Source organism: Staurois parvus, unplaced genomic scaffold, assembly GCF_062004578.1.
Source record: "Staurois parvus isolate SC_StPar_1 unplaced genomic scaffold, SC_StPar_1.0 ptg000140l, whole genome shotgun sequence".
Lineage (NCBI taxonomy): Eukaryota > Metazoa > Chordata > Amphibia > Anura > Ranidae > Staurois > Staurois parvus.
The window spans coordinates 2,877,090-3,021,268 of record NW_028317936.1 but is presented as its reverse complement, the minus strand read 5'-3'; positions in this window follow the sequence as shown (position 1 = coordinate 3,021,268).

Here is a 144,179-nt window from a genome sequence, read left to right as displayed (position 1 = left end):
TTTTTACCATTTACAAGGAGGAAGGGGGATAGGAAACCTTGAAACAAAAAGTGTAGGACTAGGTATCACGTATGGAAAATGTGCAAACATCAAGTAGGTGCTCTAAACACCTCAGATTTATCTTGTGTAGTTTTAATGATCAAGAAAAGTAAAAGATATTACCAATGAAATTAAAGGGCCAATAGACCTCAAGTCTAGTTTGTTGTTGCATCTAATATTCGATTCTTTACTGCATCATACTTGTAAGATTTGTTTTTCTTATTTTTCCATGTTGACCCAACGTTGCAAGCTGACCATAGAAGCAAAAGGTCAGCTGAAGAGGAAAAAAATGCAGAAGCCCTTTCTAAAATGAATTCTTCCTTGCTGACATCAGGAGAACACAGGAGATGAAAGTAATACTCATTGTCCATGGCTGTTTATACAGTATGAAATGCAGGGTGAAGGAAGGAGGTACATGTGATAAATCCATCCATGTTCTGATCCCTGCTCTGCAGGCACTAGGCTTCCAGCTGTGATGTCTTCTTGATCTATCATATTCCCCTTGCAGTATGTTATTTTCCGTGTGGAAGTTATGTACCACACAGTGAGCATATCAACAAGGTTGGTTTGTCAGGTTTCATGCTGTTTGCAAAGTAAAAATCCATGAACTTGTGTACTAATAAGCCAAAGGCACTTGCACAACACGTTTGGCTCCTAGTCATCTATACCTGTAGATTTTTGTTTCATAGATGTACGTTTCATGGCATTTTCATGAAGATCACATGGTGTTATGATCCGCCAGGCGGAGCCCTCCAGCTGGCAACTGACAGACCAACCCAGAGCGTGGGGTCTAAGCCCGGGCTGTGCCTTCACCAGGGCCCCTGATGGTGGGGATGGACTTGAAACAGTCCCGGGCCAGGTCACGACCTCTGAGCGGGCCCACCAGCGGCTGAGGAGGCCTCCGGGGATGTGTGTAGGTACCGGGAGAGCCAGATATGAAGAGGATGGCGGCCCCAGCAGGGTGGTACGGATAGTGGTCCCGTGGGGGTAAGCGGGGTACCGAATCGGCGGGCAAGGAGTAGTCGGGTCACACGCAGGGTCAGCCAGGTAAATCAGTCCGTAGAATAGTCAGGATAATCCGAGTCAAAACACAGGAGCGGGCAGAATAGTCAGGACAAGCCGGGTCAATCACAGGAGTGGGTAGAATAGTCAGGGTAAGCCGGGTCAATCACAGGGGCAGGCAGCGTAGTCAGGGTCAAAAATAGGGTCACAAAACGGGTGCAGGAATTCAGGATCACAGGAAGACCTTGCGGCAATTGGTGACAGTGCAGGGCATCTTTAAATAGTGCGCCCTGCACTGTCATTGGCTGGCTAGGACGCGCCCCCGGCTGTCATTGGACGCCTGAGGCGCGCCCGCGGCTCTCTACTGTGCATGCGCGGCTCCCTGTCAGCCGCGGCTCGCCAGGACCTAGTGCCCGTGTCCCGGCGCGATCCGCCGCCAGTGCGCATGCGCGGGGGACGGCGTCGTGACACAGGAGTCCGGAGCCGCGATCCCTGACACATGGTTAATCCTTAAAATAACCTGATCCCTTCTTAAAATTGATTTGTTTATAAGAAAAAAACACTTTATGGACAAACTTTTGTGGACGCTTGCCCATCACACCTATACGAGCCAGTTGGACATCTCAATAAAAGATCTTAGACCTTAAAATGGATATTTGTGGATATAACAGCCTCCACTCTTCTGGGAAGGCTTTTACCAAGATTTTGGAGTGTGTTTGTTGGAATTTGTGGTCATTTTTGAGGTCAGGTACTGATGCTGGAGGAGATAACCTGACCCACAATCAATTCATCCCAAAGGCATTCAGTAGGGTTGAGGTCAGAGCTCTGTGCAGGCTACTCAAGTTCCTCCATGCCAAAACTCTTTGAACCATGTCTTTGTGGAGCTGCGCAAGGTCAAAATCACAAAAAAGGGCCTTGTCCAAATTGTTATAGCAAGGTTAGAAGTGACAGTTGTTTTAAATGTCTTTGTATGCTGTAGAATTAAGTGTATTCTACCCAAGCTCAATAATTTGGAGGGGTTGTCTACATGCTTTTTGGCCAAATATTGAACCTTAATGTTTTTGTACATTTATGTGTTGCAAACATCCAACTGCTCCATGACTCCCCACATGGGAGAAAAATATATTTGAAATATACTTTAAAAATATTCTTCCCAAATATATTGACCTATATTTGAAATGTTACAATTTTGGCCATATTCAATATATTTCAAAATATATATATATATATATATACAGTGAGGAACAGAGGTATTTGAACACCCTGCAATTTTGCAAGTTCTCCCACCTATAAATCATGGAGGGGTCTGAAATTCACATTGTAGGTGCATTCCCACTCTGAGAGACAGAATTAAAAAAAAAATTCAGGAAATCACATTGTATGCTTTGTAAAGAATTTATTTGTCTTGCACTGCTGAACAGAAGTATTGGAACACCTGAGAAACAGCAAGAATTCTGGCTCTCAAAGACCTGTTACTGTGCCTTTAAAAAGTCCACCTCTACTCCACTCATTCATCTAACTTAGTAGCACCTGTCTGAGCTCTTTAAAGACACCTATCCACCCCACAGTCAGTCAGACGCCAACTACTACCATGGGCAAGACCAAAGAGCTGTCAAAAGACACCAGAGACAAAAGTGGACCTCCACAAGGCTGGAAAGGGCTACGGGGCAATTGCCAAGCAGCTTGGTGAAAACAGATCAACTGTTGGAGCAATTGTTAGAAAATGGAAGAGGCTAAAGACGACTGTCAGTCTCCCTCGGACTGGGGCTCCATGCAAGATGTCCCCTCGTGGGGTATCACTGATGATAAGAAAGGTGAGGAATCAGCCCAGAACTACAAGGGAGGAGCTGGTCAATGACATGAAGAGAGCTGGGACCACAGTTTCAAAGGTCACTGTCAGTAGAACACTACGCCGTCATGGTTTCAAATCATGCATTGCACGGAAGGTTCCCCTGCTCAAGTCATCACATGTCCAGGCCCATCTGAAGTTTGCCAATGACCTCCTGATGATCCAGAGGAGACATGGGAGAAAGTCATGTGGTCAGAGGAGACCAAAGTAGAACTTTTTGGTCTAAATTTCACTCGTCGTGTTTGGAGGAAAAAGAAGGATGAGTTGCATCCCAAAAACACCATCCCTACTGTGAAGCATGGGGGTGGTAACATCATGCTTTGGGGGTGCTTTTCTGCTAAGGGGACAGGACGACTGCATTGTATTAAGGAGAGGATGATTGGGGCCATTTATTGTGAGATTCTGAGCAACAACCTCCTTCCCTCAGTCAGAGCATTGAAGATGGGTCGTGGCTGGGTCTTCCAACATGACAACGACCTGAAGCACACAGCCAGGAGAACCAAGGAGTGGCTCCGTAAGAAGCATATCAAGGTTCTGGAGTGGCCTAGCCAGTCTCCAGACCTAAATCCAATAGAACATCTTTGGAGGGAGCTGAAACTCCGTGTTGCTCAGCGACAGCCCCGAAACCTGACAGATCTAGAGGAGATCTGTGTGGAGGAGTCGGCCAAAATCCCTGTTGCAGTGCAAACCTGGTCAAGAACTACAGGAAACGTCTGACCTCTGTAATTGCAAACAAAGGCTTCTGTACCAAATATTAAGACTGATTTTCTCAGGTGTTCAAATACTTCTGTTCAGCAGTGCAAGACAAATACATTCTTTAAAAATCATTCAATGTGATTTCCTGAATTTTTTTTTAAATTCTGTCTCTCAGAGTGGGAATGCACCTACAATGTGAATGTCAGACCCCTCCATGATTTCTAAGTGGGAAAACTTGCAAAATCGCAAGGGGTTCAAATACTTCTGTTCCTCACTGTATATATATATATATATATATATATATATATATATATATATACTGTAGGTTGAAATGCATTTTTATTACAGAATATATGAAAAATATTTTTAAAAATACATTTCAAATATACTGCATGTCTTTAAAAGTACAAATCTACATTTTTGGAATGCATTTACAAATACATGTAAGAATATATGTTAAAAAAATCTGAAGAATATATTTAAAAAATACATGTTTTTAAAAACATTTCAACATACAGTATATACAGGTGAAACTCGAAAAATTAGAATATCATGCAAAAGTTCATTTATTTCAGTGCAGCAACTTAAAAGGTGAAACTAATATATGAGATAGACTCATTACATGCAAAGCAAGATAGTTCAAGCCGTGATTTGTCATCATTGTGATGATTATGGCTTACAGCTCATGAAAACCCCAAATCCACAATCTCAGAAAATGAGAATATTCCATGCAATCAATAAAACAAGGATTGTACATAGAACAATATCAGACCTCTGAAAAGTATAAGCATGCATATGTACTCAGTACTTGGTTTGGGCCCCTTTTGCAGCAATTACTGCCTCACTGCGGCGTGGCATAGAAGCTATCAGCCTGTGGCACTGCTGAGGTGTTATGGAAGACCAGGATGCTTCAATAGCGGCCTTCAGCTCTTCTGCATTGTTCGGTCTCATGTCTCTCATCTTTCTCTTGGCAATGTCCCATAGATTCTCTATGGGGTTCAGGTCAGGTGAGTTTGCTGGCCAATCAAGCACAGTAATCCCACGGTCATTGAACCAGGTTTTGGTGCTTTAGGCAGTGTGGGCAGGTGCCAAGTCCTGCTGGAAAATGAAGTCAGCATCCCCATAAAGCTCATCTGCGGAAGGAAGCATGAAGTGCTCCAAAATCTCCTGGTAGACGGCTGTGGTGACCCTGGACTTAATGAAGCACAGTGGACCAACACCAGCAGATGACATGGCTCCCCAAATCAACACAGACTGTGGAAACTTCACACTGGACTTCAAGCATCTTGCAGTGTGTGCCTCTCCATTCTTCCTCCATACTCGGGGTCCTTGGGCCTCTCCATTCTTCCTCCATACTCGGGGTCCTTGTGCCTCTCCATTTTTCCTCCATACATCGGGGTCCTTGTGCCTCTCCATTCTTCCTCCATATGCTGGGTCCTTGGTTTCCAAATGAGATGCAAAAGTTGCTCTCATCAGAAAAGAGGATTTTGGACCGCTGAGCAACAGACCAGGTTTGTTTTTCTTTAGCTCAGGTAAGACGCTTCAGACATTGTTTGTTGTTCAGGAGCGGCCTGACAAGAGGAATACGATATTTGAAGCCCATGTCCAGGATCCGTCTGTGTGTGGTGGCTCTTGATGCACTGACTCCAGCCTCAGTCCACTCCTTGTGAAAGTCCCCAACACTTTTGAATGGCCTTTTCCTGACAATCCTCTCCAGGCTGCGGTCATCCCTGCTGCTTGTGCACCTTTTTCTTCCACACTTTTCCCTTCCACATAACGTTCTATTAATGTGCTTTGATACAGCACTTTGGGAACATCCAACTTCTTTTGCAATAACCTTTGAGGCTTTCCCTCCTTATGGAGGGTGTCAGTGATGGTGTCAGGTCAGCAGTCTTTCCCATGATTGTGATTCCTACTGAACCAGACCGAGAGACCATTTAAAGGCTCAGGAACCCTTTTCAGGTGTTATGGCTTAATTAGCTGATTAGAGTGGGACACTTTGAGCCGAGAATATTGCACCTTTTCACAATATTCTCATTTTCAGAGATTGTGGATTTGGGGTTTTCATGAGCTGTAAGCCATAATCATCACAATTATGACACATCACGGCTTGAACTATCTTGCTTTGCATGGAATGAGTCTATCTCATATATTAGTTTGACCTTTTAGGTTGCATTACTGAAATAAATGAACTTTTGCACGATATTCTAATGTTTTGCATTTCACCTGCGTGTATATATATATATATATATATATATATAAATATAAATGTATTTTGAAATATATTGAATATGGTCAAAAATGTAGCATTTCAAATATATGTCAATATATTTGGGAAGAATATTTTTAAAATATATTTCAAATATATTTTTCTTCCATATGGGTCCTTCACAAGAAATCATTGTTTTTTCCTGGTCAAGATAATACCAACGTATAAAAATCATTGCTGCTATGTGTATGCTTCCTTGCAGTTTGTTTAGGTCACACTCAAGATTCTCTACAAAGCAATATACAGCTCCCATTAACCATTAAAAAACTATATATTTTTTTTACAGTGCTTGAAGCCTTTGTCCCATCTTCCTAGGTGCCATGTAACACCCTCTGGCATGTTGTATAGGTTCACGCTTTGACCTTAGCTCACCTGACATTTCAGCTAGCAAGGTGATGGCTGCATGCCAGCCTCACGTTCCTCTGCGTTCCTCATGTCGGTGCTTGAACCAGACACATGCTGGGAGCTGGAGACAGGTGCTCACAAGTAAAAAAGCCATATCCTTCTAGCTGCGGTGTTGGGTGGCCATGCATCAAGAGGGGAGTCTCCTGGATGATGGGACAAAGTATTACATGCACTTTGTCTCATCAGGAACTTAATACTGTAAAACAAAGTAATACATAATCTACCGTGTACAAAGCATTAGTAAAACCTCATCTGGAATATGCGGTTGGGTTTTCGGACACCAGTTCACAAAAAGATTGTTTAGCACTTGGAGAAAGTACAGAGGTTGGAGGCGTGGGAAGAGTATGGAGGTTGAGGACTTGGAGAGAGTATGGAGCTTGAAGACTTGGGGAGAATACAGAGGTTGAAGACTTGGAAAGAGTACAAAGGTTGAGGACTTGGAGAGAGTATGGAGGTTGAAGACTTGGAGAGAGAATGGAGGTTGAAGACTTGGAGAGAGAATGGAGGTTGAAGACTTGGAGAGAGAATGGAGGTTGAAGACTTGGAGAGAGAATGGAGGTTGAAGACTTGGAAAGAATACATAGGTTGAAGACTTGGAGAGAATACATAGGTTGAAGACTTGGAGAAAATACATAGGTTGAAGACTTGGAGAGAATACATAGATTGAAGACTTGGAAAGAGTACAAAGGTTGAGGACTTGGAGAGAGTATGGAGGTTGAAGATTTGGAGAGAGTATGGAGGTTGAAGACTTTGAAAGAATACATAGGTTGAAGACTTGGAGAGATTACATAGGTTGAAGACTTGGAGAGAATACATAGGTTGAAGACTTGGAAAGAGTACAAAGGTTGAAGACTTGGAAAGAGTACAAAGGTTGAGGACTTGGAGAGAGTATGGAGGTTGAAGACTTGGAGAGAGTATGGAGATTGAAGACTTGGAGAGAGTATGGAGGTTGAAGACTTGGAGAGAGTATGGAGGTTGAAGACTTGGAGAGAGTATGGAGGTTGAAGACTTGGGGAGAATACAGAGGTTGAAGACTTGGAAAGAGTACAAAGGTTGAGGACTTGGAGAGAGTATGGAGGTTGAAGACTTGGAGAGAGAATGGAGGTTGAAGACTTGGAGAGAGAATGGAGGTTGAAGACTTGGAGAGAGAATGGAGGTTGAAGACTTGGAAAGAATACATAGGTTGAAGACTTGGAGAGAATACATAGGTTGAAGACTTGGAGAAAATACATAGGTTGAAGACTTGGAGAGAATACATAGATTGAAGACTTGGAAAGAGTACAAAGGTTGAGGACTTGGAGAGAGTATGGAGGTTGAAGATTTGGAGAGAGTATGGAGGTTGAAGACTTTGAAAGAATACATAGGTTGAAGACTTGGAGAGAATACATAGGTTGAAGACTTGGAGAGAATACATAGGTTGAAGACTTGGAGAGAATACATAGGTTGAAGACTTGGAGAGAATACATAGGTTGAAGACTTGGAGAGAATACATAGGTTGAAGACTTGGAAAGAGTACAAAGGTTGAGGACTTGGAGAGAGTATGGAGGTTGAAGACTTGGAGAGATTATGGAGATTGAAGACTTGGAGAGAGTATGGAGGTTGAAGACTTGGAGAGAGTATGGAGGTTGAAGACTTGGAGAGAGTATGGAGGTTGAAGACTTGTAGATAGTATGGAGGTTGAAGACTTGGAAAGAGTATGGAGGTTGAGGAATTGGAAAGAGTATGGAGGTTGAGGACTTGGAGAAAGTTCAGAGAAGGGCAATTAACTTTTTTTTCTGTTGGAATAAATTGAAACATGCTCTTTAAGGCAGATGTCATATGGGGAGCTCTATGAATGAAGAACAGGTGGATGAATGAAAGGTTCAACTCCTTCATTCATAGGCCATTTTTAATTTATGGAAGTTATAGTACAGGTTCTATCAATGGAGGAGAGGAGCGGAAAAGGTTGGAATAATCAGCACTCATCATGAGTGCTTATGACAGGTCCAGTGGCTGTATTAACCCCCACAGTACCGGAAGATTACTGCCATAGGGGCATCAGGGGGAAGAAGGTGAAAGATTTTAGCTAATACAGCAGCCACAAGGTACTCTTCTTACTAAAGGTAAGTGCCATCCCTTGTGCTGATTTAAAAAAAATAGGCTTTAAAAAGAATAAAATATGTTGTCTCAATATATGGGATCAACAAACATGATTTAAACTGAATAATAGCTATGCTATAAAATCAAATGTATTCCTTCCCATGTGTTAATGTACATTCTCAATACTTCTAGACATGGCCTCTTTGGTACCCAGGTTGAAGGAACATATAAATAAAAGCACTGTATTCAACAGACTATCACTCACCAACTATAGGAAGTGGCTGCCATCCTCTTTAATGAGTAAGTGCTGGTCTGGGAGTCATTAATGGCATTTGAACAGACGATAAATATTCTATCAACAAACGGATATTGTACCTCCAGTTGAATGGTTTACTATACATGAGAGGATCTGGACATTGGATCTGGGATCATGATAAAACTGGATATCTCTATTATAGTGTCCAACGTGCAATGATTGGACCAGGGTAACCACACCGGGTCACATAATTGGAACCATGTTGAGAGCCGATTTGTCGGAATGTTTTCCAGATGACAAATATGTGCATCTGAATCTTGTTATGGAGGTCAAAATAAAAACTTTTAAGGTGATTACTCTTTAAAGGTTGGATGCGTATATGGTTCATAAATAAACAAAAAAACACATACCAAATGTGTGCAATCAAAGCTTTTGTTTAGCAACTGATAAATAGCGTGCAGTGGTATTTGGATAGCTAAGACCATCAGGAAGACTTGCCGCCATATAAAATAACAAAGGTACATATGGTTTCAGAGTAAACAGACTGCATACCGATGACGTCTTCTGGCTAGCTTTATTGAACGAACAAGCACATAACTTGGTGCGGAGTGGGAGTGGGCTCCTGGGCTCTGGCAGCCAACTGGTCCATGTTACTTAGGAGTTACAAGGAGGTAGCTTTGTGGGGTGGTGGGACGTGCTCACATCGCTTAAGGGAACATATGGTGTTCTATTATGATTGGACTGTGAACATCATGTTCTCATGATATGGGGCAATGACCATTGTGTTCTATTGTTACTGAACAATAGGCTTTGGTTTTAGAATCATTTGAAGCTGGAGTTACTGTATATTGTACATTTTGAAACTAAAGGTATACTAGTAACTAGGTTCACAGATGGAAACTAACTGGATGTTGGACTTAAAGCTGAACTACAGGCAAACACTGTAGCCTAAAACCTAACCCAGAAAAGTTTTCCCATGCTGTGCCTGCACTGCAAGGGTTAACGGCTTGTTTTTATCTAGGGACAGGAAAAAGGAGATATACTTACCTGATCCTCCGATCAGCCCCGCCCACACAAGACCGGTCCTTGGATCTCCTTCCCAACCCTCTGCCCCCCATGGTCTAGCGGTCTGATCTTGAGCAGTGGGCTGTTCCCAGGGGCGGACTGACAACTTATGGAGCTCCTGGGCAATAGGGGATCATGGGGCCCCTGTGTCCTTGACAAAACTCAAAAAAGCCTATGAAAGAGATACCAGGGGCATCTCATGGGGCCCCCTACTGACCCTGGGCCCTCAGGCAGTGCCCGAGTTTCCAAATGGACAGTCCGCCCCTGGCTGTTCCTGATGTCATCAAGCCCATAGACCTGCTCTGGACATGAGGACATACGGAACAGTCCACTGCTGAATCGTGGGGAAGCACTGTTTGCCGCTGGAGCAGAGGATCGGGTGAGTATAAGCTTTCTCATCAGTCCTGAACAAAACAAGCAGGCACAGCCCACTGCATGGGGAAACTTTTTTTTTTGCCCAGGGCTTTAATGCACATATGAAATACATATTACAGGGCTTTTTTTTTTTAGCTACCAACATATTTGTATATCTGTCTATCTAGTCCAAATGATTACACTGCCCAGTCAGGCAGATTACATCACATCTAGTTAAAAAAATACAGTGGCATCCTTTCTCCACCCCAAACCTATGGACTGGACAGTAGTGGTGAGCCAAGCATACCTGGGTTCATTTCCAGCAGGGTATGGTGAATAAAAATGAAGTTTGAGTGCTGAATCTCATTGAAAGTTGATGTGCTCCCCCCATCCTAAACCATAGCAGGTCACATGCTTTCAACATGGGGGAGTGTGGCTTCCCAGGGAAAGACCCTACCTGGTAAAGCAACCTGCCCCATGTTGATGAGGACAAGGGTCTCTTTCCCATAACCCTGGCCTGGTGGTTGTGGGGGCGTGTGGGCAGAGGAGCGTATCTGAATATTGAAGACCCCATTAACAATACAAGGTCCCCCAGATACTGCCTTCTAGAGATGAGCGAAGTATTCAAAAATTCGATTCGACTGATTCGGCGAATTCGTGGAAAAATTTTGATTCGAGTCGAATATATTCGCTGCAAATTTAACTTATAAAAGGGTGTTTCTAGGCTTCAGAGAGCCTTTATATTAGTGCAGAACACTGTACCTTTAATTTAAATGCCCTTGGAGTCTGCTGGGGAAGAGAAATAATACTGACAGTCAGTATGACATGCAGATGAGTGCCGTCGATCTTAGAATCACCGCACACTTCACTCATTTGGGCAGTCACGAGGCCAAAACCAGAGTGTGGAGCCACAGTGTGGCGGTGGAGGCAGCAGCAATGGGAGGCCATACAGCACCCTATGACAAAAATGGAAACCACCAGCAGTGTGAGGAGACCTGAAAGTGGCACATGGCAGAGTGTGGCGATGGAGACAGCAGCAATAAGAGGCCGTACAGGGACCCATGACACACTCTGGACCTGGCAGCAGCATGAGGAGTCGGTACGGGGGCCCATGACACACTCTGGACCTGGCAGCAGCATGAGGAGGCGGTACAGGGGCGCATGACAGATTACGATCCTGGCAGCAGCAACTTGGAAGGGAGGACGTTCAGCTTCTGCACCGTCGGGTGCGTGCTCGCAAACTGTTGTCTCTTGGAAACGGATTCCAAGAAAGACTGCTGACGGAATCCGTGAAGAGGAGTAGCAGGAGAAGGAGCATCTGAACGAGCGGAATATGCCAACAAGCGACAACAGGGGCCCATGACAGATTACGGGCCTGGCAGCAGCATGAGGAGTCGGTACGGGGGCCCATGGCAGATTAGGAGCCTGGCAGCACCTATGGGAGGCCCGTAATCTGCCCGCACCCTATGTCAAAAAATGGAACACACCAGCAGTGTGAGGAGACCTGAAAGTGGCACATGGCAGAGTGTGGCGATGGAGACAGCAGCAATGGGAGGCCGTACAGGGACCCATGAGAGACTCTGGACCTGGCAGCAGCATGAGGAGGCGGTACAGGGGCCCATGGCAGATTAGGGACCTGGCAGCAGCTATGGGAGGCCCGTAATCTGCAAGCACCCTATGACAAAAAATGGAACACACCAGCAGTGTGAGGAGACCTGAAAGTGGCACATGGCATGAGACACTGTGGACCTGGCAGCAGCATGAGGAGGCGGTACAGGGGCCCATGGCAGATTAGGGGCCTGGCAGCAGCTATGGGAGGCCCGTAATCTGCCAGCACCCTATGACAAAAAATGGAACACACCAGCAGTGTGAGGAGACCTGAAAGTGGCACATGGCAGAGTGTGGCGATGGAGACAGCAACAATGGGAGGCCGTACAGGGACCCATGAGAGACTCTGGACCTGGCAGCAGCATGAGGAGGCGGTATAGGGGCCCATGGCAGATTAGGGGCCTGGCAGCAGCTATAGGAGGCCCGTAATCTGCCAGCACCCTATGACAAAAAATGGAACACACCAGCAGTGTGAGGAGACCTGAAAGTGGCACATGGCAGAGTGTGGCGATGGAGACAGCAGCAATGGGAGGCCGTACAGGGACCCATGAGACACTCTGGACCTGGCAGCAGCATGAGGAGGCGGTATAGGGGCCCATGGCATATTAGGGGCCTGGCAGCAGCTATAGGAGGCCCGTAATCTGCCAGCACCCTATGACAAAAAATGGAACACACCAGCAGTGTGAGGAGACCTGAAAGTGGCACATGGCATGAGACACTGTGGACCTGGCAGCAGCATGAGGAGGCGGTACAGGGGCCCATGGCAGATTAGGGGCCTGGCAGCAGCTATGGGAGGCCTGTAATCTGCCAGCACCCTATGACAAAAAATGGAACACACCAGCAGTGTGAGGAGACCTGAAAGTGGCACATGGCAGAGTGTGGCAATGGAGACAGCAGCAATGGGAGGCCGTACAGGGACCCATGAGAGACTCTGGACCTGGCAGCAGCATGAGGAGGCGGTACAGGGGCCCATGGCAGATTAGGGGCCTGGCAGCAGCTACGGGAGGCCCGTAATCTGCCAGCACCCTATGACAAAAAATGGAACACACCAGCAGTGTGAGGAGACCTGAAAGTGGCACATGGCAGAGTGTGGCGATGGAGACAGCAACAATGGGAGGCTGTACAGGGACCCATGAGAGACTCTGGACCTGGCAGCAGCATGAGGAGGCGGTATAGGGGCCCATGGCAGATTAGGGGCCTGGCAGCAGCTATGCGAGGCCCGTAATCTGCCAGCACCCTATGACAAAAAATGGAACACACCAGCAGTGTGAGGAGACCTGAAAGTGGCACATGGCAGAGTGTGGCGATGGAGACAGCAACAATGGGAGGCCGTACAGGGACCCATGAGAGACTCTGGACCTGGCAGCAGCATGAGGAGGCGGTATAGGGGCCCATGGCAGATTAGGGGCCTGGCAGCAGCTATAGGAGGCCCGTAATCTGCCAGCACCCTATGACAAAAAATGGAACACACCAGCAGTGTGAGGAGACCTGAAAGTGGCACATGGCATGAGACACTGTGGACCTGGCAGCAGCATGAGGAGGCGGTACAGGGGCCCATGGCAGATTAGGGGCCTGGCAGCAGCTATGGGAGGCCCGTAATCTGCCAGCACCCTATGTCAAAAAATGGAACACACCAGCAGTGTGAGGAGACCTGAAAGTGGCACATGGCAGAGTGTGGCGATGGAGACAGCAGCAATGGGAGGCCGTACAGGGACCCATGAGAGACTCTGGACCTGGCAGCAGCATGAGGAGGCGGTACAGGGGCCCATGGCAGATTAGGGGCCTGGCAGCAGCTATGGGAGGCCCGTAATCTGCCAGCACCCTATGACAAAAAATGGAACACACCAGCAGTGTGAGGAGACCTGAAAGTGGCACATGGCATGAGACACTGTGGACCTGGCAGCAGCATGAGGAGGCGGTACAGGGGCCCATGGCAGATTAGGGGCCTGGCAGCAGCTATGGGAGGCCCGTAATCTGCCAGCACCCTATGACAAAAAATGGAACACACCAGCAGTGTGAGGAGACCTGAAAGTGGCACATGGCAGAGTGTGGCGATGGAGACAGCAACAATGGGAGGCCGTACAGGGACCCATGAGACACTCTGGACCTGGCAGCAGCATGAGGAGGCGGTATAGGGGCCCATAGCAGATTAGGGGCCTGGCAGCAGCTATAGGAGGCCCGTAATCTGCCAGCACCCTATGACAAAAAATGGAACACACCAGCAGTGTGAGGAGACCTGAAAGTGGCACATGGCATGAGACACTGTGGACCTGGCAGCAGCATGAGGAGGCGGTACAGGGGCCCATGGCAGATTAGGGGCCTGGCAGCAGCTATGGGAGGCCCGTAATCTGTCAGCACCCTATGACAAAAAATGGAACACACCAGCAGTGTGAGGAGACCTGAAAGTGGCACATGGCAGAGTGTGGCGATGGAGACAGCAGCAATGGGAGGCCGTACAGGGACCCATGAGAGACTCTGGACCTGGCAGCAGCATGAGGAGGCGGTACAGGGGCCCATGGCAGATTAGGGGCCTGGCAGCAGCTATGGGAGGCCCGTAATCTGCCAGCACCCTATGTCAAAAAATGGAACACACCAGCAGTGTGAGGAGACCTGAAAGTGGCACATGGCAGAGTGTGGCGATGGAGACAGCAGCAATGGGAGGCCGTACAGGGACCCATGAGAGACTCTGGACCTGGCAGCAGCATGAGGAGGCGGTACAGGGGCCCATGGCAGATTAGGGGCCTGGCAGCAGCTATGGGAGGCCCGTAATCTGCCAGCACCCTATGACAAAAAATGGAACACACCAGCAGTGTGAGGAGACCTGAAAGTGGCACATGGCATGAGACACTGTGGACCTGGCAGCAGCATGAGGAGGCGGTACAGGGGCCCATGGCAGATTAGGGGCCTGGCAGCAGCTATGGGAGGCCCGTAATCTGCCAGCACCCTATGACAAAAAATGGAACACACCAGCAGTGTGAGGAGACCTGAAAGTGGCACATGGCAGAGTGTGGCAATGGAGACAGCAACAATGGGAGGCCGTACAGGGACCCATGAGACACTCTGGACCTGGCATCAGCATGAGGAGGCGGTATAGGGGCCCATGGCAGATTAGGGGCCTGGCAGCAGCTATAGGAGGCCCGTAATCTGCCAGCACCCTATGACAAAAAATGGAACACACCAGCAGTGTGAGGAGACCTGAAAGTGGCACATGGCATGAGACACTGTGGACCTGGCAGCAGCATGAGGAGGCGGTACAGGGGCCCATGGCAGATTAGGGGCCTGGCAGCAGCTATGGGAGGCCCGTAATCTGCCAGCACCCTATGTCAAAAAATGGAACACACCAGCAGTGTGAGGAGACCTGAAAGTGGCACATGGCAGAGTGTGGCGATGGAGACAGCAGCAATGGGAGGCCGTACAGGGACCCATGAGAGACTCTGGACCTGGCAGCAGCATGAGGAGGTGGTACAGGGGCCCATGGCAGATTAGGGGCCTGGCAGCAGCTATGGGAGGCCCGTAATCTGCCAGCACCCTATGACAAAAAATGGAACACACCAGCAGTGTGAGGAGACCTGAAAGTGGCACATGTTTGGGGCATGATTCATGGCGGATTTAGTCATTTGTGTCAGGAACTGGTGGTTTGAAATCCAGACTAATCCACGCCTGATTCATTTTCACAAACGTGAGTCTCTCCACACTTTGGGTGGACAGTCGTGTCCTCCGCGGAGTTACAATACCTCCTGCCGCACTAAACACGCGCTCCGATGCCACGCTACTGGCCGGGCATGACAGCCTTTCAAGGGCAAATTCAGCTAGTTGGGGCCAAAGGTCAAGTTTCGTTGCCCAGTAGTCAAGGGGATTGTCTACCTCGGTTGGCAGGGTGCTGTCCAAGTAGGCCCAAGCCTGTTGTTTGAGGTCCTGCTCCAGGTCCACCTGATGCTGCTGCTGCTGCTGCGGCTGGTTAGTAGTTTCCTCACTGCGCTGGTGAAGAAAGCTACTCATCATCGACTGCAGACTGAGGCAGCCGCTGCTGGTGGAGCTGCCACTGCTCCTACCACCCCACCCCTCCTTTGCTGCCATGGCAGCGGAACGCGAGCGCACAGGGCCCACAGTGTCTGAGGATGGACATTGGCGCACAAAGGCAGAGACCAACTGACTACATAGGTGGTTTTTATAGTACGTTATTTTGGCCTCCCTCTCAGCAGGTGTGAAAAAGGCCACCATTTTTGAACGGTAGCGAGGGTCCAACAAGGTGGACAGCCAAAAGTCATCCCTCTGTCTGATGGTTATTATTCGGCTGTCGCTACGCAAGCAAGCGAGCATGCTATGGGCCATTTGTGCCAAGGAATGCGAGGGACTCCTTGCCTCCATCTCCACAGCATACTGCCACGGTGCATCTGGGTCCTCTGTCTCCTCCTCCTCCTCCTCTACCAGATGCTCCTGCTCCTCCACTCCTGTCCGCTGAGTGGAAAAACCACCCATTTCACTCAATAATTCCTGAGCACAAATGTCCTCCTCTACCTCCTCCTCTTCTTCCTGTCCTGCCCCCACAGGGGTCATGTGGCGTTGAGATCTGTGCGCCACGTCTACCGCACCCTGACCAGCCATTGTTAACAGCATTTGTTCCAGGACGTGCAACAGAGGAATGACGTCGTTCATCCCATAGTCCTGCCGACTCACGAATAGCGTGGCCTCCTCAAAGGGCCTGAGCAAGCGGCAGGTGTCACGCATGAGCTGCCAATGGCTGACATCGAAGTTACACAGGGGAGTACCTTTATCCGCTTGTAACATCATGAAATCGGTGATGGCCTTTCGCTGTTCGTAAAGGCGGTCTACCATGTGTAGGGTTGAATTCCACCTTGTTGCAACGTCGCAGATCAGGCGATGCTGTGGAATTCCGTTCTGCCGCTGCAGCTCAAGGAGGGTGTGCTTTGCGGTGTAGGAATGGCTGAAATGCATGCAAGGTTTACGTGACATTTTAAGGATGTCTTGCAGTGGGATGGTGGATTTTAGGAACCGCTTGACAACCAGATTGAACACGTGAGCCATGCATGGTGCATGGCACAACCTTCCTTGACGCAGAGCAGACACCATGTTCTTTCCGTTGTCGGTCAACATGGTTCCGATTTTCAGTTTGCGCGGAGACAGCCATCTGTCGATTTCTCTGTTCATTACACTGAGAAGTTCCTCCCCTGTGTGACTACGTTCGCCTGGACCTGGCAGCAGCATGAGGAGGCGGTACAGGGGCCCATGGCAGATTAGGGGCCTGGCAGCAGCTATGGGAGGCCCGTAATCTGCCAGCACCCTATGTCAAAAAATTGAACACACCAGCAGTGTGTGAGGAGACCTGAAAGTGGCACATGGCAGAGTGTGGCGATGGAGACAGCAGCAATGGGAGGCCGTACAGGGACCCATGAGACACTCTGGACCTGGCAGCAGCATGAGGAGGCGCTATAGGGGCCCATGGCAGATTAGGGGCCTGGCAGCAGCTATGGGAGGCCCGTAATCTGCCAGCACCCTATGTCAAAAAATTGAACACACCAGCAGTGTGTGAGGAGACCTGAAAGTGGCACATGGCAGAGTGTGGCGATGGAGATAGCAGCAATGGGAGGCCGTACAGGGACCCACGAGAGACTCTGGACTTCGCAGCAGCATGAGGAGGCGGTATAGGGGCCCATGGCAGATTAGGGGCCTGGCAGCAGCTATGGGAGGCCCGTAATCTGCCAGCACCCTATGACAAAAAATGGAACACACCAGCAGTGTGAGGAGACCTGAAAGTGGCACATGGCATGAGACACTGTGGACCTGGCAGCAGCATGAGGAGGCGGTACAGGGGCCCATGACAGACTCTGGACCTGGCAGCAGCATGAGGAGGCGGTATATAGGGGCCTATGGCAGATTAGGGGCCTGGCAGCAGCTATGGGAGGCCCGTAATCTGCCAGCACCCTATGACAAAAAATGGAACACACCAGCAGTGTGTGAGGAGACCTGAAAGTGGCACATGGCAGAGTGTGGCGATGGAGACAACCCACCGACTGTTTTGCTCGCTGCCAAGCTGCCACCCTCTTCTCCTGATGATGCGGAAGCAATAGCCTGATGACGACGAGGCTGCCAAGTGCGATCAGCCTCATCATCATCAATTAGCGTCTCCGCCTCACTACTAGCCCCCTCGGCTGCGTGTGGGTCAGGAGACAGACCTGTCTCTAGATCGGCTACCGAGCCACTCTCCTCGCCACTACTTCTTCGCCTGGCTGCTGAAGAGGCGGATGTCTCCCCCCGTTCCTGACCGCCCTCTGTTAGCTCTTCCTCACTGTACTGGATGACACCGGGAGCACTGGCCTCTGGCTGCGAATAGTGCTGCCTCGACCCCTTCCTCTGCTGCCACGTCTGCTCGCTCCTAAAACATTGCCTCCTCTGCCACTCCTCTGCATGTTGTCTGACATACTCTTTAATTCAACGATTCTGTGTCCCTGAGTAACAATTCTGTGTCTGTCCCTGAGTAACAATTCTGTGTCCCTGAGTAACGTTTCTGTGGCCCTAAGTAACAGTTCTGTGGCCCTCAGTAACAATTCTGTGTCCCTCAGTAACAATTCTTTGTCTGTCCCTGAGTAACAATTCTGTGTCCCTGAGTAACAATTCTGTGTCCCTCAGTAACAATTCTGTGTCCCTCAGTAACAATTCTGTGTCCCTCAGTAACAATTCTGTGTCCCTCAGTAACAATTCTGTGTCTGTCCCTGAGTAAGAATTCTGTGTCTGTCCCTGATTAACAATTCTGTGTCCCTGAGTAACGTTTCTGTGGCCCTAAGTAACAGTTCTGTGGCCCTCAGTAACAATTCTGTGTCCCTCAGTAACAATTCTGTGTCCCTCAGTAACAATTCTGTGTCTGTCCCTGAGTAACAATTCTGTGTCTGTCCCTGAGTAACAATTCTGTGTCCCTGAGTAACGTTTCTGTGGCCCTAAGTAACAGTTCTGTGGCCCTCAGTAACAATTCTGTGTCCCTCAGTAACAATTCTGTGTCTGTCCCTGAGTAACAATTCTGTGTCTGTCCCTGAGTAACAATTCTGTGTCTGTCCCTGAGTAACAATTCTGTGTCCCTGAGTAACAATTCTGTGTCCCTCAGTAACAATTCTGTGTCCCTCAGTAACAATTCTGTGTCCCTAAGTAACGTTTCTGTGGCCCTAAGTAACGTTTCTGTGGCCCTAAGTAACGATTCTGTGGCCCTAAGTAACGTTTCTGTGGCCCTAAGTAACGTTTCTGTGGCCCTAAGTAACGGTTCTGTGTCCCTCAGTAACAATTCTGTATCCCTCAGTAACAATTCTGTGTCTGTCCCTGAGTAACAATTCTGTGGCCCTAAGTAACGTTTCTGTGGCCCTAAATAACGGTTCTGTGGCCCTCAGTAACAATTCTGTGTCCCTCAGTAACAATTCTGTGTCTGTCCCTAAGTAACAATTCTGTGGCCCTAAGTAAAGTTTCTGTGGCCCTAAGTAACGTTTCTGTGTCCCTAAGTAATGATTCTGTGGCCCTAAGTAACGTTTCTGTGGCCCTAAGTAACGTTTCTGTGGCCCTAAGTAACGGTTCTGTGGCCCTCAGTAACAATTCAGTGGCCCTCAGTAACAATTCTGTGTCTGTCCCTAAGTAACAATTCTGTGGCCCTAAGTAACGTTTCTGTGGCCCTAAGTAACGTTTCTGTGGCCCTCAGTAACAAATCTGTGTCCCTCAGTAACAATTCTGTGTCTGTCCCTAAGTAACAATTCTGTGGCCCTAAGTAACGTTTCTGTGGCCCTAAGTAACGTTTCTGTGGCCCTAAGTAACGGTTCTGTGGCCCTAAGTAACAATTCTGTGTCCCTCAATAACAATTCTGTGTCTGTCCCTAAGTAACAATTCTGTGGCCCTAAGTAACGTTTCTGTGGCCCTAAGTAACGATTCTGTGGCCCTAAGTAACGTTTCTGTGGCCCTAAGTAACGTTTCTGTGGCCCTAAGTAACGATTCTGTGGCCCTAAGTAACGTTTCTGTGGCCCTAAGTAACGTTTCTGTGGCCCTAAGTAACGTTTCTGTGGCCCTCAGTAACAAATCTGTGTCCCTCAGTAACAATTCTGTGTCTGTCCCTAAGTAACAATTCTGTGGCCCTAAGTAACGTTTCTGTGGCCCTAAGTAACGGTTCTGTGGCCCTCAGTAACAATTCTGTGTCCCTCAATAACAATTCTGTGTCTGTCCCTAAGTAACAATTCTGTGGCCCTAAGTAACGTTTCTGTGGCCCTAAGTAACGATTCTGTGGCCCTAAGTAACGTTTCTATGGCCCTAAGTAACGTTTCTGTGGCCCTCAGTAACAAATCTGTGTCCCTCAGTAACAATTCTGTGTCTGTCCCTAAGTAACAATTCTGTGGCCCTAAGTAACGTTTCTGTGGCCCTAAGTAACGATTCTGTGGCCCTAAGTAACGTTTCTGTGGCCCTAAGTAACGTTTCTGTGGCCCTCAGTAACAAATCTGTGTCCCTCAGTAATAATTCTGTGTCTGTCCCTAAGTAACAATTCTGTGGCCCTAAGTAACGTTTCTGTGGCCCTAAGTAACGGTTTTGTGGCCCTCACTAACAATTCTGTGTCCCTCAATAACAATTCTGTGTCTGTCCCTAAGTAACAATTCTGTGGCCCTAAGTAACGTTTCTGTGGCCCTAAGTAACGATTCTGTGGCCCTCAGTAACAATTCTGTATCCCTCAGTAACAATTCTGTCTGTCCCTGAGTAACAATTCTGTGTCCCTAAGTAACGTTTCTGTGGCCCTAACTAATGATTCTGTGGCCCTAAGTAACGTTTCTGTGGCCCTAAGTAACGATTCTGTGGCCCTAACTAACGATTCTGTGGCCCTAAGTAACGTTTCTGTGGCCCTAAGTAACGTTTCTGTGGCCCTAAGTAACGTTTCTGTGGCCCTCAGTAACAAATCTGTGTCCCTCAGTAACAATTCTGTGTCTGTCCCTAAGTAACAATTCTGTGGCCCTAAGTAACGTTTCTGTGGCCCTAAGTAACGGTTCTGTGGCCCTCAGTAACAATTCTGTGTCCCTCAATAACAATTCTGTGTCTGTCCCTAAGTAACAATTCTGTGGCCCTAAGTAACGTTTCTGTGGCCCTAAGTAACGATTCTGTGGCCCTAAGTAACGTTTCTATGGCCCTAAGTAACGTTTCTGTGGCCCTCAGTAACAAATCTGTGTCCCTCAGTAACAATTCTGTGTCTGTCCCTAAGTAACAATTCTGTGGCCCTAAGTAACGTTTCTGTGGCCCTAAGTAACGATTCTGTGGCCCTAAGTAACGTTTCTGTGGCCCTAAGTAACGTTTCTGTGGCCCTCAGTAACAAATCTGTGTCCCTCAGTAATAATTCTGTGTCTGTCCCTAAGTAACAATTCTGTGGCCCTAAGTAACGTTTCTGTGGCCCTAAGTAACGGTTTTGTGGCCCTCACTAACAATTCTGTGTCCCTCAATAACAATTCTGTGTCTGTCCCTAAGTAACAATTCTGTGGCCCTAAGTAACGTTTCTGTGGCCCTAAGTAACGATTCTGTGGCCCTCAGTAACAATTCTGTATCCCTCAGTAACAATTCTGTCTGTCCCTGAGTAACAATTCTGTGTCCCTAAGTAACGTTTCTGTGGCCCTAACTAATGATTCTGTGGCCCTAAGTAACGTTTCTGTGGCCCTAAGTAACGATTCTGTGGCCCTAACTAACGATTCTGTGGCCCTAAGTAAACGTTTCTATGGCCCTAAGTAACGATTCTGTGGCCCTAACTAACGTTTCTGTGTCCCTAAGTAACGTTTCTCTGTCCCTAACTCTCTCCCTGCATACAGACAGGTCTGCCTCTGTTGAATGACTGGAGGCAAATGGAGAATTCTAAAATGGCCGCCATTTATAGCTCGACCATTACACAGTGCTGGCTGGCTGGCTGCTGATTGGCTAATGCGATCACATGTCATGAATGAATGCATTATGGGTCAGCGCGCCTTGTCTGCGCGCCGTCCCAGACATCCCCGCTCCGTCGCCGCACATGTCGCCGCCATTTTAGGAAAAATTTCGATTCGCGCATCCGAAGTCTGCTTATTTTCGGATTCGAGGCGAATCGAAATGTTCCTAATATTCGAAACGAATTCCACTTCGCCTACTTCGATTCGCTCATCTCTACTGCCTTCCCTAGCGTCAATGAGTAAGGAGTACTCATTCACAAAATAAAATGTAAAGAGTAAAAAAAAAAACCACAAATAGTTTTTGACAAGTTTTTGAAAAACCCCAAAAGTCCCACGATGTACAGTTAGGTCCATATATATTTGGACACAGTCACAATTTTAGGTTTTTTTTCTGTTTTTTTTTTCCCAAAACACATTCAAGCTATAGATATTTAATGGATATGTTCTGAAAGTGCACACTCTCAGGTTTAGTTTGAGGGTATGTACTGTACATTTCCATCAATCACGTTAGTCAGAGATGTAGATCCACATCAATTACAATGCCCAAAGCCCACGATATGGAAAAAAAATGCTTTTCCGCTGACACAAGTCTGGTCCTATCGCTTCACTTCCACCAAATGACAGGTCCAGTGGATGACAGCTGGTATGTAAAAGGGGTGGGGTTTCCAGGGTGATGTCATTGTGGAATGGCTGCTGGTACTATACTCCGTATTTTCTGGGAGTGCACTAAGCTTCAACCTTTTTGGCATTCGGTGAGGTCTATTTTTCAAAATCTAGGCTTCTTCCTTTTCCCTCACAACATGATCCCAAGGAAGACCTATAGGAGATTATTCGTCTAATAAACACGGCTCGATCATATGTCCCTACTCACTAGCATTGGCTGGACTAATCAACCCTGGAACAAACGTTCACAAAATGCAGGAAATCAAACTCATAGGAGACCTTACGTCCACCTTCAAGGGAACATATAGAGATGATGGGGAATCTCTGGCAACTACTGTATTGCAGTTTCAATGCCAAACAGGGGCGGACTGACCATTTGGAAACTCGGGCACAGCCCGAGGGCCCGGGGTCAGTAGGGGGCCCCATGAGATGCCCCTGATACCTTTTTCATAGGCTTTTTTGAGTTTGGGCAAGGACACAGGGGCCCCATGATCCCCTGTTGCCCAGGGGCCCCATGAGTTGTCAGTCCGCCCCTGATGTCAAATACTCTTGGAGTTGACCTTAGTTCTTTCTAAATAAAGAATTTATTTTTTAGAAAAATGGTAATTTCACAGTGGTATCTATTTTAGTGAAATCATTCAATCAACCCAATCACTTTTTGTTCACATTCCCAATGAAAATGGGATGATTGCTTTACAGATTATGGTAACGCATAATGTATGTAACTACATACCCACATGGAAGAAAAATATATTTGAAACACTACACTTTTGGCCATATTCAGTATATTTCAATATATATACAGTTGTGTTGAAAATAATAGCAGTCAGACATCACTAACCGGATCAATCACTGTTTTTGGTGGAAATGATATTTCTACATGGCAAATAATTTCCTAGCAGGTGTAGTAGAGTAATAGAAATCCAACAGACCCAACAGTCATGACATGCATGCTGCTGATTCTGTGTCATTGAATCACTCATTGAAAGGGGCGTGTTCAAAATAATAGCAGTGTGGAGTTCTATTAGTGAGGTCATTCATTCTTTGTAAAACAGGTGGCAATTATTGCCCTTATTTAAGGAAGGAAGGCAGCAAATGTTGTACATGCTGGTTACAGTGCATTTCTCTCTGAAATTCTGAGGAAAATGGGTCGTTCCAGACATTGTTCAGAAGAATGGCGTACCTTGATTAAAAAGTTGATTGGAGAGGGGAAAACATATAAAGAAGTGCAGAAAATGATAGGCTGCTCAGCTAAAATGATCGCAAATGCTTTAAAATGGCAACCAAAACCTGAAAGATGTGGAAGAAAGCGGAAATTACCATTCAAATGGTAGAAGAATAGCCAAAATGGCGCGGACCCAGCCAACAATCAGCTCCAGGAAAATAAAAGAAGGTGTGACGTTCCCTGTGAGGACTGTTACAATTAGAAGGCGCCTATGTGAAGCCAAGCTATCTGCAAGAAGTCCCCGCAAAGTCCCACTGTTGGGAAAAAGACATGTGCTGAAGAGGTTACAATTTGCCAAAGAGCACATTGACTGGCCTAAAGAGAAATGGCGCAACATTTTGTGGACTGATGAAAGTAAGATTGTTCTTTTTGGGTCTAGTGGGCGGAGACAGTTTGTCAGACGACCCCCAAACACTGAATTCAAGCCACAGTACACTGTGAAGACAGTGAAGCATGGTGGTGCAAGCATCATGATATGGGGATGTTTCTCATACTATGGTGTTGGGCCTATTTATTGCATACCAGGGATCATGGATCAGTTTGAATACATCAGAATACTTGAAGAGGTCATGCTGCCTTATGCTGAAGAGGAAATGCCCTTGAAATGGGTGTTCCAACAAGACAACGACCCCAAACACACCAGTAAATGTGCAACATCTTGGTTCCAGACCAACAAGATTGACGTTATGGAGTGGCCAGCCCAATCCCCGGATCTTAATCCAATAGAAAACTTGTGGGGTGACATCAAAAATGCAGTTTCTGAGGCAAAACCAAGAAATAGAGAAGAACTGTGGAATGTGGTCCAATCATCCTGGGCTGGAATACCTGATCACAGGGGCCAGAAGTTGGGTGACTCCATGCAACACAGATGTACAGCAGTTCTCAGAAACAGTGCGACTACAACCAAATATTCATGAAGTCATTCAAAGGAAAGCAAAATCTTCCAACATTTCTCGGTTTATATAGTGAATGTTTGAGTTTGTAAAGAAGAATACAAACACTGCGATTTTTTTGAACCGTCTAATATTCACATTTCTTCAATTTTTTTTAGAGGAACAACACAAATTTGATCTATTTTTCTTCATGTTTTGATTTGGAATAGAATGTGTCGTGTTCCCAATGCATTTGTGTGGATGGAAATAAAAGCTATTAGAAGGATTTTCAGCTTTATTCACTTTTTTCAACACACTGCTATTATTTTGAACACAAATGTATATGTGTTGAAATGCATTTTCATTACAAAATATATGAAAAAATATTTTTAAAAATACATTTTCAAATATACTGTATGTCTTTAAAAATACAAATCTACATTTTTGGAATACATTTACAAATATATGTAAAAATATATGTTAAAATTACTTTTTTATATGTTAAAAAAAATCTGAAGAATATATTTAAAAAAAATATATATTTTTTTAAATATATTGAACATGCCCAAAATTGTAGTATTTCAAATATGTGTCAATATATTTGGAAAGAATATTTTTAAAATATATTTCAAATTTATTTTTCTTCCATATGGGTATTGCCTTTGGATGATGACACATATTAGAATGTTTTTTTTCCTGGTAGTTGGAAAATAAATCTACTGTTAACTGACAAGTCAGCAATAACTCAACTTCTAGGCATCACTATCCATACACAAGTAACCGGAGCAGTGAATCGTATTTCCTTACCAACAACGAGGCTGTTGCAACGCTTACTCTCAACACACATGGTTTTCCCATAATTTAGATGGGACTTCCAGGGGTGATTTGCAATAGATTACAGATTTTAGAACATATGGTAATTGGAAATATGCATGTCACATTGTTTCGGTTCTCATTGCATAAATATGCAATACCTCTTGCCGAGATCAAATCGATATATAGCAAAATAAAAACAAACAAAAAATGTAATGGCAAAATCACACTTCAAGATGATTTTACTGCAAGTGATTTTAATCTGTTCAGCAGGAGCGAACACATACCCCCCCCCCCCCAGGTCTTGACACAAATGCATCATAACCCGAGGGAATGTTTTAAAGAGATTACCGTAGGCCGATCTTGGAAGAACACATTAAAGGGGATTAGGGAGGTTTAAGCAAACTGAAGAACAAATTCTGATCTTAGATGACAAAGTTTTCAAAATTCCATTGTGAGCACATCTGAGGATAACCAACGACTCTCTGTTTTACATTTTCAAAGCCACATGATGTCCAACCGTCTTAGCTGAATCCTCCAGGATAGGCCAAGTATTTGTCCATTTGTCCCCTTCCTCCTCAACACACACTCAATCCAAGCCAACCCAACCCAACCTCATCATAGGCAATGTCCAACAACGTCCAGCAATATATAATGAGATCAGGGGTGGCAAGCTCAATTTTATCATGAGCCGCATCAGCATCAGGGGCGGACTGACCATTTGGAAACTCAGGCACTGCCCGAGGGCCCGGGGTCAGTAGGGGGCCCCATGAGATGCCCCTGCTACCCTTTTCATAGGCTTTTTTGAGTTTGGGCAAGGACACAGGGGCCCCATGACCCCCTATTGCCTGGGGGCCCCATGAGTTGTCAGTCCACCCCTGATCAGCATCATGGTTGCCTTCAAAGGGCCAGTTGTATCTGTAACATAGATGTCCAGAGCAGGGGCGGACTGACCATTTGGAAACTCAGGCACTGCCCGAGGGCCCGGGGTCAGTAGGGGGCCCCATGAGATGCCCCTGGTACCTTTTTTATAGGCTTTTTTGAGTTTGGGCAAAGACACAGGGGCCCCATGATCCCCTATTGCCCGGGGGCCCCATGAGTTGTCAGTCCACCCCTGGTCCAGAGCACCCGACCCCAGCTTACATCAGATGTCAAGAGCCCCCCACCCTCCCTTATATTACAGTGCACCCCCCCCTTACATTGTGCTGCTTCTGGGGGTGGAGCTGGAAAGCAGAAAGTGAAGGGTCTGGAGAAGAACCAGAGGAGAGCTGGAGTCAACTGCCAGAGTCTGATGAATGTTGAGACCAAGAGAGGCAGAGATGAGGGGGTGCTGAGGCTGCACAGAGAGGCACAAGATCTATAGGAGTTGTATCCTCCTTTCTGCTGCCGACTGCTGAGAAGGGGGGGCCCAAAACAAGCCTCTCCGCAGTTGCACAGAGAAGTGCAGGATCTGGAGGAGGAGTTCTGTTCCGCTGACTGCTGAGATAAGCTGGCGACAGAGATGAGGTGGGTGACGCAGCTGTAGGAGAGGTGTGAGGGCCACATGAAATGGTCTGGAGGGTTGCATTTGGCCTGTGGGCCTTATGTTTGACACTTGAGAGTTCACAAAAGAGCTCTATGAATGAATGAAATGTCCACCATAAAGCATTTTTCATAGATGGAAGCTATAGTACAGCTATAAATGGAGAAAGAAAGCAGCCAGGTACAGGATGACAGGTCCAGTGGCTGTATTAGCCCCAGAAACACCAGAAAATGACCGCTGTGGTATATATAGATGGTGGTGGTGGGGATAAAGGACTAAGGATTTCAAATAGGAGAGCTAGCACAAGGGACACTTCTCATTAAATGTAAGTACTGTCCCTTGTGCTGATTTAAAAACATTAACTAAACATAGGATTTGAAGATACAGATTCTGCTTACGAAACAATCTTTTGTACAAAATTATTTCTTATATATGTGTGTCTAAGCATTCTGAAATGTATTTAATTACTATTGCTATGGATTGAGCGTTGGATGGATCTACATCTTTTAGCTAATCTAGACTGAAGCAAACCACTTCATTGACACCTTCAAAAGTTTGCAAACACAGGTACTTTTTTGGCAAAGTTTATAATTAAGTACCTTAAAACTAAGCACAGCAATATAACAGCATCCACTCTTCTGGGAAGGCTTTCCACAAGATCTTGGAGTATGTCTGTGGGAATTTTTGACCTGATTCACAACTGGCATTCCAATTCATATGAAAGGTGTTCAGTAGGGTTGAGGTCATAGCTCTGTGTAGACCACTAATGTCCTTTCACACCAAACTGGTCAAACCATGTCCCTATGGTGCTGGCTTTGTACACAGGGGACATGCTAGAACAGACAAGGGCCTTCACCAAAGTTTTCCACAAGGTTGGAAGAGCACAGTTGTCTAACATGTCTTGAAGCAATAACAATACTCTGCATTGGAAAAACCTCAACTCAGTAACTTGTAGGTGGGTCCATATACTTGTGCCTCTATATTTTCAGTGTGAAGGTCAAATGTCCACAAACGTTTACCATATTGTGTAAGTATTGAATGCTCCTGCAGGACCACAGGTTCTGACCTTGATGAAGCCAAACTGGATAAAAATCAATCAATCCATTCCCACCACCTCCCAGTGGCGCTACAACTGTGTCTTAATGCTGGGAGGGAGGATGAACTTCCTGATAATGTAATCACTGTGATGGGCTTTCACAGTGACCACATGATCATGACCCCACCTGCATGGACCAAAATGGAAAGAACGTGGATTCTGACCTTGACTTAGCTAAGATGAAGTCAAACTAGATAATGAACATTCAATCCCTTCCTACCCCCTCATGGTGACCCTTCAACTGTGTTTTAACACCGGGAGGCGTAATGAACTTTCTGACCATGTGATCACTGTGATTGGCTGCCACAGTGGTAACGTGATCATGAACCTGCTCCCAATCATGGGCAGAAATGGAGAGCTAACTGCGACAGCTCGGTCACTGTGCTCTCTGCACAGAAACCTCGGTGACCAAGAACCCATATGTGCATGGGCATTAAGGCCCACCCTTCATATCACCATATATACTTGTTAGGTGGAAATCATCCCAACCACTCTGCTCCAATTCTCCTATGACCACTCCACCAACCAAAGGGTGCAGGCTACAAAAACGTCTACGATTTACGAACAATTATGGAACAAAAAACAAGGAAGGAGCCACTCAGCTTTCAGAAGTCAAGAATAAATTCATTGCTATTGTCTGACATAGGGAAAATTCACCTGCCCCTTTATGCATTTCACTCAATCAGGAGCTTAGTCATAGACTCAACGAATAAACTCCCAATTACATGAAACACGTAAGACAAGCAGATTGATTTTTCCATGCATCAGACAATATCAATGAATTTGTTCTGGACTTCTGGAAGTTGATTGGCTCCATCCTTGCTCTTGTTCCCTGTATTATGTGGTCAGCAAAAAATCTTCAAATGACTCATCTCAACAAACAGCCTTTCTCCCAAAATGTTTGGCAACCTTGGATATATAGCCCACCACAGGGGCGGACTGATAACTCATGGGGCCCCCGGGCAATAGGGGATCATGGGGCCCCTGTGTCCTTGCACAAACTCAAAAAAGCCTATGAAAAAGGTACCAGGGGCATCTCATGGGGCCCCCTACTGACCCCAGGCCCTCGGGCAGTGCCCGAGTTTCCAAATGGTCAGTCCGCCCCTGGCCCACCACTGGACTAGAGGATGGAACAACAAGACGGTCTGGAAAACTGTGTCCTTTCTTCTTCATCTCCGTATTTCTTTTTTAATATTCCTGATTTTTATGTTATCTCCCCCCCCCCCCCCGTCTATTTGCTTATATTGCCTATCCAGTTTTTACCATGTAGTTAGTAACAAAGAGAAATGAATGACCCACAGGGCGCAAGCACATTTAACTATGGCAGAAGCTTCGTTTCTATTCTCTTGTAAAGCATTTTAAATATGTGAAGTCGACATTCCAGCCTTGCTGTCTTTGTACTCTCCTCATTTTATATGACAAGGGTAGGATGCCACCTGCGTCATGGATCCTTCACTTTTCATATTTCCAGAAATTCTATAAAAACCATTAGTGAAGACTCAATTCACAGTTTAAAAGTTGATCTCCAGGCAAACAGATGAAATACATACACAGGAGCTATCCCTCAGCATCACTGCTCTCGGGAGACAAGACAGGGATTTGTGTTTCTGTCCAACCAGTCCTAAGGTTTACATACGTGGGAACTGCACTTGCTAAAGTCTGTATCTCAGGCAGAAGCCGCTGTCACGTGAAATCAACATTAAGGTGGTATTTCGGACTTAGAAGCAAGCAGAACAACTTGCACGGTTTAACACTTTGTAATCCATGGCCATACTTCTCACACTGTTGACACTAATGCACTACGGACACCACTTCTGTTAGTGAACACCTCTCCCCAGATGAGCAGATTTTCTAAGGCCAGTAGCATGGAGCATTTACTGGTCTCCACCAGCTCAGCAGTCCTGTCACCTCACGCCCAATGAAAATGTTCCGTATGCTTCTAATGGATACAGGAAATGCACTACTCCATAACTCCATGCTTGTTCTCCCAAGGCCCCCTCTACTTTTTTATCCATATTCCAGGATAAGTCCCTAGGTACTTTGTGCTGTGAGATTGGTCCCAGTATGTGGAGAGCCAGTTGCTAGTGAAGGGGCCCCTTCACTATTCGAGTGTGTATCACCCCTGCTATGTCATCCATTTCCTGGCTGGTTGGCTGCTTTAGCAAACGACACAAATATGGTAGTCATTCACAATGGAATGACAGCCTCCTCTGGGCAGTTACTCTGCTCATTAGTACTATATCTTCTCTAAACTCTTCAGCCCTCTGTTGTAAGCTCTGTTCTTTTGATATGCCTTACATGCACCCCTTTAGAGACTTCAGACCAGGCAGATTAGATGAACAATAGAGGTCTTTTACTGAAGTAGTTAAAGGCAACAAAGGAACAGTCCTCAAAGACATCTTCCTCACTCATTCCTGTGCAAAGTTCTCTAAGTGCTCAAAAGTAGTGCCCCATGAGGTATCATGCCTGAGTAATGTAGTGAGTCCAATAAAGAGTCCTTTTCGATGCAAAAAGTTCATAACTGCCAGTGATCCACTTAAAGTAGTAGTAATCCATAAAGGGTCCAGTAAAGGTAGCACAAGTCAATATACAGTAGATCCAAAGCCACGCCATACCACACTGGGAACCACGACTGAGCCCCCCCCAAAGGGGTGATGCACCCCAACAGCATAAAACCATCATAAAGTCTACATAGATCGTCATGCTCTTTATTCCACTGGGCTCCCCTCCAAAAGGTTGGTACACTCCAACAACCTTGGCAGTCACTTCTTGATTCAAGTGTACTCCATTAGCTTCAATTGAGGGCAGACAAGACATCAGGGGTCTAATAGATAAAAAGTTTTAGTAAAAAAGTGTAAAAAAAAATAGTTATGCCCAAGCATTTACCCCCCCCCCCTTTTAATTACGGAAAATATCATAAAACATTTTGAGCTACCACCATTTTATTCTGCAGGGTGTAGGCTTTGAGAAAATATACTGCATGTGTTGGGGGGTTTTAATTGATTAATTGATTATTTAAACACAAAAACAGCTCCATCAGTGAAAGGGTTTATCCACCACTGCAAAGGATCATGGCTTCTCCTTGGCCCTTCTAATATGGAGTGCGTTGGCCTAACTCAACTGGAAGTCAATGGAGATGTGCAGACCACACTGAGATCAGAGCCTGGCAATGGTTAAGGAGTACAGAGCTGGGGGTGGGATGTGAACAAGGACTGTGCAATGGGACCTCAGGGAACTGTGTCCCGTGGAATGCCTTTCTATCAGCGACTCTATTCTCTTGCATTGCTCTCCATTAAGCTGGGCTAGCTCGAGGAAAGGATTTGATTGATGTCTGCCGATGCAGTAGAGCACTCTGATATTTAAACCTAAATCCCTAAAACTAACATGTAGTTTGTTATTATAAATACATGCATATATAGGCAGTCATAATGGCGTGTGAAGGATATGCTGGGATTAGCAGTCATTAGGCCCAGAAGCAATAGTTCCTTTGCTGTACTTTGGAATCACACAAATAAAACCAAGCAGAAGCTCTGTTAGGGATTTAGGATTTGAAGATGAAATGGGTATGGTTCAGTTCTTCTACCTGCCAAATGATCAATACCCCTGTCCATCCAGTCCTGAGATTTTCCCAGATCTGCCACACAGCCAGGGGTGGACTGACAACTCATGGGGCCCCTGGGGCAATAGGGGATCATGGGGCCCCTGTGTCCTTGCCCAAACTCAAAAAAGCCTATGAAAAAGTTACCAAGGGCATCTCACGGGGCCCCAAACTGACCCCGGGCCCTCAGGCAGTGCCCGAGTTTCCAAATGGTCAGTCCACCCCTGCAGACACAGCACAGCAAAGCAGATGGGATAAAGGCTAGAAGGAACATGGTGGTGTCATCTCTATACCTCCAGACTGCTAAGCGGACACTGAAATAGCAGCAGCAGACTAATGAGGTTATCCCTTGCTTGCTTTGTTCTCTCCTCCAATTCCTTGTCAGCACATTTGCAATCAACATACTTGATTGGCTCCCAGTCCTGCCTGTCCTTACCTTACCTGTGTAACCAGTTCACTTTATTCTATGGAAGTTAACCAGCATTGACTAATGACTAACCAGCTTGCACTTGTTCCCTCAACAGTTCAAGGTTTTGTCTTGAGTGGGCTGGAGGTGGATCAGAGTAGCTGGAAAATTAGTGAAAGGTAAGTACCTGCGGGCTATGCACTATGAAGTCAATTAGTGTTCTCAAAGTGCAGGTCTAAGTATAAAGAGGAGTTTCCCTCTATTAACACGTCACCCTGTCCCAATAAAACATATTTACTATACCATGGAGTCCAGCATGGTCCTACTTGAAGCAGAAGTTTTCCCTTAGCCGCTCTTCTTCAGGGTTGTCATCTGTAATCGGAATCTGGTGCATGTGCAGACTAGGGGGACCTGGTGAAGATCCAGTGGCGTGCTTGCGCATGCTCCAGACCACCCCTGTATTCAGGGCTGGGATAGGAGGGGGGCAGGAGGGACAGCTGCCCTAGGCACAATAGTTTATTGCAGGAATGGGGACACCCTGTGCTGAGTTCTTTGTGCTACAAGGATGACAGGGGGAGTGACAATGACATCACCACTCCTGTCATCCAGGCCTGGACTGGTCATAGGGCACACGGGACAAGCGGGGCAGCAGGCGGCACATAGAGGAACCGTGCATTTCCTGCTCCTTTCTTTCTTTCTTTCTTTCTTTCTTTCTTTCTTTCTTTCTTTCTTTCTTTCCTTCCTTCTTTCTTTCTTTCTTTCTTTCTTTCCCTGATTCTTTCATTCCCTCCTTCCTTTTTTTCCCTCTTTCGTTCTCTCCTTCCTTCTTTCCATTCTTCCTTCTATCCCTCCTCCTTCTTTCTAAAGGAATGTCTGCACAGCTTTACCAAATCTCTTTCTTTCTTTCTCTCTTTTCCTAATTCTTTCATTCCCTCCCTCCTTCTTTCCCTCCTTCTCTTTCTTTCTTTCTTTCTTTCTTTCCCTCTTTCTTTCCCTCCTTCCCTTTCTTTCTTTCTTTCTTTCTTTCTTTCTATCTTTCTCTCTTTCTCTCTTTCTTTCTTTCTTTCCCTAATTCTTTCATTCCCTCCCTCCTTCTTTCCCTCCTTCTCTTTCTTTCTTTCTTTCTTTCTTTCCCTAATTCTTTCATTCCCTCCCTCCTTCTTTCCCTCCTTCTCTTTCTTTCTTTCTTTCTTTCTTTCTTTCCCTCCTCCTTCTTGCTTTCCCTCCTTCCCTTTCTTTCTTTCTTTCTTTCTTTCTTTCTTTCTCTTTCTTTCTTTCTTTCTTTCTTTCTTTCCCTCCTCCTTCTTGCTTTCCCTCCTTCCCTTTCTTTCTTTCTTTCTTTCTTTCTTTCCCTCCTTCTTTCCCTCTTCCTTCTTGCTTTCCTTCCTTCCCTTTCTTTCTTTCTTTCTTTCTTTCTTTCTTTCTTTCCCTAATTCTTTAATTCCCTCCCTCCTTCTTTCCCTCCTTCTCTTTCTTTCTTTCTTTCTTTCTTTCTTTCTTTCTTTCTTTCTTTCTTTCTTTCTTTCTTTCTTTCTTTCTTTCCCTGATTCTTTCATTCCCTCCTTCCTTTTTTTTCCCTCTTTCGTTCTCTCCTTCCTTCTTTCCATTCTTCCTTCTATCCCTCCTCCTTCTTTCTAAAGGAATGTCTGCACAGCTATACAAAATCTCTACACTGCATCCTAGGAGGTCTACTTCATACATCCCCAGAGGTAGGTTGCAAGATATCACACATGCACAGAATGCCACTAGGTCTTTACCAGAGGACTGGCAGGGATCAGTGACCTGTGTGTGCATTTGCACCTTGCCTAGGTGAGGATTGAGCAAGATTTATTTTTCTTTTACATTTTTATAACATTTCCTAAATTTTCTATTACATTTTTTTTTGGGGGGGGGGGGGGGCAAATGTTTAAGAGGGAGAAGAGAGAAGGCATGAGAAAGAACCTTGCTAAAATGGCTGAAGTTCTGCTTCAAGTTTCTTCTTCTGTTTCTGCATTCCATTTCTGGAATGTTAACACGTCGAAGCAATAGTTGATGATACTACATGTTCCTGTAACAGTGGAAACAATTGAATTTGCCTTTTTTGTATGCGGACTAGCTGGAGAGTGTGTTGGGGAATCTGTGTATCAAATATATTGTCCTGCCCATCCGCCCCTTTTCTTTTGTGGGATATAAATTGACCTGAATGACTGCCATTTCTGATTTGGTTGTCTTTGCACAGATGTGGTGGAGACCTTCAGACACCATAAAGAGAATCTGGGGTTCGGTTTCTAGTGGAAGAAAGGGCTACCTCCAAGACATACCAAGACCATACCAATTCTGGAATCATCCCCTAATGCTTCCCCACCCTCCAGGGCCGTCTTAATAAATAGGCACACCTGGGTACTGCTCAGGGGCCCCAGGTGCATGGGGCCCCATGATCAGGGCTAGAACAAGGGGCAAGCCAGGGTGCTGTGTTGGGGGGGGCAGGGGCGGACTGACAACTAATGGGGCCCCCGGGCAATAGGGGATCATGGGGCCCCTGTGTCCTTGCCCAAACTCAAAAAAGCCTATGAAAAGGTACCTGGGGCATCTCATGGGGCCCCCTACTGACCCCGGGCCCTCGGGCAGTGCCCGAGTTTCCAAATGGTCAGTACGCCCCTGGGGGGGGGGTAAACTAGCAGTTTGGCCACTTGTATCGATCCTCTTTGACAGGAGTAACTGCTCCTCCAGTCAGAAGAAGCAGGTGGCTGATGTTAGAGAGAGGATTCAGCTTTTTCCTTTCTCCCGTGGGGGGCAAAGGAGAGCTGCACTGAGACTGAGAACCAGGGCTGGACTGACAACTCATGGGGCCCCCGGGCAATAGGGGATCATGGGGCCCCTGTGTCCTCACTCACACTCAAATCACACTTAAAAAAGCCTATGAAAAAGGTACCAGGGGCATCTCATGGGGCCCCCTACTGACCCCGGGCCCTCGGGCAGTGCCCAAGTTCCCAAATGGTCAGTCTGCCCCTGCTGAGAACTCATCTCTGTCTCAATATAGGGAAGAGAAAGGAGGAGCTGCCTTCATTACAGTAGGGAACAGCATTTGTAATCTATGAGCACAAGCGGGAAGGGGGGTACAACTCTACTGTCAGAGCCACTGTATGGGGACATCTGATGTCAGGATGTCAGGGGACTCTGTGATTGGGACACCTGATGTCAGGGGACACTGTGATGGGGACACCTGATGGATGGGGACACCTAATGTAGGAAGATACTGTGATGGGGACAACTGATGTAAGGGAGCACTGTGATGGGGACTCTGTGATGGGGGCACCTGATGTATGGGGGCACCGTGATAGGGACACCTGATGTATGGGGGCTCTGTGATAGGGACACTTGATGTATGGTGGCTCTGTGATAAGGACATCTGATGCAGGCTTCTAGGGGCCCCAATGCATTATTTTGCCCAGGGGTCTATGATGCTATTAAGAAGACACTGCCATCCACCTAGAGGCTTCCTCACTCTATTTTTTTTTTTAGTTTAGATGTATTCAGACTTGTCACATGACTCACAGGATCCTCTTCCTCTTCCCCCATTCTCTGGTGCTGAGTGGTCTTCATTGTTGCAGTCAACATCACTAGCTGCATTAATGTATTTGAGTGCAGGGCACTGCGGTGATGTTCCATTGGGGGTGGTAAGTCCATGATGCCCTGCACTCACAGTATGTCTTCAGTCTTCTGGATTGAATGACCTCCAGGAAGACCAAGGAAATGTGGCAGCAGAAAGGGATTTATTTAGAAGAAGCAGTTAAACTGTACATTGCATAGGGGGTTCTTTACAGTTAGAGCACAATCAGTGGTGTCAGATGGAAGTGTCGATAGTTTAAAAAAAAACCTCTTAGATGGGCATGTTAGTGAACATAATATACAGGGATATGGAAAATGGTGTTGACATAAAAACACACACACTTCCACACAGGTTGTACTGGATGGGTTAGTGTCTTTATTCAACTTTACCATCCTCCTAGATTGTAAGCTCCAAGGAGCAGGGCCCTCCTATCCCTCTTGTATTGGACTGTATTGTTGCTGTATTGTTTCCCTTTATATTGTGAAGCGCTGTCAATCATTGTCCCTTGTCATGGGTTATATAAAGACAGGTGGGGGAGACTGGAGGTTGTTGAGGAGTAGAGTGCAATCTGTAGAGTTAGTAGCTAGGATCTCCGTAGTCACAATGGGCCATAGGTCATACTGCATCATGAGTCACCAGTACCTCTTTGGGAGATGATATCCACCAAAATGGGAGAAGCAGAAGCCTGAGAAATAATTCAGAATCAGATAACTTTCAAAGAGTGGTGTCTGATACCACCTTGAATGGAATGTGTTGTCACTGGAAAAAAGAAGGATATTACCATTAGTTTATTCTTCTGTTCAATTAACATCATTTGGAATAAAGCCTGAGTCCTATCTATCCAAACCAAACTGGACATTCTTTATTCTGTGCTTGGACGATGAAAATAGATATGAGGTTGCTCAACACAGTTGTGGTGACTGGCCATGAAGAAAGGACTGGGAAGTCTGGTGTCCACTCAAGGTGTAAAGTGATTGCTGAAGATTATAATTCATGGGCTATATCCAGGTAAAGAGAAAAAAGATCCTTGAAATACATGTAGAGGAAACCAAGGACTGAGGAAGTTGTCCTGGGGCAGTTATCATCATTTCAATTAAAGTCCAAGTCTTATTTATCCAATCCCAACTGGACATTCTTTATTCTGTGCTTGGATGATGAGGAGAGAGATGGAGGTGTTCAACACCAGAGTGGGGACCAGGGGCGGACTGACCATTTGGAAATTCGGGCACTGCCCGAGGGCCCGGGGTCAGTAGGGGGCCCCATGAGATGCCCCTGGTACCTTTTTCATAGGCTTTTTTGAGTTTGGGCAAGGACACAGAGGCCCCATGATCCCCTATTGCCCGGGGGCCCCATGAGTTGTCAGTCTGCCCCTGGTGGGGACTGTTCATGCAGTAAGGCCTGGGAAGTCTGGTGTCCACTCAAGGTGTAAAGTGATCCCAAAGATTAAACTCATGGGCTATACCTGGGTTAATGGGAAAAGGGATCCCTGAAATATGTGTAAAGGGGACCACGGACTGAGCAAGCTGCCCTGGGGAAAGGAGCTCAACTTCAGATACTGAGCCTGTGTTTAAGTGCATTTTGGCTGTTGTAACTGTGGGCCTTTGGCCAAGTACAACTGGGCAGTACCCTGCAACCACCAATCCCAACCTTCTACTTGGGCATACTCTGATAACCAGACTATCCTTGCCTGACATCTGCTCCTAGATGGAATAGCAGTTGGAGTGGACCCTGGAGAAATACTGTTGGTGACTATCAAAAATGATGATGGCAATGATGATGATAGCAAAGCACATATCAAGGTTTTTTTAAACCTGTTTGAGCAGTCATTCCTCCCTTGGTCCACCCGAGCACAGACAGGCGAAACAGCTGAATTCAGTAACTGTCATCTCACATCTACAGGCCAACTTGACACCTGAATCTCATGGATATGTAATAAAGCAGTAACCCTCACAATTCATTTTTCCATCCAAGGATTCCCGTTACTTGTACATGTTTGACGTCCTGTTCTGGAAGTGTGCACAGTTGAAAATATCCACAGCTCAAAGGTATTTTACCAGCTGTGCATGTGCAGCCAGACCAGAACATTCAGATCTGCATTTGTCTTCATGGACTTCTCAAAAGACATATTCTTGTGGAAAATGATCTAAACCAAAAAAAGCTGGGATGCTAGACTTCACCATTAATTAAAAAAGCAATTGATTTAATACAATGATTACTAAAATAGATGAAACCCCAACTGGATAGTGTTTAGTTGTCTAAAGGACTGGGAATTGTAACCATTTGCCATTTTTTTTTCCTTTTTTTTCCTTTGTTCTCCAGCAGCATTTTCAAAGCCCCTTCCTGTCCACGTGCAATCCATCAATGGTTGCATGCCATTTCTCTGGATAGGTTTCCTGATGATGGCATTAGTGACATGCCTGGGCAATGACTGGCCACATGGCTGCTTATAGTCTCCATTTGCCATTTTTTTTTCTATTTTTTTTCTTTGTTCTCCAGCAGCATTTTCAAAGCCCCTTCCTGTCCACGTGTAATCCATCAATGGTTGCATGCCATTTCTCTGGATAGATTTCCTGATGATGGCATTAGTGGCATGCCTGGGCAATGACTGGACACATGGCTGCTTATAGTCTCCATTGGAAGCAAATGTGGGAGGGTGACAATGCAGAAAAGAATTTAGAAGACACGGACAGAGCGTTCTCATCAAATCAGAAGCACCACTCAAAGCTCTGCATTATATAACCCGGTGATCCTCAGCTTTACCTCTTCCTAAAACCATGCCCCTCTGACGCAATTCACCCACTCATGAGCTTAATCATAGAGCCGGTGAAACGGTCTAGAGGTCTCGAGAGGTGAAGCGGTCTAGAGGTCTCGGGAGGTGAAACGGTCTAGAGGTCTCGGGAGGTGAACCTGTCTAGAGGTCTCGGAAGGTGAACCGGTCTAGAGGTCTCGGGAGGTGAAACGGTCTAGAGGTCTTGGGAGGTGAACCGGTCTTGAGGTCTCGGGAGGTGAACCGGTCTAGAGGTCTCGGGAGGTGAAACGATCTAGAGGTTTCGGGAGGTGAAACAGTCTAGAGGTCTCGGGAGGTGAACCGGTCTTGAGGTCTCGGGAGGTGAAACGGTCTTGAGGTCTCGGGAGGTGAACCGGTCTAGAGGTCTCGGGAGGTGAAACGGTCTAGAGTTCTCGGGAGGTGAACCGGTCTAGAGGTCTCGGGAGGAGGCAAAGCTGAAGTCTTTCCAATATACTAGGAAATAGGATAGCTGTCCAGTGTGTGCTTCTATTTTTTCCTTTTCTGTAGAGCAGGGGTGTCAAACTGGCGGCCCTCCAGCTGTTGCGAAACTACAAGTCCCATCATGCCTCTGCCTTTGCGAGTCATGCTTGTAACTGTCAATCTTGCAATGCATCATGGGACTTGTAGTTTGGCAACAGTTGGAGGGCCACCAGTTTGACACGTGTGCTAAAGAGGGTAAGAGTGTTGTCACATGAAGTGCCTGAACAAGGAGCTTCGTGGTAGGATCACCAGGTATTATTTTAAAGCAGAATTCCATGCATTTGATGCACTAGGGACCACATGACCCCCTCCACAATGTCAAATGTTAAAAACGTGTTTTTTTTTTGTTTTCTTACCTTCTTTTGTTTTATTTTTAAGTTAGACCCACCTAGATGAGAATGACGTCTTATGTGCTCTGAAGCCTCACATATCCCAGGATGCGTCAGGAAGCTGGAGGTGAGTGGACCCAGCAGGGTATCATCAAGGAGCCAGGCTGCCTGAACTAGGAAGAGGCCCCCAGCACCTGAAAAAATCAGGAACAAAGATGGCAGCATGGGACCCAGACTCTGGCAGCAACACAGTGGATCACAGCAAGACAACGCTGGATCCACTGGGCAGGTGAATATGTGAATTGAGTACACTGCTGCGTGACAGGTAAGGTGAATGGGGAAAAAGGAGTTGTGGGGTTGGGGGCAGGGGTGGACTGACAACCCATGGGGCCCCCGGGCAATAGGGGATCATGGGGCCCCTGTGTCCTTGCCCAAACTCAAAAAAGCATATGAAAAAGGTACCTGGGGCATCTCATGGGGTCCCCTACTGACCCCAGGCCCTCTGGCAGTGCCTGAGTTTCCAAATGGTCAGTCCGCCCCTGGTTGATGGTGGGCAGATGGAAGCTCCTTTTCCCACTTCCCAACTGGGCTATAGTCAAAAGATGCCCTCTGTGGGAAGTGGAAAACCGGAGTTATGGCTTCAGCAATGTGCAATGACCCTGGTATTGTTTTTTTTGTTAGCCGGCAATTCTCTAACCGATAAAAGTAGTCAGAGTGGCAAATTCACCGCTGGATCACTTTTAGAAGCTGCGGGAGGAGTGACACCCCCACCCCACCCCACCCCCTTACGCTTCACGGTGGTTCTTGGGCTTACCTGGATGATCGGTAGCACCAAGAACCAATCTAGCGATCGTGGCTGTCTTTCACAGAGATGAGTGGAGGAAAGATGGCTTCCACTCATCTTTATGTCCTAGAAGGATCGGAGAGACGTCATGACGTCACTTCTGGTTCTAGCCTAATGTAGACAAGGTCATTTTTTTTTTTAAAGCACTAGATCATTTTTATAATCTAATGCTTTACAGGGGTCTTATTGACTCCAGATCTCTCCATAAAGAGGACCTGTCACTGCTTATTTCTATCACAAGGGATGTTTACATTCCTTGTGATAGGAAAAAAAGTGATCAAAATTCTTTTCAAAGAAACAGTGTAAAAATAAAAAAAATGTAAAGAAAGTAATAAAATATATACTGTATTTTTTTTTTAAGTGCCCCCATTCCCCCTTGCTCATGCGCTGTGGTGATGCTCACATACAGTCAGGTCCATAAATATTGGAACATCGACACAATTCTAACATTTTTGGCTCTATACACCACCGCAATGGATTTGAAATGAAACGAACAAGATGTGGTTTAACTGCAGACTGTCAGCTTTAATTTGAGGGTATTTACATCCAAATCAGGTGAACGGTGTAGGAATTACAACAGTTTGCATATGTGCCTCCCACTTGTTAAGGGTCCAAAAGTAATGGGACAGAATAATAATCATAACTCAAACTTTCACTTTTTAATACTTGGTTGCAAATCTTTTGCAGTCAATTACAGCCTGAAGTCTGGAACGCATAGACATCACCAGACGCTGGGTTTCATCCCTGATGATGCTCTGCCAGGCCTCTACTGCAACTGTCTTCAGTTCCTGCTTGTTCTTGGGGCATTTTCCCTTCAGTTTGGTCTTCAGCAAGTGAAATGCATGCTCAATCGGATTCAGGTCAGGTGATTGACTTGGCCATTGCATAACATTCCACTTCTTTCCCTTAAACTCTTTGGTTGCTTTTGCAGTATGCTTTGGGTCATTGTCCATATGCACCGTGAAGCGGCGTCCAATGAGTTGTGAAGCATTTGGCTGAATATGAGCAGATAATATTGCCCGAAACACTTCAGAATTCATCCGGCTGCTTTTGTCAGCAGTCACATCATCAATAAATACAAGAGAACCAGTTCTATTGGCAGCCATACATGCCCACGCCATGACACTACCACCACCATGCTTCACTGATGAGGTGGTATGCTTAGGATCATGAGCAGTTCCTTTCCTTCTCCATACTCTTCTCTTCCCATCACTCTGGTACAAGTTGATCTCGGTCTCATCTGTCCATAGGATGTTGTTCCAGAACTGTGAAGGCTTTTTTACATGTCGTTTGGCAAACTCTAATCTGGCCTTCCTGTTTTTGAGGCTCACCAATGGTTTCCATCTTGTGGTGAACCCTCTGTATTCACTCTGGTGAAGTCTTCTCTTGATTGTTGACTTTGACACACATACACCTACCTCCTGGAGAGTGTTCTTGATCTGGCCAACTGTTGTGAAGGGTGTTTTCTTCACCAGGGAAAGAATTCTTCGCTCATCCACCACAGTTGTTTTCCGTGGTCTTCCGGGTCTTTTGGTGTTGCTGAGCTCACCGATGCGTTCCTTCTTTTTAAGAATGTTCCAAACAGTTGTTTTGGCCACGCCTAATGTTTTTGCTATCTCTCTGATGGGTTTGTTTTGTTTTTTCAGCCTAATGATGGCTTGCTTCACTGATAGTGACAGCTCTTTGGATCTCATCTTGAGAGTTGACAGCAACAGATTCAAAATGCAAATAGCACACTTGAAATGAACTCTGGACCTTTTATCTGCTCATTGTAATTGGGATAACGAGGGAATAACACACACCTAGCCATGGAACAGCTGAGAAGCCAATTGTCCCATTGCTTTTGGTCCCTTAACAAGTGGGAGGCACATATGCAAACTGTTGGAATGCCTACACCGTTCACCTGATTTGGATGTAAATACCCTCAAATTAAAGCTGACAGTCTGCAGTTAAAACACATCTTGTTCGTTTAATTTCAAATCCATTGTGGTGGTGTATAGAGCCAAAAATGTTAGAATTGTGTCGATGTCCCAATATTTATGGACCTGACTGTATGTAAACTCCACACATGTGAGGTATCGCCGCAAACATCAGCATGAGAGCAATAATTATAGCACTAGATCTCCTCTGTAACTCTAAATTGGTAACCTGTAGAAATTTTTAAAGCGCCTCCTATGGAGATTTTTAAGTATCATGGTTTGGAGCATTCCAGGAGCTTGCACACTTTTAAAGCATGACATGTTGGGTATCTATTTACTCATCTTTCATCAAAAAATGGGTTATATATAGTTATATAATATATATAAAAAAAATATAATTTTTTTATTCATTAAAATGTTTTTGTTTTTATTTAAATGCATTTAAAAAATTACTGCGCAAATACCATGTCACATAAAAAATTGCAAGGACCACTATTTTATTCTCTAGGGCCTCTTCTAAAAAAATATATATATAATTTTTAGGGATACTAAGCAATTTTCTAGCAAAGAAACACTGATGTTAACATTTATGAGAGAAGTGGCCCAATAAGGAAGTGGTTTATGAAATCCATAGATTTAAAAATATTGAGAATTATCTTTTCAATTCGGTTTGGCCTCGATGGCACTATCAAATAGTTCTCGCCAGCTATTTTGCTGATCTTAGGATTGCTGCTATGGATTATTCAATTCAATGACATTCATTATTAATAGGCTCTGACTCTTATACAAAACTATTTCATATTATTGTCAAGTTGAGTCAATGACGAATGTGGAGTAACCCCGGCTAATTCGCCGGAAGATTGGATCGGCTTTAATTCTGTTTGACAGGAGCCCATAATCATCTAGACTTTGTGAAAATCCATTAAACTTACATTTAGGACCTCGATGAACATAACATTTTGGACGATTATTGTACATCTTTTGAAGTATAATTGTCCTCTCTTCTTTCTAATAAATCTTTAAATTTACCAGGGTAGCTACAATGAATAGCCTGGGTTATTTAGGAATATAGTTTTATTGGTAAGCTTCTCTAAACTACTTATGAAGGAAAAAAAAGAGCTGGACCTATACAGAGTTTGGGATCCCTAGAGGTGATCCTTGATATGATGTTCTTCAAAGGGATCCCGTGGGTAGATGAGGGTGAAGGGAAGGGTAGTCCAGATGGGGACTCTGCTGCTGCTCCACAAGGCAACTGTAGATGAAACAGGAGGCGCAATTGATATGCAGGGACGAGAGAGCCAATGAGTTTTAGGGGAAAAGCATCCCCCCTTCATCAGGGCTGAAGTGGTGGATAAATAGACAACTGGCCTGGAACTGGAGACGAGTTGTTGCCGGATCTCTTGTGAGGCTGTAGGAAATAGAAAAGAGTCAGAAAAAGCTGGACAGTTGTTTATTCACCTGCCACCTCAGACAAGGCTGAGTTGGCAGTGAATAAACAACTCTCTAGCTTTTTCTAGCTCAAATGGAGCCAACGAGTTTTGGGGGGATCAAGACGAAGGGGGTGCTTTCCTGCAAAACTCGCTGGCTCTATTTGTACCCTGTGAACTGCGACCTTCAATAAATATAATTCAAACTTGAAGTGTGACATCTCTGCTTTTCGATCTCACCTCCTATTTCATCCCGACCAAGGTACTTACAGAAATTGCCCCAATTGCCCCCCCCCCCCAAAACAATATTTTATGATTTCCTTTATACATACCTTTTCCAAAGTCTTCAGGCCCAACATGTGAGGATGCAAGTATAGGAACATAAAAAACAGAGAAGAATGATGGAAGAAAAAAAAACCCAAAGTGGTTAATCAAGTCCATTTTACTTTAATTTATTTCGTTTTTTTTTTTTTTAATTTAATTTTTTTTAAACTTTTTGTCTGAGTATAGATCTATTTGTCCCTATTTGTTGACTGACTCGCTACCTCTGCTGGAAGTCTATTGGAAACATCAACTACCTTTTTGTAAATTAATACCTTCTAAGGTTAGTTTTGAACTTTCCTCCTGCTAGTTTGAGGTCACGTCCCCGTGTTCTTCATACTAGAAATCCTGCCCTCCTGAAACACATTCATACTCTTCGTGTATTTAAAGGTTTCAATCATGTCTGCTCTTTCCCTTCTTTCCTCCAGACTGTACATATTATGTTTCAGAAGTCTCTATTGATATTTATTATCTTAAAGACCATTCTTTTCCCGCTTGCCTCTTCTACCAGCTAATAGGTCCTTGGTCAAGGAAGTAGGTCTATGACGCCTTGTACTAAGAGTCTGTCCTCAGTCTTCCAGGTTCATTAAGCCATATATATATATATACATACTGCATATATTTCCAAATTGTTTATAAAAAAAAATATCTATCTATCTACCTATCTATCCATGTATATATATATATAGTTAGCACTTCCACCTACCAGCACAAGGGTCCCTATGGTTCAAATCCCAACCATGGCATTACCTGCCTGGAGTTTGCATGTTCTCCCTGTGTCTGCGTGGGTTTCCTCTGGGTACTCTGGTTTCCTCCCACACTCCAAAGACATGCTGAGCGGGTAATTGGTTCCTGTCTAAATTGGTCCTAGTATTTATATGTAGGAATGTGAGCCAAGGACCTTAGATTGTAAGCTCCTTGAGGGCAGAGACTGCGTAAATTGACAGTGCTATATAAGTACTGTACTTGTAATAAATAATAATAATAAATATATATATAAAAAAGATTTTTAACTATTATTTACTTATTATCTTTTTAAAAAATCATATATTATAAAATAATATATTATAATATATGTATATATATTTTTATATATATATATATATATATATATATATATATACACATATATATATACATATACAGTGGGGCAAAAAAGTATTTAGTCAGCCACCAATTGTGCAAGTTCTCCCACTTAAAAAGATGAGAGAGGCCTGTAATTGGCATCATAGGTAGACCTCAACTATGAGAGACAAAATGAGAAAACAAATCCAGACAATCACATTGGCTGATTTGGAAAGAATTTATTTGCAAATTATGGTGGAAAATAAGTATTTGGTCAATATCAAAAGTTCATCTCAATACTTTGTTATATATCCTTTGTTGGCAATGACAGAGGTCAGACGTTTCCTGTAAGTCTTCACAAGGTTGGCACACACTGTTGCTGGTATGTTGGCCCATCCTCCATGCAGATCGCCTCTAGAGCAGTGATGTTTTGGGGCTGTCGCTGGGCAACACGGACTTTCAACTCCCTCCAAAGGCTTTCTATGGGGTTGAGATCTTGAGACTGGCTAGGCCACTTCAGGACCTTGAAATGCTTCTTACGAAGCCACTCCTTCGTTGCCCAGGCGGTATGTTTGGGATCATTGTCATGTTGGAAGACCCAGCCACGTTTCATCTTCAAGGCCCTTGCTGATGGAAGAAGGTTTGCACTCAAAATCTCACGATACATGGCCCCATTCATTCTGTCCTGTACATGGATCAGTCGTCCTGGTCCCTTTGCGGAGAAACAGCCCCAAAGCATGATGTTGCCACCCCCATGCTTCACAGTAGGTATGGTGTTCTTTGGATGCAACTCAGCATTCTCTCTCCTCCAAACACGACGAGTTGTGTTTCTACCAAACAGTTCTATTTTGGTTTCATCTGACCATATGACATTCTCCCAGTCCTCTTCTGGATCATCCAAATGCTCTCTAGCAAACTTCAGACAGGCCCGGACATGTACTGGCTTAAGCAGGGGGACACGTCTGGCACTGCAGGATCCCTGGCGGCGTAGTGTGTTACTGATGGTAGCCTTTGTTACGTTGGTCCCAGCTCTCTGCAGGTCATTCACTAGGTCCCCCCGTGTGGTCCTGGGATTTTTGCTCACCGTTCTTGTGATCATTTTGACCCCACGGGGTGAGATCTTGTGTGGAGCCCCAGATCGAGGGAGATTATCAGTGGTCTTGTTTGTCTTCCATTTTCTAATTATTGCTCCCACAGTTGATTTGTTCACACCAAGCTGCTTGCCTATTGCAGATTCAGTCTTCCCAGCCTGGTGCAGGTCTACAATTTTGTTTCTGGTGTCCTTCGACAGCTCTTTGGTCTTCACCATAGTGGAGTTTGGAGTGTGACTGTTTGAGGTTGTGGACAGGTGTCTTTTATACTGATAACAAGTTCAAACAGGTGCCATTGATACAGGTAATGAGTGCAGGACAGAGGAGCCTCTTAACCTCCCTGGCGGTATTCCCGAGTGTAGCTCGGGGTAACATTTCAGTACCAAAAGCGGTAACCCCGAGCTACACTCGGGCTTACCCTGAGGCACTGCTCCGGCAAGTGTTCTTCACTTACCTTACCCTGCGCTCCCACGATGTGTCCCCTGCAGCGTCCCCGGCCATCTCCTCCGGCCGATGCCGGCATCCGGCTTCTGTGTCCTGTCCCTGTGACGTCGGGACGTATGGGCGCCGCAGCCGCCGGCGGCGGGAAATTTAAAAATTTTAAAAAATGTCATTTTTTTTTTTTTACATTTTACCTAGTAAAACATTGCTGTCTCAACCAATTTCACATACATATTGTCCCTAATGCTTTGTCCTGCGCCCTGCCTGCATTTTGTCTGTTCTTTCTGCCTGGAAACTGAGAAATGTCCATGGCGTCCAAAAAGTGTCCCTTTAGGTCAAAAGCGGTTTAGATCAGCTAGAGAACAGCGATAGTAAATCAGAACCACTTGCAGAATTGAGTGATAATGATTCGTGGGGGAAATTCGTCATCAGACACTGAAAACGATTTTGCGACTGAGCTCAGCAATGTGCGAACTTGGCGCTCTATTTCACATTTCAGTGTTTTTGGTTTGATTATATTATTGAATTAAATTTTTTATTATTTTTATATTATTTTTATGATTATTTATTAAATTATAATTTATGATTTTGTGTTTCAAATTTTATCATACCCGGGATGTTTACTAGACTCTTGTTCGGACAGATTTCAGTGAGTTTTTCCTAAAAATTACAGCCTACAATAAAAAAAATACATATTTCCATGCAAAAAAATGGTACCTCTTTCAGCACCAAAAATCTGAAATAATCATACCGCCAGGGAGGTTAAAGAAGAAGGTACAGGTCTGTGAGAGCCAGAAATCTTGCTTGTTTGTAGGTGACCAAATACTTATTTTCCACCATAATTTGCAAATAAATTCTTTCCAAATCAGCCAATGTGATTGTCTGGATTTTTTTCTCATTTGGTCTCTCATAGTTGAGGTGTACCTATGATGCCAATTACAGGCCTCTCTCATCTTTTTAAGTGGGAGAACTTGCACAATTGGTGGCTGACTAAATACTTTTTGCTCCACTGTATATACACACACTATAAATATATATATATATATATATATATATATATAATTTTAACAAGAAACACCCTATAGCCAACATACTGGTGGGGTCCCAGCTCAACACCTAACTAAATACATCATACAATCAATAGAACACAGTGGTTAGGTGGTTAGCACTTCTGCCTAGCAGCACTAAGGTCAATGGTTTGAATCCCAGTCATGACACTACCTGCATGGAGTTTGCATGTTCTCCCTGTGACAGCATGTGTTTCCTCCAGACATGCTGGTAAATTTCCCTTGTGTGTACATGAATTAGAGACCTTAGATTAGATGCTCCTTTAGGGTGTGGACTGATGTGAATGTGAAATATGCATGTGTAAAGTGCTGCATAAATTGATGGTGCTATATAAGTATCTAAAATAAATTATTAACAATTATAAATTGCTAATCATTATGGAATATGGATGAATATTCTGCACACCCAACGTTATTTTAATGATTATAATCGTTGCAGGTGTAAGTATTTATTTAAATGAATTAAAAATATACCCAAAAGCTAAGTTAATCCATAGGAATGTATATTTTTTAATTTAGAATTTTATTTTTATTTTTAAATTTCAATATTTCAAACATCTACTCACATTCAATGGTATTCAAATCATCAGACCTTATTTAAAGTGGACTTCAGCCTAAAAATATTATCCATGATTGTAATTAATCATTGAAGCACTGCTGTGAGTGATGTGTTTCCTCCTTTGATGTCTCCAGTCTGGTGTATTTTCCTTATCAGGGTCTTTCTGTCAATCTGCGTCTCTCCTTCTTACACCTGTGTCTCATCTGCTCCTGTCTGTGAATATTTAGGGGCTCCTTCCTCAGCAGACAGGGTTGGGACATCTGTATGCATCCATCTGCACTAGCTTTGTCTCTTTGAGTAGGACCTCCTGCTTGTCTATCCCAATCTGACCTGTACGGACATCAATGTCTTGCTTACTTTGTTACGCTGGAATTATCCTTGGCTGCTGTTCCTGCATGTATCAGGTTGCTTTAGAGTATCAAAAAAAAAAAGAAAGAAAGGGAAACACACCGACCTGGTGCAATGAAACCCAAGATAAGTTCCAGTCACAAGTATGAACAATAGGCGTATGAGCAGCTTCAAGTGGAATTCACATAAAAATTGAATGGAAGCACCATGGCTGCAAGGAGAACTTTCCTAGGATTCACTCTTCTGGTCCTCATAACAGAAGAACACTGTGTTCTGCACCTTCCACCTCCTGGTCACATGTGCTAGCATGTGATATCAAGGGGATACGTTTTTGTCAAGGTTCTCCATGAGGGGAGCCCCCAAAACACGTCACCTGAGTACAACATGACGGTAATTTGTCTGCAAGACATGGCTGTTGAACATTGTTTTAGGTATTATTACTACGTCCCCTAAGAGGAGCATGCTTGTAGCCATACTAGTTCATCTGTACCTTTTTTCTGGTGAGGGCCAGGTCCTCAAGGTCCCTACCACCAGAACCAATTATCATCAGCTGGCCAGGGACAACCTTCCTAGGATCTACTCATTGAGGGACCTGCTTTGTGACACTGGTGGCAGAGTGCTTGTAATTGGGGGATGTTGTGTTCGTTACTTTCCACCTCCTGGTCACAGGTGCTGGCACATGGTATCAAGGGGACCTTGTTAAGCCTTGTTAAGCAGTGAGGGGAAAACCCCATTGTCTGGTTACCACATGCCACTGCACATGAAGGTAACTTGTCTGCAAGCTCTCTTCAGTTGCCTGTAAGGGATGCCTATTGAGAACCATATATTGATTATTCTGGTGAAGACAAGGCCCTCCTGGTACCTGCACCCCAATGAGAGCCATTCATCATCAGCTGGCTTAGCAATTTATCACTATTTTCTTGCTCATTTCCCATACCATTACTTCGGCCCTTGTGTTGGCATTAATTCTAAACCAGTAATTCAGTTCCTGTGCTGGTTTTGATCCCAAACTAGTATTTCAGTACATGTGTTGGCGTTGATCCTATACCAGTACTTTAGTACCTCTGTGAGCTTTAATTCCATGTCAGTATTTCAGTCTCTGGGCTATTGTTGATCCCATACCAGTACTTAAGTTTCTGTGTTGGCTTTCATTCCATGCCAGTACTTTAGTTCCTGGGTAGGCTTTAGCCTTTTTCCACTACTTCAGTCCCTCTGTTGGCTTTGATCCAATACTTGTACTTCTGTACTTGTGTTGGCTTTCATCCCATATCAGTACTTCAGTCCCTGTCTTGGTGTTGAACCCATTGTACTTGTACCTGTGTTGACTTTCATTCCATGACAGTACTTCACTCCCTTAGTGGGCTTTCATCCCCTACCAGATTCAATACCAGTACTTTAGTCCCTGTGTTGGCTCTCATTCCATGCAACTGCTTTTGTTCCTGGGTAGGCTTGGTCTTATACCAGTACTTCAGTCCCTGTGTTGGCTTTGAACCCATACTAGTACTTCAGTCCATGTGTTGGCTTTGAACCCATACTAGTATTTCTGTACCTGTGTTGGCTTTAAACCCATACTAGTACTTCTGTACCTGTGTTGGCTTTAAACCCATACTAGTACTTCTGTACCTGTGGTGGCTTTGAACCCATACTAGTACTTCTGTACCTGTGTTGGCTTTAAACCCATACTAGTACTTCTGTACCTGTGGTGGCTTTGAACCCATACTAGTACTTCTGTACCTGTGTTGGCTTTAAACCCATACTAGTACCTCTGTATCTGTGTTGGCTTTAAACCCATACTAGTACTTCTGTACCTGTTTTGGCTTTGAACCCATACTAGTACTTCTGTACCTGTCTTGGGTTTGTTCCCATATCAGTACTTCAGTCTCTGTGCTGGCTTTAAACCAAAATCAGTACTTCATCCTCTCTCTTGGCTTTGATCCCTTACATAAGGGACCTAAGTCCCTGTGTTGGCTTTGATCTCATACCAGCACTTTAGTTCCTGTGTTGGCTTTGATCCTATACCAGTACTCCAGTGCTTGAGTTAGCTTTGATCCCATACCAGTACCTAAGTCTCTGTGTTGGATATGATCCAGTATCAGTACATCAGTCCCTGGGTCGGCATTGACCCCATACTACTACTTCAGTTCCTGGGTAGGCTTTGATTCCATACCAGTACTTCAGTCCCTGTGTTGGCTTTGATCCCTTATCAGTACTTCAGTCTCTGTGTTGCCTTGCATCCATACTAGTACCTCAGTCTCTGTGTTGGATATGATCCAGTATCAGTACGTCAGTCCCTGTATTGGCTTTGATGCCACACCTGGGTTGGTTGGGTACAGAAAGTCCTGTCCTTTTTGTCTTCTGGCCACTCCCTAGTGAAACTGTCATCAGTAGGTTGGACATGGCCCTGACAAATGAGGGATGCAATGTTATGGAAGTGTCCTTGGTTAGCTCCTATTCTTTGAGAGAGGATGTCCTTATTAGATCTTCCCCAATGGGTGTAGAAGCTCTGTTTGAGCTGTTTGTCCTTGTTAGTCCTTCAATTTTAGTCCAGAAATGCCCGTAGCAAAAAAGAAAGAAGAAATAGCGCAGGGCATGCATGACTAGGCCCAGAGTGGGGAAGGACGAACAGAAAGGGTTAAGGTCAGCTCCAAGGGGTTTGTTTTGATAGTGGGGGTATCTGGTTGGTAGAAGGTTGAGGGTAGGTGGGGTTGGCTGAACCTTAGGTTGGGGGATTTCAGTGAGAAGGCGTCAGTTGGAGCTGGACGTCAGGAGTGAGAGCTTCCCTCCCGCCCTCCCTGTTTTTTGGTGAGTATTGGGTCCCTCCAGGAAAAGGGGGGATTATGTTGGTTCATGGGCGGTTGTTGGTCTTTGGAGGCGGTTCTTATCTTGGAAGGTAAAAACAATGGTGTGGGACCCATAGGTGGTATGGGATGCACGGGGACATTCCCAGTTAACCAAGGTTTAACTGGAAGGTGGTGGTGCTGCACTGCAGATGGTATGGTTGTCTCCGAGCTGGTTGGTTGTGGCTGGAGGCCTAGTGTATATGGTTGTCCGCAGGTGCATTTCGGATTGTTTGGGGGTGCCTTCGAAGACCAACAACAATTCTTTGGGTTTCTGTTATAAAGAGTGGTTGGTGTATTTAAACTTGAGTTGTTTATAAAAGACCATGTTGGCCATTTACTCCAAAATTGGTGTCATGTCTTTTTTAAGTATAATTGGTTAAGGGGAAGGGGGGGGGGGGGGTTGGTACTGAACGGTAATGGTGGTAATGGGGAGTGGACTAGCCTATCTCTGGTGCAATAGTCATGCAGTTTCAGTAAAGGAATGGGACCTATACAACTGTGCAAGACTGAAGGGAAGGTTGGAGTTCCGATTTAATGTATCTACCCCACTTATATGCACACACTAGAGGTAATACTGGTTGAAGCCAATCAAATAATCAGGGCTTTTTTTTTCTTTTATGGGAATAACAAAGAACACTGTATGAATATAAATAGGAAGTAGACAGGGCTGAGGGGGATCTTGAACCCAGGACCTCAAAACTCATAGCAAGAGTGACACCATGCTAAAATCTTTGTTATCACATAAAGAGACCAATAGGGAGGATTGAGAAGCAAGAGAGGGGGAAGGGTCCAGTCAATTTTAACAGCAAAAGTTGAAAATTTAAATATTTTTCATCAGCCTTTATTTTTAGTTCTAAAAAAACATTAACCTTAACTTTTGATTATGTATTTTTTTCAAAATGCATGCAAATATTCACACATTAAAAAAAAAGGCAATTCCTTGATTAGATTGACTTGATTTGCTCATCACTGCTGATTAGATATGGAAATATCAAAATAATATAAGTATGTTATTATGTTAGCATACCAAGTTAGTAAAGCAGTCAAATCTTTATTTGCTGGTATTGGTAACTCAGAAGTCAGCTGTTCCTGTTACACCTTTAAATATGAACTCCAGGCAAATAATTTATATACATAAATACTGTTTAACCTGTCAAATGATTATTTATTTATTTCAGGTACTTATATAGCGCCATCAATTTACGCAGCGCTTTACATGTATATTGTACATTCACATCAGTCCCTAACCCTCAAGGGGCGTACAAGCTAGGGTTCCTAACCCCCCCGGTCACAACAAGCGCGACTTTGAAATCGTGCGACTTACAGTGAAGTTCAAAGTCGGGTGAAATGCCGATTTTAGGTGTAATTTGCAAGACATCTGACACAGATGTCCATGCAAATCGCACCAAAAGTAGCATATGTACTACTTTAGAAATCAGTGCGGCTCCGACCAAGTCGGAAACCGCACCGATTTGACCACTGTAATTGCGGACAATGGGGTGCGACTTGGCATACGACTGGGGTGTAACTCACATTCATACATACACATACTAGGGCCAATTTAGACAGGAGCCAATTCACCTACCAGCATGTCTGGGGAGTGTGGGAGGAAACCACACAGGCACAGGGAGAACATGCAAACTCCAGGCAGGTGGTGCCATGGTCGGGATTTTTTTTTATTATTATTTAAATATTTATTTATTTTCCATATAAAATACATATTTCATCATTATTCTTATACAAAAAAAACATTTCCAAGTCATTAATTACATTTCTTATTATCTTTATTCCCATTACCTCCCCCCATCTAAAAAAAAAAAAAAAAAAAAACCTCCCTCCATATAAACCCCCCCCACTCTGCATTGTTCTATTACCACTTTTCCCAACTAGAGTATATATAGAATATAGGATATATAAATATTTCCGTCTTTCTCAAATTGCTACTTCATATATTTCACCATAAATTCTTCCCATTTTCTCCACTTCTTAGAGAAGAACCCCATCTTGTCTTCTTGCATATAATACAATTTCTCCATCCTACATATCTGATTTGTTCTCTCCACCCAATCCCCTATCTTCAGCACCTCTGGTCTTGTGCCAGAACTTAGGTACCATGGTTGGGATTTGAACCAATAACCCCAGTATTGCCAGGTGGAAGTGCTAACCATTTAGCCACTGTGCTGCCCTAGATTAATGATTCTGTCTAGAAAGTACTGAGATTTACACAGTCCTGCCAGACAGCGGAGCCAGGCTAATGACCTGACTTCTCTCTGCTGTGCTGGAGCAATAGAGCTAGATCACCTCCCTGCCTACAGCCTTCCTATTGTACAAAGAAGAAGCAGCTGACTGATAACGTCCTTCCTCTGCTCTCCCCTCCTGTCTGCATGTTCTTTGACATTGCATTTGCACTAAAATACATGTGATTGGCCCCCTATGCTGTCCCTCCCTCTAGGGTTACAAGAGACTGATACCAAGCCAAATGTAGGTGCTTACACCAGCTTCATTAAGTGGAAATCAGTCCCTTTCATTTTTTCATAGGAGGTAGGCTCAATGGTAGGGAATAGTGAGAAGCAAAAAAAATGTTGTAATTGAATATATCAAAGCTTGACTTGATGTGTAATCTCCTTGAGGGTTTGAAGGTGGGCATTTGTGACATATGAGGCATTATCCTGAAGAGCAGAAAGAGACGTTAGCGTATTCGCCTTCCACCAAAAGAAGGTGCCAGAAGAAGGGAAAGCAGATGTAAACTTGGGATTTCCTAAAGAGAAAAAAAAAGTCAAGGGGGAGACTAGGTGTTACTGGTATTTATAGAGGTTCCAGATAAGGAGTGATTGAGCTACCAAGGCATTAAGGGGGACAAAAGCTGGATGTGAGATTGAAGTTGACCAGAGCAAGCCTGGAAGATGATATGGAAGAATAGAACTTGCCTCAAATTTAATCCAAGGCACACAGTATTCCATTGAGCCAGCTATGTAAACCTGGCCGCTAGGTAGTATAACCAAAACTGAGGAAGGCCAAGGCCACCTGCAGATTGGGAGCATTAAGAGTTTGTTTAGAATATCTTTTGTCCAACCAGATAAATTTATTAATCTCCCTTTGGAGGCTCTCTAGAAGCAATTTTGGGATCATGATATGTAACGCCCTAGACAGGCATACGTGCCAAAAAAACACAATGTGGGGGGGGAGTTGGCAAAAACATAGTATTGGTGAAGATGGAGGGTGCTAGCAAATGTTGTTTTTAGGGTAGAAGGAGAGCTGCCAGAGACTATAGTGGAAGTGGCATGGTTAACAGAAAAATAAGTGCCAGAAATCATAATGTGGATTATGGTGGGTTGGCAGAGAAAACATAGTATGGGTGAAGATGGAGGCTGCTAGAGAATGTCTTGTAGATGGTAGAAGGAGGACTGCCAGAGACTATAATGGAGGTAGCATGGTGGATGTGGAGGGTTGGTGGAGAAAATATAGTATGGGTGAGGATGGAGACTGCTGGAGAATGTAGTGTAGAAGGTGTGAGGAAAGCTACTAGAGAATATAGTGGGGTAACATGGTCAATAGAAGGATAAGAGCCAGAAATCATAATGTGGTGAATGGTGGGTTGCCGCAAAAAACATAGTATTGGTGAAGACAGAGGCTGATAGAAAATGTCATGTAGACAGTGGAAGGAGAGTTGCCAGAAGAAGCATGGTCAATAGAAGGATACGTGCCCGAAAACATAATGTGGTGAGGCGGAGGCTGGTGGAGAAAACATAATATGGGTAAGGATGAAAGTTGATAGAGTATGTTGTGTAGATGGTGGAAAGAGAGCTTCCAGAGACTATACTGGAAGTAGCATGGTAAAACAAAGGATATGTGCCAGAAAGCATAATGTGGAGGGAGAAGGCTGGTGGAGAAAACAGTATGGGGGAAGATGGAGGCTACTAGAAGACGGAGGCTACTAGAAAATGTCTTGTAGACGGTGGAAGGAGAGCTGCCAGAAAAAGGCATATGTGCCAAAAAACATAATGTGGAGGGTTGGTGGAGACAACATAGTATAGATGAGGATGGAGACTGCTGGAAAATGAAGTATAGAAGCTGTGAGGACAGCTACTTGAGAATACAGTGGGGTAACATGGTCAATAGAAGGAAAAGTGCCAGAAATCATAATGTGGAGAATGGTGGGTTGGCAGAGAAAACATAGTATGGGTGAAGATGGAGGCTGATGTCATGTAGATGGTGGAAGGAGAGCTTCCAAAGAATATAATGGAAGTAGCATGGTCAATAGAAGGATAAGTATCAGAAAACATAATGTGGAGAGGGGGAGGCTAGTGGAGAAAACATAGCATGGGTGAAGACGGAGGTCGATGGAGAATGTTGTGTAGAAGGTGGAAAGAGAGCTTCCAGAGACTATACTGGAAATAGCATGGTCAATAGAAGGATATGTGCCAGAAAGCATAATGCGAAGGGAGGAGGCTGGTGGAGAAAACATAGTATGGGGGAAGATGGAGACTACTAGAAAATGTCTTGTAGACGGTGGAAGGAGAGCTGCCAGAAACTATAGTGGAAGTAGCATGGTCAATAGAAGGATATGTGCCAGAAAGCATAATGAGGAGGGAAGAGGCTGATGGAGAAAACATAGTATGGGGGAAGATGGTGTCTACTAAAGAATGTCTTGTAGACGGTGGAAGGAGAGCTGCCAGACAATATAGTGGAGATAGCATGGTCAATAGAAGGATAAGTGCCAAAACACATAATATGGAGGGTGGAGGGTTGGTGGAGACCACATCGTATGGATGAGCATGGAGACTGCTGGAGAATGTATTGGAAAGGTGTGAGTACAGCTGCTAGAGAATATAGTGGGGTAACATGGTCAATAGAAGGAAAAGTGCCAGAAATCATAATGTAGTGAATGGTGGGTTGGCAGAGAAAACATAGTATGGGTGAAGACGGAGGCTGATAGAGAATGTCATGTAGACGGTGGAAGGAGAGCTTCCAGAGAATATAGAGGAAGCAGCTTGGTCAATAGAGGGATAAGTATCAGAAAACATAATGTGGAGAGGGGTAGGATGGTGGAGAAAACATAATATGGGTGAAGGTGGAGATTGATGGAGAATGTTGTGTAGAAGGTGCAACGAGAGCTTCCAGAGACTATACTGGAAGTAGCATGGTCAATAGAAGGATATGTGCCAGAAAGCGTAATGTGAAGGGAGGAGGATGGTATAGAAAGCATAGTATGGGTGAAAATGGAGGCTGCTAGAGAATGTCTTGTAGATGGTGGAAGGAGAGCTGCCAGAGACTATAGCGGAAGTAGCATGGTCAATAGAAGGATACGTACCAGAAAACATAATGTGTAGGGTTAGCAGAGAAAACACAGTATGGGTGAAGATGGTGGCTTCTGCGGTTTTTGCTGTACATTGCTGATATTTGAGCTTTTAACAAGTGAGTGGGCATTTTTTTATCTATTAAAGAGGCTGATTTATACAATAATACTGCACTATGAAGGATCTTTTTTTCACTTATCATGGTTCATGGTGAGTGATATATCTAGCTGGTGAAACTGTCCTGAGAGGTCTTGAGTATTGATCACTAACCTGAGAAGCAGGGGCAGACTGACCATTTGTAAACTCGGGCACTGCCCGAGGGCCTGGGGTCAGTAGGGGGCCCCATGAGATGCCCCTGGTAAATTTTTCATAGGCTTTTTTGAGTTTGGGCAAGGACACAGGGGCCCCATGATCCCCTATTGCCCGGGGGCCCCATGAGTTGTCAGTCCACCCCTGCTGAGAAGGGATCCATAGAAGGAGTACTAACCATTACTGCAGAAAGATCTAGGAATGATCTTGGAGGCTTAGTGGCCCTTTGGGTCGCAGATTGAAGGTGAGGGGGCATTTTAGCCACAAGAGGATAAGTGTGTTGACACCATCACAGAAAATCGTCACTTTGCATCACTTTGCATGAGTTATTGTTGAGTGGAGCACTAATTTGTAGGATTTATGAACTTTAATTTTCAATGGAAAGTTATCTAAAGTTATATATTTATATCTAAGTTGGTCACTTTATTGTGTTCACTGATCACTTTACGTGTGTGGTTTATGCATTATATATGGGGGGTAGTTTATATTGATACACATGTTGATGGATCATTAAGGCACAGGTCCTGAAGTTTATATCAGGACTGTAGGTCACATATTTGCTGAACACTTGTATTTGTAGCACATTGTGGCACTTTATTTATTTAATTGTATATATATTTAGTGTGTTATCACTTCATTTAGTCACATGTGTGGATTATTTACTAAATTATATTATTTGATGTTGGGATAGTATTGTAGTAGCGCTGCACTATATCATTTATTTATTCTGGAGAATGTAGTGGACAATCTGAAGAGAGGGAGACGAAAACTTGGTGTGGATGGGGTAGGGGGCTGAATAGGAAAGAGAAACTGCAAGACTGAGCAGCCCATATGCAAACCCACAAATACTTTTAAATACAACAGTCCTTCTTCGAATTATTATACTTGCCACTCTGCCAGTCAAGGTCTTCCATAATTAAACACGAAGTTCCCTTCCTTATTATCCTTCATATTAAAATTGTGCGGAAACTTCCCATTTTCAGCCATTCCAGGTTATAAATTCCAACATGAAAGCCTCCTTTTCTTTTCCATCCCATTTTTGTACCATCGCAACCAATATGTTAAATTGCGTAGATTACTCTTTTCCGTAATTGTAAACAATCTCCCATTGGTTTTGATTTGCACTTTCGCATGCAACAATAAACTTCACATGGGAGAAATGAACTTCTGTTTTATGTTACCCAAGAGCAGTTCTTTGACACGATGCTAGTCAAGCTTCTGAAGCGCATTTATATACAAACTGAAAGAATAATGGATTCCCGAAAAATTGAACCAAAAATTTCATCTCTACTTAGAGGTTCCAAGCCAAAGTTAACATTAGAATAGCTGGCAATATGTTGCTATGTCAACATAATAAAGTGATGCTAAAACACACAGAAGCCTCTTTATTCGTTCAGTTAATATGATCTCAGAAAATAGTTGAGGACAAACTCGGAGCTCCATTCAGGGGCCACATGTAGTAAATTAGCCTTGAACTATGAAAATGTCACATAAACAGTTATCTACTAATGATTGTTTTTATAACATCTAGGGGGAATGGAGCATGGCCAGACTGCTGAATGCATGGAAAACTAGAACTATATTAAGATATAAAGATAGAACCCGAAGAGACTCGTATTGAAATGCCACCACCGTACCACAATTAAAGAGGTGAAGGTTTAGAGATTTAGGCAGTTGTCTATTTTGATTTAATGCATGATTAAAGCTTGTGGAGGCAAGGCATTTCATATTTATCCAACAATTAGAGGAATCTAATAAAAATAAAAGTTTGATTTATTTTAAAGGTTTTTGCAGCATTCGCATTCATAAGCAAGACCAAGTACGAAAGGTCAAAATTAATATTACTCCATTCTGACAGTTTTGCTTAGGTAGCAGTTAAGGGGGGTTATCCAAACTTTTCTTTATTTCATTCAACATTTTGGGAGTTTTCATTGACGTTTTAGAGAAACCAATAAAGCACATATGCCAAACATGAGGCCTGCATGGATTGTCTTCAGTGCTGGCTTCCCCTTCTTTAAACTTCTTTATCTATCTGTGCACATTGCTCTTGCCAATGGTGTCACCTCCGTAAACACATGTGGATATCAGACAGTCTTCACCCCTCCTAGTTTTCATTGACGTTTTAGAGAAACCAATAAAGCACATATGCCAAACTTGAGGCCTGAAGGCCAAATTCAGCCCGCCAGACCATTTCATGTGGTCTTCACACCTCTTCTGCACCTCCCTCATCTCCACCCTCCAACCTGTCAACAGAAAAGAGGACAGAACTTCTCCCATGAATCCTGTTCCTCTTTGTGCAACCACAGCACCCTCTCGTCTCCATCTCCGATGGTCTCAGCATTCCGCAGACTCCAGCAGCTAACTTCAGCCCTCCTCTGGTCCTTCTCCAGGCCCTGCACTTTTTGATTCCCAGCTCCACTCCCAGCAGCACAAAGTAAGGAAGGTGGGGGACTCTTGTTGACTTCTGCTGGTGGTGGGGCACTGGACATTTGGTCTTACTGATACAACTGGCCCTTTGAGGGCAATCACAATGCTGATGTGGCCATCACATTGAATTGGACACCCCTGCAATAAAGAGTAATTTATCCGTCATTTGTGTCATTGCTAGAAATATGAGGGCTGTACCAAGAGTACTGCAATAGTGGGCATAACGTTCAAGTCGTTCAAGTCTCAAATGTTGGTAAAGCATCTTCTTTTTTTTCACTGCAGGTAATGAATGGATTCCAAGCAGAAGCAATGTGACATCATTGAGTCCTTCACGAAGAAGGGGTGCAGGCTGTCTGACATTGATGGTCTTCCACTGCATGGATTGTCTTCAGTGCTGGCTTCCCCTTCTTTAAACTTCTTTATCTATCTGTGCACATTCCTCTTGCCAATGGTGTCACCTCCGTAAACACTCTTTATGTGGATATCAGACAGCCTGCACCCCTCCTATAAAACGTTGTGAGGAGGTAGGGGAAAGCTTACCCTGAGTGGAGCTCAGAGTTGGATTTTATGAGGTCAGAAGGTTAGGAAGGTCAGATTAGTGTTCAGATAAGGGAGACATCGGATAGAATTCCCACCATCCAGCTTCTTACATTGTTGGTTCAGGACTGGGATGTATGGTACTGTTTATTGATAAGGATTGCATCCAGGCAAGGGATCAAGATCCTTGAAGGCAAGACATTTATTCAATGTTTAATGGAGAAAGGGCTGCAGTATCAACTGTCTGATTTATTAGGTGGTGTTTCTCACACCTTCCAAATTACCAGTAACAGTAAAGGGTTGTTGTCTCAGTTATAGTTTTTGTTTATGATTGAAATTGAGTCAGGACTGTATCGGCGGTGGTTACGGTGAAAAATTCCCTGAGGTCAGTGGGTTTGTGTATGGGTGCCTCCTTTCATTTGCCTTCAGAAGCAGCCTGTTTTCCAGAACAAATGATATTCTGGTCTATTGTCTTTGATAATGAGTTTTTAATAGTGACTATTGCTGTTTAATAAAAGGTTGCTCAGATTCAGCCCATGGTGCAGCCATTCTCAACGAGGGTACTGAGGAACCCTAGGGTTCTTCTGAAAGTTGCTAGGGGTTCCTTGAGCTTTGGTTAATGGATCTCCCATTTGAGTGTAGCACTACCCTTGCAAGGGCTTCTGGGTTTGATTGGGTCCTCCTAAGCCCTGCACAGCCAGGCAACAGTCCTTGAGCTGGTTTTTCTTAAGTGATTAACGACCTGGATGGGGTCAAGGGGTACATGGGATGCCCAAGGAACTGTAGAACTTGAAGACAAACTTCTTAGCAGCTATGTACAAAAAGAGTGGACTGGCAAAAATAAAGCACTGTCCCATTTTCATTGTACCTCCTCAGACTGTGGATGAATCATCCTCTTAACCCAACTGTGCTGAGGGTATCCCTGAACAAGGAGGTCCAAAGAGCTTGCAGGTAAGCAGTCCCAGGTGAAGACTGGTTGAGTATTGCACCTGACCGCCCTTTCCCTTTATCCGGCCCAGGGGGTGGAGGAGTACTCACACTGTCCTGTCAGCATGGTGGGATGGTTGCTGCTTTCAGGCATTTTGCTGGGCTGGCTCCTTCCCTACTTCTCCGGATGTCCTCCCCAGGAGACAGTGGAGATCCTACCATCCAGCAACCAGCCTGTAGGTAGACTCCCCACCCTTTGGCCCCCTCCCAGGCTCCACACTCCAGCCTTCTCTCAATCCCCTCTCTCCCCAGACTTTGTCATATTTGAGGGTTGCCCTGGTCATGATGATTAGCCACCTGCCATGAAATTGGACAAGGTCCCTCAAAAATGCAGATCTGGGCCTCCTCCCCTGTTTCAGAAAGTTCTCCAATTTCTGCAAGGGTGGGAGGATTTAGAAGCCCTGACCTGTAGAACCTGGTGGCCTCCCACCTCACTCCCAGGCTAACTCATCCCAGGCTGCTAAACAGCCCCATCTAAAAAAAAAAGAAAACAACAAACCCTATCTAGTTAATCTGGAGGTTGTTACATGAGAAGGCTTGCATAATTCCAGGTCCAATGCTACTTGAAAGAGTCAGTGGCATGGCACCAATGACACCAATGATCTTTTTCACTAATGGTGGAAATCTGGCCACCTCTGTAAGGAGGGCAGTATTTCTACTAATCACCAACGTAAGAAGCATTTTACCCCGGAAACCCAATTAATTGGTTTTAGCAGAGTTTCCCTGAGACCTGAAAATTAGTATTATGGTTCCTTTAGGGTAAACTGGTGGGCCTCCAGCTGTTGCCGAACTACAAGTTCCATGAAGCATTGCAAGATTGACAGCTACAAGCATGACTCCCAAAGGCAGAGGCATGATGGGACTTGTAGTTTTGTAACAGCTGGAGGGCCGCCAGTTTGACACCCCTGGTTATACCGGGATGATGCCTTCAACTAAAGGCATCATCCCGGTATCTTGGTTTTCAGCCGGCGATGGACTGTTTTTGTAAAAGCGATCCTAGCGGCTAATTAGACTAGTAGTTTCGCAACAGCTGGAGGGCCACCAGTTTGACACCCCTGCTCTAGGGTAAAAAGGTTGGGAAAGGCTGCCTTAATGGTTACGTTAAATGTAGAGTGACCTGGTTTTGGGCTAAGAAAAGAGCCAAGGTCATCTACGGTAGCCCCGTCATAGTAGACGATTTTGGATTCCTTTAAGCTCACCATAACACATCTGGCTATACCCTTCTGTAGGATTGCTTGGCTGATGGAAACAATGATAAGATGATGAATTAAACAAGAATAATTCACACACTGACATTTTATTTTGCCTGTCCTCAAGCTGTCCATACACAACATGCTGCTCACTTGTTTTATCTCATTTTGTAACTTTTTCCATGCCAAGGATTGCACTCAAACTGTGTATGGTATTATAAACGACCTGCTGAAACCCGTGATTAATGAGTCTGAGAAAATCTGCTCCATCCACGAATATGTGGACGGCAGACTGAAAGTCTCGGTGCTGAGTGATTGTTTACAATATATTTGGCATGTGTAGCAGACTAGTAAACTCCCCTCCATAAGGATCAGCACAAAAGGGTTGAAAGTTGAAACTTGTTGCAACCGTTCGTTTCCAAAAATCCACAGGGCACACACGTCATACTGGAGCAAGTGCACGCCACAAGAGGCCTCCTACCTCATCTCAGCGATGTTCTGGGTCTGATCCAATTTTTGCAGTATATGGTTCTTCATGCTCATACTTGACTTGCCCGGTTGCAGGGTTGGATCTAGGGAGGAGCCAGGGTAGGCTGCACCTATCCCTGAATTTGATCACGCCCCCCAGGACCAGTGGCATCAACATGGCAAACCCTAAAATGAGTCTGAAGCATTGAAGGCCAGCCCAACCGAGCACAGATGAAGCACGGCAGTCACTGCCAGTGTATTGTTCAACCCAAGGTCAGCTCCAAGAGGATGTGGAAGGACACATTGTTCGGCATGGCCCCACCTATTAAGAGTATGTGAATGTCTTGGAGGATTTACTCACTGTTGTGGGTGGGACCAGGCTGTACAACCCTCCTCCTACCCTGGCTGTTGTGTGCACTTCAGATCTACCACACTGCTAGACGTGAGTGGCAGAGGCAAGACAAGGTGCTGCCCACTGCCCAGACTGGTCCGTTTTCTCCGGCCAGGACTTGGAAACCTCAATGGACAGTTACAGTCAGTGAGCTACTGCTGAGATCTATACTGGTTACTGCTGGGGGCACTGAGATCTGTACTGGTTACTGCTGGGTAAACTGAGCTCTGTGTTGGTCACTGCTGTGGACACTGAGATCTGTATTGGTCACTGCTGGGGCATTGAGATCTTTATTGGTCACTGCTGGGGGCACTGAGATCTGTATTGGTCACTTCTGGGGGCACTGAGATCTGTATTGGTCGCTTCTGGGGGCACTGGGATCTGTATTGGTTACTGCTGGGGCACTGAGCTATGTATTGGTTACTGCTGGGAGGAACTAAGATATGTATTGGTTACTGCTGGTAGCACATAGATCTGTACTGGTCACTACTGGGGGCACAGAGATCTGTACTGATCACTGCTGGGGGTGTGAGATGGGGAAACAGCTCTCTTTATTTGAACACTGTTTGTGTGGAAGTAAATTAATGTTTTGACTGACATTCTGCGGTTTAGCCACAAGATGTCGCTGTTTTTCTAACACAGCCTCATACTGCATAGAGATTTCTATATTCATGAAGAGGTGGGGTTTTGCACACCGAGGAGAGAGAGAAGCCATGTTTTGGAGCTTGGTGAATAAGGGGCCGTGTGAGCTGAGAATCTGATGACATGCAGGTGTGAAAGCATCCCTCAGTAACCAGAGATTGCTGCCAGGAATGCTGATGAGATTGCTGCCAGGAAGCTGATGAGATTGCTGCCAGGAAGCTGATGAGATTGCTGCCAGGAATGCTGATGAGATTGCTGCCAGGAAGGCTGATGAGAGCAGAGGAACTAAGCAAAATATACGGCAAGACCGCATGCTTGTTGGAGAGACATTTGTTCTGTTCAGAGTCACCAGCAGATGCAAAGCAGACCCGGGATGGTAAAATTGTGCACGCACCTCATTTCAGTGTTGGCGCCTTGAGACTGAGTCCAGGCCTATAGTTAGTTAGTTAGGGTCTCTGTTTGTGTCAGGCCACAAGTGTTGTTACTGATCATTGGAAGGACTCCACAACTTAAAGTGACATTTCACATTGGAGAGCTGATAAAATCCTACAAACTCAAGCCAGACTGGCGTTTTGCTCAGAAGGAATACTCAGGCACGTGCTACAGGACCAGTTATAGGAGGGGGAATACTGTAGATTTGTGTAAGATTGTAAGCTGTTGTGCTGCACCGCAGGCTAGCCCATACCATACACCCATACACTGATTCCTGCTCTTTTAGGGTAATAACAGGTAAGATGTGGCAGCTTAGTTGTGCCCGCCAGTAGGTAAATGACTTCACTTTCTACCTTCATTATCAGAAGGCACCGTGCTGTGCAGCACAAGGGTCTCAGCCTTTGGGCTGGGTGTATGTAAATTTATTGTATATTTCCAGCATTTGTGGTTGTGTTTATTTGCCACATCTAAGTAAAATCCTGTTGTGGCAAAAGCTGGTGTTGGGGTTGCTTTCCTCGTTCGTGACTTCACTGTATCCTGGGGAGCCCACCCCGGTACACGGCTTACAGGGGCACAGAGATATGTACTGGTCACTGCTGGGGAAACTGAGATCTGTACTGGTCACTGCTGGGGGCACAGGGATCTGTATTGATTACTGCTGGGGACATTGAGATCTGTACTGGTCACTGCTAGGGACACAGATCTATACTGGTCACTGCTGGGGACACAGATCTATACTGGTCACTGCTGGGGACACTGAGATCTGTACTGGTCACTGCTGGGGACACAGATCTGTACTGGTCACTGCTGGGGACACAGAGATCTGTACTGGTTTCTGCTGGGGACACTGAGATCTGTATTGGTCACTGCTGGGGACACAGATCTGTACTAGTTACTGCTGGGGACACAGGGATCTGTATTGATTACTGCTGGGGACATTGAGATCTGTACTGGTCACTGCTGGGGACACTGAGATCTGTTCTGGTTTCTGCTGGGGACACTAAGATCTGTACTGGTCACTGCTGGGGGCACTGAGATCTGTACTGGTCACTGCTGGGGGCACTGAGATCTATATACCCTCACCGGCCTCTTTATTAGGTACACCTGTTCAATTGATTAGTAACACAAATTGCTAATCAGCCAATCACATGGCAGCAACTCCATGCATTTAGGCATCTAGACGTGGTGAAGACGACTTCCTCCCCTACCAGGCCATTCTTTGCGTTACGGCGCTGCGTTACTGTAACTGACAATTGCGCGGTCATGCAACGCTGCACATAAATTTACGTCCTTTATTTCCCAACGAATGGAGCTTTCTTTTGGTGATATTTGATCACCACTGAGTTTTTTTTATTTTTTGGGCAAAAAAAAACAGATCGACAATTTTAAGAAAAAAAACAATATTTTAGATTTTTTAGCTATTAAACGCATCCAGTCAAAAAATGTAAAAAACTAATTTCGGCATAAATTTCTTCCAAAATGTATTCTGCTCCGTGTCTTCGCTAAATAAAAGAATATGTTACAAATGGCGGTATATATACTGGGGGGTTTTTACTAGTAATGGCGGCGATCGGCGACTTATAGCGGGACTGTGGTGGGCATTCTGACACTGGGGGGGGAACTGACTAACTGCCACTGACATCCCCAGTGACACCAATACAGTGATCAGTGCTAAAAAAAATCACTGACACTGTACTAATGGCACTGGGCAGGAAGGGGTTAACATGTGGGGCGATCAAAGGGTTAACTGTGTGTTTTACTAGGGAGCAGGGGCGGACTGACCATTTGTAAACTCGGACACTGCCCGAGTGCCCGGCGTCAGTAGGGGGCCCCATGAGATGCCCCTGGTACCTTTTTCATAGGCTTTTTTGAGTGTGGGCAAGGACACAGGGGCCCCATGATCCCCTATTGCCCGGGGCCCCCATGAGTTGTCAGTCTGCCATTGTCAGTCCGCCCCTGGGTACTAGTTAGGGTCCTGATTAAGGCATGTGTTAGGGTCAGGTTAAGGGTTGGATAAAGGTCAGGGCTCTTTGAAAGGTGTTAGGATCAGGTTATGGGTTACGTAATAATAATTAGGGGTCTGGCGAAAGAGAGATACAAAGCAGCATGTCCTTGTTGACAGGAGAGAGATCTGTGTTGTTTACATACAGACCTCTCCCCTGTCAGTTTCTCGGTGATCGCCGGATGCCGGCAGGGAATCTCCATCTGAGACCACAAGGGCTTGAAATAATTGTGTGTACTATTGTAAAATTAATTGTAAGCGTATTCTTTTTTTAATTTATTATTTGATTAATAGTTGAGCAATATTGTGCAATATAAAAAAAAATAAAATTTTTAAAAATGTGAACGCCATCATTTTTTTCTAAGCATAATAGTAAAATAATGTTACCTATTTATTATTATTATTATTAACAATAATAATATATAGACTATATAATAATATGTGGGCAGCACGGTAGCTAAATGGTTAGCACTTCCACCTGGTAGCACTAGGGTTGTTGGTTCAAATACCAGCCACGGCACCACCTGCTTGCATGTTCTCCCTGTGACTGCGTGGGTTTCCTCCAGGTACTCCGGTTTCCTCCCACCCTCCAAAGACATGCCGGTAGGTTAATTGGCTCCTGTCTAAATTGTCCCTAGTATGTGTATGTATGAATGAGAGTTAGGGACCTTAGATTGTACCCCCCTTGAGGGTTAGGGACCTTAGATTGTACTCCCCTTGAGGGTTAGGGACCTTAGATTGTACCCCCCTTGAGGGTTAGGGACCTTAGATTGTACCCCCCTTGAGGGTTAGGGACCTTAGATTGTACTCCCCTTGAGGGTTAGGGACCTTAGATTGTACCCCCCTTGAGGGTTAGGGACCTTAGATTGTACCCCCCTTGAGGGTTAGGGACCTTAGATTGTACACCCCTTGAGGGTTAGGGACTGATGTGAATGTACAATATATATGTAAAGCGCTGCATAAATTGACAGCACTATATAAGTACCTCTAATAAAATAACAATAATAAATAAAAATTTAAAATAAATAATAATTATAAAATTATTATTTATTATTAGGGTAATTTCCAGGAAAAAAAGCAGATATTAAATTAGTTAAAAAAAAAAAAAAATGTCCCAGTAGACAAGCGTTAAACACAACTGCCAATGTTTTAAAAAATGTCTTTCCCCGATACAGAATTATTACATAGCAAAAAACATTTTTTACGCCACGTTTGACACTAAAAGGTGTCTCCTTCTGCTCTCCTTTTAGTAAATGAGTCCCAGAGAATATTTCAGGCTTATAAAGCGATTTTCTGTCTTTCATCAGAAAACATGAAGAGGCTATTGCTCCTCAAGATCCTTTATCTCTGAACTCCCTTGAGGTCCTACATCCTAGGAGAACCTGAGGATTACAGAATGGAAATAAAACTTGTAATGACATTTTTTTTTTTTTTCAAATGAATCAGAAAATATGTGATTTTGGAAAATTCTATCCACGCCAATTCCTGTCATTGTTATAACTCAGGATGTTCTGTTTAAACATGTGTGAATGAAGTAACCATGTGTAATGTCTTCATCTTTCGGAAAAAGCCTCCAGCACGTGTTTCCTTGTTTAAGTCAGACAATTACAGATATTTATTTCTATATAAATGTATTAATTCCTCTAATATGTAGAGTCAGTGAAGAGATGACTATACATGAACTCGTAAGTCTGTAAATCAGTGGATTTTAATCCTACATTTTTTATATATATATATATATATATATATATATATATATACCCACATGGAAGAAAAATATATTTTAAATATATTTTTTAAAATATTCATCCCAAATATATTGACATATATTCGAAATACTACAATTTTGACCTTATTTTATATATATATATATATATATATTTTTTTTTAAGTATATATATTTTTTTAATATATATGTTTTTTTTAATATATATATAAATATATTTTTAATATATATATATATATATATATATATATATATATATATTTTTTAATATATATGTTTTTTTTAATATATATATAAATATATTTTTAATATATATATATATATATATATATATATATATATATATATAAAATATATTTATATATATATATTAAAAAAACATATATATTAAAAAAATATATATATATTAAAAATAAAAAAAAATAAAAAATATATATATATAGAATATATATATATATATATATATATATATATATATATATATATATAAAAAATACGGCCAAAATTGTAGTATTTCGAATATATGTCAATATATTTGGGATGAATATTTTAAAAAATATATTTAAAATATATTTTTCTTCCATGAGGGTATATATATATATATATATATATATATATATATTGGAGTTTGCATGTTCTCCCTGTGCCTGCGTGGGTTTTCTCCGGGTACTCTGGTTTCCTCCCACACTCCAGAAGACATGCTGGTAGGTTAATTGGCTCCCGTCTAAATTGTCCCTAGTATGTGTGTGTATGAATGTGAGTTAGGGACCTTAGATTGTACGCCCCTTGAGGGTTAGGGACTGATGTGAATGTACAATATATGTTAAGCGCTGTGTAAATTGATGGCGCTGTATAAGTACCTGAAATAAATATATATGGCATATATATTTATATATATATAAATCAGGGGCGGACTGACAACTCATGGGGCCCCCGGGCAATAGGGGATCATGGGGCCCCTGTGTCCTCGCCCAAACTCAAAAAAGCCTATGAAAAAGGTACCAGGGGCATCTCATGGGGCCCCCTACTGACCCCGGGCCCTCGGGCAGTGCCTGAGTTTCCAAATGGTCAGTCCGCCCCTGATATATATATATATATATAAATATATTGAATACGGCCAAAAATATAAAAATATATAATATATATTAAAAATATATTTAAAATATATTTTTATATATACTGTATGTTGAAATGCGTTTTGTTATATATTGCAAAATATAAGAAAATATTTTTAAAAATACAATTTCAAATATACTGTATGTCTTTAAAAATTCACTTAACCTCCATTTTTGGGATGCATGTACAAATATATGTAAAAATATGTTAAAGTTACTTTTTATATATTAAAAATAATCTGAAGAATATATTTAAAAAATATATATTCTAAAAAATATTTTTCATATATTTTATAATATATAAAAAATGCATATCAATATATATATATCAATATATACCAATATATATATATATATATATATATATATATATATATATCAATCAATCAATCAATATATATTATTTTTTATTTAATATATTGAATACGGCCAAAATTGTGGTATTTCAAATATAGGTCAATATATTTGGGAAGTATATTTTTAAAATATATTTAAAATATATTTTTCTTCCCTGTGGGTATATAATGCAACATTCCAAATTCCATGACTGAATGGAGATCCAACCTCTCATGACATTTCATGAAGGGTTATCTAAACAGTCTGCTTTGATCAAGGTCCTATTTAATTTAAAGGGATTAACCTGTCACCAAGGGAACGGAAACATTTCTGAATGCTTAAGAACAACTTTATAAATAAGCAACGAGCATGATAATTAGACTGAATGTTTATTGTTGGAAACTCACTGATTCTGATGGAGGCCATTGGCCATGGATGGGTGGCTTTGATTGTCCTATAGGAAGGGTGATCCTTGGTGGTGACCATTTTGTTTCAGGTCAGAAAATGTTATTGGAAACAGCTTCAACAGACCACCACGGAAAACAAATAATAATGAAATATAACTAAGACAAACAATTATTATCAGTAAGCATGAGGTTTAATTAAAAAATAAAAAAATGACTTTGTAATGGCCATGTGATTAAATTACACCTCTTTTGATACACAAATGACAACAGCATGACCACGGTATAACAATCCCCAATGAAACCAAAACCACCATGGTATATATAGGGTCCTCATATCACCCATGACTGATCGGAGGGACCTATGTGTACCCATGACCAATATGAGGGTCCTATGTGTACCCATGGGTGATATGAGGGTCCTATGTGTACCCATGGGTGATATGAGGGTCCTATGTGTATCCATGGGTGATATGAGGGTCCTATGTGTACCCATGGGTGATATGAGGGTCCTATGTGTATCCATGGGTGATATGAGGGTCCTATGTGTACCCCTGGGCAGGGGCGGACTGGCCATTTGGAAACTCGGGCACTGCCTGAGAGCCCAGGGTCAGTAGGGGGCCCCATGAGATGCCCCTGGTACCTTTTTCATAGGCTTTTTTGAGTTTGGGCAAGGACACAGGGGCCCCATGATCCCCTATTGCCCGGGGGCCCCATGAGTTGTCAGTCCGCCCCTGCCCATGGATTATATGAGGGTCCTATGTGTACCCATGGGTGATATGAGGGTCCTAGGTGTACCCATAGGTGAGGTGATATGAGGGTCCTATGTGTACCCACAGGCGATCAAATAGCACCAAGAGAAAGCTCCATTTGTGGGAAAAACAGGACGTAAATTTCATTTGGGTGCGGTGTTGCATGACTGCGCAATTATCAGTTAAAGTAACGCAACGCTGTATCGCAAAAAATGGCCTGGTCAGGAAAGGAAGGGTAAATCCTCTGGAGGGCAAAGTGGTTAAAGAGAACCCGTCACCAGAAATGCATTACATAGGGAACTTTTTGTCTTCTGTGATGCATAGAAAATTGGAATTACCACTATTTAGTTCACTGGGGTGTCTGAATTTAGATCATTTTTAATGTTTGGGGGGGTTTTATGTAATCTTCAGACCGAAAAAAAAAAAAGTCAAAAATGGAGAAAGGTTTAAACTTTATCTCTTTTTTCCTTATAAACATAATTTTTACACATCTCAAACAACCACAACATAGCAAAACAAATAAAAAATAAATAAATAAAAATTAAAAAATATATATATATATAATATATATATTTATATATATATTTATTTTTTATTTGCAGACTTTCATGAATTTCCGACCTCTTAGAATATTCAGGCATTGCAGTCTCTAAAATCTACAGGGAATGTTGTGAAAAAAAAAAAACCCCAACATTCAACAAGTGGCAGTTCCAAGGGTATAACAACCTTGACAGGAGCAGTAGCAGAATGACCAGACGTGTTCAAGCTGGCAGCAAGTCCACAACTTCTCATATAACCATTCTTTTACAACAGCGCCGGGCACAAGGGCAATCCTAAAGGAACTCCTGTCAGCTGTGAGCAAGGAAACGAGTCCACGGTGAGCATGGGGGTCGAAACTGGAGACCGAAGAGGAGAAAAACACGGTCTGCTCTTTTTTTTTTTTTGCGATATTGCTTCAACATACAATATATGTAATTTTTTTTTAACATGATTGATTATTTAATACTTAATACTTATAAAAGCAAAATGATGCTCTAAATCTATCATGTTATCATCAAAAAAGAAAAGAAAAAAAACCAACAAAAAAAACCAACAAAAAAACAAAACATACACAAAAAAAAATAAAAAATATATATATATATAAAAAATTATATATATATATATATATATATATATATATATATATATAATTTTTTCCATTTTATTTTGGTTTATTATATTTCACAAATTTGCTTTAAAAAAGAAAAAAAAAATCTCACTTTTTAATTTTATTCAGATTGGTCTTTTTGGGAGTATGAGTTTGTAAAAGACCAATATTACTATGTACAAATATCTGTACCTGGAATTCTTCCTTAAGTCACTGTACTTATTGGTATAAGGCAGGGGTCTGAAAATGGTGGCCCGCAGGCCGCATCCGGCACTTTGCATACTATTATGCAGCCTTTGGAACACTATTGTTTCTACTGATACCAATGATGGGACAATATTCCTCCCACTGACACCAATGATGGGGCGCTATTCCTCCCACTGACACCAATGATGGGGGCACTATTCCTCCCACTGACACCAATGATGGGACAATATTCCTCCCACTGACACCAATGATGGGGCGCTATTCCTCCCACTGACACCAATGATGGGGCACTATTCCTCCCACTGATACCAATGTTGGGGCACTATTCCTCCCACTGACACCAATGATGGGGCACTATTCCTCCCACTGACACCAATGATGGGGGACTATTCCTCCCACTGATACCAATGATGGGGCACTATTCCTCCCACTGATCCCAATGATGGAGCACTATTCCTCCCACTGACACCAACAATAGGATATTATTCCTCCCACTGACACCAATGATGGGGCACTATTCCCCCCACTGATACCAATGATGGGGCACTATTCCTCCCACTGACACCAATGATGGGGCACTATTCCTTCCACTAACACCAATGATGGGGCACTATTCCTCCCACTGATACCAATGAAGGGACACTATTCCTTCCACTGATACCAATGATGGACACTATTCCTCCCACTGATACCAATGATGGGGCACTATTCCTCCCACTGACACCAATGATGGGGCACTATTCCTCCCACTGGCACCAATGATGGGGCACTATTCCTCCCACTGACACCAATGATGGGGGACTATTCCTCTCACTGATACCAATGATGGGGCGCTATTCCTCCCACTGACACCAATGATGGGGCACTATTCCTCCCACTGATACCAACGATAGGATATTATTCCTCCCACTGACACCAATGATGGGGCACTATTCCCCCCACTGATACCAATGATGGGGCACTATCCCTCCCACTGACACCAATGATGGGGCACTATTCCTCCCACTGATACCAATGATGGGACACTATTCCTTCCACTGACACCAATGATGGGGCACTATTCCTCTCACTGATACCAATGATGGGGCACTATTCCTCCCACTGATACCAATGATGGGGCACTATTCCTCCCACTGATACCAATGATGGGGCACTATTTCTCCCACTGACACCAATGATGGGGCACTATTCCTCCCACTAATACCAATGATGGGGCACTATTCCTCCCACTGATACCAATGATGGGGCACTATTCCTCCCACTGATACCAATGATGGGGCACTATTTCTCCCACTGACACCAATGATGGGGCACTATTCCTCCCACTAATACCAATGATGGGGCACTATTCCTCCCACTGATACCAATGATGGGGCACTATTCCTCCCACTGATACCAATGATGGGGCACTATTCCTCCCACTGATACCAATGATGGGACACTATTCCTCCCACTGATACCAATGATGGGGCACTATTCCTCCCACTGACACCAATGATGGGACACTATTCCTCCCACTGATACCAATGATGGGACACTATTCCTTCCACTGACACCAATGATGGGGCACTATTCCTCCCACTGACACCAATGATGGGGCACTATTCCTCCCACTGACACCAATGATGGGTCACTATTCCTCCCACTGACACCAATGATGGGGCACTATTCCTCCCACTGACACCAATGATGGGGCACTATTCCTCCCACTGATACCAATGATGGGGCACTATTCCTCCCACTGACGCCAATGATGGGGCACTATTCCTCCCACTGATACCAATGATGGGGCACTATTCCTCCCACTGACACCAATGATGGGACACTATTCCTCCCACTGATACCAATGATGGGGCACTATTCCTCCCACTGATACCAATGATGGGGCACTCTTCCTCCCACTGATACCAATGATGGGGCACTATTCCTCCCACTGACGCCAATGATGGGGCACTATTCCTCCCACTGACACCAATGATGGGACACTATTCCTCCCACTGACACCAATGATGGGGGCACTATTCCTCCCACTGACACCAATGATGGGACAATATTCCTCCCACTGACACCAATGATGGAGCGCTATTCCTCCCACTGACACCAATGATGGGGCACTATTCCTCCCACTGATACCAATGATGGGGCACTATTCCTCCCACTGACACCAATGATGGGGCACTATTCCTCCCACTGACACCAATGATGGGGGACTATTCCTCCCACTGATACCAATGATGGGACACTATTCCTCCCACTGATCCCAATGATGGAGCACTATTCCTCCCACTGACACCAACAATAGGATATTATTCCTCCCACTGACACCAATGATGGGGCACTATTCCCCCCACTGATACCAATGATGGGGCACTATTCCTCCCACTGACACCAATGATGGGGCACTATTCCTTCCACTAACACCAATGATGGGGCACTATTCCTCCCACTGATACCAATGAAGGGACACTATTCCTTCCACTGATACCAATGATGGACACTATTCCTCCCACTGATACCAATGATGGGGCACTATTCCTCCCACTGACACCAATGATGGGGCACTATTCCTCCCACTGGCACCAATGATGGGGCACTATTCCTCCCACTGACACCAATGATGGGGGACTATTCCTCTCACTGATACCAATGATGGAGCACTATTCCTCCCACTGATACCAACGATAGGATATTATTCCTCCCACTGACACCAATGATGGGGCACTATTCCCCCCACTGATACCAATGATGGGGCACTATCCCTCCCACTGACACCAATGATGGGGCACTATTCCTCCCACTGATACCAATGATGGGACACTATTCCTTCCACTGACACCAATGATGGGGCACTATTCCTCCCACTGATACCAATGATGGGGCACTATTCCTCCCACTGATACCAATGATGGGGCACTATTTCTCCCACTGACACCAATGATGGGGCACTATTCCTCCCACTAATACCAATGATGGGGCACTATTCCTCCCACTGATACCAATGATGGGGCACTATTCCTCCCACTGATACCAATGATGGGACACTATTCCTCCCACTGATACCAATGATGGGGCACTATTCCTCCCACTGACACCAATGATGGGACACTATTCCTCCCACTGATACCAATGATGGGACACTATTCCTTCCACTGACACCAATGATGGGGCACTATTCCTCCCACTGACACCAATGATGGGGCACTATTCCTCCCACTGACACCAATGATGGGTCACTATTCCTCCCACTGATACCAATGATGGGGCATTATTCCTCCCACTGACACCAATGATGGGGAACTATTCCTCCCACTGATACCAATGATGGGGCACTATTCCTCCCACTGATACCAATGATGGGGCACTATTCCTCCCACTGATACCAATGATGGGGCACTATTCCTACCACTGACACCAATGATGGGGCACTATTCCTCTTCCTACTGACAACAGGCACCTTGTAATTTTCCTACTCCCACTGGCCACAGTCCGGACACCCTAAATTTTGAAAGACTGTAGGCTGGCCCTATGTTTGAAACGTTTGGAGACCCCAGGCCTAAGGGATATACCTTATTCCTTTGTTATTGTATATCTGTGGACTAGTCATGAAATATTCAATATACATACAGCAAAGTTCTCTATGAGCAGATCCCGGCCTTCCCTTCTGCTTTTTTGGAGCATTATTATTATTTTAACCTTCAATGCTGTACGTTGGAGAACTGGCAATGTGTAGAATCCATTTCCCTGGAACAGAAATGCCATGGCCTTACCTCCGAGGGATAGTAAATCAAACCATAAGTTGTAAAGTATGTTAACAGCCATACAGGACGTCTTAGTGGAAACTTTAAACAATTGCAAAATTGCAATCTCAGTTGGAAGGATGATAGAACAATGGCGCGTTCTGTGCGGCTCTGCGGATTGTCTCCGGAGATCATTATTTTTCCGCAGCGCCTCGACCACATTAAAACGCAGGGAAAATCCTTACAAAATTAGTATGCTGCTTTTAATTGAGAACAGGATCCCAAATCTCTGTAGTGGGGGATTTACGTGTAAAGGTTGATTTTCGAGAGTCTGTGCCAGGAGAAAATCCGTGCCAACTTTAAAGTCCAAACAATTCCTCATCACAGCCAAAAGCATATCGCGGCAGGAGCATTTGCTAAAAAAAATAAAAATAAAAAAAATTAAAAATCAAGGAAATGCCTGATTCACACTACCATAAATATTGATTCATTCTACCCAACAAATAACAGTGATGATCCTGATGACCACACTTCTAATCCAAGAGCAAACGTGAAATTCGAGGGTTTTACTGGAAGTGATGCAAAAGTGGGCGTGAATCTTTTTATTAACCACTTCAATACTGGTCACTTTTACCCCCTTCCCTGCCCAGGGCCAATTTTCAGGTTTCAGAGCTCTAACGCATTGAATGACAATTACGTAGTCATGCGACACTATACCCGAACCAGGGGCTGACTGACAACTCATAGGGTCCCCAGGCAATAGGGGATCATGGGGCCCCTGTGTCCTTGCCCAAACTCAAAAAAGCCTATGAGAAAGGTACCAGGGGCATCTCATGGGGCCCCCTACTGACACCGGGCCCTCGGGCAGTGCCCGAGTTTCCAAATGGTCAGGCTGCCCCTGACCCGAACTAAAATTTTATCATTTTGTTCACACAACTAGAGGTTTCTTTTGGTGGTATTTTTATTTTTTTGCTAAATTAACAAAAAAAAGACCGAAAATTGAAAAAAAAAATCCCACGTTGTTCTTTATTTCTGTTATAAAAGTTTGCAAATAAATAATTGTTCTTCATAAATTTAGGCCGAGATGTATTCTGCTACATGTCTTTGTTGAAAATAACCCAAATCAGTGTTTATTATTTAGTCTGCAAATTGATCAATCCTGATGTACTGACAGCCAATCTAATTTCTTGAGGCCCAAAAATGTCAGAACAGTACAGATATCCCCCAAATGTCAGGACAGTACAGATATCCCCCAAATGTCATGACAGTAGAGATATCCCAAAATGTCAGGACAGTACAGCTATCCCCCCAAATGTCAGAACGGTACAGATATCCCCCCAAATGTCAGGACAGCACAGATATCCCCCAAATGTCAGAACAGTACAGATATCCCCCCATATGTCAGAACGGTACAGATATCCCCCAAATGTCAGAACAGTACAGATATCCCCCAAATGTCAGAACAGTACAGATATCCCCCCAAATGTCAGAACAGTACAGATATCCCCCAAATGTCAGAACAGTACAGATATCCCCCCAAATGTCAGGACAGGACAGATATCCCCCCAAATGTCAGAACAGTACAGATATCCCCCAAATGTCAGAACAGTACAGATATCCCCCAAATGTCAGAACAGTACAGATATCCCCCCAAATGCCAGGACAGTACAGATATCCCCCCAAATGTCAGGACAGGACAGATATCCCCCCAAATGTCAGGACAGGACAGATATCCCCCCAAATGTCAGAACAGTACAGATATCCCCCAAATGTCAGGACAGTACAGATATACCCCCAAATGCCAGGACAGTACAGATATCCCCCCAAATGTCAGATCACTACAGATATCCCCAAAATGTCAGAACAGTACAGATATCCCCCAAATGTCAGAACGGTACACATATCCCCCAAATGTCAGAACGGTACAGATATCCCCCCAAATGTCAGATCAGTACAGATATCCCCCAAATGTCAGGACAGTACAGATATCCCTCAAATGTCAGAAAAGTACAGAAATCCCCCAAATGTCAGAAAAGTACAGATATCCCCCAAATGTCATGACAGTACAGATATCCCCCAAATGTCAGGACACTACAGATATCCCCCAAATGTCAGGACAGTACAGATATCCCCCCATATGTCAGAACAGTACAGATATCCCCCAAATGTCAGAACAGTACAGATATCCCCCAAATGTCAGAAAAGTACAGATATCCCCCCAAATGTCAAGACAGTACAAATATCCCCCCAAATGTCAGGACAGTACAGATATCCCCCAAATGCCTGAACGGTATAGATATCCCCCCAAATGTCAGGACGGTACAGATATCCCCAATATGTCAGAACGGTACAGATATCCCCCCAAATGTCAGAACGGTACAGATACCCTCTAAATGTCAGAAGAGTACAGATATCCCCCAAATGTCAGAACAGTAACGATATGCCCCAAATGTCAGGACAGCACAGATATCCCCCAAATGTCAGAACAGTACAGATATCCCCCCATATGTCAGAACGGTACAGATATCCCCCAAATGTCAGAACAGTACAGATATCCCCCAAATGTCAGAACAGTACAGATATCCCCCCAAATGTCAGAACAGTACAGATATCCCCCAAATGTCAGAACAGTACAGATATCCCCCCAAATGTCAGGACAGGACAGATATCCCCCCAAATGTCAGAACAGTACAGATATCCCCCAAATGTCAGAACAGTACAGATATCCCCCAAATGTCAGAACAGTACAGATATCCCCCCAAATGCCAGGACAGTACAGATATCCCCCCAAATGTCAGGACAGGACAGATATCCCCCCAAATGTCAGGACAGGACAGATATCCCCCCAAATGTCAGAACAGTACAGATATCCCCCAAATGTCAGGACAGTACAGATATCCCCCCAAATGCCAGGACAGTACAGATATCCCCCCAAATGTCAGATCACTACAGATATCCCCAAAATGTCAGAACAGTACAGATATCCCCCAAATGTCAGAACGGTACACATATCCCCCAAATGTCAGAACGGTACAGATATCCCCCCAAATGTCAGATCAGTACAGATATCCCCCAAATGTCAGGACAGTACAGATATCCCTCAAATGTCAGAAAAGTACAGAAATCCCCCAAATGTCAGAAAAGTACAGATATCCCCCAAATGTCATGACAGTACAGATATCCCCCAAATGTCAGGACACTACAGATATCCCCCAAATGTCAGGACAGTACAGATATCCCCCCATATGTCAGAACAGTACAGATATCCCCCAAATGTCAGAACAGTACAGATATCCCCCAAATGTAAGAAAAGTACAGATATCCCCCCAAATGTCAAGACAGTACAAATATCCCCCCAAATGTCAGGACAGTACAGATATCCCCCAAATGCCTGAACGGTATAGATATCCCCCCAAATGTCAGGACGGTACAGATATCCCCAAAATGTCAGAACGGTACAGATATCCCCCCAAATGTCAGAACGGTACAGATACCCTCTAAATGTCAGAAGAGTACAGATATCCCCCAAATGTCAGAACAGTAACGATATGCCCCAAATGTCAGGACAGTACAGATATCCCCCAAATGTCAGAACAGTACAGATATCCCCCCAAATGTCAGATCAGTACAGATATCCCCAAAATGTCAGAACGGTACAGATATCTCCCAAATGTCAGAACAGTACACATATCCCCCAAATGTCAGAACAGTACAGATATCCCCCCAAATGTCAGATCAGTACAGATATCCCCCAAATGTCAGAACAGTACAGATATCCCCCAAATGTCAGGACAGTAAAGATATCCCACAAATGTCAGATCAGTACAGATATCCCCCAAATGTCAGGAAAGTACAGACATCCCCAAATGTCAGGACAGTACAGATATCACCCAATTGTCAGGACGGTACAGATATCCCCCAAATCTCAGAAAAGTACAGATATCCCCCAAATGTCAGAAAAGTACAGATATCCCCCAAATGTCATGACAGTAGAGATATCCCCCAAATGTCAGGACAGTATAGATATCCCCCCAACTGTAAGGACAGCACAGATATCCCCCAAATGTCAGGACAGTACAGATATCCCTCCATATGTCAGAACAGTACAGATATCCCCCAAATGTCAGAACAGTACAGATATCCCCCAAATGTCAGAAAAGTACAGATATCCCCCCAAATGTCAGGACAGTACAGATATCCCCCCAAATGTCAGGACAGTACAGATATCCCCCAAATGCCTGAACGGTATAGATATCCCCCCAAATGTCAGGACGGTACAGATATCCCCAAAATGTCAGAACGGTACAGATATCCCCCCAAATGTCAGAACGGTACAGATACCCTCTAAATGTCAGAAGAGTACAGATATCCCCCAAATGTCAGAAGAGTAAGGATATGCCCCAAATGTCAGGACAGTACAGATATCCCCAAAATGTCAGAACGGTACAGATATCCCCCAAATGTCAGAACAGTACACATATCCCCCAAATGTCAGAACAGTACAGATATCCCCCCAAATGTCAGATCAGTACAGATATCCCCCAAATGTCAGAACAGTACACATATCCCCCAAATGTCAGGACAGTACAGATATCCCACAAATGTCAGAACAGTACAGATATCCCCCAAATGTCAGGAAAGTACAGACATCCCCAAATGTCAGGACAGTAAAGATATCCCCCAAATGTCAGGACGGTACAGATATCCCCCAAATCTCAGAAAAGTACAGATATCCCCCAAATGTCAGAAAAGTACAGATATCCCCCAAATGTCATGACAGTAGAGATATCCCCCAAATGTCTGGACAGTACAGATATCCCCCCATATGTCAGAACAGTACAGATATCCCCCCAAATGTCAGGACAGTACAGATATCCCCCAAATGTCAGAACAGTACAGATATCCCCCCATATGTCAGAACAGTACAGATATCCCCCAAATGTCAGAACAGTACAGATATCCCCCCAAATGCCAGGACAGTACAGATATCCCCCAAATGTCAGGACAGTACAGATATCCCCCCATATGTCAGAACAGTACAGATATCCCCCAAATGTCAGAACAGTACAGATATCCCCCAAATGTCAGAAAAGTACAGATATCCCCCCAAATGTCAGGACAGTACAGATATCCCCCCAAATGTCAGGACAGTACAGATATCCCCCAAATGCCTGAACGGTATAGATATCCCCCCAAATGTCAGGACGGTACAGATATCCCCAAAATGTCAGAACGGTACAGATATCCCCCCAAATGTCAGAACGGTACAGATACCCTCTAAATGTCAGAAGAGTACAGATATCCCCCAAATGTCAGAACAGTAAGGATATGCCCCAAATGTCAGAACAGTACAGATATCCCCCCAAATGTCATATCAGTACAGATATCCCCAAAATGTCAGAACGGTACAGATATCCCCCAAATGTCAGAACAGTACACATATCCCCCAAATGTCAGAACAGTACAGATATCCCCCCAAATGTCCGATCAGTACAGATATCCCCCAAATGTCAGAACAGTACAGATATCCCCCAAATGTCAGGAAAGTACAGACATCCCCAAATGTAAGGACAGTGCAGATATCCCCCAAATGTCAGGACGGTACAGATATCCCCCAAATCTCAGAAAAGTACAGATATCCCCCAAATGTCAGAAAAGTACAGATATCCCCCAAATGTCATGACAGTAGAGATATCCCCCAAATGTCAGGACAGTACAGATATCCCCCCAAATGTCAGAACAGTACAGATATCCCCCCAAATGTCAGGACAGTACAGATATCCCCCAAATGTCAGAACAGTACAGATATCCCCCCATATGTCAGAACAGTACAGATATCCCCCAAATGTCAGAACAGTACAGATATCCCCCCAAATGCCAGGACAGTACAGATATCCCCCCAAATGCCAGGACAGTACAGATATCCCCCGAAATGTCAGATCAGTACAGATATCCCAAAAATGTCAGAACGGTACAGATATCCCCCAAATGTCAGAACGGTACACATATCCCTCAAATGTCAGAACAGTACAGATATCCCCCAAATGTCAGATCAGTACAGATATCCCCAAAATGTCAGATCAGTACAGATATCCCCCAAATGTCAGGACAGTACAGATATCCCCCAAATGTCAGAAAAGTACAGATATCCCCCAAATGTCAGAAAAGTACAGATATCCCCCAAATGTCATGACAGTACAGATATCCCCCAAATATCAGGACACTGCAGATATCCCCCAAATGTCAGGACAGTACAGATATCCCCCCAAATGTCAGAACAGTACAGATATCCCCCCATATGTCAGAACAGTACAGATATCCCCCAAATGTCAGAACAGTACAGATATCCCCCAAATGTCAGAAAAGTACAGATATCCCCCCAAATGTTAGGACAGTACAGATATCCCCCCAAATGTCAGGACAGTACAGATATCCCCCAAATGCCTGAACGGTACAGATATCCCCCCAAATGTCAGGACGGTACAGATATCCCCAAAATGTCAGAACGGTACAGATATCCCCCCAAATGTGAGAACGGTACAGATACCATCTAAATGTCAGAAGAGTACAGATATCCCCCAAATGTCAGAACAGTAAGGATATGCCCCAAATGTCAGGACAGTACAGATATCCCCCAAATGTCAGAACAGTACAGATATCCCCCCAAATCTCAGATCAGTACAGATATCCCCAAAATGTCAGAACGGTACAGATATCCCCCAAATGTCAGAACAGTACACATATCCCCCAAATGTCAGAACAGTACAGATATACCCCCAAATGTCAGATCAGTACAGATATCCCCCAAATGTCAGAACAGTACAGATATCCCCCAAATGTCAGGACAGTACAGATATCCCACAAATGTCAGAACAGTACAGATATCCCCCAAATGTCAGGAAAGTACAGACATCCCCAAATGTCAGGACAGTACAGATATCCCCCAAATGTCAGGAAAGTACAGACATCCCCCAGATGTCAGAAAAGTACAGATATCCCCCAAATGTCATGACAGCAGAGATATCCCCCAAATGTCAGGACAGTACAGATATCCCCCAAATGTCAGAACAGTACAGATATCCCCCTAAATGTCAGGACAGTACAGATATCCCCCAAATGTCAGAACAATACAGATATCCCCCCATATGTCAGAACAGTACAGATATCCCCCAAATGTCAGAACAGTACAGATATCCCCCCAAATGTCAGGACAGTACAGATATCCCCCCAAATGTCAGGACAGTACAGATATCCCCCAAATGCCAGAACGGTACAGATATCCCCCCAAATGTCAGGACGGTACAGATATCCCCAAAATGTCAGAACGGTACAGATATCCCCCAAATGTCAGGACAGTAAGGATATGCCCCAAATGTCAGGACAGTACAGATATCCCCCAAATCTCAGATCAGTACAGATATCCCCAAAATGTCAGAATGGTACAGATATCCCCCAAATGTCAGAACAGTACACATATCCCCCAAATGTCAGAACAGTACAGATATCCCCCCAAATGTCAGATCAGTACAGATATCCCCAAAATGTCAGGACAGTACAGATATCCCCCAAATGTCAGGAAAGTACAGACATCCCCAAATGTCAGGACAGTACAGATATCCCCCAAATGTCAGGACAGTACAGATATCCCCCAAATGTCAGAAAAGTACAGATATCCCCCAAATGTCATGACAGTACAGATATCCCCCAAATGTCAGGACAGTACAGATATACCCCCAAATGCCAGGACAGTACAGATATCCCCCCAAATGTCAGATCACTACAGATATCCCCAAAATGTCAGAACAGTACAGATATCCCCCAAATGTCAGAACGGTACACATATCCCCCAAATGTCAGAACGGTACAGATATCCCCCCAAATGTCAGATCAGTACAGATATCCCCCAAATGTCAGGACAGTACAGATATCCCTCAAATGTCAGAAAAGTACAGAAATCCCCCAAATGTCAGAAAAGTACAGATATCCCCCAAATGTCATGACAGTACAGATATCCCCCAAATGTCAGGACACTACAGATATCCCCCAAATGTCAGGACAGTACAGATATCCCCCCATATGTCAGAACAGTACAGATATCCCCCAAATGTCAGAACAGTACAGATATCCCCCAAATGTCAGAAAAGTACAGATATCCCCCCAAATGTCAAGACAGTACAAATATCCCCCCAAATGTCAGGACAGTACAGATATCCCCCAAATGTCAGAAAAGTACAGATATCCCCCAAATGTCATGACAGTACAGATATCCCCCAAATGTCAGGACAGTACAGATATACCCCCAAATGCCAGGACAGTACAGATATCCCCCCAAATGTCAGATCACTACAGATATCCCCAAAATGTCAGAACAGTACAGATATCCCCCAAATGTCAGAACGGTACACATATCCCCCAAATGTCAGAACGGTACAGATATCCCCCCAAATGTCAGATCAGTACAGATATCCCCCAAATGTCAGGACAGTACAGATATCCCCCAAATGTCAGAAAAGTACAGATATCCCCCAAATGTCAGAAAAGTACAGATATCCCCCAAATGTCATGACAGTACAGATATCCCCCAAATATCAGGACACTGCAGATATCCCCCAAATGTCAGGACAGTACAGATATCCCCCCAAATGTCAGAACAGTACAGATATCCCCCCATATGTCAGAACAGTACAGATATCCCCCAAATGTCAGAACAGTACAGATATCCCCCAAATGTCAGAAAAGTACAGATATCCCCCCAAATGTTAGGACAGTACAGATATCCCCCCAAATGTCAGGACAGTACAGATATCCCCCAAATGCCTGAACGGTACAGATATCCCCCCAAATGTCAGGACGGTACAGATATCCCCAAAATGTCAGAACGGTACAGATATCCCCCCAAATGTGAGAACGGTACAGATACCATCTAAATGTCAGAAGAGTACAGATATCCCCCAAATGTCAGAACAGTAAGGATATGCCCCAAATGTCAGGACAGTACAGATATCCCCCAAATGTCAGAACAGTACAGATATCCCCCCAAATCTCAGATCAGTACAGATATCCCCAAAATGTCAGAACGGTACAGATATCCCCCAAATGTCAGAACAGTACACATATCCCCCAAATGTCAGAACAGTACAGATATACCCCCAAATGTCAGATCAGTACAGATATCCCCCAAATGTCAGAACAGTACAGATATCCCCCAAATGTCAGGACAGTACAGATATCCCACAAATGTCAGAACAGTACAGATATCCCCCAAATGTCAGGAAAGTACAGACATCCCCAAATGTCAGGACAGTACAGATATCCCCCAAATGTCAGGAAAGTACAGACATCCCCCAGATGTCAGAAAAGTACAGATATCCCCCAAATGTCATGACAGCAGAGATATCCCCCAAATGTCAGGACAGTACAGATATCCCCCAAATGTCAGAACAGTACAGATATCCCCCTAAATGTCAGGACAGTACAGATATCCCCCAAATGTCAGAACAATACAGATATCCCCCCATATGTCAGAACAGTACAGATATCCCCCAAATGTCAGAACAGTACAGATATCCCCCCAAATGTCAGGACAGTACAGATATCCCCCCAAATGTCAGGACAGTACAGATATCCCCCAAATGCCAGAACGGTACAGATATCCCCCCAAATGTCAGGACGGTACAGATATCCCCAAAATGTCAGAACGGTACAGATATCCCCCAAATGTCAGGACAGTAAGGATATGCCCCAAATGTCAGGACAGTACAGATATCCCCCAAATCTCAGATCAGTACAGATATCCCCAAAATGTCAGAATGGTACAGATATCCCCCAAATGTCAGAACAGTACACATATCCCCCAAATGTCAGAACAGTACAGATATCCCCCCAAATGTCAGATCAGTACAGATATCCCCAAAATGTCAGGACAGTACAGATATCCCCCAAATGTCAGGAAAGTACAGACATCCCCAAATGTCAGGACAGTACAGATATCCCCCAAATGTCAGGACAGTACAGATATCCCCCAAATGTCAGAAAAGTACAGATATCCCCCAAATGTCATGACAGTACAGATATCCCCCAAATGTCAGGACACTACAGATATCCCCCAAATGTCAGGACAGTACAGATATCCCCCCAAATGTCAGAACAGTACAGATATCCCCCAAATGTCAGGACAGTACAGATATCCCCCAAATGTCAGAACAGTACAGATATCCCCCAAATGTCAGAACAGTACAGATATCCCCCCAAATGTCAGGACAGTACAGATATCCCCCCAAATGTCAGGGCAGTACAGATATCCCCCCAAATGTCAGGGCAGTACAGATATCCCCCAAATTTCAGAACGGTACAGATATCCCCCCAAATGTCAGATCAGTACAGATATCCCCAAAATGTCAGAATGGTACAGATATCCCTCCAAATGTCAGAACAGTACAGATATCCCCCAAATGTCAGAACAGTACAGATATCCCCCAAATGTCAGAAAAGTACAGATATCCCCCAAATGTCATGACAGTAGAGATATCCCCCAAATGTCAGGACAGTACAGATATCCCCCAAATGTCAGAACAGTACAGATATCCCCCCAAATGTCAGGACAGTACAGATATCCCCCAAATGTCAGAACAGTACAGATATCCCCCCATATGTCAGAACAGTACAGATATCCCCCAAATGTCAGAACAGTACAGATATCCCCCCAAATGTCAGGACAGTACAGATATCCCCCCAAATGTCAGGACAGTACAGATATCCCCCAAATGCCAGAACGGTACAGATATCCCCCCAAATGTCAGGACGGTACAGATATCCCCAAAATGTCTGGACAGTAAGGATATGCCCCAAATGTCAGGACAGTACAGATATCCCCCAAATGTCAGAACAGTACAGATATCCCCCCAAATCTCAGATCAGTACAGATATCCCCAAAATGTCAGAACGGTACAGATATCCCCCAAATGTCAGAACAGTACACATATCCCCCAAATGTCAGAACAGTACAGATATCCCCCCAAATGTCAGATCAGTACAGATATCCCCAAAATGTCAGGACAGTACAGATATCCCCCAAATGTCAGGAAAGTACAGACATCCCCACATGTCAGGACAGTACAGATATCCCCCAAATGTCAGGACAGTACAGATATCCCCCAAATGTCAGAAAAGTACAGATATCCCCCAAATGTCAGAAAAGTACAGATATCCCCCAAATGTCATGACAGTACAGATATCCCCCAAATGTCAGGACACTACAGATATCCCCCAAATGTCAGGACAGTACAGATATCCCCCCAAATGTCAGAACAGTACAGATATCCCCCAAATGTCAGGACAGTACAGATATCCCCCAAATGTCAGAACAGTACAGGTATCCCCCAAATGTCAGAACAGTACAGATATCCCCCCAAATGTCAGGACAGTACAGATATCCCCCCAAATGTCAGGGCAGTACAGATATCCCCCAAATGTCAGAACGGTACAGATATCCCCCCAAATGTCAGATCAGTACAGATATCCCCAAAATGTCAGAACGGTACAGATATCCCTCCAAATGTCAGAACAGTACAGATATCCCCCAAATGTCAGGGCAGTACAGATATCCCCCAAATGTCAGAACGGTACAGATATCCCCCCAAATGTCAGAAAAGTACAGATATCCCCCAAATGTCATGACAGTAGAGATATCCCCCAAATGTCAGGACAGTACAGATATCCCCCAAATGTCAGAACAGTACAGATATCCCCCCAAATGTCAGGACAGTACAGATATCCCCCAAATGTCAGAACAGTACAGATATCCCCCCATATGTCAGAACAGTACAGATATCCCCCAAATGTCAGAACAGTACAGATATCCCCCCAAATGTCAGGACAGTACAGATATCCCCCCAAATGTCAGGACAGTACAGATATCCCCCAAATGCCAGAACGGTACAGATATCCCCCCAAATGTCAGGACGGTACAGATATCCCCAAAATGTCAGAACGGTTCAGATACCCCCCAAATGTCAGGACAGTAAGGATATGCCCCAAATGTCAGGACAGTACAGATATCCCCCAAATGTCAGAACAGTACAGATATCCCCCCAAATCTCAGATCAGTACAGATATCCCCAAAATGTCAGAACGGTACAGATATCTCCCAAATGTCAGAACAGTACACATATCCCCCAAATGTCAGAACAGTACAGATATCCCCCCAAATGTCAGATCAGTACAGATATCCCCAAAATGTCAGGACAGTACAGATATCCCCCAAATGTCAGGAAAGTACAGATATCCCCAAATGTCAGGACAGTACAGATATCCCCCAAATGTCAGGACAGTACAGATATCCCCCGAAATGTCAGAAAAGTACAGATATCCCCCAAATGTCAGAAAAGTACAGATATTCCCCAAATGTCATGACAGTACAGATATCCCCCAAATATCAGGACACTACAGATATCCCCCAAATGTCAGGACAGTACAGATATCCCCCCAAATGTCAGAACAGTACAGATATCCCCCAAATGTCAGGACAGTACAGATATCCCCCAAATGTCAGAACAGTACAGGTATCCCCCAAATGTCAGAACAGTACAGGTATCCCCCAAATGTCAGAACAGTACAGATATCCACCCAAATGTCAGGACAGTACAGATATCCCCCCAAATGTCAGGGCAGTACAGATATCCCCCAAATGTCAGAACGGTACAGATATCCCCCCAAATGTCAGATCAGTACAGATATCCCCAAAATGTCAGAACGGTACAGATATCCCTCCAAATGTCAGAACAGTACAGATATCCCCCAAATGTCAGAACAGTACAGATATCCCCCCAAATGTCAGATCAGTACAGATATCCCCAAAATGTCAGGACAGTACAGATATCCCCCAAATGTCAGGAAAGTACAGATATCCCCAAATGTCAGGACAGTACAGATATCCCCCAAATGTCAGAAAAGTACAGATATCCCCCAAATGTCAGAAAAGTACAGATATTCCCCAAATGTCATGACAGTACAGATATCCCCCAAATGTCAGGACACTACAGATATCCCCCAAATGTCAGGACAGTACAGATATCCCCCCAAATGTCAGAACAGTACAGATATCCCCCAAATGTCAGGACAGTACAGATATCCCCCAAATGTCAGAACAGTACAGGTATCCCCCAAATGTCAGAACAGTACAGATATCCCCCCAAATGTCAGGACAGTACAGATATCCCCCCAAATGTCAGGGCAGTACAGATATCCCCCAAATGTCAGAACGGTACAGATATCCCCCCAAATGTCAGATCAGTACAGATATCCCCAAAATGTCAGAACGGTACAGATATCCCTCCAAATGTCAGAACAGTACAGATATCCCCCAAATGTCAGGGCAGTACAGATATCCCCCAAATGTCAGAACGGTACAGATATCCCCCCAAATGTCAGAAAAGTACAGATATCCCCCAAATGTCATGACAGTAGAGATATCCCCCAAATGTCAGGACAGTACAGATATCCCCCAAATGTCAGAACAGTACAGATATCCCCCCAAATGTCAGGACAGTACAGATATCCCCCAAATGTCAGAACAGTACAGATATCCCCCCATATGTCAGAACAGTACAGATATCCCCCAAATGTCAGAACAGTACAGATATCCCCCCAAATGTCAGGACAGTACAGATATCCCCCCAAATGTCAGGACATTACAGATATCCCCCAAATGCCAGAACGGTACAGATATCCCCCAAATGTCAGGACGGTACAGATATCCCCAAAATGTCAGAACGGTACAGATACCCCCCAAATGTCAGGACAGTAAGGATATGCCCCAAATGTCAGGACAGTACAGATATCCCCCAAATGTCAGAACAGTACAGATATCCCCCCAAATCTCAGATCAGTACAGATATCCCCAAAATGTCAGAACGGTACAGATATCTCCCAAATGTCAGAACAGTACACATATCCCCCAACTGTCAGAACAGTACAGATATCCCCCCAAATGTCAGATCAGTACAGATATCCCCAAAATGTCAGGACAGTACAGATATCCCCCAAATGTCAGGAAAGTACAGACATCCCCAAATGTCAGGACAGTACAGATATCCCCCAAATGTCAGGACAGTACAGATATCCCCCAAATGTCAGTAAAGTACAGATATCCCCCAAATGTCAGAAAAGTACAGATATCCCCCAAATGTCATGACAGTACAGATATCCCCCAAATGTCAGGACTTTACAGATATCCCCCAAATGTCAGGACAGTACAGATATCCCCCCAAATGTCAGAACAGTACAGATATCCCCCAAATGTCAGGACAGTACAGATATCCCCCAAATGTCAGAACAGTACAGATATCCCCCAAATGTCAGAACAGTACAGATATCCCCCCAAATGTCAGGACAGTACAGATATCCCCTCAAATGTCAGGGCAGTACAGATATCCCCCAAATGTCAGAACGGTACAGATATCCCCCCAAATGTCAGATCAGTACAGATATCCCCAAAATGTCAGAACGGTACAGATATCCCTCCAAATGTCAGAACAGTACAGATATCCCCCAAATGTCAGAACAGTACAGATATCCCCCAAATGTCAGGACAGTAAGGATATGCCCCAAATGTCAGGACAGTACAGATATCCCCCCAAATGTCAGGACAGTACAGATATCCCCCAAATTACCCCTTTTTGCAAAGTAGATAGTCCGACGTATTTCATAAGAGGCATTGCGGGTTTTTTGAAGTTGTAATTTTTTTGTCTTCAATTTTCAGAAAATGAAGAAGTTAAAAAAATTATTTGCACAATTTGTTTTTTACATACTGTCACCAGTGCAGTACAGTGTCAGCATATAACTGGCATAGCGGTGATCAGGGACACTGACTAGTGACAGTACGAAAAAAATTTTTTATAACTTTTTAATTTTTATTACTTTTTTTTTCTCTTTTTTAAGATTTTTTTCATATTTCACTATGACCAAAGTAGTACAATGTTACCATAGTAACATTGTACTACTTTGGGGAAGTGATCAGTATTTTTTTTTTTACACAATTTGATTGCTTATAGCAAAGAATTTCTTTGCTATAAGCAAGCATTTAACTGAATGAAATTGATTAATTCAGGTTTTTTTGTTGTGATTAGCTGTGATTGGCCACGGCTAATCACATGACACAGATGGGCTGTGATTGTCCCAGCCTGTGTATGTGATCGCTGTGACCATTCACAGGTAGACACACTTGTATGCAATGGATGGCATGAAAGGAAGCCATCCATTGTATACAACGGTCATGTGACCTGCTGTGATTGGTCACAGCAGGTCACATGGTACCGGCAACGGGGCCAGTACACAGATCTATCATTGGCCGTGTTTGAGGATCCGGGAAGGACGTCATAGGATGCCCTACTGGAGAGACGAGAGGCTCGCTTGGCCGCCATTGTACTATAGGCCAGATGGCAAGTGGTTAAGGCCCCTTTCACACGGGGTGGACTTCACCAAGCGGAGTCACTTGCTCAGCGGGGAATCTGTCTGCTGATCCCCGCGGAGCAGGAGGATGACAGGTCCGTGTTTGCTCTACTTGTGCACAGCAGACATGGACACAGCCTACTGTTCTCTATGGGGTGGTCGGATGTAAATGGACCGCGTGTCATCCAAACCCATCTGCTAGAGAGACAGGGAACAGATCCTCCATCTGTCTGTTTTTAGCAGATCCAATGCTGGAGGATGGAGACATGTCTGTTTACATATGCCGCATCATAGAGAACAATGGATGGTACGATTGGGTCCACCTGAAAAACGGACAGGCGGACCCGATCATTCCACAGCACTTACATGGGTCCTTCACATTTCACATGATGGTAGAGTAACTCTTCCTTTATACAAAGGACCTACTCAACATAGTCTCCAAAACATGGGATGTATATGTGCCATTGTTGAACCCAATGCTTGAAAAGTCTTTGAAATAGTTTAGGTGTGCACTGTATTGCCCACTTTTTCATAGCCACTTTCCCTTCTTCTGTGTCATGAAATTCTTGTCCCGGTCAGGTTAAGTTTTGGGTAAAGGTTTGGACTTAGGTGAAGGTAAGTGTTAAGGTTAGGTTAAGGTTAGGGCTCTGGAAAAGGTGAATGTTGGGGCCAGATTAAAGGGTTGGGCAACAACTGGGACTCTGGAAAAGGTGAATGTTGGGGCCAGATCAGGGGCGAACTCATGGGGCCCCCGGGCAATAGGGGATCATGGGGCTCCTGTGTCCTTGTCCAAACTTAAAAAAGCCTATGAAAAAGGTACCAGGGGCATCTCTACTGACCCCGGGCCCTCGTTTCCAAATGGTCAGTCCACCCCTGGGCCAGATTAAAGGGTTGGGCATCAATTGGGACTCTGGAAAAGGTGAATGTTGGGGCCAGATTAAAGGGTTGAGGCAACAATTAGGGCTCTGGAAAAGGTGAATGTTGGGGCCAGATTAAAGGGTTGGGACAACAATTAGGACTCTGGAAAAAGTGAATGTTGGGGCCAGATTAAAGGGTTGGGCAACAATCGGGACTCTGGAAAAGGTAAATGTTGGGGCCAGATTAAAGGGTTGGGACAACAATTAGGGCTCTGGAAAAAGTGAATGTTGGGGCCAGATTAAAGGGTTGGGCAACAATTGGGACTCTGGAAAAGGTGAATGTTGGGGCCAGATTAAAGGGTTGGGGCAACAATTAGGGCTCTGGAAAAGGTGAATGTTGGGGCCAGATTAAAGGGTTGGGGCAACAATTAGGGCTCTGGAAAAGGTGAATGTTGGGGCCAGATTAAAAAATTGGGCAACAATTAGGGCTCTGGACAAGGTGAATGCTGGGGCCAGATTAAAGGGTTGGGCAAAGCTTGGGACTCTGGAAGAGGAAAATGTTGGGGACGGAGTTGGGTTAGATAAAGGTTAGGGCTCTGATGAAGCTAATGTTACGGTATGGTTAAGTGCTAGGATCAGGTTAAGGGTAGGTAAAATTTAGGGCTCTGGTGAAGGTAAGTACTAGAGTCAGATTAGAGTTAGATAAAGGTTATGGCTTCAGTGAACGTCAGTGTTAGGATCAGGTTAAGGATTAGGAAATAGGACTCTGGTGAAGGTAACTGTTAGGGTTCAGGTTAAGGTTGAATAAAAGTTATGGTTTTCTTGAAGGCAAGTGTTATAGTCAAGTTACAGATTTAGGCGAAAGCTACAGCTTTGGCAAAGGCAAGTGTTAGGATCAGGTTAGGGGTTAGGGGACTCTGGAAAAAGTGAATGTTGGGGCCAGATTAAAGGGTTGGGCAAAGGTTAGGACTCTGGAAAAGGTCAATGTTGGGGTCGGAGTTGGGTTAGATAAAGGTTATGGCTCTGGTGAAGGTAATTGCTAGGATCAGGTTAAGGGTTAAGAAAACTGTTTGTTTTTTTCAGGGGCAAACAGAAGGCAAATACTCACCCAATCCTCCACTTCAGCGGCAAACGACTCTCCCCCGCCATCCAGCTGTGGACTGTTTCTGACATTCCTATGTCTATAGCCCGTCTATGGGCATTATGACATCAAGAACAGTCCACTGTACAAGACTGCTAGGTCACAGGAAGGGGCAAGAACCGCATGGAACTGGTCTTGTCCTGGGAGGAGTGGGTAAGTATATCTACCTTCTTCAATCAGCTAGACAAAAAGGTGCAGTTAACCCCTGCAGTGCGGGCACAGCGCCGTTGCAAGGGAAAACTTTTTTTGGGGGCTTTAAGGGTTAGAAAAAGTCTCTTTTAAAGGTGTTAGGTTCAGGTTAAAGGTTAGGTACTAGTTAGGGTCCTGGTTAAAGTATGTGTTAGGCAGGGGCGGACTGACCATTTGGAAACTCGGGCACTGCCCGAGGGCCCGGAGTCAGTAGGGGGCCCCATGAGATGCCCCTCTTACCTTTTTCATAGGCTTTTTTGAGTTTGGGCAAGGACATAGGGGCCCCATGATCCCCTATTGCCCGGGGGCCCCATGAGTTTTCAGTCCGCCCCTGGTGTTAGGGTTAGGTTAAGGGGTGGATAAAGGTCAGGGTTCTTTGAAAGTTGTTAGGATCAAGTTAAGGGTTAGGCACTAGCTAAGGTCCTGATTAAGGCATGTGTTAGGGTCAAGTTAAGGGGTGGATGAAGGTCAGGGCTCTTTGAAAGGTGTTAGGATCAAGTTAAGGGTTAGGTACTAGCAGGGGCAGACTGACCATTTGGAAACTCGGGCACTGCCCGAGGGCCCGGGGTCAGTAGGGGGCCCATGAGATGCCCCTGGTACCTTTTTCATAGGCTTTTTTGAGTTTGGGCAAGGACACAGGGGCCCCATGATCCCCTATTGCCCGGGGGCCCCATGAGTTGTCAGTCCGCCATTGTCAGTCCGCCCCAGGGTACTAGTTAGGGTCCTGATTAAGGCATGTGTTAGGGTCAGGTTAAGGGTTGGATAAAGGTCAGGGCTCTTTGAAAGGTGTTAGGATCAGGTTAAGGGTTACATAATAATAATTAGGGGTCTGGCGAATGCAGGGGCGGACTGACCATATGGAAAGTCGGGCACTGCCCGAAGGCCCGGGTCAGTAGGGGGCCCCAAGAGATGCCCCTGGTACCTTTTTCATAGGCTTTTTTGAGTTTGGTCAAGGACACAGGGGCCCCATGATCCCCTATTGCCCGGGGGCCCCATGAGTTGTCAGTCTGCCCCTGGGCGAATGTAAGTGTTGGGGTCTGGTCAAGATTAGTTTAGGGCTCACCATCCTTTGTGACTTTCAATGTGTCATTTACTCCGTAGTGTAGAGTAACGTGAACCGCCCTTAGGTGAATGCTGAGTATTAAATGGCAAAAGATGCAAACATAGTATGAGATATTAAACATGCTGTAGTTCAAATGCACCAAAACCACATGTTGCGCTAATTCCAATATTTCAGATAAAAATAAAAAAAAGTGATTTAATTTTGCTATTATGATATCGTACAGAAATGCATATATTACTTGTAAAAATTAAAAAGTCCAAATGTGAAAAATGTAAGTGTCCAAAATAGAAAAGGTGAAGGAATTGTGACCACATCCACCAACGTAAGAATCTCAGAATTCAGGGATCCTGAAGGTAGGTGGAAAAGCCTCCTCTACCAGATAGCCGTGACCTTCCAACTAAAGAAAGGTCAAGACGTGTGTCGGCACACTGGTTCCACAGAAATTTCCTCAGGATCCTAAATATACTCCAATCGCCACCAATAACTCCTGAAGGTAGGTGGAAAAGCCTCCTCTACCAGATAGCCGTGACCTTCTAACTAAAGAAAGGTCAAGACGTGTGTCGGCACAATGGTTCCACAGACATATCCTCAGGATCCTAAATATACTCCAATCGCCACCAATAACTCCTGAAGGTAGGTGGAAAAGCCTCCTCTACCAGATAGCCGTGACCTTCTAACTAAAGAAAGGTCAAGACGTGTGTCGGCACAATGGTTCCATGGAAATATCCTCAGGATCCTAAATATACTCCAATCGCCACCAATAACTCCTGAAGGTAGGTGGAAAAGCCTCCTCTACCAGATAGCCGTGACCTTCTAACTAAAGAAAGGTCAAGACGTGTGTCGGCACAATGGTTCCACAGACATATCCTCAGGATCCTAAATATACTCCAATCGCCACCAATAACTCCTGAAGGTAGGTGGAAAAGCCTCCTCTACCAGATAGCCGTGACCTTCTAACTAAAGAAAGGTCAAGACGTGTGTCGGCACAATGGTTCCACGGAAATATCCTCAGGATCCTAAATATACTCCAATCGCCACCAATAACTCCTGAAGGTAGGTGGAAAAGCCTCCTCTACCAGATAGCCGTGACCTTCTAACTAAAGAAAGGTCAAGACGTGTGTCGGCACAATGGTTCCATGGAAATATCCTCAGGATCCTAAATATACTCCAATCGCCACCAATAACTCCTGAAGGTAGGTGGAAAAGCCTCCTCTACCAGATAGCCGTGACCTTCTAACTAAAGAAAGGTCAAGACGTGTGTCGGCACAATGGTTCCACAGACATATCCTCAGGATCCTAAATATACTCCAATCGCCACCAATAACTCCTGAAGGTAGGTGGAAAAGCCTCCTCTACCAGATAGCCGTGACCTTCTAACTAAAGAAAGGTCAAGACGTGTGTCGGCACAATGGTTCCACGGAAATATCCTCAGGATCCTAAATATACTCCAATCGCCACCAATAACTCCTGAAGGTAGGTGGAAAAGCCTCCTCTACCAGATAGCCGTGACCTTCTAACTAAAGAAAGGTCAAGATGTGTGTCAGCACAATGGTTCCACGGAAATATCCTCAAGATCCTAAATATACTTCAATCGCCACCAATAACTCCTGAAGGTAGGTGGAAAAGCCTCCTCTACCAGATAGCCGTGACCTTCCAACTAAAGAAAGGTCAAGACGTGTGTCAGCACAATGGTTCCACGGAAATATCCTCAGGATCCTAAATATACTCCAATCGCCACCAATAAGTCCTGAAGGTAGGTGGAAACGCCTCCTCTACCAGATAGCCGTGACCTTCTAACTAAAGAAAGGTCAAGACGTGTGTCGGCACAATGGTTCCACGGAAATATCCTCAGGATCCTAAATATACTCCAATCGCCACCAATAACTCGAATCTCCCTAATTAATCTTCCATCCATATAACTTATACAGGAAATAGAACCAAAGAGCCCAGCATGGTGCAAAACCATTAAAACACCCTTTATCTAAAGTAGTATAGGCAGAGGCGGACTGACCATTTGGAAACTCGGGCACTGCGAGGGCCTGGGGTCAATAGGGGGCCCCATGAGATGCCCCTGCTACCTTTTTCATAGGCTTTTTTTAGTTTGGGCAAGGACACAGGGGCCCATGATCCCCTATTGCCCGGGGGCCCTATGAGTTGTCAGTCTGCCTCTGAGTATAGGACTTACATTAACAATGCCACGATTGCATTTTATAACATCAACTCCAGGCGGTAAGAAAATGGCTTCTGGTTACGCAATGACGTCACAGCAGGCTCCGCCCTATGCGTTTCATCATACCTGACGTCATCATGCCAGACTAATATGACTTTATATTCGAATTCTGGAGGGAGGGCTTACAGTATATATTAGACGGCATGGGTACAAACGCATCGTTTTGTAAAGCGCTGTGCAAATTGTTGGCGCTATATTCAGTAAATTTGCTGTCCCCTCAAAATAACTCAACACACAGCCATTAATGTCTAAACCACTGGCAACAAAAGTGACTCCACCCCTAAGTGACAAGGTCCAAATTGGGCCCAATTAGCCATTTTCCCTCCCCGGTGTCATGTGACTCAATAGTGTTACAAGGTCTCAGGTGTGAAAGGGGAGCAGGTGTGTTAAATTTGGTGTGATCGCTCTCACTCTCTCATACTGGTCACTGGAAGTTTAACATGGCACCTCATGGCAAAGAACTTTCCAAGGATCTGAAAAAAAGAATTGTTGCTCTATATAAAGATGGCCTAGGCTATAAGAAGATTGCCGAGACCCTGAGACTGAGCTGCCAAGACCATACAGCAGTTTAACAGGACAGGTTCCGCTCAGAACAGGCCTTGCCATGGTCCACCAAAGAAGTTGAGTGCACCTGCTCAGCGTCATATCCAGAGGTTGTCTTTGGGAAATAGACGTACAAGTGCTGCCAGCATTGCTGTAGAGGTTGAAGGGGTGAGGGTCGGCCTGCCAGTGCTCAGACCATACGCCGCACACTGCATCAAATTGGCCTGCATGGCTGTCGTCCCAGAAGGAAGCCTCTTCTAAAGATGATGCACAAGAAAGCCTGCAAACAGTTTGCTGAAGACAAGCAGACTAAGGACATGGATGACTGGAACCATGTCCTGTGGTCTGATGACACCAACATAAACTGATTTGGTTCAGATGGTGTCAAGCGTGTGTGGCGGCAACCAGGTGAGGAGTACAAAGACAAGTGTGTCTTGCCTACAGTCAAGCATGGTGGTGGGAGTGTCATGGTCTGGGGCTGCATGAGTGCTGCCGGCACTGGGGAGCTACAGATCATTGAGGGAACCACGAATGCCAACATGTACTGTGACATACTGAAGCAGAGCATGATCCCCTCCCTTCGGAGACTGGGCCGCAGGGCAGTATTCCAACATGAGAACGACCCCAAACACACCTCCAAGATGACCACTGCCTTGCTAAAGAAGCTGAGGGTAAAGGTGATGGACTGGCCAAGCATGTCTCCAGACGTAAACCCTATTGAGCATCTGTGGGGCATCCTCAAATGGAAGGTGGAGGAGCGCAAGGTCTCAAACATCAGCTCCGTGATGTCATCATGGAGGAGTGGAAGAGGACTCCAGTGGCAACCTGTGAAGCTCTGGTGACCTCCATGCCCAAGATGGTTAAGGCAGTGCTGGAAAATAATGGCAGCCACACAAAATATTGACACTTTGGGCCCAATGTGGACCTTGTCATTTAGGGGTGTACATAGTACATATGTATATAGAGTATATATATATATATATATGTATTTATGTATTTATTTATTTTTTTGTGTGTGTGTTTAGTGCGATAGATGAGCCAAAGGAGCCCATTAGAAGATGGCCCTAACACGCATCGCCACCTGGAAACATGCAAACATGGAAAAGTGACGGCAGAAAAAGGCCGAGTGGTCCATCGAGTCTGCCCCTTTTTGTTTGTTTTTTTTCGAGGGGGAAGTGCTTTTTTTTTTTTGTTTTTTTTGTTTTGTTTTGGTAATTAGAAATATGACGAGCAGTTGACGAGCATAATGTTGCGCCGCATCCCTATATAAATATACGTAGATAAGGGGAAGTTGTGGGATTTTGTAGGTGCACAGTAACTAGGAAAGTTGTTGTTTTTTTTTGTTAACTTTTATGCTTTTCCCAAGCATGTTTGATGCTGTTTGCTATTTACTCTTTTCTCCTTATCTGCACTTGGTTTTTTTTTTGTGGTTTTTTTTTGTTAACTTTTATGCTTTTCCCAAGCATGTTTGAAGACGTTTGCTAACTATTTAATCCTTTCTCCTTATCTGCACTTGTTTTTTGTTTTGTGTTTTTTTTTTTTTAACTTTTATGTTTTTCCCAAGCATGATCGAAACTGCTAACTATTTGCTCTTTTCTCCTTATCTGCACTTATTTGTTTTTTTTTTTTTTGTTAACTTTTATGCTTTTCCCAAGCATGTTTGAAGCTGTTTGCTATTTACTCCTTTCTCCTTATCTGCACTTTTTTTTTGTGTATTTTTTTTTGTTAACTTTTATGCTTTTCCCAAGCATGTTTGAAGCCGTTTGCTAACTATTTAATCCGTTCTCCCTATCTGCACTTGCTTTTTTTTGTGTTTTTTTTTGTTAACTTTTATGCTTTTCCCAAGCATGTTTGAAGCCGTTTGCTAAATATTTAATCCTTTCTCCTTATCTGCACTTGTTTTTTTTTTTTGTGTTTTTTTTTTGTTAACTTTTATGCTTTTCCCAAGCATGTTTGAAGCTGCTATTTACTCTTTTCTCCTTATCTGCACTTATTTGTTTTTTTTGTGTGTTTTTTTTTGCTAACTTTTATGCTTTTCCAAAGCATGTTTGAAGCTGTTTGCTATTTACTCCTTTCTCCCTATCTGCACTTGTTTTTGTCTTTTTTGTGTTTTTTTTTTATTAACTTTTTTGCTTTTCCCAAGCATGTTTGATGCTGTTTGCTAACTATTTACTCCTTTCTGCACTTATTTTTTTTTTGTGTTTTTTTTTTTGTTAACTTTTATGCTTGTCCCAAGCATGTTTGAAGCTGTTTGCTATTTACTATGCCTATTTGCATATTCCATTTCTTCCAATGCCGCAGCCTCCATATTTGTATAATAGGGCACATTAGACATGCAGATGTGTCCCACCTTATTGGGATCAGGGTGGTCCTGAAAATCGCAACAAATACTTCATTGTGAAATTTACAGTTTTACTTAAAAAAAAAAAAAAGACTGTCAGAGCTCGCCATAAAACACTTACAATTTTCCAAACGTCAGGCAACTAAACTGAACTGACAGAAGCATTGCGGATGACTGAGTAACCCTAGACCAAAGTCTCGAGAAAATAAATACTTTATTTCCATCTGTCGTTTGCCAAAGGCTATAGTCACCACCATGAGGAATCAACTTAGTCACACTAACATAATATTAACAAAGAAGCCCTTAACACAATAAAGCTCATTCAGACTTCGTTAAAAAAAAAGAGAAACCCCCATTAGGAAGGTAAATGTAAAAAAGATGGATGTAATATTTGACGGCAATGAGCTCTTTACAAATGTGCCAAGAAATTATTTTTTTTTCTATTTAATTGGCTATCAAATTTATGTGTGTGTTAACCGCTTCAGCTCTCCTACCTGTATTTCCCTCCTGGACTTATGTCCATTATATCTCCACCATGGGCCGGTGTGGCGATAACTTTGTCATTACGTAAAATAACAAGTAATATACAGGAGGTGTGACAATTTAATTCCCAGAATGCCAGCTGCGTAGCCCTATGGTGGGGAGTCCCACAGCCACTGGCACTCGTGCGTGTTCTGACACGTTCTAACTTGCACTCTCCTGGGTCGCAGACCAGTGGACTCGGTGTTTACGATGTAGTAGAAGAAGCAACATGTGTGTGCGTTGAGCTGTTGGCAGAAAATGAGTGACGGAAATGTGGAGCGGCGAACTGGAACTCTGGCCTGACGAGTGGATTCTCCGCCATGACAATGCTCCTGCACATTCTCTACCACGACAATGCTCCTGCACATTCTCCACCATGACAATGCTCCTGCACATTCTCCACCATGACAGTACTCCTGCACATTCTCCACCACTACAATGCTCCTGCACATTCTCCACCATGACAATGCTCCTGCACATTCTCCACCATGACAATGCTCCTGCACATTCTCCACCGCGACAATGAGTGACGGGAATCTGGAGCGGCAAACATCGTAATTTTGCATGAAAATTGGTAAAAGTGCGAGTGAAAGTTTAGCTCTGTTACAACAGGCCTACAGGGAACCTTCATGAAGAAATCAAGTGTTTTTGAATGGCGCAGGCAATTTAAAGAAGGGCAGGAAGATGTCCACGATGATGCAAAAGGTGGGCGGCCAAAAATGCAAAGGAAGGATGCAAATGTGGAAAATGAAAATGTTACGGCAATCTGTTCAGAGGAAAAGACTGGAACTCTGGCCTGATGAGTGGATTCTCCACCACGACAATGCTCCTGCACATTCTCCACCATGGCAATGCTCCTACACATTCTCCACCATGACAATACTCCTGCACATTCTCCACCGCTACAATGAGTGACGGGAATCTGGAGCTGCAAACATCGTAATTTTGCATGAAAATTGGTAAAAGTGCGCGTGAAAGTTTAGCTCTGTTACAACAGGCCTATGGGAAACCTTCCATGAAGAAATCAAGTGTTTTTGAATTGCGTAGGCAGTTTAAAGAAGGGCGGGAAGATGTCCACGATGATGCAAGAGGTGGGCGGCCAAAAATGCAAAGGAAGGACGCAAATGTGGAAAATAAAAATGTTACGGGACTCTGTTCAGAGGAAAAGACTGGAACTCTGGCCTGATGAGTGGATTCTCCACCACGACAATGCTCCTGCACATTCTCCACCATGACAATGCTTCTGCACATTCACCACCATGACAATGCTCCTGCACATTCTCCACCATGTCAATGAGTGACAGGAATTTGGAGTGACAAAATGACATTGAAATTTCCCGTGAAAATTTGCAAAAGTGCGAGTGAAAGTTTAGCTCTGTTACAACAGGCCAATGGGTAACCTTCAAATAAAAGTGGCCACCTGCCCAAGTCTATAACTGGCTTATGAAGCAAGGACACATAAACAGGCATCACATAGTGAATAAAGGGGAGAGAACAATGTTCTTGGACAACTTGCCAGCCAGCTTGCTAACAACCAAATTAACCTGTCTAACGGTATGCGTTTATAACAGGGGTTTAGTTAGCACACATTTGCAAATACATACGTAAGCCACAGAGCCATGACACGGCACCCTGATAATCTGTGGTTCTAACTCTACAATTTGTGAGTCCCCATAGTAGAGGCACATGCATTTAATGGATAGATCAAGGGCAGGTGAACCTGAGGGAGCCCACCCCTCTTAAAGGCAAAGGAGTGCACTGGACCCCAGCATGTAGCACAAGGGTAACCTTCCATGAAGAAATCAAGTGTTTTTGAATGGCGTAGGCAGTTTAAAGAAGGATGGGAAGATGTCCACGATGACGCAAGAAGTGGGCGGCCAAAAATGCAAAGGATGGATGAAAATGTGGAAAATGAAAATGTTACGGGAATCTGTTCAGAGGAAAAGACTGGAACTCTGGCCTGACGAGTGGATTCTCTACCACGACAATGCTCCTGCACATTCTCCACCATGACAATGCTCCTGCACTTTCTCCACCATGACAATGAGTGATGCGAATAAGTGATGGGAATCTGGAGCGGTGAGCTAACGTTGAAATTTTGTGTGAAAATTAGCAAAAGGGCGAGTGAAAGTTTAGCTCTGTTACAACAGGCCTATGGGAACCTTCCATGAAGAAATCAAGTGTTTTTGAATGGCGTAGGCAGTTTAAAGAAGGGCGGGAAGATGTCCACAATGATGCAAGAGGTGGGCGGCCAGAAATGTAAAGGATGGATGCAAATGTGGAAAGTAAAAATGTTACAGCATTCAGTTCGTAGGAAAAGACTGGAACTCTGGCCTGACAAGTGGATTCTCCACCACAACAATGCTCCTGCACATTTTCCACCACGAAAATGCTCCTGCACATTCTCCACCATGACAATGCTCCTGCACATTCTCCATTACAACAATGCTCCTGCACATGATGGGTTCAGTATTCGTGAGTTTCTGGCCCAGAAATCTATTCCGAAAGTTGACCAACCACCTTATCCACCTGACTTAGCATCCTGCAACTTTTGGATGTTTCCAAAATTAAATAACGTCTCAAAGGGACACAAATTTGATGACATTCTGGACATCCAGGGCGCTGCGGCAGGAATGTTTCTGGCAGGGTCATCTACAAAAGTGCTTCTCTTCACAAAAGGATTGCTTTGAAGGTGACAAGCTAGAGCATAGGTAAGCAAACTCCCCCCCCCCAGTCCATTCTGGGAATTAAATTGTCAATTGAATCTCGTGCTTGCAGGATTTCTTTGGCAATATTGTCTTGCAAAAATTATTTAATTTTCTTTGCAACCAATAAATAAAAATACATTATGAAGTACAGTTAGAGGTACTACCATTCCTGGGTAAAATAAATACCTAATGAAAATAAATGCATTAAATAATTAAAATAAAATAAAAATGTAATCAAAACAAGTTTGTTGTAAATCGCGTAAAATTCTTTTGAAATGACACTAAAAAGATGTTTCTGGTAGAAAGCCATGGAAAATTTGTTTGCAAAAAAAATGCTTTTCTTTAAACAGCATGCTCCACCCCCCTGAGGAAGCTATTTAGTAGTGAAACGCGTTGGGCGGAGGAGTTTGACGGACCGAACGTTCATCTCATCCCTACTGAAAGCTACAGTCAGGCTACACTGGAATGGGAAGAATGTCACCAGCACACCGAGGGTCTCCAGTTATGGGTTCAAAGCTTTATTAAGCAATCACATAGTTACAGCAAGTGCGATGTTTCGGAGTCTCGTAGGACCCCTTCATCAGGCATGTGACTTAGCTAACACCAGATTGTATTTCGATGTGGCAATAAGGGATGCACTTTACAACCCACTAAGAATATAGGCAGATCTTAACAATATCTCTTTGTGGTTTATTCCCGTTGGGCTATGAGACTAAACTAAATTGAACTAAATAAAAAAAAAAACTTGTGTGGCTTGAGTCCTTACACCACACCTCATTTATTAAAGCAAGCCATTAGGCTAAATAAAAATTCAGGCCATTGGAGGTGTGTAGTACCCTCTACTGCATCATATAGCCAAAATTATGTGAACACCCCTCAAGGATTGGGATTGAAGGGTACTGTTAATGTTACAGCATACAAAGACGTGTGAGAGCTTTCGGCAACAGCTAGGAAGGGTCTGCTCTGTTTCAGCACCACTGTACCCCTGTGCACCAAGCCAGCTCCATAAAGACATGCTTTGATCAATTTGGTGTGGAGGAACTCAAGTTCCATAAAGACATGCTTCGACCAGTGTGGAGTGGAGGACCTCATGTTTCATGAAGACATGTGTTGACCATTTTTGCATGGAGGAAACTCAAGGTCCATAAAGACTTGCTATGACTAGTGTGGAGTGGAAGACCTCAAGTTCCATAAAGACATGCTTTGACCAAGCGTTGGTGTGGAGGACCTTAAGTTCCATAAAGACATGCTTTGACCAGTTTGGCATGGAGGAACTCAAGGTCCATAAAGACTTGCTATGACTAGTGTGGAGTGGAGGACCTCAAGTTCCATAAAGACATGCTTTGACCAGTTTGGCAGGAGGAACTCAAGGTCCATAAAGACATGCTTCGACCAGTGTGAAGTGGAGGACCTCAAGGTACATAAAGACATGCTTTGACCAGTTTAGTGTGGAGGTACTCAAGTTTCATGAAGACATGCTTTGACCAGTTTGGCATGGAGGAACTCAAGGTCCATAAAGACATGCTATGACTAGTGTGGAGTGGAAGACCTTAAGTTCCATAAAGACATGCTTTAACCAGTTTTGTGTGGAGGAACTCAAGTTCCATGAAGACATGCTTTGACCAGTTTGGCATGGAGGAACGCAAGGTCCATAAAGACATGTTATGACTAGTGTGGAGTGGAGGACCTCAAGTTCCATAAAGACATGCTTTGACCAGTTTGGTGTAGAGGAACTCAAGTACCATGAAGACATGCTTTGACCAGTTTGGTGTGGAGGAACTCAAGTTCCATGAAGACATGCTTTGAACAGTTTGGTGTGGAGGAACTCAAGTTCCATGAAGAGATGGTTTGAACAGTTTGGTGTGGAGGTACTCAAGTTCCATGAAGACATGCTTTGACCAGTTTGGCAGGAGGAACTCAAGGGCTGTAAAGACTTGCTATGACTAGTGTGGAGTGGAAGACCTCAAGTTCCATAAAGACATGCTTTGACCAGCTTGGTGTGGAGGACCTCAAGTTCCATAAAGACATGCTTTGACCAGTTTGGCATGGAGGAACTCAAGGTCCATAAAGACTTGCTATGACTAGTGTGGAGTGGAGGACCTCAAGTTCCATAAACACATGCTTTGACCAGTTTGGCAGCAGGAACTCAAGGTCCATAAAGACATGCTTCGACCAGTGTGAAGTGGAGGACCTCAAGGTACATAAAGACATGTTTTGACCAGTTTAGTGTGGAGGTACTCAAGTTTCATGAAGACATGCTTTGACCAGTTTGGCATGGAGGAAACTCAAGATCCATAAAGACTTGCTATAACTAGTGTGGAGTGGAAGACCTTAAGTTCCATAAAGACATGCTTTGACCAGTTTTGTGTGGAGGAACTCAAGTTCCATGAAGACATGCTTTGACCAGTTTGGCATGGAGGAACTCAAGGTCCATAAAGACATGTTATGACTAGTGTGGAGTGGAGGACCTCAAGTTCCATAAAGACACACTTTGACCAGTTTGGTGTGGAGGAACTCAAGTTCCATGAAGACATGCTTTGACCAGTGTGGAGTGGAGGACCTCAAGGTCCATGAAGACATGCTTTGACCAGTTGGGTGTGGAGGAACTCAAGTTTCATGAAGACATACGTTGACCAGTTTGGCATGGAGGAAACTCAAGGTCCATAAAGACTTGCTATGACTAGTGTGGAGTGGAAGACCTCAAGTTCCATAAAGACATGCTTTGACCAGTTTGGTGTAGAGGAACTCAAGTACCATGAAGACATGCTTTGACCAGTTTGGTGTGGAGGAACTCAAGTTCCATGAAGACATGCTTTGAACAGTTTGGTGTAGAGGAACTCAAGTACCATGAAGACATGCTTTGACCAGTTTGGCATGGAGGAACTCAAGGTCCATAAAGACATGCTATGACTAGTGTGGAGTGGAGGACTTCAAGTTCCATAAAGACATGCTTTGACAAGTTTGGTGTGGAGGAACTCAAGTACCATGAAGACATGCTTTGACCAGCTTGGTGTGGAGAAACTCAAGGTCCATAAAGACTTGCTTTGACTAGTGTGGTGTGGAAGACCTCAAGTTCCATAAAGACATGATTTAACCAGTTTGCACAGCCCTAACTAAATGCCTTTGGGATGAAATGGAAAAACAGTTGTGAGTCAGGTCTTCTCATCCAACATCCTGACCTTACAAATGGTGAAGAAGGGAGGCTGTTAAAGCCCCAAATGGGGTGCCAACTTGTTCGGTAGGTGCAGCGTGGTGCGATGGGCAGAAAGCATCCAGGGCCCCGATTTGCCAGAACCAGTGTATTGCAGAACTAGTAAAAACAATACAGACAGGCCCAATGGGGAGGATCACCCAGCTGGGACACTCATACAGGTCAGTGCAGAAGAATAGGGATGCAGGTTTCGAGCTATCACAAAGAGTGGAGTGCGACCTGGTCAGTCCCAAAGGGGAAGCTTCCTGTGGAGGTCCCTAAGAGTCCCTACTCTTTCCTGACTCTGTCCCTAATATTGTCCATGACAGATGAGTGTTCTGTCCCTACTCTAGCCACTCGCATATAGTATGCCAAAACCCAGGGTCAGAGTCTTAAATAGTTTCTGTCTGACCCAAGGTGGCTGCCAGGATCACATGGTGCAAGAGCATCCAACTGGATCACTGCCCTATGTTTCCAAGGACATCATGGAGAAACCCAGTTTCCCTCCACTTCCTCTCCCCACTGACTTGCTGCTGCGGTCCAGTGCCAGCTACAGTGGAGAATACAGACTGCACCTGCCTACGTACTTAATGCGCATAACTTTGGAATGGATTGTCCAACAAGCTTGCTGATAAACCAACAGCTCAGATATCCTAAAGGCAACACAAAAATCGCTCCACAAACCCAAACACCCCCTGGTGGGGAGAGCTTGACATTGATGAACAACTCCCTCGCCCCCCCCAGGCCAAAAGAGCATACACTGCCAAGCAGATACCAATCTCTTTCAGATTCTACCTGGTCCCCATGTCGCTTCTGTCCCTTCTTCCATCCCTTCTTCCAGGGGCAGCGCCGTCCCCCTGAAAAATGCTGTCCTAGGCAAACGCCTTGTGCGCCTCATGGCAAATACACCCCTGATCTTAATGCCTTCCAGTCTTTCACAAAGATGGACAGCGATCCACCGAATCATTGAACAGATTAAACTCCTCGTTTCGACACCTACTTCTGCCCAGGACCCACATGTCCCTCTACTACTTTCTATTTATCCTATAAAACACCCTAATATACATTCACCATTTTATTAGGTCCACCTTGCTAGTATCAGGCTGGACCCCTTTTTGCCTTCAGAACTGCTTTAATTCTTCGTGGCCTAGATTCAACATCCTCCTTTTAAATGGATTCCCTTAACCAGGGTGTATACCATCTCATTGAAAGAACGGACTGAAGACCTCATTCATTGTCAATCCTGGTACCTGCATAGGAACTTGTTATGGGGATCCAAACTTCTTCTACGTGTTTCGTAGGGGAACCCACTTCTTCAAAAGGAAATTTCTGATCTACATGCACATTTCTCAGGGAAGGTTTCCTGATGGCAACAGTGGCTGACCATACACTCACCAGTCACCTTATTAGGTCCACCTTGCTAGCATCAGGTTGGACCCCCTTTTGCCTTCAGAACGGCCTTCATTCTTCATGGCATAGATTCAACAAGGAGTTGGAAACATTCCTCAGAGATTTTGGTCTATATTGACATGAGTTACTGTTGCCTTTCTATCATCTTGAACCAGTCTGCCAATTCTCCTCTGACCTTTGACATCAACAAGACATTTTCCTCCACACAACTGCTGCTCACTGGATATTTTCTCTTTTTCGGACCATTCTCTGTAAACCCTAGAAATGGTTGTGCGTGAAAATCCCAGTAGATCAGCAAATGGGAACTTGTTATGGGGATCCAAACTTCTATGTGTTTTGCAGGAGAACCCACTTCTTCAGAAGGAAACATTTGATCTACATGCACATTTCTCCGGGTAGTTTTCCTGATGGTGACAACTGCCAACTATACACTCACTGGCTGCTTTATTAGGTCCACCTTGTTAGTACCAGGTTGGACCCCCTTTTGCCTTCAGAACTGCCTTCATTCTTCGTGGCCTAGATTCAACATTCCACAGAGGTTTTAGTCCATATTGACATGAGTTACTGTTGCCTTTCTATCAGCTGGAACCAGTCTGCCTATTCTCCTCTGACCTCTGACATCAACAAGACATTTTCCTCCACACAACTGCCTCTCACTGGATATTTTCTCTTTTTTGGACCATTCTCTGTAAACCCTAGAGATGGTTGTGTTCGTGAAAATCCAAGTAGATCAGCTGTTTTTTAAATACTCAGACCAGCTTCTCTGGCACCAACAACTATGCCACATTCGAAGTCACTTAAATCCCCTTTCTTCCCCATTCTGATGCTCAGTTTCGACTTCAGCAAGTCGCCTTCACCACGTCTAGATGCCTAAATGCATGGAGTTGCTGCCATGTGATTGACTGATTAGCAATTTGTGTTACCAAGCAATTGAACAGGTGGACCTAATAAAGTGGCTGGAGAGTGTTGGTCTCGTTTTAATGTCTCATGTAAGGCAGCTATAACCTGACCAATAAAATAACAAAATCCTTTTATCTGGGGAGTAAAGCCATGTTTATGAATATGATGAAGACATTCTAAGAATTTAGCTGTTGGTCAAAGGCCGTTATATGATACTCCACATCTGGGAATCAATGCAACACATGGCAATTTTATGACACCTCCGTTTTATATCCTCGCATGAATTCCCTACCCTCACATGGCCAACAGGCTCTTCAATGTGTGATTTTCAGTGTTGAATTCAACATTTATTTATTTAGTTATTTATTATTGTTTGTTTATTACATTTTTCTGGTACAAAGAAGAACATCGAATACATAAAACATAAGACAGATATCAAATCACGAGTACTTCACCAATACATAAGTTCCCTTTGCAACACATTTTCTCCTTCGCCACCCTTCTTCCAATCCTCCAACCTTCCTCATACCCCTGTCCATATCCTCTTACTTCAGTTTTATCTTCCCTCATGGTCAGGGGTAGACTGACAACTCATGGGGCCCCCGGGCAATAGGGGATCATGGGGCCCCTGTGTCCTATCCCACACTCAAACAACACCCAAAAAAGCCTATGATAGGTACCAAGGGCATATCATGGGGCCCCCTACAGACCCCGGGCCCTCGAGCAGTGTCCGAATGCCCAAATGGTCAGTCCGCCCCTGCTCATGGTTCTCTATCCATATCTGTACCCCTCCATCCTACATCCTTTTTTATTTTTTTCCTCTCGGGATCTCCGTTAGACTTCCTCTAATGTATTCCACCTAGACTACAATTAATTCCAGATATTTTTTAGATGTACTTTTTAGAACATCTAATATATAAGACAGATATCAAATCACTAGTACTTCTTCACCAATACAATACATACCAATACATAAGTTCCCTTTGCAACACATTTTCCCATTCCCCACCCTTCTTCCCACCCTCCAACCCTCCTCATACCCCTGTCCATATCCTCTTACTTCAGTTTTATCTTCCCTCATGTTTCTCTATCCATATCTGTACCCCTCCAACCTACATCCGTTTTTTTTTTTTCTCGGGATCTCCGTTAGACTTCCTCTGATGTATTCCATCTAGATTACAACTAATTCCAGATATTTTTTAGATGTTTTAAACTTTAACCTCTTCGTGCTGGCGCCTCCCGGTCCTGTAAGAGTTTCAGAAGCCGGGAGGCGGGCGGGGTTTTAGGGACATGTAACCGCCGTGATTCATGGTGGTCACATGATCAAAAATGGTCCCGATCGAAAGGGGAGATCGGGACCTTTCTGTGGGTCACGGACATATGTGCTGGGAGCTCGAAGGGCACGCACTCTCATCGCATATGTATTTTCTAATTGCACGCAAATATGCGGCCGCTTGGCGTCAAGGCCCAGATGCCAAGAGGCGTGTGCTCGGCGTCAAGGGGTTAACAAACTACTCCATGTTTTCCTAAATTTATCTAATTTATCCATCTCAATATGATATAACTCCTCCATCCTATAGATATTTTCCACTCTATTCATCCAATCTTTTACTCTTGGTGGCTCTGGCACTTGCCAAAATGTGGGGATCAAGCCCTTAGCCGCACTGACTAAATGATACAGTACCCTATTCCTAAACCAGTTTATGGAAGGCTTGGGTTTATAAAACAAACACATCCATGGATCTCTCTGAACCGCAATCCTACATATTTCCTGAATGAGTTGTATTATTCCCTTACAATAGTCCAGGGATGCCCGTAGCGAAAAAGGAACAAAAAGAAAAAGAGTGCAGGGCAGACATGACTAGGTTAAGAGGGGGGTAGGAAAGACAGGAAAGGGTTAAAGAATAAAAGGTGAGAGTTAGAATATGGGCAAGTTACCTGATTGCTGATGGATGTGCAGGGTGGGGTCTTCGTCACCTTTGGGTGTAGATGGGAGGGTCATCCAGTTCAATGCAGGAGGAGACAGCGATGAGCGAGCTTCCCTCCTGCCCTCCCTTGGGGTGTTTTTTTCGATTCCCAGTTTTTGTTCTGGTGGTGGTTGTTGGTCTTTGGAAGCAGCACATACTTTGAAGCTAATGGTTGGGACCCATCGGTGGTATGGTGTGCCCGGGTGCATTCCGGTTAACCAAGGTTTAACTGGAAGGTGGAGGTTCTGCACTGCGGATGGTATGTTTTTCTCTCCAAGCCGGTGCGTTGCAGCTAGAGGCCTAGTTATAATATAGGTTCCGCAGGGGGATATCGGTTTTCATTTGGAGCCTTTGAAGACCAACAACTTCTTCTGTATGTTTCTGTTTTAAGGAATGTTTTGTGTATTGAAGTGTAAGTGTTAATAAAAGGCCGTGTTGGTCATTTTACTCCAATCAGTGTTATGTTTTCCTTTAATAAGGGGGTATGTGAGAGAGTGAGACGGTGGTGTAGGGGGTCTTCACCATCTCTTATACACTAGTCCTGTACAGTTGCAAGAAAAAGTATGTGAACCCCTTGGGATTACGTGGAGTTTTGCATGAATTGGGCATAAAATGTGCTCTGAACGTCATCTAAGTCACAACATCAGAAGAACACAGTCTGCTGAACATAATACTACACAAACATTAGATGTTGCCATGGTTTAATAGCACATAACATGTAAACATTCATAGTGCAGGGAGGAAAACGTATGTGAGGCCCTAGCTTAATGACTTCTCCCAGAGCTAATTGGAGCCAGGAGTGAGCCAACCTTGACTCCAATCAGTGTGATGATTTTGGATGTGTTGCTGACAGCTGTCCTGCCCTTAAAAAACACACACCTGTTTTGCGTTTACTGGTTTCAAGAAGCACTGTCTGATGTGAACCATGCCTCGCAGAAAAGAGCTCTCAGAAGACCTACGATCAAGAATTGTTGACTTGCATGAAGCTGGAAAGGGTTACAAAAGTATCTCCAAAAGCCTTGATGTTCATGTGTCCACGGTAAGACAGACGGTCTACAAATGGAGAAAGTTTAGCACTGTTGCCACTCTCCCTAGGCGTGGTCATCCTGTAAAAATGACTGCAAGAGCACAGCGCAGAATGCTGCATGAGGTAAAGAAGAATCCCAGAGTATCAGCTAAAGACCTACAGAAATCTCTGACATATGCTAACATTTTTGTTGACACATCTACAATAAGGAAAACATGAAACAAGAATGGAGTACATGGGAGGACACCACGGAGGAAGCCATTGCTGTCCAAAAAGAATATTGCAGCACGTTTGAAGTTTGCAAAAGAGCACCTGGATGTTCCACAGCACTACTGGCAAAATATACTGTGGACAGATGAAACCAAGATTGAGTTGTTTGGGGAGAACACACAACACTATGTGTGGAGAAAAAAAGGCACAGCACACCAACATCAAAACCTCATCCCCACTGTGAAACATGGCGGAGGGAGCATCATGGTTTGGGGCTGCTTTGCTGCCTCAGGGCCTGGACGGATTGTTGTCATTGATGGGAAAATGAATTCCAGAGTTTATCAAGACATTTTGCAGGAAAACGTACGACCATCTGTCCGCCAACTGAAGCTCCGCAGAGGATGGGTGATGCAACAGGACAATGACCCAAAGCATACAAGTAATTCAACAAAACAATAAATGCAACAGCACAGAATACGCCTTCTGGAGTGGCCCAGTCAGAGTCCTGACCTCAACCCGATTGAAATGCTGTGGCATGACCTTAAGAGAGCGATTCACACCAGACATCCCAAGAATATTGCTACATTGAAACAGTTTTGTGAAGAGGAGTGGTCCAAAATGACTCCAGATCGTTGTGCAGGTCTGATCTGCAACTACAGGAAACGTTTGGTTGAGGTTATTGCTGCCAAAGGAGGGTCAACCAGTTATTAAGTCTAAAGGTTCACATACTTTTTCCTCCCTGCACTGTGAATGTTTACATGTTATGTGCAATTAAACCATGGCAACATCTAATGTTTGTGTAGTATTATGTTCAGCAGACTGTGTTCTTCTATTGTTGTGACTTAGATGACGTTCAGAGCACATTTTATGCCCAATTCATTCAAAACTCCACGTAATCCCAAGGGGTTCACATACTTTTTCTTGCAACTGTATATTCGGGCAGTCCCACCATATGTGTCCCATTGTTCCCTGTATCCCACAACCTCTTCAATGTGTGATTTTCTAATCCTCCTATTAAAAAATATTCCAATTAATAATTATCTTTGGTTGTCAGTGGTTCGCGGCTTTGACCGTGTCTATATATAACGTTTTTTTTTTACGCCTTGGTTTTTGTATGGGAAAAAGACGCTTGCTTAGAATAATCACTTAACTGATTTCAAGCAGAAGAAAAGCATTACCGGTTAAAAATTCACAGAGCATAGCAATGTAAACCACATGATCAGTTTATTGTAAACATATCTGATTACATAATGGCATCTGAATGAAGAATATCCTGCAAACAGTCTAATTTGTTTTGTCTAGACAAGGCACGTTCAGGTTTGACAAGCTCATAATTACTTTAGTAAGTACAAGAAACATCTCATCACCACTTGAACGTTGAAAGAGTAACAATGACTTTCATTTCAAGGTTCCAAGACAAAAAAAAAGGACAATCTGATGGGTGGACGTGTAAGTAATGGCGCCCGCTTCTTCTCCTGTTAGAACAATGACCATCTTGCTTGAGGCTTCAACCCATCTTGTGCCCCACTCCATGTCAAAGACCTCCTCATAACATTCCCGGCCATTGACCTTTATATCCCGAAGGAAGTAATATACACGCGAAGGACGGCAGAGGGCGCATCTGAGTGTAGCAGCATCTGTGAGGTCATCACAGAGGACAAGGGTTCGCTCTTTACGTCTGGCGGAAAAGAAATTTAATCTCCAAACACGGAAAGGTTTCTTCACAGTGAGAGCGGTCAGAATGTGGAATAGACTCCCTCAAGAGTCGGTTCTGGTCAGCTCAGTGGATTGCTTGAAAAAAGTCCTGGATTCTTTCCTAGATACACAGAATATAACTGGATAGAACATTTATAGGTAAAGTTGATCCAGGGAATATCCGATTGTCTCCGATTGACCAGGAAAGAATTTTTTTCCCTGCAGGAGCAAATTGATCACGCTTTGCTGGGGTTTTTTTTTTACCTTCCTCTAGATCAACTGTGGGTGTAGGATTAGAACTTTTGTTCTTTTGTTTTTTGTGAGGGTTGAACTTGATGGACTGGCAGCACAGTGGCTAAATGGTTCACACTTCCACCTGGCAGTAGTAGGGTCGTTGGTTCAAATCCCAACCACGGCACCACCTGCCTGGAGTTTGCATGTTCTCCCTGTGCCTTCTTGGGTTTCCTCTAGCTACTCCGGTTTCCTCCTACATTCCAAAGACATGCTGGTAGGTTAATAGGCTATTTCCACATTTTTTTATAAAAATATATTTTTCCTAAAAAAAAACCCTATATATATATATATATATATATATATACACTCTGTATGTATATGTGTGTGTATATATATATATATATATATGGTTAGCACTTCTACCTGCCAGCACTAGGGTCACTTGGGTTCAAATCCCAACCATGGCATTACCTGCCTGGAGTTTGCATGTTCTCCCTGTGCCTTCGTGGGTTTCCTCCCACATTCCAAAGAATGTACCTGAAATAAATAAATAGACTTTAGTCTTTTTTCAGCCAGACTAACTATGTAACCATGTAAATGCTACATTCACATGCGCCCTCTGCTGTCCTTATCTATTACCATACAGAATCTTCAGTCTCTTGAGAGGTGCTGAGCTATAGTGTTTTGGAATCACTCCACCACATCACCCCAACCTAGGGTTGTCACCTCATCCCATTAAAACCAAACACATATCAACTACACAGGTTCTGAGGCTACTTTAATGCAGATAAGGCTCTAAGTGAGCTTATTTAACACCTTAATTAGCCACAGAACCTGTGTAATTAAGTTGTGTTTGGTTTTAAAGGGATGAGGTGGCAACCCTACCCAAACCCTCCCCCCTCCCCCCTCCCCCTATCCGTCTCCTTCCAGTGTCGGTCACATACACTTCTGCCCCGTACCTCTCCACATAAATATCCACACAAAGACAGGGTTGCTGCACTTTTCTGATGGCACTTGGAAGATGGCACAAACAGTCACATCACACTGACTTGTGAATCCCATTTTGTGGCCAGTCTACAGTAGTCACATGTGGAAGCATCATGGAGCACTTTTAGTAATCCATCTTTCCTCTCGTGAACTGGGGTCATTACTACTCACTGATATTGGTTCTCTGCAGTCACCTTTTCTCAGGGTACACCTCTCCTGGGACACTCCAGGGGGATAGCCTAGCTCCAGGGAACTCTTGGCCTGGCCTAAAAGGCTTTTTTCAACCCATCCTAACCTCCGTAAGGGTCAGGAAGTCTTCAGCTAGCCTTCCGGGGTGCAGGTCTACCTCTCCCTGGACTCCAGCCCTGTCCAGGGTCTTTACTAGCTGGCTTCACATGCACAAGTGTGGGGCGTTTGGCTCCCATGCCCCAACTGCACTAGACAGGGCTGTCTTAATAGCATCATGGGCCCCTGGGCAAAGTAATGCCCTTACCAGCTTGCCCCACTTTGCACACCTACTCTCAAGAAATAAAGTATGAATCGCTGATAGAATTAAACATATTTGTTAGTACTTTCAAAAAAATCTGATTTTAAACAACAAGAAAACATGCCATAAATTGCCGACTAATCGACACATAGGGCACAGTACAGGGGGAGGTAAAAGGGCTCAGTACAGGGAGGGGGGGGATCAGGAGGGCACAGTACAAGTTACGGGATCCTGCCTTAGAAGCAACAGTCCTGGGACAGCTTAATAAAAAGCATGACTGTCCCAGCAAATTCGGGACACTTTGCAAATACCTAATCGCAGGCTATCCCCTCAAGTTGCTGGATGATCTCTAGCTTCCCGTGCCTTGTTCCTATTTCCTGTTTCCTGTGATTTCCTGATACCGACTCGGCTTGCTCCTGGACCTGTCTACTCTACTTTACCCCTGATCTGACCTCGGCTTGGCTTACGGATACTCTCTCTCGCTCCTCTGTGTATGACCTCGACTATCCCATCTGACTACGTCTGCTCCTATTCCCACCTGGTACCTGACCTTGGCTTAATCCGACTACCCAGTAAACATCTAAATCCCGGAAGGGCTTGCATACCACGCACAGGTGCCTCCTGTCTTCAGACCTATCTCCGTGCACCAGCTGTGCTTCTGAGTGGATCACCAACCAGTACTCCTACAGGCGACCTGTGCAACTTTAGGCCTGACTCCTGCTGTCCCACTCTCAGGGGAGTCTGAAACATAGCTGCAAGGGAAGCCCTCTCTCCATTGGCCTCCATCACCAGGTACGTGATACAGTCACTGAAATCAGCGTGTTCTATCAATTAGTTTTCTTACTATATTATCATTTACATATTTCCTTTCCGACAATGAAGGTATTTTTCCCAGAGATTACCCTACTCAAGGCCCAACTCCAGGATAAAACTAACCTTCCAATACTCCTCCCTTCCACCCCATCTAACCTATGCTGACTGTCTTTTTTTTTCTCTGGCGAAGCCAGCAATACTCACCTACAGTAAGTCTCCCATCCAGGTCCCTCACCACCACCGGTTCCAGTCCTACAATAGCACCCTGAGACCACCAGTCCCCTTGTGATGATGTCAGTCTTCCTGTCTCCTGAGAGGACTCCATCGGCAGCCACTTGATAGGAAGTGTTCATATCACGCAGGCAGTGGCGTGGACACTTAAAGAGGAACCCCAAGTAAATAGAGGAGAAAAAGACTGGGGACATTGGTCCCAGAGTGGGGCTTTCCCATTTTGCTCAAACTTTGTGTATCAGTATTGTTTGGACCAAGTTGAAGGGAAGGGCATGTTCTGCCTCACTTTCATAATTTTTTCAGTCTTAAATTGAACTGCATAAAGTAAATTTTTTCAGTATGCTGGCATCTACTTGTGGTTTTGGGACACTGCAGCTTGTTTACTAATGTGATTTTGGTATCTTCCTCTGTCCTTCCCTCTGTTTAGTGCTGGTTATTCTAGTCCGAGCTTCTTCTATGTTCCCTCAGTCAGTGTTAGAACTTTGCAGAGACAGCGCTCAAGAAGGTCATTGGAGGAGATTTTCTAAAACTGAAGCATGCGAAATCTGGTGCAGCTCTGCACAGAAACCAATCAGCTTCCAGTTTATATTGTCAAAGCTTAAATGGAACAAGCTGAAGTTAGGTCCCTTTCACACGAACAGATCGATGGGGTCCGCCTGTTTGTTTTTTAAGCAGACCATCGGTTCATCCATAGACTTCTATGGACTGGCAAGTGTCAGCAAACAATAGTCTGCTGACACCCATTGACATCCGATCCAGTTCACCAAAAAAAGACAGATGGGGATCCATTCCCCATCCGTCCAGAATTGGATGACAATCGGGTGGAAACAGACAGGCAGTCCGTTTCCATCAAACCATCCCATTGAATTCAGCTGAGCTCTGCAGCAGCTGATCAGGAGGATCACGCTGATGGATCCACCCCATCTCAAAGGGGCCTCAGAAGCTGATTGGCTACTGTGCACAGCTGCACTAGATTCTATGTGCACCAATTTGATTAAATCTTCCATATTGTTTTTTTACACTTCAAAAGACTGGAAAAACATTGAGTTGAATTCAATATCTGAGTTAAGCTGCCTGTGGATGGTGCCAATTCAGAAGATGACCATAATGTCCAGACAGGCTGGGTCTATAGAGGTGAGTCAATGCATAAAATGGCATTTGAAACAGAACAGGGGACAATCTCAAAAGCTTCTCCTGATATAATAAAAACTACCACAGGCAGTTGTTTTTGTTGCAAGTGCACTAACACGGTTGTAATCACCTCAAGCACTTCCCCTTCTGAATTCCTTTTTTTTTTCCAGAAAATGATTAAAAAAAAGTCTTATTTTGGATCAATCAACATTCATAAAAATAGGGCTTAGGAAACCCAAACCTCTCGATATCTGGGAACAGATTTGATTTGAAAGCTTGTGCAACATTTAGCAATTTTAAAAGTAGAAGTCCAGCCTAAGAGCGACCACAAGATGCCTTTCATTAGACAGCAAAGCCTCTTCTGTGGCATTCTCTTATTTTGTTTCGGTTACTTACTTCGACTTGTATTTTTAAGCCTAGCTGATTGTACGATCATGTTACTTTTAAACAGAGCACTCGGGATAATAAAAGATGTTTTCTCTGTAATTGTGTCTTCAGGGGGTTGTGCTGCATTTGATGTATCAATATCTCCACTCAAGTTATTTGACCCACCAAACTAAAGTATGACTCTTTTCATATTTTGTTCCAAAACAACTACAACTCTCAGGAGTCAAGCTGACTGATAATGATGAGCTTCAACTTGGGCAGTCGATGAATTCAACCCAAACTCTAGCTATTTAAGGTCCTCAAAATGAGTAACCTAATGGCCAGATTTGGCAAGCTTGCCCGCCAGAACCTCCAACTGCTGCAGGCAAGAGTCATTCATTTAGTGGGGGTATCACTACACCCTCTAAATCAGTGGTTCTCAACCTTCCTAATGCCACGACCCTTTAATACAGTTACTCATGTTGTGGTGACCCCCAACCATAAAATTATTTTCGTTGCTACTTCATAACTGTAATTTTGCAGTGGGAGGAGTAGTGCCACGTCATTGGTGTCAGTGGGAGGAATAGTGCCACGTCATTGGTGTTAGTGGGAGGAATAGTGCCCCGTCATTGGTGTCAGTGGGAGGGATAGTGTCCCATCATTGGTATCAGTGGGAGGAATAGCATCCCATCACTGATGTCAATGGGAGGAATTGTGCCCCATCATTGGTATCAGTGGTAGGAATAGTGCCCCATCATTGGTGTCAGTGGGAGGAATAGTGCCCCATCATTGGTGTCAGTGGGAGGAATAGTGCCCCATCATAGGTGTCAGTGGGGGGAATAGTGCCCCATCATTGGTGTCAGTGGGAGGAATAGTGCCCCATCGTCGGTGTCAGTGGGGGGAGGAATAGTGCCCCATCATTGGTGTCATTTGGGGGAGGAATAGTGCCCCTTCGTTGGTGTCAGTGGGAGGAATAGTGCCCCATCATTGGTATTAGTGACACCAATGATGGGGCACTATTCCTCCCACTGACACCAATGATACTTACCTTGCTGACCCCTGCTCCAGCCTGGGCTCGCTCGCTCCCTCCCTCTCCCATGGTACAGACACTTACCGGTCAGCTGTCTTCCTTCTCCGGCCACTCTCCTCCTCTTCGCTCGCTCGATCTTCGCGGTGCCGCTCGGCTCCTCCTCTCCAAGCTCCACCTCCTCGCCAGTGATTGGCCGCCTGTGTGCCTCTCCTGAGTTACAGTTCCGGCGGCCAATCACCGGCGAGGATTGATCCCGGGGGTGTGTCCACATGACAGGGGTGGCATGTCATCTCGTCCACACCTGGAGACGGATAGAGGAGCGGTGTCTCGGTTCCTAAGACCATCGGAAATATGTGTTTTCCGATGGTCTTAGGCGACCCCTGTGAAAGGGTCGTTCGACCCCCAAAGGGGTCGCGACCCACAGGTTGAGAACCGCTGCTCTAAATCAATTACTTCCCATCCATTGGCTTGTTACTCATGGATAAAAAGGCAACGGGAGGGCATCCCAGCTCACGTCATTGACCAAATATGGTCAGATATGGAAATGGGAGTTGTTCATTAAAGTATCTACAAATAAAACATTTCATAGAAAAACTTCCTAGGCCCCTAAGGAAGAAAGAACAATGGAACCCATTTGAAAATTTGTTTTGTACACGGGGAGATTGGAAACATGGAACTTCGAAAATATATCTGTCGGGGATCCCGGCCGCTCAGCGTTGCGCGCATGCGCAGATCGCCGATTCTTCCTAGCCAGCGAACACAGAGATCGCGGCGGCCGCCGCGCATGCGCACTAGCGATCGCGGCCGCACCAATGAGAACACAGGGCGCCCTATTTAAACCTGCCCTGTGCCTCTCCAAATTGCCGCAAGGTCTTGTTCCTGTTCCCATGTTCCTGCTAGTACATTTTTTCTTGTTGCCAAACTCTGCTTGTTCTGATTTATGCTGACCCTCTCCTGCTCTGACCCCGGCTCGTTCCTGACTATTCTTTGCCTGTCGTTACTACTATTTGGACCCTCTGTTACGGAACCCGGCGTGTGACCTGACTACTCTTTTGTCTGCTGCTTGGTACCGCATCTGTCCCCACTGTTACCGACCCGGCTAGTCTGACCACACTCACCCCTGGCAGTCATCCATCCATCCCGCTCGGACCTGGACCCGTCATCCCCTTTACAGCAGGCTCATCCCGGGCACATACCCTCAGCGGGACCCTCTACCATAGTTGGGTGCACCCAGGGGTCGCGACCTGGTTCCAGTTGTGCATCAAGTCCATCCCCACCATCAGGGGCTCTGGTGAAAAGGCAGACTGGGACTTAGACTCCGCGTCCTGGGGAATCCTGTTCTGTGGACCGCTAGAGATCCCGTTGGGCGGAGCCTGTCAATATTAAATTCTTACTAAGTTACAAAAGAAACAACTGAGTACTGTCCGTGATACTTTTTTTATTTGCACTAACATACAATTTTGAGGACAAGCTTTCGGGGTATGTCCCCTTCTTCAAGGTCCAAACAGTACTATTACAAATCACAAAGTTTAAGCAGAATGTTAGAAGGGATTAAGAAGAAAAAAAAAGCCTACAGATAAGATACATCAAGAGCGAGGGGGGGAGGTAACAACAAATATGGTACCCGCATATATGGAGAGGTGGGAGAGGGAATTAGGAATAAAAATAGAGGAGGATAAACAAAAAAAGATTTATAAGTTAACACACGGTAATGTGAGCATGAAAGAGGTAGAGTTAAATTATAAATGTTTGGTGAGGTGGTATATGACACCAAATATAGTACACAAACAAAACAGGGAGAAATCACCTTTATGTTGGAGGGGATGTGGGGAACAGGGCACAGTAGGTCACATTTGGTGGGAATATTGCAAAATTCAAAAATATTGGGAAGAATATGTCCGTTCCTAACCCCGGAGACCACTAAGCAACTCATTCACTCCCTCATTATATCACGCCTTGACTACTGTAACTCCCTCCTCATCGGCTTACCTCACCGCAGGCTATCCCCGCTATCTTGATTGTTGCGGCCAGACTCATCCACCTTACTAACCACTCCGTATCTGCCACTCCTCTCTGCCAATCCCTCCACTGGCTTCCGATTGCCCAACGGATACAATTCAAAATGCTAACATTGACGTATAAAGCTGTTCATAACACTGCCCCAAACTACATCACCGATCTGGTATCCAAGTACCACCCAAAACGTACTCTCCGCTCCTCACAAGACCTCCTACTCTCTAGTTCCCTGGTCTCCTCCTCCCATGCCCGTCTCGAGGACTTCTCCAGGGCTTCCCCCATCCTCTGGAACTCCCTACCCCAATCCATCAGACTATCACCTACTCTCCTCACCTTTAGGCGCTCTCTGAAAACCTCTCTCTTCAGGGAAGCCTACCCCGCCCTCAGCTAATTACTGAACTCCTCCACTCTTCCTACCACTCCATCCCTCACAGCTATTTCCTCCTGTACCACTATCCCCTCCCTCCTAGATTGTAAGCTCCAAGGAGCAGGGCCCTCGAACCCCTCGTGTATCGCATTGTATTGTTATTGTACTGTCTCGTGTATTGTCTCCCATTATAATGTACAGCGCAGAGCAAACTGTTGGCGCTATATAAATACTGTATAATAATAATAATAATATTAAAAGAAGTACTTCACTTGACACAAGAAATAACTGGGATAAAAATACTAAAGGAGCCAGGGGTATGTCTCTTACATGGAACAGAGTTAACGGTTGAAAGGTGTAAAAATTCTGGGTTATCGCACTATATTAATGCAGCAAAGGATTTGATTCCTAAATTCTGGATGGAACGGGAAGCACCAAGAATATCGGACTGGATTAAAAAGGTAGATCAGATTTATAAGATGGAAGAACTATACCATATAGATGAGGATAAAGTGGAGTCTTTTCGTGAGAAATGGAAAAAGTGCGAGGAGTTTAAGAAGGTTAAATTAATTGAAACTGTATAAGAAAGAAAAATACATGAACACCCTAGAACTCCAAAAGAGAGAGAAAGGATGCTGAGAGGTGGGGGAGGGGAAGGCAAGGTGTGGGATAGGGAGGGGGGAGTTTGTATTTTTTGTATGTTGGGTGAAAATAATGAAATAAGTTATATTAAAATTTTAACTGATGGAGGAGATAAAATGTAAAACTTAATAAAATATTAATAATAAAAAAAAAGATACGGAAATCTGGCTCCTATAGAAGTCAGTAGGGTTTGGGCCTTATGTTCGAGGTTTGTGACTTTCAGGCTGGGTTTGGTAAACGTCCAGCAAACCAATCCCAGGGCAGGTTTTTTTTTTTTTCATTATTATTATTGAGGCTGAGCTTCCAAGGGTTCGAGCAGACGGTGAGTTTACCCCAAATTTGAAGTCTATGGGACAATATTTGGTCAATGATGTCAGCTGGAATACCCTCTTGTTGATTTTTTTCAATGTGAAACAGGAACCGGTGCACAGGAATTATTTGATTTAGTGGGAGTAGTGATACCACAACTAAACGATTGACTGTTGGCTGCAGCAACTGGAGCTTCTGGTGGACAAACTGGCCATCTAGTTCACCCATCTAGTAGACTGAAAACAGTAGACCCACTCTCCCTCCTGACGGATTTCTGCTGCTGGAAGGAGAGACAGACCTGGCCGGATAGAGGGGGTGCCCTGGTGTTTCTGAGTGGCCGCTGAGCTCCTTCCCCCAGCCTCACTCAGAGCCAGGACCAGGGGAAAACCTGGAGCAGGGAGAGAAGTGGTGGAGAGAAAAGATCCGGGAGGAGGTGAGCTGTGTTGTGTTCTCTGGGCTCTCCCTCCTGTAGTCCATGCAGCACATGAGACACAATCAGTGATAGATCGTATGGGACTGCACACACACACAGTATGATTACCACCCCCTACCTCCTCCAAGGGCGGCTGATCTCAGCAGGAAATGTGGGTGGGGGGTGGTAATCATACTGTGTGTGTGCAGTCCAATACCATCTATCAGTGATCGTGTCTCCTGTGCTGCATGCACGATCGGAGGGAGAGCCCAGAGAACACAACACAACTCACCTCCTCCCGGCTCTTTCCTCTCCACTTTTTCTAGGAAGTGTAATGTGGATTTTTTTGAGGGAGTATTTGATAGGAGTAATAGGGGGAATATGTGCTAGTTGGAGGGGGGGAGAGAGAGAAGAGAGATAGAATCATATATGCACACACTCATTAAACTCTCGCTCTCTCATTGAAGGAGGGAGGGGGGTGCCCAATTTTTGTGTTGCCTAGGGCAGCACAAAATCTAGATACACCACTGGATGGGGTGTTTCCTCCCAGATCTGGACCAGGGCATCACTGAGCTCCTGGACAGTGTGAGGTGCACCTGGCGGCATAGGATGGACCGAAACTTGACATCTCAGAGGGGTTTTATTGGATTTAGGTCAGGTAAGCGTGGGGGCCATTCAATGGTATCAATTCCTTCATCCTCTGTCAGGGCAGGAGCTGAGGAACGGACAGGCAGGCCTAACAATGTAACGCACTGGCTGACGACAACCACCACCCACAGACCGAAGTCCCTCAGGGCGCGGAGTCTAAGTCCCAGGCTGCCCTTCACCAGGGCCCCTGATGGTGGGGATGGACTTGACGCAGCCAGGAACCAGGTCGCGGCCCCCGAGACACCTCAGCTGCGGTAATGGCCGCCGCCAATGGCGTGTAGCTGGTGGAAGAGACAAAAGAGTAGTCAGACAAGCCGGGGTCAACAACAACAGGACAGAATAGTACAGGACAGCAGACGAGAATCACAGGTCACGAGCCGGGTTCAGCAACAGAGGGTCAGATCAAAGGAGAAATCAAAGAATAGTCAAGACAAGCCGAATCAGATACCAGGAGAGTCACGAGAGTCAGAACAGAGTAACAGCAACACAAAGACACAAGACACAAGTGCAAAGAGCATGTGCGGGCCACAGGCTTATATGTCATCAGCCACACCCCTCTGGAGGATGGACCACAGAAACCTGAAGGCATAAAAGGGCTCCCATCATGCACAGCAGAATCCAAGATGGACACCAGCACATGAAGTAACATAACCACAGGGAAAAGGTAGGACCTTGACAGTACCTCCCCCTCAAGGGCCCCTCCCCCTCCGCGGCTCAACAAAAGGTTTCTGAGGAAAGCGGGTATGAAAAGCGCGGAGGAGGGCAGGAGCATGGACATCCGCGGAAGGAACCCAGGAACGCTCCTCGGGACCATAACCGCGCCAATGAACCAGGAACTGTAATTGACCGCGCACCAATCGAGAGTCCAGGATCCGGCTCACCTCATACTCCTCATGACCGTCAACCCGGACAGGACGGGGCCGAGGAAGAGAGGTAGTGAAGCGATTGCAGATCAGAGGTTTCAACAGGGAAACATGAAAGATATTGGAGATCCGCATCCCAGACGGAAGGGCAAGTGCATAGGCCACCGGATTCACTTTGCGGAGAATGCGGAAAGGACCGACAAAACGGGGAGCCAGTTTGGGTGTGGGCACCCGAAGATTGAGGTTGCGAGTAGACAACCACACCCGATCGCCGACCTGGTATGAAGGAGCGGGCAACCGTCTGCGATCAGCCTGGAACTTCTGGCGCTGAGCTGAGTCCCTCAAGGCCCTCTGGATCTGCCCCCAAGAAGAACGCAGGGCAGCAAGATGGTTCTCCACAGCCGGAATGTCCTGTGGTGAGAACCTCTCAGGTAATACCACGGGTTGAAACCCATAGTTGGCCATGAAGGGAGACATCCCGGTGGAGGAGTTGACCGCCGAGTTCCTGGCAAACTCTGCCCACGGCAGGAGATCGGCCCAATCATCCTGATGGTCTGAAATGTAACACCGAAGGAATTGTTCTAAGGCCTGATTGGAACGCTCCGCAGCCCCATTGGACTGCGGGTGGTAGGCTGATGAAAAGGAGAGACTAATACCCAACTGGGAGCAGAAGGCACGCCAGAATCTGGACACGAACTGACTCCCGCGGTCTGAGACAATCACCTTAGGTAACCCATGCAGGCGAAAAATCTCCCTGGAAAAGACCGTGGCCAGTTCCTGCGCTGTGGGTAATTTCCTGAGTGGAATGCAATGGCACATCTTGGAAAACCGATCGACGATCATGAGGATGACCGTATGACCCCGAGACACCGGGAGGTCTACAATAAAGTCCATCCCTAGATGTGACCAAGGACGCTCCCCATTGGGAATGGGTTGCAGAAGACCCAAAGGGAGATGCCGTGGAGACTTATTCTGGGCACAGATCGAACATGCCGCTACATAAGAGGCAATGTCGGCACGGAGGGTTGGCCACCAGAATAAGCGAGAGACGACCCAACACAGCTGGTTCTTCCCTGGATGCCCGGCAGTTTTGGCGTTATGGTAGGTACGCAGCAGGCGGGTGCGCAATCCCTCGGGTACGAAACATCTACCCTCCGGCCTCCCGGGAGGAGCATCAGTTTGAGCCGCCAAAATCTGCTCCCCAAGGGGAGAGGTCAGACTGGTGCGAATGGCAGCCAGGATCTGATCTGGAGGTATAAGTGAGATTGGCTCAGAGTCCTCCCTGGACAACTCAGAGTATTGCCGTGATAACGCATCAGCCCTGACATTCTTGGAACCAGGCAAATATGAAACCACATAGTTGAAGCGTGACAAGAACAGAGCCCATCTGGCCTGGCGGGGTGTCAATCTCTTGGCCTCCGAAAGATAAGTCAGGTTCTTGTGATCGGTAAGAATGAGGACCGGAACCGCGGAACCCTCGAGCAGGTGCCTCCATTCCTTGAGAGCCAGAATGATGACCAACAACTCCCGATCTCCAATCTGGTAGTTGCACTCAGCCGAGGAAAGCTTCCTGGAGTAGAACCCGCAGGGAAGTAGGGGTCCATCGGGTGACCGACGCTGAGACAGGAGAGCCCCTACTCCCGTCTCGGAAGCATCAACTTCGAGGACGAAGGGCAACCCAGGATTGGGATGCGAAAGAATCGGAGCCGAAGCAAAGGCAGCTTTCAGAGCCTCGAAAGCTCTGATGGCCTCGGATGGCCACTCGTGAGGGTTACTCCCCTTCTTGGTTAGGTCAGAGAGAGGCTTTGCCAATGTGGAGAAGTTCCTGATGAACTTCCGATAGTAGTTGGCAAAACCCAGAAAGCGCTGAATGGGCCGAAGACCATTGGGACGAGGCCACTGCAGAACTGCCGCAACCTTCTGAGGGTCCATGGAAAATCCCTCCGCGGAAATTATGTAGCCCAAAAAGGCAACCTGGGATCGATGGAACTCGCACTTCTCGAGTTTACAAAAGAGTCCGTTCTCACGCAATCGTTGCAGCACCTGCTTAACATCCTGGACATGGGACTCCATGGAGGTAGAGTAAACCAAGATGTCATCCAGGTAAACCACTACGCATTGCTGCAACAAATCACGAAGGACATCGTTTATGAATTCCTGAAAGACCGCGGGCGCGTTACACAATCCGAAGGGCATCACCAGGTATTCGTAGTGCCCAGTTCTGGTGTTAAACGCGGTCTTCCACTCATCCCCCTGTCTGATCCGTACGAGGTTGTACGCCGCCCTAAGGTCGAGTTTGGTAAAGACCGTTGCTCCCTTAAGGCGGTCGAATAACTCAGAAATCAAAGGAATTGGATATGCATTTTTAATGGTAATCCGATTGAGACCCCTATAATCGATGCAGGGCCTCAATTCCCCACCTTTCTTCTTTACGAAAAAAAACCCCGCTCCTGCTGGGGAAGTAGACTTACGAATGTGCCCCCGGGAAAGCGCATCCACCACGTACTCCTCCATGGCCTTATTCTCCGCAACCGAGAGAGGGTACACCCTGCCACGTGGAGGAGTGGCCCTGGGTTGCAGGGATATGGCGCAGTCGTAAGGACGATGCGGTGGTAAGGTACCAGCGCGTACTTTATCGAACACGTCCCGGTATTCCCCATAGTCGGTGGGCAACGCAGAGTCCGAGGAGGCACACAATACCTTAACCGGCCCCCGGATGCACCCGGCCCCACACTGTGGAGACCATGAGAGAATCTCGGCTGTTTGCCAATTGAAGGTTGGATTGTGCCTCTGGAGCCAGGGATACCCCAAAACCACCGAATAGTGTGGGGAAGAAATCACCTGAAAACAGGCCAACTCCCTGTGAACAGCCCCAATGGCTACCTCTATTGGCAGGGTCTCGTGGGTAACCTGCGGCGGCTGCAGGGGCCTGCCATCTATTGCTTCGAGAACCAATGGGGCAGCACGAGCCTGCAGGGGAATGGAGTGCTGCGCAGCAAACGAGCTGTCCAAGAACAACCCACCGGCCCCAGAGTCTACCAACGCCTGGGCCGTCACCGAGCCCCCTGTCCAAGAAAGGACCACGGTGATCAGTGGCTTATCCTTGCGGAACGCCGGGGACGAGGAAACTCCACCCAAGATCTGTCCCCGACATGATCTCAGGTGCGAGCGTTTCCCGGACGGACCGGACAAGACTGCCGAAAGTGCCCACCGAGGCCACAGTACAGGCAGCGACCCTCCCGACGCCGAGCGGCCCGCTCCCCCTCGGAAAGGCGAGCAAACCCCAGCTGCATGGGTTCCCCACCAGACAAGCTATCCCCAGGAGGCGTGGGAGGAGAGGGAGGAACGGGTGGGACAGAAAACGCAGGTGCCAGTCGATTGGAAGGCCTCCGCAGGCGTTCCTTGAGTGAAGGCCTCTCCCTGAGCCTGGTGTCAATCAGGATCAGGAAAGAGATGAGCTCCTCCAACACCACAGGCAGTTCCTTAGCTGCAATCTCGTCCTTCAATGAGTCAGAAAGACCATGGGAAAACGCAGCCACCAGAGCCTCATTGTTCCAACCGACCTCTGCCGCCAGGGTACGAAACTCTATAGCGTACTCGGCCACGGTCCGTGAACCCTGATGCATGGTCATGAGCAGCTTGGCCGCCGAGGCGGAACGAGCCGGTACGTCGAATACCCTACGGAAGGCATCGACAAAACCAGAAAAATCTTGAATCACCGGGTCGTTCCTCTCCCATAAGGGATTTGCCCAGGCCAAGGCCTTGTCTGAGAGTAGTGAGATGAGGAACCCCACCTTTGACCTCTCAGACGGAAAGGCGTGGGGTATTAATTCAAAATAAATACCCACCTGGTTGAGGAACCCACGACACTGACTCGGCTCACCCCCAAAGCGCTGTGGAAGAGGGGCTGAACCGGTCATACCTCTGGACACCGCGGGTGCCGCATCAGCCGCGGCGGTAGGCACAGCAAGCGGAACAGCAGCGGAAGCGACCACCGGAGCGACAACCGGCCTAATAACACCAGGAGTAAGGTGCGCGGTGCGTGCAAGCAGAGTTTGCAACGCCTGAGCGAACTGATCCAACAGGTGATCCTGTTGATCGAGTCTGGCGACTAGCATTGGGAGCGAAGGCGTGCCTGCACCGTCAGGGTTCATGGCACTTGTGTAATGTCAGGGCAGGAGCTGAGGAACGGACAGGCAGGCCTAACAATGTAACGCACTGGCTGACGACAACCACCACCCACAGACCGAAGTCCCTCAGGGCGCGGAGTCTAAGTCCCAGGCTGCCCTTCACCAGGGCCCCTGATGGTGGGGATGGACTTGACGCAGCCAGGAACCAGGTCGCGGCCCCCGAGACACCTCAGCTGCGGTAATGGCCGCCGCCAATGGCGTGTAGCTGGTGGAAGAGACAAAAGAGTAGTCAGACAAGCCGGGGTCAACAACAACAGGACAGAATAGTACAGGACAGCAGACGAGAATCACAGGTCACGAGCCGGGTTCAGCAACAGAGGGTCAGATCAAAGGAGAAATCAAAGAATAGTCAAGACAAGCCGAATCAGATACCAGGAGAGTCACGAGAGTCAGAACAGAGTAACAGCAACACAAAGACACAAGACACAAGTGCAAAGAGCATGTGCGGGCCACAGGCTTATATGTCATCAGCCACACCCCTCTGGAGGATGGACCACAGAAACCTGAAGGCATAAAAGGGCTCCCATCATGCACAGCAGAATCCAAGATGGACACCAGCACATGAAGTAACATAACCACAGGGAAAAGGTAGGACCTTGACATCCTCCAGGAACTGCCTGCATACTCTCCCCACATGGGGCCGGGCATTGTCGTGCACCAGGAGGAACCCAGGACCCACTGCACCAGGAGGAACCCAGGACCCACTGCACCAGGAGGAACCCAGGACCCACTGCACCAGGAGGAACCCAGGACCCACTGCACCAGGAGGAACCCAGGACCCACTGCACCAGCGTAGGGTCTGGCAATGGGTCCAAAGATTTCATACTGATACCTAATGGCAGTCAGGGTGCCATTGTCTAGCCTGTAGAGGTCTGTGCGTCCCTCCATGAATATGCCTCCCCAGACCATCACTGACCCCCCACCAAAACGGTCATGCTGAACGATGTTACAGGCAGCAGAATGTTCTCCACGGCTTCTCCAGACCCTTTCACGTCTGTCACATGTGCTCAGGGTGAACCTGCTCTCATCTGTGAAAAGCACAGGGTGCCAGTGGTGGACCTGCCAATTCTGGTGTTCAATGGCAAATGCCAATCCAGCTCTATGGTGCCAGGCATTGAGCACAGGGCCCACTAGAGGATATCGGGCCCTCAAGCCACCCTCATGAAGTCTGTTTCTGATTGTTTGGTCAGAGACATTCACACCAGTGGCCTGCTGGAGGTCATTTTGTAGGGCTCTGGCAGGGCTCATCCTGTTCTCCTTGCACAAAGGAGCAGATACTGGTCCTGCTGATGGGTTAAGGACCTTCTACGGCCCTGTACAGCTCTCCTAGAGTAACTGCCTGTCTCCTGGAATCTCCTCCATGCTCTTGAGACTAAGCTGGGAGACACAGCAAACCTTCTGGCAATGGAATGTATTGATGTGCCATCCTGGAGGAGTTGGACTGCCTGTACAACCTCTGTAGGGTCCAGGTATGGCCTCATGCTACCAGTAGTGACACTGACCCTAGCCAAATGCAAAACTAGTGAAAAGCAGTCAGAAAAGATGAGTAGGAAAAAATGACAGTGGCCTCCACCTGTAAAACCCTTCCTGTTTTGGGGGTTGTCTCATTGTTGCCCATCTAGTGCCCCTGTTGTTAATTTCATGAACACCAAAGCAGCTGAAACTGATTAACAACCCCCTCTTCTACTTACCTGACCAGATCAATATCCCAGGAGCTTCATTGACTTGATGCTGGACTCGGATTAAAAAGTCTTCCTTTTTTTTTGAGCAGTATATATATAAATATAAAGTGTTGCGTAAATTGGCGGTGCTACTATGGGTACTATATAAGTACCCATAATAAATAATAATGTTTGGGGGTTCTAAGTCATTTTTTTAGCAAGAAAATGCTGATTTTTACATGTAAGTGAGAAGTGTCAGAATAGGCCTAACCTTAACCACTTCCCAACCGGCCGTTGCATATAAACGGCCGAACGGTGGCACTGCTTGTGCGCGCTCCCTGGGAGCGCGCAGCACCGTGATCCGGTGCCCGCTGTGTCCTCCGGACACAGTGAAACACCGAACGTCGGACGGGACCTCTGTACGAGGTCCCGATCATGTGATCACTGATTGGCCAATCAGTGATCACATGCAAAGTAGTAAGCAAGATGTCACTTGTGACATCATTGCTTACTACGTGTGAAATCTGTGAATGATCACAGAGGTCACATGGTACAAGGCTATTCACAACAGTCTTGTACCATGTGACAAGCTGTGACCAATCACAGCTCACTCAGTACTTCTCAATGAGTGCAAGAATGCAGATAGAGAGAAAGAGAAATTATTGCTTTTACATCCTATATGGGTATAAAAGCAATCAGTGTAAAAAAAAATAAAAAATCTTCATCACCCCCCACAAGTAGTACAGTGTCACCATGGTGACACTGTACTGCTAGGGTGACAGTATGTAAAAAAAAAAAAAATAATAATAATAATAACAATATAAAAAAATAAAATAAAAATGTAAAAAAAATGTTTAAAAATTATAATTTTTGGTTATAAACTAATTTGGATTTTTTTTTTTTACTAAAAACATAACGGAATAAATTTTGGCCAAGATTTATGATGAAATATTATTTATTTGCAAAATTTTATTTAAAAAAACACTTTTTTTCAAACTTTTTGGACTTTTTCATTTACATAGCAAAAAAAATAAAAATCCCAGCGGTGAATAAATACCACCAAAATAAAGCTCTATCTGTCACAAAAAAATGATAAAAATTTCATATGGGTACAGGGTTGCATGACCGCGCAATTGTCATTCAAAGTGTGATAGTGCTGAAAGCTGAAAATTGCCCTGGTCAGGAAGGGGGGGTAAAAGTGTCCGGACTGGAAGTGGTTAAAGTCGTAAATCCCCAGAAATTATGACACTTACTGCCTTATTGTTACAATGTATTGCATAGATATACTGCTGTTTTTTTGTTTGTTTTTTTTACACTTTAAATTTTATATTTTTATTGTCGTTTATTTAATTCTAATGGTTAACCATAATTGCTGATGCGGCCAATTTAATTCACGTCATGCCGTCTAGTGTTTATCCTTGGGAGACTTTTTGGGGACTAAGAGGATCCTTAATGGGTAATTCTTCAGTCATGCGACGTTTAACCTTTTCATTTTTTCTTTTTTTTTTAAACAGAAGGTAATCTTGGTGATTACTCCCTCCACATCGAATTTTTACTTATTGCCCACTTTTGTTGTTTCCCAAGTGCTAGACCATCGCGGCAGAAGCACTTTCCATAATTTGCTCCAAGATCTGATGAACACAAAACAGCTGTTTGCAGCCCCCCGGAACAAACATCTACAGTTGTGACCAAAATTATTCAACCCCCACTGAAATTGAGTGTTTTGGCCAGTTTGACATTGCTTTTGATCATTCAGTCATCTTGCTTACATTTACATTAAAGAGGCACTTGTAGGTCAGACAAATATAACATAACAGTTATAATGAAATAACCACAAATGTCTTTTCTGTGCTCACAGCATTATCAGTTTTATTCAACCCCCAAGTGACATTCAATCTTAGTACTTAGTACAGCATCCTTTTACAGTTATAACAGCTTTTAAACGTGAAGCATAGCTTGACACAAGTGTCTTGCAGCGATCTACGGGTATCTTCGCCCATTCTTCATGGGCAAAGGCCTCCAGTTCAGTCACATTCTTAGGCTTGCGCACTGCAACTGCTTTCTTTAAGTCCCACCAGAGGTTCTCAATCGGATTTAAGTCTGGTGACTGCGATGGCCACTCCAAAATGTTCCAGCCTTTCCTCTGCAACCATGCTCTAGTGGACTTGGAGGTATGCTTGGGATCATTGTCCTGTTGAAAGGTCCAACGTCTCCCAAGCCTCAGGTGTGTGACGGACTGCATCACGTTTCCATCCAATATCTCCTGGTACTGAAGAGAATTCATGGTACCTTGCACACGCTGAAGCTTCCCTGTACCTGCAGAAGCAAAACAGCCCCAAAACATGATTGACCCTCCACCATGCTTCACAGTAGGCAAGGTGTTCTTTTCATCATAGGCCTTGTTCTTCCTCCTCCAAACATAGCGTTGATCCATGGGCCCAAACAGTTCTAATTTTGTTTCATCAGTCCACAGAACACTATCCCACAACTTTTGTGGTTTGTCCACATGGCTTTTGGCATACTGCAGTCGACTCTTCTTATTCTTTGGAGACAGCAAGGGGGTACGCCTGGGAGTTCTGGCACGGAGGCCTTCATTACGCAGTGTGCGTCTTATTGTCTGGGCTGAAACTTCTGTACCCACATCTGACAAATCTTTTCTCAGTTCCTCAGCAGTCACACGGGGACTTCTCTCCACTCTACGCTTCAGGTAGCGCACAGCAGTCGAAGTCAGCATCTTCTTTCTGCCACGACCAGGTAGCGTTTCAACAGTGCCCTTTGCCTTGAATTTGCGAATGATGCTTCCTAAGGTGTCTCTTGGTATGTTTAACATCTTTGCAATCTTCTTATAGCCATTGCCCTTCCTGTGAAGAGAAATCACCTCTTCTCTTGTCTTCCTGGACCATTCTCTTGCCTTCACCATGTTTGTAACCACACCAGTAAATGTCTAGAAGGAGCTGAGTATCACAGTCATTTTAAAGCTGCCTAATTGGTGCTTATTATGCTTGATTGCTGCTCGGTGACATCCACAGGTGTTTTCAATACCTGATGGAAAGCACCTGTATGAACCTCTGTTCTTCAGAGTGGTAGTCTTTAAGGGGTTGAATAATTGTGGCAATGAAGAAACCACATAAGAACCATTTACTACTGTATTACATAAACAATTGATGTCATTTTAGTTGCATTTGGGTAGTTACAACGTCCTTGTAGGATTTGATTCTGAATACAATTCCAAATGTACACTATAGTCCCTAAACCCCTTTACAGCATTGGGGGTTGAATAATTTTGATCACAACTGTATATTTAGGATTTATCTGTTATAAATCAACAATTGTGAATACATCGTTGGGCTATGAAAAAGCATATAGGAAATGTTTGCGCAGCTCTGCCCTTTGTCCTCATATGAATTATTTAAATGTATGAATATATCATATGGTTGCTTTATACCGTGATGTATATTTTATTATACAGCACTCTATATCCTGAAGGTATTTTTAGTTCCTTTCACCTCTGAAACATATAAATAATCTGTAAATGTTTCATCAGCAAACAACCCATTTGTAATACAATAACACAAAAAAACAAAAAAAAATACATTTTTTTTTAAACACTAGGCGACCCACCGCAGTACATTTACTGCATCGGCTCGGCTCATACAGGCAAAATCACATACCTGTATGTTACGGTTTTCTTCCGAGAGACCTGGAAGACCATGCTGTCCCATATGGAAGAAAAATATATTTTAAAAATATTCTTCCCAAATATATTGCCATATATTTAAAATGCTACAATTTTGGCCGTATTCAAAATGTTTCAAAATATATTTAAATATATATATACATATACACCAGGGGTGGACTGCCCGAGGGCCCGGGGTCAGTAGGGGGCCCCATGAGATGCCCCGGTACCTTTTTCATGGGCTTTTTTGTGTTTGGGCGAGGATACAGGGGCCCCATGATCCCCTATTGCTTGGGGGCCCAATGAGTTGTCAGTCCGCCCCTGATATACATATATACATAAACATATATATAAATATATATATACCAGGGGCGGACTGACAACTCATGGGGCCCCCGGGCAATAAGAGATCATGGGGCCCCTGTGTCCTCGCTCACACTCAGACCACACCCAAAAAAGTCTATGAAAGGTACCAGGGGCATCTCATGGGGTCTCCTACTGACCCCGGGCCCTCGGGCAGTGCCAAAGTGCTCATATGGTCAGTCCATCCCTGATATATACACATATATATATATATATATATATACACACATATATATATATATATATATATATATATATACATATATGTTGAAACAAATCTGAAGAATATGTTTTAAAAATATATATTTAAAAAAAATTATTCCCAAATATATTGACATATATATAATTCAATGTATTTCAATAAATATATATTTATTATTATTTATTATTAAAGCCAAACTAACCCACATGGAAGAGAACTATATTTGAAATATATTTTAAAAATATTCTTCCCAAATACATTGACATATATTTGAAATGCTACAATTTTGGCCATATTCAATATATTTCAAAATATATTTCAATAAATATACTTCAATTAAAAAAAAAAAAATATATATATATATATATATACACTGCATGTTGAAATGCGTTTTTATTACAAAATATATGAAACATATTTTTAAAAATACATTTCAGATATACTGTATGTCTTTAAAAATACAAATCAACATTTTTGGAATGCATTTACAAATATATGTACAAATCTATGTTAAATTGACTTTTTTATATGTTAAAAAAAATCTGAAGAATATATTTAAAAAAAATCTATTTTAAAAAAAATATATATATATATTTTACATATATTCTTCAGATGGAATTCACCAATACGTGTATATTAATTGGTTTGCATGAAAGTTATAGAGCCTGCACACTATGGTATATATATTGGACTGTGATAGTGCGGCGGGAAATCTGACACTAACTGACACTGACGTCCCCAGTTAAAGAAAGTGAAAAGGAAGTGCTGGACCCTCAGGTACACTCCACTGGTGTTCCTATCTTAAGATATTAATGTTTATGTATCTGATCTGGTACCTGGGCAGGCTGCTTCTACACCCCAGAGGATCTCCACAGTCTCCCTGGCTTGTAATATATTGTAACAAGAGTTGAAATTGAAGCGCAACACCACTGTTAAGAGGTCCAGATACAAATGTATTCCATTAAATGTCAGGGGTATCATTTGAGAAGTAGCCAACATGTTTCGGGGGTCCAAAAGCCCCCTTTATCAGGGCTTGACTGGCAATAAAGTGAACAAACCAGAAGTGAACTGGACAAACAAGCTGGCGATTAGGCCTTTGCTTTTGATTCACTCGGGAATAAATACCATTGTAGGTCCCGTTCACTTCTGGTCTGTTCACTTTATTGCTAGTCAAGCCCTGGTAAAGGGGGCTTTTGGACCCCCGAAACACATTGTTTGGACCACCGGAACGCGTTGACTACTTCTCAAATTATACTACTGACTTCTATGGGAATAAAGTTGTATCTGGACCTCTTAACAGTGCTGTGGTGCTTCAATTTCAACTCTTCTTACAATACCCTACAAGCCAGGGAGACTGTGGAGATCCTCTGGGGCGTAGAAGCTGCCTGCCCAGGAACCCCATCATTTACACCAACATTAATATCTTAAAATAAGAATACCAGTGGAGTGTACCTGCAGCTCCAACTCTATATTTTCACTTTCCTCAACAGGGGATGTCAGTGACAGTGTTAGTGTCAGATTGCCCACCGCACTATTGCAGTCCAGTATATATGCCATAGTCTTCAGGTGCTATAACTTTCCTGCAAACCAATAATTACAGTATACACATATTGGTGTATTTCAGTTCACTTCTGGTCTGTTCGCTTTATTGCTAGTCAAGCCCTGGTGAAGGGGGTTTTGGACCCCCAAAACACATTGTATGGACCACCAGAACGCGTTGACTACTTCTCAAATTATACTACTGACTTGTATTGGAATAAAGTTGTATCTGGACCTCTTAACAGTGCTGTGGTGCTTCAATTTCAACTCTTCTTACAATAGCCTACAAGCCAGGGAGACTGTGGAGATCCTCTGGGGCGTAGAAGCTGCCTGCCCAGGAACCCCATCATTTACACCAACATTAATATCTTAAAATAAGAATACCAGTGGAGTGTACCTGCAGCTCCAGCTCTATATTTTCACTTTCCTCAACAGGGGATGTCAGTGACAGTGTTAGTGTCAGATTGCCCACCGCACTATTGCAGTCCAGTATATATGCCATAGTCTTCAGGTGCTATAACTTTCCTGCAAACCAATAATTATACACATAATGGTGTATTCCAGTTCACTTCTGGTCTGTTCGCTTTATTGCCAGTCAAGCCCCAATGAAGGGGGCTTTTGGACCCTCAAAACACGTTGGATACTTCTCAAAATAGACCTCTGACTTTTAATGGAATCAAGTTGTATCTGGGCTTCTTAACAGCAGTGTGGCGCTTCAATTTCAATTCTTCTTATAGACACTTATTAGTATTTTTTTTATCAAAAAATACATTTTGGCCAAAATTTATGGATAAATTTGATTTTTTTTTTTTCTTTTATTGGATATGTTTTATAGCAGAAATTAGAACTTTTTGTTTTTCAAAATTTGGGGTATTGTTTCGTTTATATCACACAAAAAATAAAAAAAACAACCGTGGTGATATACCACCAAAAGAAAGCTCTTTTTGTTTGAAGAAAATGTAATACCGGGACAGCATTGTATGACCGCGCAATTGCCAGTGAAAGTAGCACAGTGCCGAATAGCAAACAAATGCCCTGGTCATGAAGGGGGTGACATTTTCAGGAACACAAGTGGTTAAAAAAGAATAAGCACCTCATGGAAACATCAGAGGCAAGCCTGTAACCCTTAGGAGTCCCGTAATGAGCACAGGCATTTATTCCTTAGAGGCCAGCTGAAGATTTTAGGAATGTGCTCCCTGCTTATAAAAATTGATTGGCACACACTAAATCACATGTATGTTAGGCACATATGCGGTAGGATCACTTTTTACAAGCCATTTTACAAGCTGTTCCAAAATCTGGGAGGGGAAGGTGGGAATTTGTCCATTTTTCAAGAAGGAATGTCTGTAGAAGTTCAGGCTGCACAGGCGGCATCCATACCTCCATTTGGCCATTTTCATATATGGTTTCAATTAGAGATACAATATGTGGCCGAAGGTTTGGGAAAACCTAACCATCGCCCAGGGGCGGACTGACAACTCATGGGGCCCCCGGGCAATGGGGGATCATGGGGCCCCTGTGTCCTTGCCCAAACTCAAAAAAGCCTATGAAAAAGGTACCAGGGGCATCTCATGGGGCCCTCTACTGACCCTGAGCCCTCAGGCAGTGCCCAAGTTTCCAAATGGTCAGTCCGCCCCTGGTTTTGAGTATTGGTTTTAGGTGTTTTCAATGAAGCGTACTGTTACTATGACATCATACAAAGACATTTTAGGCAATTGTGTGCTTCTATGTGGTTGGGGAAGGACCTTTTATGTTCCAGCATGACAGTGCCCAAAGCCAACTCCACACAGACATGGTTTGACCAGTTTGGTGTGGAGGACCTCAAATGTCCTGCATAGAACTCTGACCTCAACCCTACTGAACATCTTTGAACTGGAACACCGACTGAGAGCCAGGTGTTCTCATCTAACATTGCAGATGGACACAACCTACATGGAAGAAAAATATATTTGAAATATATTTTAAAAATATTCTTCCCAAATACAGTTGCAAGAAAAAGTATGTGAACCCCTTGGGATTACGTGGAGTTTTGCATGAATTGGGCATAAAATGTGCTCTGAACGTCATCTAAGTCACAACAATAGAAGAACACAGTCTGCTGAACATAATACTACACAAACATTAGATGTTGCCATGGTTTAATTGCACATAACATCTAAACATTCACAGTGCAGGGAGGAAAAAGTATGTGAGGCCCTAGCTTAATGACTTCTCCCAGAGCTAATTGGAGCCAGGAGTGAGCCAACCTTGACTCCAATCAGTGTGATGATATTGGATGTGTTGCTGACAGCTGTCCTGCCCTTAAAAAACACACACCTGTTTTGGGTTTACTGGTTTCAAGAAGCACTGTCTGATGTGAACCATGCCTCGCAGAAAAGAGCTCTCAGAAGACCTACGATCAAGAATTGTTGACTTACATGAAGCTGGAAAGGGTTACAAAAGTATCTCCAAAAGCCTTGATGTTCATGTGTCCACGGTAAGACAGACTGTCTACAAATGGAGAAAGTGTAGCACTGTTGCTACTCTCCCTAGGCGGGGTCGTCCTGTAAAAATGACTGCAAGAGCACAGCGCAGAATGCTGCATGATTGTTTTTCTTGCAACTGTATATTGACATATATTTGAAATACTACAATTTTGGCCGTATTCAATATATTTCAAAATATTTCTCAATATATATATATACAGTTGTGTTGAAAATAATAGCAGTCAGAGATCACTAACCGGATCAATCACTGTTTTTGGTGGAAATGATATTTCTACATGGCAAATAATTTCCTAGCAGGTGTAGTAGAGTAATAGAAATCCAACAGACCCAACAGTCATGACATGCATGCTGCTGATTCTGTGTAATTGAATCACTCATTGAAAGGGGCGTGTTCAAAATAATACCAGTGTGGAGTTCTATTATTGAGGTCATTCATTCTTTGAAAAACAGGTGGCAATTATTGCCCTTATTTAAGGAAGGAAGGCAGCAAATGTTGTACATGCTGGTTACAGTGCATTTCTCTCTGAAATTCTGAGGAAAATGGGTTGTTTCAGACATTGTTCAGAAGAACGGCGTACCTTGATTAAAAAGTTGATTGGAGAGAGGAAAACATAAAGAAGTGCAGAAAATGATCGGCTGCTCAGCTAAAATGATCGCAAATGCTTTAAAATGGCAACCAAAACCTGAAAGACGTGGAAGAAAGCGAAAAACTACCATTGGAATGGATAGAAGAATAACCAAAATGGCGCGGACTCAGCCAACAATCAGCTCCAGGAAGATGAAAGAAGGTGTGACGTTCCCTGTGAGTACTGTTACAATTAGAAGACGCCGATGTGAAGCCAAGCTATCTGCAAGAAGTCCCCGCAAAGTCCCACTGTTGAAAAAAAGACGTGTGCTGAAGAGGTTACAATTTGCCAAAGAGCACATTGACTGGCCTAAAGAGAAATGGCGCAACATTTTGTGGACTGATGAAAGTAAGATTGTTCTTTTTGGGTCTAGTGGGCGGAGACAGTTTGTCAGACGACCCCCAAACACTGAATTCAAGCCACAGTACACTGTGAAGACAGTGAAGCATGGTGGTGCAAGAATCATGATATGGGGATGTTTCTCATACTACGGTGTTGGGCCTATTTATCGCATACCAGGGATCATGGATCAGTTTGAATACATCAGAATACTTGAAGAGGTCATGCTGCCTTATGCTGAAGAGGAAATGCCCTTGAAATGGGTGTTCCAACAAGACAACAACCCCAAACACACCAGTAAACGTGCAACATCTTGGTTCCAGACCAACAAGATTGACGTTATGGAGTGGCCAGCCCAATCCCCGGATCTTAATCCAATAGAAAGCTTGTGGGGTGACATCAAAAATGCAGTTTCTGAGGCAAAACCAAGAAATAGAGAAGAACTGTGGAATGTGGTCCAATCATCCTGGGCTGGAATACCTGATCACAGGGGCCAGAAGTTGGGTGACTCCATGCAACACAGATGTACAGCAGTTCTCAGAAACAGTGCGACTACAACCAAATATTCATGAAGTCATTCAAAGGAAAGCAAAATCTTCAAACATTTCTCAGTTTATATAGTGAATGTTTGAGTTTGTAAAGAAGAATACAAACACTGCGATTTTTTGAACAGTCAAATATTCACTTTTCTTCAATTTTTTTAGAGGAACATCACAAATTTGATGTATTTTTCTTTATGTTTTGATTTGGAATAGAATGTGTCGTGTTCCCAATGCATTTGTGTGGATGGAAATAAAAGCTATTAGAAGGATTTTCAGCTTTATTCACTTTTTTCAACACACTGCTATTTGAACACAACTGTATATATATATATATATATATATATATATATACTGCATGCAATGTATACGTGTGCATATATATATATATATATATATATATATATATATATATATATACACACTGCATGTTTTAATGCATTTTTTCTATATTACAAAATGTTTGAAAAATCTTATAAAAAATATATTTTTTTAAATATATTCTTCAGATTTTTTTTAACATTTAAAAATGTAATTTTAACATATATGTTCACATATATTTGTACATGCATTCCAAAAATGTAGATTTGTATCCAACATTACAGATGGACGCAACCCACATGAAAGAAAAATATACTTGAAATATATTTTAAATATATTCTTCTCAAATATATTCTTCCGATTTTTTTTAACATATAAAAAGTCATTTTAACATATATGTTTACATATATTTGTAAACGCATTCCAAAAATGTAGATCTGTATTTTTAAAGACATGCAGTATATTTGAAATGTATTTTTAAAAATATTTTTCATATATTTTGTAATAAAAACGCATTTCAACATAGAGTATATATATATATATATATATATATATATATATTTATTGAAATATATTAAATATGGCCAAAATTGTTGTATTTCAAATATATGTCAATATATTTTGGAAGAATATTTTTAAAATATATCTCAAATATATTTTTCTTCCGTATGGGAAATTCCTTCAGACATACTCCAAAATCTTTCCACAAGAGTGAAGTTGGTTATAGCCATGAAGAGGGGTGACTGCATATTAATGGCCATAGCGGGGAAACTTCATATGAATGGCCATGGTTTTGGAATTAGATGTCCAGCTCTGTAAAGACGTTGTTTGACCAGCTTTTACAAGCAGTTCCAAAATCTTGAGATTCCTACACAAAGCCCTGACCTCAGCTCTACTGAATACCTTTGAAATGAATTGGAATGCCAATTGTGAGCCAGGTCTTCTCATCCAACATTTACAAATGGGCATGAACTCCTACAGATGCATTCCAAAGTCTTGTGGAAACCTTTCCACAACACTGGAGGCAGTTATATCCACAAAGGATGGGGGGACTCCAAATTAATGGCCATAGGGGAAGGGTGTAAACTCCATATGGATAGACATGGTTTTAGAATGAGATGTCCTGATCCATAAAGGCATGGTTAGACCAGTTTGGTGTTGAGGTACTCATTTGTCCTTCACAGAGCCCTGACAACTATTCAGAACACCTTTGGATTGAATTGGAACACCGATGGTGGGCCAGGTGTTCCCATCCAATATCAGTAAATGCTCTTTTGGGTGAAAGAGCACACATTCCCAAAGACATACACCAATGTCATGTGGAAAGTCTTAAAAGAAAAGTTGCCCCAAATCATGATGATAGCATGCCAGATGTTGTGATTTTAGTGGTCTGCTGGGAGGTGCATCCATTTTGGAGTTACTCCTGCTGGACCCACATAGCCATAACTAAAGCTCTGCAGGACTACCTACAGGAGCGCTGTCAGACTACAAATATACAACACAGTCCCCTAAATTGGTTAAAGACAGACTGCTATTGCTGAAGTGTAAATGTAACCTCTGGAGGGGGCTAGAGGTCTCTCCAGGAGGATGGGGGCTTTCCAGGACCACTATAGGGCAATGGAGGGCACCATGGAATGTGGGAGGGTTCTGTGGAGTACTGTTAGAGGCTTTGGAGCAGGCTGGGGAGTACTGTGTTGGGGTAGGTGACACTACAGGGGGCGGGGGGGCACTGTGGGCCAGTGCAGAAGGTTGAGGGCACTTTGTAGGCTCTCAGGGGCATTGTGAGAGGACGAGGAATACTGCAAACCTTTGTATAAGGTTGGGGGCACAGATGGAGGTTGAGGCGGGGGCACAGATGGAGGTTGAGGCGGGGGCATTGTGGGCCAGTGCAGAAGGTTGAGGGCACTTTGTAGGCTCTCGGGGGCATTGTGAGAGGATGAGGAGTACTGCAAACCTTTGTAGAAGGTTGGGGGCACAGATGGAGGTTGAGGCGGGGGCACAGATGGAGGTTGAGGCGGGGGCATTGTGGGCCAGTGCAGAAGGTTGAGGGCACTTTGGAGGCTCTCAGAGGCATTGTTAGAGGACGAGGAGTACTGCAAACCTTTGTGGAAGGTTGAGGGCACAGATGGAGGTTGGTGTGGGGGGCACTATGGGAACTGGGGGCACTGTAAAAAGTTAGAGGCTATCAGGGATTTGATTGAAAGGCATATTGGGGGCTCACTGCAGCAGATATTTCACCATCCCTTCCCCCACTTACTTTAGACCTGCTATTAGTAAGGGCCCCCACTGGGAAGGGAAACTTTTTCCTCTCCTGGTCTTATGATGAGTCTAGTAACAAGGATGAGGAGGTAAGGGAATTCCCTCAATGGTAGGCGCCCATACTGATGGCAGATCTGTTGTTGCTCTACATCAAGGGAGGCAGTAGTCTACAATGCCCCCTTGCGATGCCTAATTGGGCAGTGCCTGGTGCTGGAACCTTTGGCATCCCAGCACAAGCTGCCTACTGCCAACCTACAGCACTGGCAACAGGGAGGGGATATTTGGGGGAGAGAAAAAGGATAAAAACGCAAGGAAATGCTAATGATTTGAAGCTCTATACTATGTATCCCAGCCAAGTATTCAAGCGAGCGGGTTTTGTGCATACTGATGCTTGTGAGAATGAAAACTGATGCTCTTAGGGGTGCCCCACACTTTCTCTCTTTGCTTTCCCAGGACTCACTAATGTTGAGGTCATTGAATGTGGCTGTCCCCAAGGATTCCTATTGTGTACAGGGTATCATAAAGTGCATAACAAGGCAAAACAAACACATTCATTCCATCTCTGCCATACATCACATTTCCCCATGTTTAATCCCTTTAAAAACCCACAAGTACAGAAAAATACCCAATGATCTGCATTCATCTACTAATTTTTCTTGTGGGCCGACAAACGCACAGAATTTTAGTTGAATGAGTGGTGTCATCCCTGCCCAGTCACCTTTTGCTAAGTCGCATAAACGGTCCAACCTTCCCAATCTCCTCAACATTGGGGTCATTTGTTCTGCAGTTCACAATAACTGGGGGAGTAGTAGCTGAAACCTCCCACCGCTCAAGACCTGCTCTCTCTGAATGCCCAGGGTTCCGACTCATAAAGCTCCTCTCTGCTTTTCATCTTAGCATATTGATCAATGGAAGCCACGCACCAAAATCTCTTTCCTCCAAAGCTGTTGGCTGTCAATAATACGAGCGAAACCATAATGTCCTCACCCAGGGACCACCACTTCTCAAGGCGTTTCATCAATAAAGGCTTGATCGCAAGGAGGGGTGATTTAAAATTTGTGTTATTGGCAGTTGAATAAAGTGCATATTGATCAATGGAATCCACACACCAAAAATCTCTTTCCTCCAAAGTTCTTTATGAGGCTGTCAATAATAAAAGTGGTCCATAATCTCAATTTCATCAATGATGGCTTGATCCCAAGGTTAGGGGTGATTTACAAATTTGTGTTATTGGCAGTTGAATAAAGTGCATATTGATCAATGGAAGCTACAAACCAAATTCTCTTTCCTCCAAAGTTTTTTATTAGGCCGTCAATAATAAAAATGCATCTATAATGTTCTTGCCCAGGAACAGCCACTTCTCTACGCGTTTCATCAATGATGGCTTTATGCTAAGGTTAGGGGTGATTTACAAATTTGTGTTATTGCCAGTTGAATAAAGTGCATATTGATCAATGGAATCCACTCACCAAAATCTCTTTCCTTCAAAGTTCGTTGTACAGCTGTCAATAATACAAGTGCATCCATAATGTCCTCACCCAGGGACCACCACTTCTTAGGGCGTTTCATCCATGATGTCTTGACAAGGAGAGGTGATTTACAAATTTGTGTTATTAGCAGTTGAATAAAGTGCATATTGATCAATGGAAACTACAAACCAAAATCTCTTTCCTCCAAAGTTCTTTATTAGGCCGTCAATAATACAAGTGCATTCATAATGTTCTCGCCCAAGAACCACCACTTCTCAGGGCATTTCATCCATGATGGCTTGATCACAAGGAGAGGTGATTTACAAATTTGTGTTATTATCAGTTGATTAAAGGGCATATTGTTGAATAGAAGCCATAAACCAAAATCTCCTTCCTCCAAAGTTATTTATTAGACAATAAAAGAGCATCCCTATTTTCCCAGGAACCGCCACTTCTCAACACGGTTCATCAATGATGGCTTGATCCCAAGGTTAGGGGTGATTTACAAATTTGTATTATTGGCAGTTGAATAAAGTACATATCGATCAATGGAATCTACAAACCAAAATCTATTTTCTCCATAGTTTGTTGTGCAACTGTCTTTAATACTAGTGCATCCATATTGTCCCTGCCCAGGGACAGCTACTTCTTTACGTGTTTGGCCAATGATGACTTGATCGCTAAGATAGGAGCGAGTTACAAATTTGTATTTTTGACAGCTGAATAAAATGCTTTCGAGGACAGATATTTTGGTGTGCAGGTTCCATATGATCAATAAACAAGGGGGACTAATTAGACTCTTTGAGAGTCTACAAGTGTACAAAGGACATAGGACAGGAACCAGGGAATGCACATCTGTGGCCTGCTGGCAGACTGCTAGGAGGCCACACCAGTGGGACTGAGTCGGAGGACAAGGAAGAGAGACACCCTGGGTCACACAGCACAGACCACAGTGATCACACCAAATCAGGGGCGGACTGACCATTTGAAAACTCGGGCACTGCCTGAGGGCCCGGGGTCAGTAGGGGGCCCCATGAGATGCCCCTGGTATCTTTTTCATAGGCTTTTTTGAGTTTGGGCAAGGACACAGGGGCCCCATGATCCCCTATTGCCCGGGGGCCCCATGAGTTGTCAGTCCGCCCCTGCACCGAACCATTGCAGTGGGGAGATTGGAGTGTCCTCTCTCCCTCTGCTTCCCACAGCCGTACTCCGGAGGCATCAATAAACCAGAGGAACTAATTTGATTCTTTGAGATAACACAGATGTACACAGGATATAGGGCAGCACTGAAGTTTTGGCAAGATCAACAAGTTTTTTTTTTACCTATTTAACAAAACACTTTCAATGGTATATTTAACATACCTTAAGAGAGCAAATAAGAAGTTCATTGTTAGAACTTACAAACACTTTAATAGAATAGATTATATATAAAAATACTGGATATATCAGGGTTCATAAATAGCATTATCTACTAGGCACTGAGGCACTTCAATCTCTTGGCGCCATAGGAACTGGGGAGTGCACATCTTTGACCTGCTGTTAGACTGTTGGGAGGCCAGACCAG